At 56.1% G+C, this 137,689-nt stretch overlaps 4 protein-coding genes across 11 annotated transcripts; 3 read left to right on the forward strand and 1 right to left on the reverse strand.

Moving 5' to 3' along the window:
- Window positions 1-7,762: 7,762 nt before the first annotated feature.
- On the forward strand, window positions 7,763-47,044 carry TLN1 (talin 1). The gene is made up of 55 exons (XM_056848215.1): window positions 7,763-7,900; window positions 9,388-9,485; window positions 9,700-9,829; window positions 10,033-10,185; window positions 10,788-10,930; window positions 11,086-11,213; window positions 11,487-11,547; window positions 11,989-12,093; window positions 12,521-12,676; window positions 12,910-13,011; window positions 13,669-13,745; window positions 13,940-14,120; window positions 14,281-14,394; window positions 14,495-14,812; window positions 16,412-16,510; window positions 18,194-18,361; window positions 18,692-18,986; window positions 19,552-19,718; window positions 20,193-20,321; window positions 20,476-20,589; window positions 21,576-21,689; window positions 21,820-21,954; window positions 22,083-22,211; window positions 22,414-22,516; window positions 22,875-23,083; window positions 23,232-23,351; window positions 23,800-23,997; window positions 25,272-25,411; window positions 25,603-25,696; window positions 25,798-25,887; window positions 26,106-26,228; window positions 26,421-26,564; window positions 26,979-27,140; window positions 28,688-28,828; window positions 29,025-29,206; window positions 30,301-30,433; window positions 30,778-30,879; window positions 31,416-31,586; window positions 31,825-31,974; window positions 32,251-32,352; window positions 32,552-32,671; window positions 33,048-33,194; window positions 33,427-33,593; window positions 33,711-33,894; window positions 34,003-34,128; window positions 34,335-34,451; window positions 34,540-34,725; window positions 35,346-35,453; window positions 42,343-42,448; window positions 42,675-42,799; window positions 44,357-44,482; window positions 44,592-44,654; window positions 45,241-45,423; window positions 46,613-46,741; window positions 46,905-47,044. Exons 1-55 carry the CDS (start codon window positions 7,771-7,773, stop codon window positions 47,034-47,036), a joined length of 7,629 nt encoding a protein of 2,542 aa, XP_056704193.1. The 5' UTR covers window positions 7,763-7,770; the 3' UTR covers window positions 47,037-47,044.
- Window positions 47,045-68,135: 21,091 nt separating this feature from the next.
- On the forward strand, window positions 68,136-89,958 carry TPM2 (tropomyosin 2). 8 transcript variants are annotated; one of them, XM_056848206.1, is made up of 9 exons: window positions 68,136-68,301; window positions 68,602-68,727; window positions 83,454-83,587; window positions 84,215-84,332; window positions 84,472-84,542; window positions 85,688-85,763; window positions 86,638-86,700; window positions 87,515-87,584; window positions 89,858-89,952. In XM_056848206.1, exons 1-9 carry the CDS (start codon window positions 68,188-68,190, stop codon window positions 89,938-89,940), a joined length of 855 nt encoding a protein of 284 aa, XP_056704184.1. In that variant the 5' UTR covers window positions 68,136-68,187; the 3' UTR covers window positions 89,941-89,952. The 8 variants fall into 8 exon arrangements, with proteins under 8 accessions (XP_056704184.1, XP_056704183.1, XP_056704182.1 ...); XM_056848205.1 differs by lacking the exon at window positions 89,858-89,952 and adding an exon at window positions 87,803-87,913; XM_056848204.1 differs by lacking the exon at window positions 85,688-85,763 and adding an exon at window positions 86,382-86,457 and having other exon boundaries at window positions 68,137-68,301; window positions 89,858-89,958.
- Window positions 89,959-94,268: 4,310 nt separating this feature from the next.
- Window positions 94,269-101,071, forward strand: LOC130476286 (gamma-secretase subunit Aph-1b-like). The gene is made up of 7 exons (XM_056848211.1): window positions 94,269-94,381; window positions 94,691-94,861; window positions 95,585-95,658; window positions 96,050-96,172; window positions 96,278-96,405; window positions 100,698-100,821; window positions 101,019-101,071. The coding sequence occupies exons 1-7, from the start codon at window positions 94,269-94,271 to the stop codon at window positions 101,069-101,071; spliced, it is 786 nt and encodes a 261-aa protein (XP_056704189.1).
- Window positions 101,072-102,631: 1,560 nt separating this feature from the next.
- On the reverse strand, window positions 102,632-128,225 carry CA9 (carbonic anhydrase 9). The gene is made up of 11 exons (XM_056849112.1): window positions 128,108-128,225; window positions 124,878-124,916; window positions 123,498-123,668; window positions 112,898-113,043; window positions 110,989-111,081; window positions 110,530-110,596; window positions 109,398-109,555; window positions 108,541-108,682; window positions 103,753-103,788; window positions 102,836-102,956; window positions 102,632-102,701 (listed from the first exon to the last, which is right to left on the reverse strand). Exons 1-11 carry the CDS (start codon window positions 128,223-128,225, stop codon window positions 102,632-102,634), a joined length of 1,161 nt encoding a protein of 386 aa, XP_056705090.1.
- Between the last annotated feature and the right edge of the window lie 9,464 nt (window positions 128,226-137,689).

The raw sequence follows: 137,689 nt of genomic DNA on the forward strand, positions 1-137,689 counted from the left end.
TGCGTGGCTCCGTTATGGAGGAGCCGTACTTTTAACTGTGAGGGGGCCAGTGTAGTTCCCTGGGCTGGGGGTGGGCAAGACTCTCTCCCGCCAGCCCGTTGCAGCTGGCAGTGACTCCTTGAGTTGGGTGCGGAGGGGCAGAGATCTGTGCCAATGAATGTCATGAGCCAAAGATTCAGGACAGACCAGAAAGCAGCCTTGCGTCACACAGAGTATGGCTAAGCTGGTGACATTCGTTGGCACAGCAGAGAGGGGCTGTGGCCCCTCCTCCAGTGAGCTTGAAAAGAAGCTTAGACTGATCCCTGGAGGCTGCGGCCGTCACTGAGTGTCCAGAAGAGGCCTCCGTGTTGAGAGGCAGTGACCCTCTGGACGCCGGTGCTGTGAGGCTGTAACAGGAGGGTTTTTTGTCCTGCGTGTCCTCCTTCCTTCGGGGCCTCTCCAGGAGCATCTGTCCTCTGTGTGAAACAGTGTCCTGGGCTGGACGTGCCCCCAGGGCCCTGATGCAGCTCGGCTGCCCGTGTGCTTCCCCGGCCAGCTGCCACCTCTAACTCTAACCCAACCCCTCCGTTAGATGTGGCTGTTTGCGCTGCCTCTGAATGCTTCCATCAAGAACAGGGAGGCAGTGCTGGGCTGGCCACTCCGGGGGTTGTGCCCTCTCCTGGTTCCTTGCTGGCTCTGGGGTCCAGCTGGCAGCTTTGCATGTGGCTTTTCCCCCCCCAGGACCCTGAGGCCTTCCTCTCTGGCCCAACTCACCTGCATCCTCCTCCCCCACCCCCGCCCACATCCTCGGGTCACAGCTGATGCCTCCTTCCAGCTCTCCCTGCACCACCCCCCAGCTGAGGGGAGCTGAGGGGATGGAGCGTTGTATTCCCTCCATGCCAGGCCAGCTCCCCCTTCCTTTGGTCCCCGGGAAACGGTGACTGGGGAGGCTGAGTCTCTTGGAAGCCCTTGTGAGGAGGATGCTCTCGTCCAGCGAAAAGGCAAGCGTTGCTCTAACCCTACACACACACACCCCCGCAGTACAGCAGCTGAGTCTCCCTCCTCTGCCTGGACTGGGTGTTCTTCTGCCTCTGACCCCTCATCCAGCCAGAGAGGCCTCATTCCCAGCCATTCCATGGGTTTGTTTTGCAGGGCTCGATCCGTGCTTGCGCCTTGGGATCCTGGAGCTGCAGGCCCTGCTGGGAGTAGGCCTGAGGCCTCTTCTCTCCACCCCCAGACTGTGGTCCCTGCCCTTGGCCTGCCCAAAGCTTGAGGTGGAGCCGCCTGCCTGCTTCCCCCCCTCCCAGCCCCTGGCACCCTCCCCCTTGTTGTTGGCTCTTTGGGGCTGTGGCGGGCTCTCTGGGTGGTGGGCCGGAAGGGCGCCCAGTGCCCGCTGGTGCCTGAGAGGCCCTGGTCCTCGTGGCTGAGGGATGCTCCCGTGGCCGCAAATGGGGCCTCGCTGCAGCTCCGGCTCTGGAGGGCCAAAGGCTCTTCCTTCCTCACTTAACCTGCACGGTGGAGAAAAATCAATGTTTTTTTTAAAAAAAAATTAAAAATGGATTTTTTAAATTTAAATTGGTTTCTTTTAAAATAAAATGCTTTTTGAGGAAAAATCTATCTAAAGATAGTTTTCTATTTAAGATACATGATCGTCCAAAGGTTATTCATCATGAAATAAAGATTAGTTTTTAATTATGTAGCTTGAGGCTATATATTCATGCAAGGTTTAAATTTTTGATACATACATTCCATTAATCCATTCACAATGTCATGTTTTCCCAGAGGTTTCTGTAAGATTATTTTGGGCAGTTTTTCTATCTAGAAAATATTATCACAGATGCCGGGTTTTGCAGTTCTCAAAACTGAATTTTTGTCTGCGGAGGTAACATGCCTCTTCTTCACAGCAAAGATATTATAAAATAAACACAGAGTTGAGAAAAAGACTATAATCACATTGTTCCTTTGCAAATCTATGTACACAGAATCAAGCCCTTACCTCTTAAGTGGTAAGTTTCAAAAAATTCAATGAATAGAAGGTTGTTTGGAGTGGAATAGACTTGCACAAGGAGCTCAGTGTGAGGAGGGAGGGGCAAGCGGGAAAAATGAAAGTGAAACCTTTTTTAGCCGAATACCCCACAAGTCTTGGGATCTTTGTGTGTATAGTATGAGGTTGTATAAAGACAGCAGGCCTTAAAAGAGACCCAGTTTGGGAATATTTTAATGAAGTTCCTCTACCTATGGGTAAGGCAGGCATGTGTGCAAAATGCAAGTACTGCAACAAAGAAATGCAAGGCCTTGTGTGTGTGTAAAGTGCCGTCAAGTCGCAGCCGACTCATGGTTGGTGGTCTCCCATCCAAATACTAACCAGAGCTGACTCTGCTTAGCTTCTGAGATCTGATGAGATCAGGCTAGCCTTGGCCATCCAGGTCAGGGCACAAGGCCTTGTGGCCGGAATGAAATTGGAGATAGTTCACTTCGCCATAATGTCATAATTATGTATTTCTAATAGTATAACCAAATCAGTAATTTTTGTTGTAAGTATAAAACTAATCTGAAAAGTTATTATTCTAACAATGAAACCTTCATCTGGTTGTAAACATTAAGATTATACTAGCAAGAATGAATCTATGTTGAAAACCATGATTTAAGTCTAGTCTTACTGACTAGTGATTTGAATCAAATCTACCCTGCTTACCTGCCTCTTGCACAAGGGAGAATCTTGGGCAGCTGAAGTTAAGGCATGGGGCTGTGATTTATGTAGGAAAGTGCGGAGTGCTGCCTGTCTAGAGACTTGCCCGAGGCAATTCACAAAGGAAGAACAATTCAACAAAGTCATAAAAACAACTGTGGAAGAAATTATGAAGAATAAAACAAGCTGTAAAAGTAGCATAAAATCATTCTGCATCCTAAAATGATATTCATAAAGCTATCCTCTGGCTAGAAGCAAACTGCAGAAACAGTTTGTGTGTAAAGTGCCACCAAGTTGCATAGCCTCCCTGGTCTTTCTTGGTGGTCTCACATCCAAATACTAACCAACGCTCACCCTGCTTAGCTTCCTAGATCTGATGAGATTGGGCTAAACTGTGCTGCCTTCCCTCCCAGAAACAGTTTTACCCTCAGCTAAAAGGGCAGTAGGGTCAGCACTGGGCAAGCCTCAAGGGAGAGGGTGGTCCAGAAGTGTGGGGCCACCACTGAGAAAGCTCTGCTCTGATAGCAAATTACCTCACCGCGGCAGGCAGAGACACAGCAAGGCTCAGGGAGAGGATCCGAGCAGGCAGGGCCCACCGAAGCCATAGAACTGGACACTGCCACTTCCGGGGTCAGAGGCCCCCTACCTTGGTGTACATGAGCGTGGGAATCCACCTTCTGCTGAAAGGCTGCTGACCCTTTTACAGGGCAGAGCCCTCCAGTCTAAGCCCATTCGTTTCATGATGGGGAGCCGTGTTAATCTGTCTGTAACAGTAGAAAAGAGCAAGAGGCCAGGAGCACCTTGAAGACTAACAAGAAGTGAGCTGTGACTCACGAAAGCACCTGCCCTGACAGAAGTTTTGCTAGTCTTTAAGGTGCTCCTGGACTCTTGCCCGTTCATTTCAGTGGGCTTAGACGGGAGTAACTCTGCCTGGGATTGCACTGTTAGTCTCCTCCGGCTGGCCAGGGAGCGGCCCTGCCCACTTCCCCTCTCGATCTGCTTGTGGCGTGCCCCTCTGATCCCGGGTTTTGTCTCTCCTCCTCTTCCCGCCCCCCCATGGGCCACAGGGACCGTCTCTCCTGTTCTCCTGAGGTGGTGGCAGAGCCCTGCGCCATCAGTGCCAGAGGTGGACTGCTTGAGCTTCCCTGCATTCCTTCCCCCTGCCACTGCCCAGGGGGTGCAGGGCTCAACTATTCTTGGAGTTTGGGGTCCTGCAGGGACAAATGGGGGGGGGCTGCAGCTGGGAGGGGTGAAAGAGCCCCACCTTCTGCCAGTGCAGCTCCTCTGATGGGGAGGGGTGGTCCCGCCCTTTCCCCCTTTCCCACTGCAGCCCCCCCCCCACCTTTCTGGAGGCTGAAAGGCACCCTTGCAGGGGGAGAGGAATGTGCAGAAGGTCTCTCAGCCTTCCTCCCGCGGGCAGTTGATGGGATACCAGTCAGGATGCCGGAGCAGCGGGGGCTGCTGGAGACCTGCCCCTCCCCCCAGCCCTGGGGAGTGTGAAGGGCCTGGTGAAGAACGCCCTCAGATCAGTTTTGAGGATCTTGGTGGTGGTGGTGGGGGGGGTTAGGGGGGTTAAAAGGTGTCCTCTGCACATGTCATTGTGGCCTTAGAGGGTGCGCCTACTGTGTGTGCATATTGGGGGGAGGATAGCTATGCAGATAACCCCAGATGATGTGTTTATTGCCCCCCCACACACACACACACACAAACATGCGGCCTGCTTCTGGAATTCCTTTGGCTGAGCGCGCGTCGCTTGCGGAGGGAGAGGCGCTTCTGTGCCTCTCCGTGTGCTGCCAGCCAATGGGGAACCGGGGCCTCCAAATGCGCCACAAGCATTGTGGAACCCTTCAGGAATGCAGGCCTGGAAAGTCTCCGAATGAGCAGGGGCAACGGCAGAGAGAGGAAAGCTCTGCATTGCAGCCGCTGTCTCCCCCGGAGTTGTGGCCGCCCTGAGCCTCGGCAGGCGGACAGGAGGCGCCTGCCCACTCCCTCCACGGTGCCGTGGCTTCAGCCAGAGTAGCAAGAAGCCGGAGCTCACCGTCCCTGCTAGGGTTCTGGCTGGGGCTGGTGGGGGGGTGGGCCTCCATCCTGCTGTCTTCGTTGCTTCTCCTTTTGCCTGTTCCGGAGGGCGTGTGTCTGTGTGTGGGGGGAAGGAAGCTTGGGGGCCCCTGAATGTGAAGCCCCCTTGGCCTTCCCCTGCTCACTTAGACCTGGCCTAGGGGCTGCAGCTAGCTGCTCTGTCCCCCATCCCTGGTTCCCAGGCAGGCCAGCACGGAGAGCCGCTTGCAAGCCAGGCAGTTGGCTGGGGTAAGCATGAGGCAGGTGAAAGGTGGCCCTGACTTCTCCCCCCAAGCTGTCTCCAACCCCCGCTCGCTCTCTGCTTGCCCTGCTGCCTGGCTCGGGTGCCGCCTTCTGCCCTCCCTGCTGGACCTGGGAGCGTGGCTCTTGCCCAGGGGCCCTTACCAGGCTCTCTGCTTGCCTTCCTCCTCGCAGTCTTTGCTGCTTCCTCTTACGCTGGGGCCTCTTCTGCCCTCTCCGCCGTGCACTCTCTTCTGCAGCCCACCCTGCTCAGGGGTTTTAGGGGGTGTCTGAGAAGGGAGCAAGGGTTTGTCTCCTGCCACGCGCACTTGGCCTCAAGGGCCATGGCAGAAGAGGCGCCCGGCTAGCCTAGTGGGCCCAGCTTTGGGCGAGTGTTTATGTGCCCCCTTTCCAAAGACCCGCTCAAGGTGGCTGGCGAGTGAAAGCAATACAATGAAAAGAAGATCGTAATGCTGATAGTTCAAGCCCCAAAGCCATGCTGCCCAGCTCGCTTTTTAACATGTTCCGCCGTGGCAACCCTGTGCATTCCTGTTCCCCCAGTGGCCCAGCAGGCCGAGCTTCTGGAGGCTGCCTGTTGAGTGGGCCTTCCCATGCGCTCGCTGAGAGCGCTCCCCAGGGCACTGCTGGCCAGAACTTCAGGCAGAGCAGAAGGGGCTTCTGGCAGCCCCTCCCAGCCTCTTCTGCAATCCCGCCGGGGAGGGGGGGCCTGGAGGGGAGGGGCTTTGGCAGCTGGGCCTGCCCGCCTGGGAGAGGAAGTGACTCCTGGAGGGCTGGTTCGGGCAAGAGGAAATGGGCTGGGGCTGGAGGAAGCAGATACTAGGAAGCGCAGACCAGCGGCTGGGGGTCAGGCGGGCAAGAGCGGAGTCTTGTCCCTAGAGACGGTGCCCGGTGGCTCTGGGCTGGGCTCGGATCTGAAGGAGTTCCCAGCGCCAGAGCAGAGGGCAGCCAGAAGATTTGACCGACGGCAGCAGTTGGGTAGGAGACTTGGGGTACCGAGGCAGGAACAGGAGGACTTCTTTGCGAGGCGGGTGGGGGATGATGCATCTTCTTCAGAACTCCGAGGGCTTGGGGGCTGCTTCAAGCCGAGGGGGCAGGGTGGGCAAATCAAGGCCATGTCCCCCAAATGCTTCTGGGCCCTGTGTTGCGCACGGGCTGATTTACAAGCCGCACACTGGGTGGCCCAAAAGAGCAAGACAGAGACGCTTGCGTAGTTTCTGAGCTGGCAAAGGACCCCTGCAAAGGGACCTCCGGGACACCTCGGGCCCAGAGTGCTGCTGCTGCCTGGGCAGAGAAGGAGTCTTGGCCTGGGACTGACCGGTGCAGCTGCCAAGGCCCCAATGCTGGGGGGGAGGTGACCTCCCTCAGCCCGACCCCCACCAAGGAGGAGGAGAGCAGGCTCCCACCACGGCTTGCCCCTACCCCACCTGGGACTCTGGCAGCCATTGCCAATGGCAGAAGAGGAGCCCGGCTTCGTGCTGGTATTTCTGTGCCCCCTTTCCAGTGACCTGCTACGAGGCTCCTCTTCCGGTGGCAGTTCCAACCCACCTGGCAGGGGGCAAGGGACACCCCTTACTTGGCCCCAGTGAGGGCTGGCCCCCACAGGGTCATGATGATGGCAGTGATTCTGGGGGCCCATCCTAAACTTTTGCCCAGGGCCCCAGAATTGCTACGGTAGTTTCTGTGCCTGGGAGGGAGAGGGCAGTGGGGCGGAAGGGATCCCCAGGGCCATCTGGCCTGGACCCCCTTTGTTCTGCAGAGGAGCCCATGGCAAGTGACTTCCCTCTTCAGCTGGGTCCCACCCTAGGAGATGAGGAATGGAAGCGCGGGTGAAGTTGGGGGCTGCCGGCAGGCAGGCGGGTTGTGGCTTCCTTCTGGTGGCTTCTGCGTCCTCCTCCCCAGCTGTCTATCTCTTGGGTTCCTTTTTGGCTTCGTGGGCCACCCCCTCTGGGTGCTTATCAGCCCAGGCGCCCTGCCAGCCGCCTTCCTCTTGTGGACAGGGCTGTTGTGTCTCTTCCCCGTGCCACCGAGGTCCCCTGACCCTGGTGGTTTCTGCAGCCCACACCCGCCCCTCCTCGCTAATGAGGCGGCGCCTCTCAAGTCTTCTGGAAGGGCTGGTGGAGGCACGGGACGAGAGAGGATGCTCGTCTAGGGGCTCAACAAAGGGTGCAGTGGGGCTGCCAGAGGCCCAAGGGCAAGCAGACCCTTGCCAGACGGCTGGAAGCCGTGGGGGCGCAAAGGCTTTGCCACGGCCTCTCTGTTCTCCTCAAGGCCTCTCTGTTCCGGAGAGAGCTGGCCTGTCAGATGCCACTGGTAACCACGGGGAGTTTCTTTGTGGCCAAGCTGTGCTCTGCTCTGAATCAGACAGCCGCTCCATGGAGAGAGAAGCAGGAGCTTTTGGCTTTGGCTGGGCTCAAGAGCTGCTAAAAGAGAAGCGCTTGTGGTGAGGGTGGGACAGGCAGAGGCCAGCCTCTGGCTGGCCTTGGGAGGCTGGTCCCCCGGGGTGGATGCTCGCAGGCGTGCCGAGGGGTGTAAGTGTACCTTTCTAGAGGGAGCGAAGGGAGAGGCAGGTGGGCTTTGTGCTCTCGTGGCTTGTTTGTCCCTTTCTGTGTGTCTCCTTCGTTTTTGGCCACAAGTGCCGCTGGAAGCAGGTTGCAGCGGCCAGCCCTCGCCATGCCCCCCCCGCGTGCCCCTCTCTTTCCCCCTCCCGTCCTCTTATTCCGCAGTACTGACGAGGTGCCATCTCTCACAGGTGAGACAGGAGTGGGGACTCCCCGTCGGCTGCCATGGTTGCCCTGTCCCTCAAGATCGGCATCGGCAATGTGGTCAAGACGATGCAGTTTGAGCCCTCCACCATGGTGTACGATGCTTGCCGCATCATCCGCGAGCGGGTGCCGGAGGCGCAGATGGGGCAGCGTAAGTGATGGGCTGCCCAGCGGGGCTGTGGCCCTTTCCCGAGGCCAGAGCAGCCCTCGCCGCTGGATACCTCCCCTCTCCCCTCTTGGAGGCCTTGTTCCCTTTGGGGTCACGGGCACAAATCTTCTGAAGCCAGAATTACCCGGGGGGGTGGGGGTGTTGGCTTCTGGTTGGTCTCGTGGCTTTTGTCTTTGGGTTTTCTTTTCTCAGATTCATGTGTCTGTCTGTGTGTCTGGCTGCTTGACATACTGACCTCTGACCTTGACCCCTGTTGCCTTGGGCCGCCCCCTGACAACTGTGCCAAGAGACTCTCAGCGGGGAGGGGAAGTGGGATCTCTCCCCTGGGTGGAAGAGCAGCCTGGCCTAATCTCCAGAGTGGGACCATTCCTTAGGCAGGCAGATCGGGCGGGTCCATTGGCCTGACACCTTGCTTGGTTAATGCCGGCGACCTAAAACCTCCTGTGTATGTCTGAAGTCCAAAGACTTGGTCCAGAGGTTCTTGGCTTTGGACCTGGAGTGGCAAGGTCCAGAACAAGTGCCAGTTGACTAGACAGCCCAAGTGAAAAATCAAAAGCCTGATTCTTGTAGAGGTTAAATGTGGCATCTGGGACTACCTGGCATAACTCCTGGCCAGTCCTAGTCCTCCTCCCTCAAAGAGTTCAGTGTAAACGGGATCTTTACATTTCCCAGATGTCAGAGAAGAGCCAATTTCCTGCATCCTAATAATCACATATGGCCCATAGCAAGAACTCTGGGGTTCTGACTCCTGTGGGAATGACTCTTCACCAAATGGGATTCCTCCAGCCAGCTCCAGGGCAAGTCTGCCTTGGAGAGTTTCTGCAGCTGTTGGCTTGGCCTAGGAAGACACATTTTTTGGATTGGACAGCTAAAAAGACTGCAGTGGAAACCCACACAGGGGAAGGGAGCAATCCGTTTTCCTGTTTGCCACTGCTTCCCCTTCCCCTTTTTGCCCTGGCAGAGAGACCCTGGCAGCTTTTGTGCTTTAAGCAGACGGTCCAAGCTCTCTTATCTCCCCTCGCACAGACCTCCAGTTAGGATCCTTTCGTGCATGCAGGAGACAGACGCTGTATCACCACAGCAACCCGTCCTGCTCAGGAAAGAGGGCAAAGCATTTGGCTTCAGAGTGGCTGTGTCCTCTTGAGCGATTCATTTATGCCTGTGTGGTCATAAGTACTCAAACCCTACATGCCCAGGGAAATGTTGATTGCCGCTCTGGAAGTAATTTTCCTCCAGTCCAGATTGGCCAGAGATCCCGGAAGATTTTTTTTTTTTTTTACCATCTGGGCATGGAGTAGGGGTCACTGGGGGTTTCTCGGGAGAGGTAGTTGTGAATTTCCTGCATTGTGCAGGGGGTTGGACTAGATGACCCTGGTGGTGGATTCTGTGACTCCTGCGTAAAGGCGTGGCTGCCGGTGTGCGCTCTGGGGTCCAGGGCCTGTTCTAGGAGAATCCCTGCTCTTTTCCAGCCAATGACTTCGGCCTGTTTCTGTCGGATGAGGACCCCAAGAAAGGCATCTGGCTGGAAGCTGGAAAGGCTTTGGATTACTACATGCTGCGCAATGGGGTAGGCCCCTTCTTCACACTTCACAGTAGGGCCGGCTCAGTCCCTGGGGGGGGGGCTGTCTTTGCCTTCCTCCCCAGATAGGACCCCTTGCTGGTGCCAGAGGTCCCCTGGCGAGGTAGTCTTCACCCCCAAAGCCCCTTCCCGGGTGTCCTGGGTGACCCTGCCCCTCCGCACGGCCACCTTGCTGCCACTGATCTGGCCCCGTCCTTCTCAGGACACCATGGAGTACAGGAAGAAGCAGCGGCCCCTGAAAGTGCGCATGCTGGACGGGACCGTCAAGACCGTCATGGTGGACGATTCAAAGACTGTCACAGACATACTCATGACCATCTGTGCCAGGATTGGTGAGAGCAATGGGGGGGGTACAGGGGGAGGGAGGAGGAGGGGCAGTTCCTAGCTCCCAAAGCTGGTTTCTGCAGAGCATGCTGGAAATCAGTCTCCTGTCTCTGACTGCTGGGGATGGAGGGGGGGGGCTCCGTGGCTGCCTCCGTCTTCTGGCTCTGTGCTCTGCTGTGATGTGTTGCCAAGAGTCCTTCTCACCCTGCAGGTATCACCAACTATGACGAGTACTCTCTTGTGCGGGAGATCATGGAGGAGAAGAAGGAGGAGCAGACTGGCACCCTCAAGAAAGACAAGACCCTCCTGCGGGACGAGAAAAAGATGGAGAAGCTCAAGCAGAAACTCCACACGGATGATGAGTGTGAGTGCAGGATGGGTGAGGCGCCATGAGGAAGGGGGAGGCACTGCTGAGGGAGGGGCTGCCCCGGGCCATCTGGACACACTGGCCCAGCCCAGGTGTGCATGGCGGCAGCAGTGGGGGCGGCAAGGACAGCTTCCACCTGACCTGACTGATGGCAGCATGGATGAGGGGGGGGGTCCTCCCCTCCCCAGTCTCTGCGGGGAGCCCTGCGTCTCATCGCCATAGCACCCGTCTATGTAGTTTGTCACTAAAATGGGCTACTGTCCCTGGGGTGGGGGGGAAGAGAGGAACAGTTTTTCAAAAGGGATCTAGAGGGTATCCAGGAAATTACAGGTCACTTACCCAGACTTATGTCCCAGGTAAATCAGTAGAAACAGTTATGAAAGAGAAAACTATTAAGACCATGGAGGAACCAGGCCTGCTGAGAGAAAATCAGTGTCAGCAAAGCCAAGGGGGGGGTGTGTCCATGGCGGTGAAGGAGGTGGGGCAGCTGTGGAGGGGCTGTGGGGGGGGCAAAGTGGTGCTGCCGTGAACGGCTGCTTGGGCCGTGAGCCGCCTCTGGTCCTCACAGAACCCTCCCTCCATCCCTCCCCTGGGCGCAGTGAACTGGCTGGATCACGGACGCACTCTGCGGGAGCAGGGCATCGATGAAAGTGAGACGCTGCTCCTCCGGCGGAAGTTCTTCTATTCGGACCAGAACGTGGATTCCCGGGATCCGGTGCAGCTCAATCTCCTCTACGTGCAGGTGTGTGCCCCCTTGCCCACCTCTCTCGCAGTCCAGAGAGAGGGCTGAGGCCCTGGCTGCACTGCTGGTCCGGGGGTGGGAGGGCGGGCCTTGTCCCACGGCCCGCTTGGGAGGAAGGGGTCAAGGTGCCGTCCTCTCCCCGCTTTCTTCTGCAGGCCCGAGATGACATCCTGAATGGCTCTCACCCCGTCTCCTTTGACAAGGCCTGCGAGTTTGCTGGCTACCAGTGTCAGATCCAGTTTGGTCCCCACAATGAGATGAAGCACAAGCCAGGATTCTTGGAGTGAGTGCCAAAGGGGCTGGTGGCGTGCTCTGGGGGATCGGGGGAAGTCTGTGCTGGTATGGTGAGGGGCGGGCTCCCACCGAGGTTGAGCCCTCCCTGGGGGGATGCCTGTGACCGTCACCAAGCCCCCCTCCCCCTCCATTTTGGCTGCTCCTTATTCCGCGGGGCAGGGCTGTCCTGTCCTGTCACCATGGAAGCTCTCGGGGCTGGGCCGTCCTGCTCCGCCACCCCCCACCCCCCCAGTGCCTCAGGCCTCTTTCTCCCTTCTCACAGTCTGAAGGATTTTCTGCCCAAGGAGTATATCAAGCAGAAGGGGGAGCGCAAGATTTTCATGGTGAGTGGGACGCCTCCGGGGATTGGGGCCTCTTGGGCTGCTGTGGTTTCTCCTGGCCACTTTCTGCTCCGTGGCCTGACCTGGCTCCTGCCATGGGCAACGGGGAGTCTGCTGGCAGTTTGTTTTTCAAATGTGCCGCTGGCATTTCTGTTGTGTGCGAACGGATGCATACATCAGACACGGAATAGACATCAGCTGTGGGGGCGGGGCAGCTTCTGCAAGTCATGCCAGCATCCAAGCTGGTTTGCCTGGGTGTCCTGTGGGCAGTTGCCCTGGCTGGACCCTTTCTGCTGGGAGGAGAGGTGCCATCACGCCAGGAGCAGAGCCGGGCGAGCTTGTGGGGAGGTGGGCTTTGGCGGTGGGGGGCGGTGGGGGGGCGTGCAGCAGGCAGTTTCGGAGATGCAAGACAGCTGGGGGCTTCTTTGTCTGCTTTTCTCCCAGGCCCACAAGAATTGCGGCAACATGAGTGAGATTGAGGCCAAGGTCCGCTACGTGAAGCTGGCCCGCTCCCTCAAGACGTACGGGGTCTCCTTTTTCTTAGTCAAGGTGAGGCGGTGGGCTGCTCTGGGGTTTGTGGGCTCTGAGAGGAGCTGCTGCTGCAGGACGATGTGCCGGCGCACGTGCAAAGGGCCTGCAGAGAGACCCAGGTCCAATGCCTGGCGGCATCTCCAGCCGAAAGGATCCTGTGGTGGGCGATGGGAAAGACCCTTTTCTGACTGAGAGGCTGGAGAGCCGCTGCCAGTCGGAGCAGACCTCGATGGGCAGAGGGGGACTGAGTCAGTGGAAGGCGGCTTCGCCCGTGTCCTCGTGTGCTGCTCTGCTCTGGGGAGCTGGGTGGGCAGGCGGGAGACCCGTCTGCTTTCTGGGAGGGCTGCCGTGCATCACCCAGGGTCTGGGCTGCCTCCCTGCTGTGCTGGTGGGGGGTGGGGGAGAGGGGCAGGGCGCACGGCCCCACCTCTTCTGTGGCCTGCAGGAGAAAATGAAGGGGAAGAACAAGCTGGTCCCCCGCCTGCTGGGCATCACCAAGGAGTGCGTCATGCGAGTGGACGAGAAGACCAAGGAGGTCATCCAGGAGTGGAACCTCACCAACATCAAACGCTGGGCGGCCTCGCCCAAAAGCTTCACTCTGGTAATTCTTCCTCCCCCACCCCCTGGCCGGGGGTCTCCAGCGGCAGGCCCCGCCTGCCCGCCTGCCACAGGTGGCCCAGTTCTTTCGCTTGACCTTGGCCTGCTCTGGGAGGGGAAGAAGGGCTGGGCAACTCGCTCGGGGTGTGACCGAGGTGTGGGAGGGGCCGGTGGCTGCCCACGGAGAGAACTGCCCCAGCAGCTGCTGGTGCTGCTGCGTTTGCTTTGCTGCTGCAGGATTTTGGAGATTACCAGGATGGCTACTACTCAGTGCAGACGACGGAAGGGGAACAAATTGCCCAGCTCATCGCCGGCTACATCGACATCATCCTGAAGAAGGTGCGTAGGCCCCAGGAGAGGCCATGCTCTGGTTGGGGGTGCTGGAGGACTCTCGCTCTTGCCTGCTGTGGGGCACGTGGGGGCCAGGGCTGGCCAGGCAGGAAGGCACAGGGGGCGGGGTTGCAGGGACAGCCATGCCTGAGAGAGGCTCGGCTGACACAGAGCACAGGGTTAGCTGGGCTGGGGATGCACCACAGTGTGGGGGGGGGGGCTTCGGTCTAGTTTGGACGGTGGTGCCGCATCTGTGTCTTGGAAGCTGTGAAGCCCCGCCGCTTCGGTCAGAAACCCATCTCTCCCCCCTCCCACGGAAGCACACTAACCGGCAAGCCAGGCTCTTGCCCCAGCAGCCAAGGAGGGGCTGCATCGGCCTTGCAGGGCTTGGAGGCTGCCCTTGTCTGTGTGACTGGGCAGGAGAAGGAGGCCAGGAGGGCAGCAGGGCTTTGTCCCACCTGGGCCAACAGTGCCGCGGGCTCCCAGGCAGAGCCTCTCCTTTGGCAGGCAGGAGGGCCCCCGGCTCTTCAAGCCCCAGCAGCTCCAGGGAGCAGCCATCATGCACTAAGTGATGTCAGCAGCAGGGCTCCAGCACCTGAGACCCTGGACAGGTGGGCCTTGGGGGGGGCAGCTTCATCTGTGACCGACTGACTCTCTGGCCTGCAGAAAAAGAGCAAGGACCACTTCGGGCTGGAGGGGGATGAGGAATCCACCATGCTCGAGGACTCCGTGTCTCCCAAAAAGTAAGGCTGGGTGGTGGCGGGGGGGGGGCACCCTGCTGGGCAAACAGACTCTCTGTGTTCTGAAGCCGGAGCCCCCCCGACGTCCTGCAGGCGCTCCTGGAGGGGAAGGTGATGCCTCACCAGCCGTGTGGCGCTCTTACTGGGCCAGGGACAGGGCTGACAGTCTGCCTCTTTTCTCTCCACTTGCCCGGCAGGTCAACAGTGCTGCAGCAGCAGTTCAACCAGGTGAACAAGGTGGAGCATGGCTCTGTGGCTCTCCCAGCCATCATGCGGCCTGGGGCAGGGGGGCCAGAGAACTTCCAGATGGGCACCATGCCCCAGGCCCAGCAGCAGGTGACCAGTGGCCAGATGCACCGTGGGCACATGCCCCCTCTGGTAAGGGACCTGTGCTCTGGGCTGGCCTGTCACTTCAGTGCCCCCCCCCACTTCCTCTTGGGGCAGGGCTGCGGTCACCCTCTCCCCCCAGATGCAGCTCCTGCCTCCCTCCTCCTCCTGCGTTGGCAGGATCCTCACCCAGTCCCTCCTTCCCTTGCAGACCTCCGCTCAGCAGGCCTTGACGGGCACCATCAACTCGAGCATGCAGGCCGTGCACGCTGCCCAGTCCAACCTGGATGACTTTGAGACCCTGCCTCCTCTGGGACAGGACGCGGTGAGTGTCAGGAGAAGCGGCTCTCTCCCCTAACAGGGGAGGGGCGGCAGGTCGTGGCATGACAGCCCAGCCTCCCCCCTCCCCACCCTCTCTGTTTCAGGCCTCCAAAGCCTGGCGCAAGAACAAGATGGATGAGTCCAAGCACGAGATCCACTCACAGGTGGATGCCATCACTGCGGGCACCGCCTCTGTGGTCAACCTGACTGCGGGTGACCCTGCCGAGACAGACTACACAGCCGTAGGCTGCGCCGTCACCACCATCTCCTCCAACCTGACAGAGATGTCCAAAGGGGTCAAGCTGCTGGCGGCGCTCATGGAGGACGAGGGCGGCAACGGGCGGCAGCTCCTGCAGGCCGCCAAGAACCTGGCCGGCGCCGTCTCGGAGCTGCTGAAGACTGCGCAGCCGGCCAGCACCGAGGTGAGCGGGGAGGTGGCCAGGGGAGGGCCAGGCCGGCCTGCTGCATGGGTGGTGAGCTTTGCCGGCACGCTCACCAGGCTGCTCCCCAACTTGGCTCCGCTGGCCTCTGCACAGGGTGGCCCAGCCGCAGGCCGCACAGAAGGAAAGTTTGGCTGGAGGATGAGTTGCCCTAAGGGGGTGCGGAAGAAGCGAGGCAGCGTTTTCACAGCCAGCTCTGAGGCGGGTGTGTGTGTGTCCTGCTTGTATGCCCACGTGCCCCTTATCACAGTCCACAATCTGCAGTCCTTGCCTGGCGCCAGGTTGCCAGGGGAAGGGCGATGTCTGGCTTTCGGTCCATATGGCTTCCATCCCCTCTCTGGTTCTCCCTTGGGAGAGACCACTCACCCGGCCTCTAGAGACACGAGCTCATGCTGGCGTTGTGAAGCGGGTGCATGGGTCAGGAAAGGAACGAGCCGAATCACATGGCCTGAACTGAGCAGGCCGTTGTGGCTATGGGGCAAAAGGTATCCTCTCAGAAGGGAGGCGTGGAGATCAGCGAGGGGGGGGGCTGAGAGGAGTGCCAGAGGTGGGGGTAGGAAGGGATGCCCCCTCGCCGCAGTTTCATGCAGGTCCCGCGTTTCCTCTAACCGATTAGCCAGAGCAAGGCTGGCCCGGAGGGTAGGCGCCCGAGGAGCCTTTCCCTGCAGCCGAGCCCGTCAGGGAGGGTCGTGGGCAGTACTCAGCTGTGGAGCAGCCTGTAAACTTGAGGGTGGGCCCAGGGATCGGTTGCCTTTCTGGATGAGCTTAGAGCGCCCTCTGTCTCATCTGGGCCAACTAGGTGCCCCTGCCCGTGCCACGCGCAAAAGTCCCTTTTCTGTACAGCTTCTGTCCAGGGGGAAAACCAGGAGATTCCCCTGAGCTGTGCTCAAACATGTGTTATGGTCTAAAACTGCCTAAGCTGGTGGCCATCTCCTGGTGACGCGGAAGCAAGTTCCACAAATAGGGCCAGTGATTTTCCTTCGGCCAAGGAGCTTGGAGCCCTGAGAGACAGCAACTGGCATAGACGTCTGCTCGTGAGCTCCATGGTGAAGGGGAGCTTGAACCGAGGTCTCCCCTCGTCTGGGCTGGCCCTCGGACCACCGCGCCACACAGGCTCGGCCCGATTGTGTGTTGTGGGAAGAGAGCCTTCCTTTTGCTTCCCTTCTCTTGCGCTCTTCTGTGTCGAGAGAGAGAGAGGCTTCCTCTCTGTCCACGCCATTTGTAGCTTCAGGCTCTCTCCTTGGCACAAGCCACGCACGCCTCTGCCTGCTTCTCTAGGGTTGGCCTTTCTCCGTCATGCTCTTTCTGAGATGGGGTGGCCGTGTGCCCCCTTCATGTGACTGCCTCACAGATCTGTGTCGTGGTGTGCTTTGTCTTCAGTCCTTTTCCCAAGAAGGGGTTTAAGAAATGTCTGGATTGAGCGCCTCAGGGTGCTTCATTTCCAGCCCAAGGATGACTGTAGAAACCAGGCCCTGGTGTTTGGCGGGGAATAGGCACTCTCCCGAGGTGGGGGGCTGACAGGTGCGACAGGCAGGGATTTGGCCTTGAAGGCTGGCCCTAACTCTGCCCCCTTTTCTCCAGCCACGGCAGAACCTCTTGCAAGCGGCAGGTGCCGTGGGGCAGACAAGCGGAGAGTTGCTGCAGCAGATAGGGGAGAGCGATACTGACCCCCATTTCCAGGTGAGTTACATGTTCCTCCCCGAGGGGAGCGTCATTATGGGTAGCAGTCATCCTCCCTAAGAGCAGCATGCGAAGAGCGCAATGCTGGCCAGGACCTTTGGCCCAGTAACGTCTTGTGTGTTATGGATTCCTGTGCAGATTGTGGAGAGCCGGCGCACCCGGACCCTGTCTGCCCCTGACCCAAAGACGGTAAAGGAGCCCGAAAGGGGCAGGGGCTCTTGTGGGCCCTGTCCCCGGAAGGCCGGGGCCTCTGCGTAGCCTCCTGATCAGGGGTTGCTGGCAAGGGGGACTTGCAGCTGGTTCTCCAAAGCTGGCCTTGGGCGCTTGGCTCCCTCTGCTGCGTGTTGCTGCCGCTGCTGCCCCCGCCACCAACAGGCGTGTGGGGGGCAGGCCTCATCTAGGGAAGCACCTCCCAGGTCTTGACTCCTGGCTGTATAAATCAGGCCCAGGGTGCTGGAGAGCTCAGCCGGATGTCACCCTCCCTTGGCCCGGTCCCAGTAGAAAGGACGAGATCCTTTTTGGGGTGGAGAGTGGGGGGAAATCTCTTCTCTTTCCCTTGCCCCTTTTGACTGATGCTCCCAATCTGTGGCTTTCAGTTGGTGGGCCAAGTCATTCTCTAACAGGCCACCGAGATGGGGCGCCCCTATGCTAGAAGGGCGCTTGTAAGCCGGTGGAGGGATTTCTCACTGCGCAAGGAGCTGCTCCCCTGGGGGGGATGCTCTACCACGGGGTGGGGGGAGATGGCCTCATTCAGCATCCAGTATCCCTACAGGGAGGGCAGTTCATCCTGCCCAGTTCTGGGCCGCGGCGGCAACCCTCTTTAAGTGGGCCAGGCACTGGAGAGCCCGGCCTAGTTCTTGGGGTGTCGCTCTGTGTGGGAGGGCCTGCGGCTCAGTAGTAGAGCATCTGTTGGCATGCAGAAGGTCCCATGTTCAGTCCCTGGCATGGCCAGTTAAAAGCACCAGGGTGAGGTGATGTGAAAGACCCTTCTCTGCCTGAGGCCCTGGGGGAGCCTCTGCCACCAGTCTGAGTGGACGGGACGGACTGGGTCTGATTCGGCGCAGGGCAGTTTCATGTGTTCATTGCCAGCTGCTCTTTGTAAAGGTCAGGGACCCCCCCCCACACACACACACACACAAAGACACACACACTCATGCACACAACGACAGATCTGTGAGTCACTGGCCAGTTTCTCAGCTGCACGGTGTTCTCTGTCATGTCGGTAGTGGCAGCAGTGGCAGCAGGATTTGAACCCAGCCCCCGATTCCACTTCAAGGCCATGCTGGCTTCTGGTGCTTGATCTTGGTGATGGGCTTGGTGTGCGGCAGTCTCCAGGCATGTGATTGAGGCTGGAGATGGTGGCGGTGGCGGCGGCCTGGGAAATCTTGGGGGTGGGCAGGAGCACAGCTGGCTCGGGCAGGTAGTTCTTGGGAGGAGACTCGTGGGGCTGGCTGGAGCTCAGCCGAGGAGTGGAGGCTGTGTGTGGGGGGCAGCAAAACGGGGGAGGGGGTGTCTGTCTGTCTCTCTCTCTGGGAGCATTGGAGGAGTGTGGGGAGGGCCTGGGGCGGGTGCTCTGATTGAGTGCTGAGCCGTGAAGGCCTCCTGCTTCTCTGCAGAACTGCCCGCGAGCGTTGCACCTGGCTGCGACGTCCACAGGCCTGACGCTTTGCCCTCCCCTCCCAGGACATGCTGATGCAGCTGGCCAAGGCCGTGGCGAGTGCTGCAGCAGCTTTGGTCTTGAAGGCCAAGAACGTGGCCCAGAAGACGGAGGACTCCGCACTGCAGACCCAAGTGATCGCGGCAGCCACGCAGTGCGCCCTCTCCACCTCCCAGCTGGTGGCTTGTACCAAGGTGAGTGGTGGAGGGAGGGCCTCCCTGGCTGAATGCCTCATGGCTGGGGTCTTTCCAGAGCAGCACGCAGCACTCACCCAGGGGGGAGTGAAGACCCAGTGAGAAGTGGGGGAGACTCCTGCTGTCCCCCCCCAACCCCCACAGAGAAGGGACAGGTGTGCGCATTTGGGGTTGAGGGACTTCCTCTCTCTGTTGGTGAGCCCGGCGTCCCTTTGCTTCTACTGAAGGCTGTTCCGAGCCCGGGCAGGGCCGTGCCTTTCTGGGCCAGGGCTGGCCATGAGAGGCCGGGCCGGCCCCCCTTCACCTGGCTGCTCTCTCTCCCCCCGGCAGGTGGTGGCCCCCACCATCAGCTCGCCCGTGTGCCAGGAGCAGCTCATTGAGGCCGGGAAGCTGGTGGCCAAGTCTGTGGAGAGCTGCGTGGATGCCTCCCAGGCGGCCACTGACGACCAACAGCTGCTGAAGCACGTGGGGGTGGCAGCCACGGCTGTGACGCAGGCCCTCAACGACCTCCTGGAACACATCAAGCAACACGCCACGGGTGGGCAGCCGATCGGGCGCTACGACCAGGCCACCGACACCATCCTCAACGTCACGGAGAACATCTTCAGTTCCATGGGGGATGCTGGTGAGCCCCAGCTCTGCCGGTGTCAGGGTTGAACTGTCACCGCTGCGGCTGCCGGGGATTCCCTGGCTCAGTCGGACACACTCTTGCCAGAGAACGGGCTGGTTGGCTAGGAGGCTGAGGGCTGCAGTGTTTGGGGAAGGGGCTGTTTGTGACCGGGGGTGTTGGAGCTGCACGGCCCCGTGGGTGACGCTGAGCCTTGAGCACACTGGGGCCCCTCCTTTGACAAAAAGGCAGAAGAGTTTGTGACTTCTCAGAGTAAAAAAAAGGTCTAAGTTGGGGGTGGGACCATGGAGGTTTATAACACTGTGCACGGGTGGCAGGGAGAAAGTGGGTAGAGAGAGCTTTTCCTCCATCTCCTGTAACACTGGCGTTTGGGGGACACCCAATGAAGCCGATGGGCAGTAGGGTCAGCAGGGTCAAATGGAAATATCTCTTCGCTCCAGGTGTCCTGGATCAGGCAGGCCGGGGGTGGGGGTAGTGAGAGGCAACAGGTGTCACTGGTCTGATCCAGTGGGGCTCTTCTGATGTGCCTAAGGCCTCTCTTCTTCTTGCTGTCCTCCTCCAGGGGAAATGGTGCGTCAGGCACGGATTCTGGCCCAGGCGACCTCTGACCTGGTGAACGCCATCAAGGCTGATGCCGAGGGGGAAACAGACCTCGAGAACTCACGGAAACTTCTGAGTGCTGCCAAGATCCTGGCTGATGCCACTGCCAAGATGGTGGAGGCAGCAAAGGTCCGACCCTGCAGGGAGGGAGCTGGGGGCCACGTTGGCGGGAAGGGCTTTGAGGCGTGCCTGGCTGGGGCCGCCTCCTCCAGGTCTGGGCTCCAGGCGTAGAGCTGGTCTCACAAGACCTTCCGTGGCTGGGAGGGGGTGGGCCCTGTGGGCGGGGTTCTCACGCCTTTGTGTTCCTTAATGGCCTGCTCCTTGGGAGAGGTAGGCCGGCATCGTGTGTGGCTTCCCCGTGGTTCTTGATGCCACTGCAAAGCGCTTGGTTGAAGTGGACAGCAGCAGACCCAGCTAGCCAGAGCAGCATGCTGTTGACGGTCCTGACCCATTTGGTTTGGCTCAAGTATCTCCCTTCTTCCTGGGGTGGCCGGCCACACGCTGTGCCCGGTCTGCAGCGCTGCGCTAGTGAGGCTGGGTTGGGTGGAGGAGTGATGGAGGGTACAGCTCTGACGAGCGCCTCCCTGCCTGCTTGCTCCCCAGGGGGCTGCAGCCCACCCGGACAGCGAAGAGCAGCAGCAGCGGCTGCGGGAGGCAGCGGAGGGGCTCCGGATGGCCACCAACGCCGCGGCCCAGAATGCCATCAAGAAGAAGCTGGTGCACCGGCTGGAGGTGAGGGCCACCGCATGAAGCGCAGGGGAACGAGCGAGGCCCCCCTTTTGCAGGGCCTCCTTTCCCACGGGCCGCAGCCCCCTGGGGAGCCTGGTCCAGGTCTTAAGCAGGGCCCCCACCGCCCTCACCCTTCCTCGATGCTTTCTTTCCTCAGCATGCAGCGAAGCAAGCGGCCGCTGCCGCCACCCAGACCATTGCGGCTGCCCAGCATGCAGCCACGGCCAACAAGAACCCTTCTGCCCAGCAGCAGCTGGTGCAGAGCTGCAAGGTAAGTCACGCAGCAAGGGGCAGGAGACGCGGGCGTCCGTCCCCCCCCCCCCCCAGCCTGCCCCGCTGACCTTTGAGCATCAAACCAGCCCCGCTGGATCAGACCAGTGGCCCATCTGTTCCACCATCGTGCCCTCACACAATGACTGAGCAGTTGCCCGGGAGGGCTGAACGAACGTGGCATCGGGGCCGAGTCCTCCCTGGATTCCCCTGCCTGAGTCCGTGCCCGCCAGCGTCAGGAGGTCATAATTGCAGCAGCCGTGTGGGGTTGGTCTGTCTGGGGCAGTGGCTAAGCCAGGGTGCCGTGCCAAGCTCCGTGGCTAAGCTCGTATGGGGAATTGTGTCTCCTTGATCCCGTTCTGCCCAGGAGAAGGCAGTGAAACAGCAGCTGGGGAAGGGGGCGCTAGCAGGCCGGGAGTTGGGGCAGCTCTGGTTTGCTCTCTGCAGGTGGATCTCTAGCCCTGCTCTCCTACACCAGCGTGGTGTAGTGGTTAAGAGCAGGTGGTTTTGAGCAGTGGACTCTGATCTTGAGAACCGGGTTTGATTCCCCACTCCCCCACATGAGTGGTGGAGGCTAATCTGGTGAACTGGATTTGTTTCCCCACTCCTACACATGAAGTCAGCTGGGTGACCTTGAGCAAGTCACATTCTCTCAGCCCCACCTACCTCACAGGGTGTCTGTTGTGGGGAGGGGGAGGGGATTGTAAGCTGGTTTGAGTCTCCCTTAAGTGGTAGAGAAAAGTCAGCATATAAAAACCAACTCTTCTTCTTCTTCTAATCTGGTGAACTGGGTTGGTTTCCCCACTCCTACACATGAAGCCAGCTGGGTGACCTTGGTCTAGTCACAGCTCTCTCAGCCCCACTTACCTCACAGGATGACTGTTGTGGAGAGGGGAAGGGAAGGTGATTGTAAGCTGGTTTGATTCTGCTTTAAGTTGTAGAGAAAGTATAAAAACCAACTCTTCCTCTCCTTCTGCCCGCTTGCAGGTGGTGGCTGAGCAGATCCCGATGTTGGTGCAGGGGGTGCGCGGCAGCCAGGCTCAGCCCGACAGCCCCAGCGCCCAGCTGTCGCTCATCGCTGCCAGCCAGAACTTCTTGCAGGTCAGGAGGTGCCCCTGATGGGGCTGGGTGGCACGTGGTTGCCGTGTTGTGCTGCCCGAAGGAGGCTGGGACCAGGCTGCTGGCCTGATGCCCAGCTGTGCCACCACAGCTCTCTCTGTCCACTTTGTAGCCCGGTGGGAAGATGGTCACTGCCGCCAAGGCCACCGTGCCCACCATCGTGGACCAGGCGTCTGCCATGCAGCTTAGCCAGTGCGCCAAGAACCTGGCAGCGGCTCTAGCCGAGCTCCGCACCGCAGCACAGAAGGTACTGCGGCCTCTGTCAGGCCATGCCAGCGGGAGGGGAGGCAGCCGTGTGGCCGTGGGCATGGGAAGGGGCTTGGGACCGGGGCGCTGCCTAGCTGCGGTGATTGACTCTCTCTCTCTCCTCGGCAGGCCCAGGAGGCCTGCGGGCCCCTGGAGATCGATTCTGCCCTCAGCCTGGTGCAGAGCCTGGAGCGAGACTTGCAGGAAGCCAAGGCAGCTGCGCAGGAGGGCAAGCTGAAGCCGCTGCCGGGAGAGACGGTGAGCGGGGCCTGTGGGGGGGAAGAGAGGCTTGGGGGCCAGGAGGCTGTTATGCGTCAAGGGGATCGGACGGTTTTTAGAGAACCGTCGAGCAGGGATTGTGTGTGTGAGTGTGTGGAGAGGGGCAGGACTGAGGGAGAGGCTCTGCCGAGTTCTCTGGGCGCACGGCCTCTGCATGCCACGGGCTCTGCTTCTGTTGCAGATGGAGAAAAGTGCCCAGGATCTGGGGAACAGCACCAAAGCGGTGAGCTCTGCCATTGCCCAGCTGTTGGGAGAGGTTGCCCAGGGCAATGAGAACTACACAGGTACTGGTCCTATCTGAGATCTCAGTCGCTCACCTGTCTCTCCCCTGCCATCTGGGAAGGGCCCCGCCGGTTGTCACGGGTGGCTTTCTGGCCACTCGGCCAGACCTCTTCCTCGGTCAAGTCTGGCCTGTGCCTTTCAAGGGGCCCCTCCGAGCCCAGCAACAGCAGCAGCAGGTTTTGCGTCCCAGCAAGCGACTCCTGCTGTGGCCTGCCTTCCCTGCCTCCTCCTCCTCTTCCTCCTTTTCCCAGCATGTGGTGGAATCCCTTGGCACCTTCCCTTGTGGGCAAAGGCTGTTTAGGCACCCAGAGGCAGGTGGGCCGGGCTGGCACTCTCTTTCTGTCCTCTGTGTCCCTGCAGGGCTGGCAGCCCGAGATGTGGCCCATGCGCTGCGCTCCCTGAGCCAGGCGGCACGGGGGGTGGCAGCCAACACCGAGGAGCCCCAGGCGCAGGTGGCCATGCTAGAGTGTGCCGGAGACGTGATGGACAAGGCCGGCAACCTCATCGAGGAGGCTCGCAAGGCAGTGGCGAAGCCAGGGGATCCCGACGGCCAGCAGCGCTTGGCGCAGGTCAGCCTCCCGGCCTCCCCCGCGGTGACTCTCCTCCTGCCCCCTCCTCCCTCCCTTGCTTTCTGCTGCTTGGGTTGAGCGGGGGGACGGGAGATGGCGGCAGCCTCCCAGGGTGGGCGAGCTGACCCCTTGGGGGTTCTCCCGACAGGTGGCCAAGGCAGTGTCGCAAGCCCTGAACCGCTGTGTGAACTGCCTGCCTGGGCAGCGGGACGTTGACGCGGCCATCCGCACCGTGGGCGAGGCCAGCCGGAAGCTTCTGGCTGACTCGGTGAGTGTCTCTCTCAGAGAGAAGGCGGCATGCGTGATGCAAAGAGAAGCTGCACAGAGGCAGGCGAGGGCAAGCACGGCTCTTGCCTTGAAAACTCTGCGGGGTCCCCATAAGTCAGCTGTGACTTCTGGCCGCACCTTCCACCACCAGTGAAGGGGTGTGTGTGTCCCTGTTCCTTCAGCTGAGCAGCAGCCGTAGTTGGAGAAATCACTTGGACTGGGGATAAAAAGACGGGTGTTGTAATGTGGGCTATCTGGCAGAGGAACGGGGTACAGGCAGCACACAGCAAACCGTTCTGCGGGCAGCACAGCAGTCCAGCCTCTGTGCTTTTTGGCAGAGGTGGAGTGGTCTGGGCTGCTCCTCCTGCTGTGGGAGGGGCAAGGACCTGTGGAGTGGTTGTGAATGGGACGCCTGCCGGCTGAGTCTGACTCCTGCTTTTGGCTCCTAGTTCCCGCCCAGCAGCAAGAACTTCCAGGAGGCGCAGAGCCACCTCAACCGGGCCGCAGCTGGCCTGAACCAGTCAGCCAATGAGCTGGTGCAGGCATCGCGTGGGACCCCCCAGGACCTGGCCAAGGCCTCGGGCAAGTTTGGCCAAGACTTCAATGAGTTCCTGCAGGCTGGTGTGGAGATGGCTGGGCAGTCCCCGGTAAGAGCTGGTGGGGAGGGGGAAGCGGGGTGGGCTGGTGGAATGGGGAGCCTGCTTTCTGCTGTCTGGATTGCCCTTGTGCGTGCGCGCGGAGGGGTATGTAGGCAGAATCAGGCAAGGGGATTCCCAGGAGGAGGGGGAGGTGTTCTTAAGAAGGGACAGGTTGAATCCGGTGGGCTGACCTGGGCAGGGCCCATCTGAGTCCCCTTGCGGGGCCATCTGATACTCGTTAAATGGGGCGGGTGGACATCAAGCACCTCCTGGCCTGAGGCTGGGGCCAACCCCAGCGGTCTCCCCCTTGAAGGGCAGAAGGGGGTGTCGGTGGGCAGCGTGTGCCCAGCATGGGGTGTAGACAGCGCCTCTCCATCGCCCAGGCCTGGCAGCTGCCCTGGCTCACAGTGCCCTCTGGCTGCCCGTCTCTTGGAAGGGCTCTTAGGGGGTTTGGGCTGGGAACATCCCCTCCTTGGGTGTGGCTTTTGGGGAACGCGTTCCCCAGCCCTGACTTTTCTCCGCTCATGGGGGATTCCAGTGGTTACATGGGGGGGGGGTCACAAAAAAGAGGCTAGTCTTGGGTATTTCATCTCTCTTCCTTTTGGGCTCTGGCTGCTTCAGAATCACTGGACGTCATAGCTAGGAAGGATTCTGTAGACTCCTTCAGTTTGGGGCGAGCTCCAGCCGCTGCATCACAGGTCTCTGGAGAGGCCTCTGCACAGGAGACCTCTCTTAAAGAAAATAACCTCAATAGGGTGACAGGTCCCTGTCAAACCAGCACAGGGATCTTCACATGAATTTTCTAGCTGAATAAAAACAGCAAATAGAGGCAGACGACAGAAGTATTCTGAAGAGCAGGGAGTGTAAAAGAGTAGACAGGGAAAAGCAGGAGGTTTGGCTTTCTAGCATGTTGATTCTGTTTCTAGTCTTCTCTTGGCATAGTTCGAGTGTGTTACAAGCCTACTGAACATTGCACATTTAATTAGGTTTTTTAATTTTGGGGTTAGAAAATATGAACTGACTTTCCCCATTCCTTATAAAAAGAGCTTCAGTGTTCCTCTTGCATGTATGGCCTTGTGAACAGACCAAAGATAATTGACGGCCCAAGCAGGAAACAGAAAGTCCTGAAGGGGAGTATCTGGGAAGAGGGGGGGGGGGGTTTCCAATGCCGGCAAGTGCCTCTGGGTTCCTGCTGGACACTGACCAAGCGGCCGGAAGGGAAGAGCTTTCCAGCCCCCCTTTTCCAACCCCCTTTTCTAACCCCCCTTCTGCCCTCCCCGCAGTCCAAGGAAGCCCAGACCCAGGTGGTCTCTAACCTGAGGAGCATCTCCATGTCATCCAGCAAGCTGCTGCTGGCAGCCAAAGCCCTTTCTGCGGACCCTGCCGCCCCTACCCTCAAGAACCAGCTGGCCGCTGCTGCACGGTAGGACTCCATCCCAGCACGGGAAGGTGGGGCAAAGGGAGGGCTCGAGATCACCGCCAGAGGGCTGTGGTAGGCGCTGGTTCCAGTGCCCAGCAGGGTGTGTGTGCCTGGGGAGGGGAGCTCCCCACTTCCCAGCAGGAGCCCCCGGCCACAGTGGTGAGGGGCTCTTGGGACTGTCTCTGTCTTGGCAGGGCGGTGACAGACAGTATCAACCAGCTGATCACCATGTGCACCCAGCAAGCCCCGGGCCAGAAGGAGTGTGCCAATGCCCTGCGGGAGCTGGAGGTGAGTGGGCTGGCAGTGCCCAGGAGGGGGAGGGCCGGCTGGGGGGTGGGGAGCCGTGGTGGAGCAGGAGTGACCCTGAGCTGGCTTCTCCCCTTGGGCAGACAGTGCGGGAGCTCCTGGAGAACCCCACCCAGGCGGTCAACGACATGTCCTACTTCAACTGCCTGGACAGTGTCATGGAGAACTCCAAGGTGAGGAGCGGGCGGGTCTCTTGGCAGGGCACCGCGGACTTGAGGGGGCTTGCGGGAGGTGTGGCTGCGGGGTTGGCTGGGCTGCTCCTTCTGCTTGCGAGCACCACTTGGGAGGATGGCCAGGGGCGCTTAGTCCCGCTCCCATGGGCTCTGCTCCCTCTCCCCCGTGGGGCCTGCTTCTTCCTTCCTTCTAGCAGCTGCCTTGCTGTGTCCGGCAGGTCCTGGGAGAAGCCATGGCAGGCATTTCCCAGAATGCAAAGAACAGCAAGCTGCCTGAGTTTGGAGACTCCATTAGCACCGCCTCGAAGGCCCTCTGTGGTTTCACTGAAGCGGCTGCCCAGGTGAGAAGGCCAGAGCCCCCCCCCCCCTTGGGCAACCTTCTCAGCTCTTTCGAAGGAGGACCTTGCGAGAGAACCGAGGTTGCAGAGCTCAGTTGTTGGGTTGGGAGGAGGGTCGTCCCAAAGCCCTTCACCGCAGCCCAGCCGCTCCTCTTGGGCTGTTCCCACCTGCTCCGTTCTCCACCTTTCCTCCAGGCAGCCTACCTTGTTGGCGTCTCTGATCCCAACAGCCAGGCTGGCCAGCAAGGCCTGGTGGACCCCACCCAGTTTGCCAGAGCCAACCAAGCCATCCAGATGGCCTGTCAGAACCTCATTGACCCTGCCTGCACCCAGTCACAGGTAGGCGGCAGCCCTCCAGGCAAGCACCCGAGGGGGGGGGCAATTCTTCCAGGGCCGCTCTATCAGACGGCAGCTGGTAGGGCCCTTGGCTAGTGCCAGAGTTCTTTGGGCCGGTCAATGGGTCTCGCCGGGCTGAGGGTGAGAGGGCGCAGCCCAGCGATGGCCGCTCCTCGAGGTGTGTTAAGGCCAGTTGTGGTGCTCTGAGGGAGACCCTTGCAGCCTGGCAGGCCGGTGGGAAGGCGTGGGCGGGTGGGCAGAGGGCCAGCTGGGCCCTTGTGTGGAAGGAAGGCGGAGGAGGCGTGGGGTCTCTGTGGCTGGCCAGGGCGGTGGCCTCCGTGCAGGCTCCCAGCTGAGCAGCTGCATGCCTCGGGCCGAGGTGGGTGACCCTGCCCTGTTCCCCCCCCCCCCCTGCAGGTCTTGTCGGCTGCCACCATCGTGGCCAAGCACACGTCCGCCCTCTGCAACACCTGCCGCCTGGCCTCCTCCCACACGGCCAACCCTGTGGCCAAGCGCCAGTTTGTTCAGTCTGCCAAGGAGGTGGCCAACAGCACCGCCAACCTGGTCAAGACCATCAAGGTAATGGGGGTGTGGGCCCATGGCTGATAGGAGGTGGGGGCAGTGGGCCGGATGGGCCCATCCTCCGAGGGACCTTCCTCTGATTTAAGCGGCCCCTTCTCCAAGGGGAGCTTCAGACTTTGCTGCGTGGGGTGGCAGGCCTGGGGTAGGATCCACCCCACTGTGGCAGGTCTAGGAGTTAATTGCAAAGGGCTTGAAGAGCCAGATCAGTCCCGGCTCCTGGCTTCTTTCTGTCATTCCCGTGGTTTTTGGAGCCACTGAGAAAAAGCTGTGCTTGAATTTATGGAGCTGCCTTCTGCTGGCTCAGAGGCTATGGATCCACCGACCTGGTGCCATTTTCTCGAACAAAGACCCCAGCAGAGATGCTTTCCCAGCTGTGGCTCCCCGAGGATGCTCCCAGGGAGCCTTCCGCTTGCTAAACTCATGACCCCCCCCCCAAAAAAAAAATTGCTAGGAAGGCAGATTTTAAACAGAGGCAATTAACTAAAATTGGTGGGAGCCAATTTGAATCTATGGGTCTGTCAGCCACCTTGAGCCAAGAGAAAAATCAGGACATACATATTTTAATAAATAATAAATTGGTTTAAATTTTTAAAGAGTTTTTGCCACTCCTGTGTTGTAAAATGATATGAAAAATAAAATTTAAAAGGAGGGATTTTGTTCTTGTTGTGAAGGAACAAGGCTCACCGCCCCCATCTGCTCCTTTGGGTTGTGGTCCCCAGGAGGTCAGACCAACCCTGTGGCCCCCTCGAGTCTCTGCTTGGCACCGCTGCCCCTTCCCCTTGCTCCCCAGGAATGCCAAAAACAAACCGGGTGCTCCCCACAGCTACCAACAGCACTGAGATTATCTCCTGCTAACGTTAACCGTACGTCAAGCACTTCGTTTAGAGGCTCTGCCTAGTTGCCGCCCCTCCTGCTGCACTCCTACAAGCCAGCACGGGAGTGATGGATTGCAACCATTTCCATCTGCTGTGCTTCCAGGGATGGCGAGCTTACCCTCTGCCCCTCCCTGCAAATTGGCGTTATACGTTTCCCGGGATCAGGCTTAGAGCATTCAAGACATAATAAAACGCATGAATTCAAGACGCATGAATAAAAAAGACACACACGGCCTGTTCAAACATTCAGGCTGGGCAAGGGAACAAAGAAAAGGTGAAAACACGCCATCCTCTTTCCCTATACTCAGGACCCGTACTAAACAGTCGCCCCACAATCACGGTTGCCCAGGTAGGCACCCACAGCCAGCAGTTTTGTAAACCTTACAAGATGGCTATAAGTAGTTGATTAAACTGATAGATTGTGTTTGCCAGGACTGTTGACTGCATAATCTTTTTTCCTTTGTGAGGAGAACTATTGAGCATTTGATAAATAACTTACTTTCCATGGATGGGGGGGCATCTTACAGAGGCAAAAGTGAGACCTGTCGATCTGAAGCTGAGCTGGGGTGCTGCTGGCTGCTCATCCTGGGTCAGAGTGGAGAGGCTCTCTCCGTGGGGCTGGTGTGCTGCGTGGCGGGCCTGAGGCTGTCCGTGTCTGTCTCCCCTTAGGCTCTGGATGGGGCTTTCACCCCTGAGAACCGTGAGCGCTGCCGTGAAGCCACAGCTCCCCTCATTGAGGCTGTGGACAATCTGACCGCCTTTGCCTCCAACCCGGAGTTTGCAACGGTGCCTGCCCAGATCAGCCCGGAGGTGAGTGGTTGCGGTGGGGGTGTCGCTGTGCGGTGCGCTGTCCCTGGGGCAGAGTTTAAGGAGATGTTTTGTGTCTTGCAAGGAGAGGGCAGAGGGGGGGGGTTGCTCGAGTGGGATGCTTCCTGCTTTGGCTCTTTGGAGGGGGAGCACACTGGCCCCTCTCTCCGCTCACCAGTGAGTTCCACCCACCCCCCAGGGTCGCAGAGCCATGGAGCCCATCATCTCCTCTGCCAAGACCATGCTGGAGAGCTCTGCTGGCCTGATCCAGACGGCTCGCTCACTCGCCATGAACCCCAAGGACCCCCCCAAGTGGTCAGTGCTGGCGGGGCACTCACGGACCGTCTCGGACTCCATCAAGAAGCTGATCACCAACATGAGGCAAGTGGGGGCTGTGGGGAGGGGGGTCTCTGCTCCCTGGCTCCTCTGTTCCTCCAGCCCCGCAGAGCGAGGCGGTGGCCCTGAGCAGAGGCAGGTGCCCCTTGGTCTCAGCCCTCGCCCAGCCCTTGGGGCTCTGGCTCTCAAAGCCCCCGGCAGGCCCTCCTGCAGGCCCAGAAGAGGAGCGAGGCAGCTCAGCGCAGGCTGCCCTGGGGGGCCGCTTGTCCTGGCCGGGTCCCCCGAGCAAAGGCCCCCCTGCCTCCTGGCTCCCAGTTGGAGAATGTGTCTTTCCCGTCCTTGACGGGATTCTGCGTGACCACCTGTTTCTCTGGCCCCAAGTCAGCTTCACGTTCCACATGGACACCTCACTTGCTTTTCCCCTCGATTGACAGAACACAGTGGGAATGTATGGAAGCAAAAACAGCTTCCTGGGAGAGTCCCAGAAGGTTGCTGTGTTGCTCTGAAGTAGAACAGCTAGATACAAGTCTAGGAGCACCTTTGTGGGGCAGCAAGATTTTCTGGGTGTGAGGTTTCGAGAGTCAAACCTCCCTTCTTCAGGGACCTTTGACTCTCGAAAGCTTATGCCGTGACAAACTGCTTGGTCTCCAAGTTGCTGCTGGGCTCAAACAGCAGCGCTGCCTGGGAGTTTCAGCTCTTGTTTTTAAAAGGAGCAGCTTTCTGGTCCTTATGGGTCAGTGATGCCTGCTGAAGGGGTGTGTGTGGAAGGAAAGAATTGTCAAGGGACGGGCGGCAGTGCTGGGCAGCTTCTGCAGAATGGATTGGGCAAAGTGGACAAGATTCTGTACAACCTTTGTTTTTGTGATTTGTTGTAGGATTATGCAGGATTGTGCAAACTTTGTCTTTGGGGCACCGGGTCTGGATTTTATCAGATTGTGGTTGTTTTTCAAGCCCTGCCCTCTGCCAGGGGTTTCTGGTTGGGCCCCCAGTGAGGTCTCTGGCATTTCATTTACTGCTACCTCTGGATTCTCACGGCTTGGGTGCAGCAGAGCAGGGGGGGGAGAGCTGTCTGAGTGGGGGGTGGAGGAGTGGGGGCCGTTCCCCGGGGGGGTGAGCTGACGAGAGAGTTGTCCCTGCAGAGACAAGGCGCCCGGGCAGCGGGAGTGCGACGAGGCCATTGAGGTGCTGGCCAGATGTATCCGGGACGTCGACCAGGCCTCCTTGGCAGCCATCAGCCAGCAGCTGGCCCCCCGCGAGGGCATCTCCCAGGAGGTGAGGGGGCGGGGCTGCCCATCCCAGTCGGAGAAAGTGGGGGGGGGGTGTCCCAGGGTCTTGGCATTGCGGCAGATCCTGCCTTGTTGCTTGTCTGCAGCATCTTCCCAGCCAGAGGGGTCCCCGACCCGTGGAGAGGCGGGGGCTGAGATCCCCACCGCCTTCTGGGATCCAGACAGGTTCTTGGCAGAAGCGCCAGGAGGGGAAGAAGTGGGGGGGGCTCTGTGTGAACCTGGGGGGGCATTGCACTGCCTGCTCCTGAGGGCGTAGCACAGAGGGCGAGACCTGTGGCCCCCCCAACGCACTTCCTGGCCGCTCACTTCCCCCCCCTCCCACCCCTCCAGGCCTTACATGACCAGATGCTGATGGCCGTGCAGGAGATCAGCAACCTCATCGAGCCGGTGGCCAACGCAGCACGAGCCGAGGCCTCCCAGCTCGGGCACAAGGTAACGGGGCGCTGGCGGGCAGCGGAGGCGGAGGAGCATCTGGGCGGAGGAAGGGCGTTGAGCAGAGCGGAGGTTGGGGCTGCCGCTGGAGGTTTCCTCAGTCTTCAGTGGCCTGTGAGGATGGGGCTGGAGAAGGACTTGGTGGCTGGGAAGGGTTCGGCCCGTTTCACTGGGAATTGTAAAGATACGGTAAAGAATGGAGGAGATGCCCATACTTAAAGCATGCCAAAGAAGCCACCCCCGGGCTGTTGGTGTGAGCTCCATCGTGCTCCAGAGTCTGTGAGTAATAAACTAGACGTTGGAGCTCTAGGGAGAAGGCGAAGCCCCATCAAACGAGGTTCCCTCTGGGAGGCTGGAGTGCACCAGGGCCAGGCTCTTTGCAAACTCCTGTGGTGGGCAGCGCCACCAAAGGAGCTGGAAGGCAGGGGGACGACCCATCCCCCTCCCTCCCCCTCCCTGTGCTTGTGGCTTCTGGAGTCCCGCTGGCCTGGGGCCCCCAGCTCAGCCGTGCAGCTTCACCCGACCTCCCCTTGCAGGTGTCCCAGCTGGCCCAGTATTTCGAACCCTTGGTCCTGGCCGCCGTGGGGGCCGCCTCCAAGACCCTCAATCACCAGCAGCAGATGAACCTGCTGGACCAGACCAAGACGCTGGCGGAGTCGGCCCTGCAAATGCTCTACACATCCAAGGAGGCGGGGGGCAACCCAAAGGTGCCTGCCTGGGAGCAGCAGTGGGGTGTGTGGGGAGGGGAACGGGAGGTCGCCCAGGGCCGCCATGGCCTGGAGGTCCCGTCCTGCCTCTGCTTGGCTGGGCAGCATGCACGCCCGAGCTCCCAGAGGCCCCCTTGTCCTGATGTGCTAAGGGTGGGGCATCACTGAAGCTTTGCCAAGACATTCGGTGAGTCCCCCTCCCCTCGGCTCGCTGTTTGACCTCTGCCCCTCTCTGCAGCAAGCAGCTCATACGCAGGAAGCCCTGGAGGAGGCTGTGCAGATGATGAAGGAGGCTGTGGAGGACCTCACTACCACGCTGAACGAGGCTGCCAGTGCGGCAGGGGTAGTGGGGGGCATGGTGGACTCCATCACACAAGCCATCAACCAGGTGAGCTGGGAGGAGGGCCGGCGGGCGGGGGGGCAGCTGTCGGGTTGCAGCCCTGCTGCTGCTGGTGGTCTTAAGGCCGAGGGGGGCAGGGGGGGCATATTTGTATGGAAGACCTTTTGTTAGAAGCTTTCTAGATCACAAGCAGCACCCCCATGGAGTGGGGTTTGGAAGCAACTTGGAGGCAGGAACTGGGTTCCCTCTGGGGCTGCTCCCTCTGCTCTAGTGCAACGGCTGCTCCCTCTGGCTTTTGGTGTCAACAGTTCTCTCTCTATGCAGCTGGATGAGGGCCCCGTGGGAGAACCCGAGGGGACCTTTGTGGATTACCAGACGACCATGGTGAAGACAGCAAAGGCCATTGCTGTGACTGTCCAGGAGATGGTGAGGCAGGGCAGGGGGGACGGGTCTGTTGCTTTCCAGAAGCAAACGTGGTATCCTGCCAGGATCTTGGCCAGACCCCTCTGCAGGCCCTCCCCCTGTCTGGGTCGAGGCTGTCTCGCAGCCCCTTGACCCCTTGCTCTGTGGTAGGACCGCCCTGCCCTGCCCTTCTCCTCTCTGCCACTCTCCTCTCTCTCTGCAGGTCACCAAGTCCACCACCAACCCAGATGAGCTGGGCACGTTGGCCAACCAGCTCACCAGTGACTATGGCCAGCTGGCGCACCAGGCCAAGCCCGCCGCCCTCACTGCTGAGAATGAGGAGGTGACTGGGGGGGTGTCTCCAGTTGGGACAGGGAACAGGGATCTCTCACCGGGAGCATTGGGGAGGGGTGGGGGGACTCTGGTCAGGGTGGGGAATGGTTTTCTGCAGATGTTTTGCAGAAGACTGGAGGGTTTTTCACATGGGGGGGCCCCTCCAAGAACTTTGCCTATGATCTTGCTCATAATCATTTGAGATTGAAGTGTCCCTTGAGTGAATTTCCTAAATAGGAGTGGTGGGGTCAGGAGTCCAACCGCTATTGGATGGCGTGGAGAGACGAGGCCAGGGAATGGTAGCACGGGAGGTGCATTCAGGGCGGGTGAAGGAAGCTTTCTGCAGCTCCTGTCCCAACTCATTCCCCTCCTTCCTTGGTCCCCAGATCGGCTCCCACATCAAGAACCGGGTGCAGGAGCTGGGCCACGGCTGTGCGGCACTTGTGACCAAGGCGGGGGCCCTCCAGTGCAGTCCCAGCGACGCTTACACCAAGAAGGAGCTGATTGAGTGTGCCCGCAGAGTCTCAGAGAAGGTACCCTGCTGGGACTGGGGTGGGTGCCAACAGGGGAAGGAGCCCAGGCTCCGTCCCTCCTGTCCTTCTAGGGGCTTGCTGGAGCCTGGCGCGCCTGGAGGCCTCCCCTCTCGATGGGCTGGGGCCCAAGAGCCCCCCAATGTCCTCTGCCTGCTGAGCTGGGAGGGAAGGTGGGCCCACCCACAGAATGCTGGAGACCAGGGGAGTTTCCCGCTCTCCTCCCCCCCTGCAGGTGTCTCATGTGCTGGCTGCGCTACAAGCTGGCAACCGCGGCACCCAAGCGTGCATCACAGCAGCCAGCGCCGTGTCGGGCATCATCGCTGATCTGGACACCACGATTATGTTTGCGACTGCCGGGACCCTGAATCGTGAAAATGTAGAGACCTTTGCTGATCACCGGTACGGGAGCCGGGAGGACCACAGTCTGCAGGGGACGCTCAGCTGATGAGGAGGCTCCCCTGAGTGACTCACGCCCTCCTCCTCCTCCTCCCCCCCGTTGTCGCCCTTCCTCTGCAGGGAGGCCATCCTGAAGACCGCCAAGGCCCTGGTAGAGGACACCAAGGTCCTGGTTCAGAATGCCACGGCCAGCCAGGAGAAGCTGGCCCAAGCCGCCCAGTCCTCCGTGGCCACCATCACTCGGCTGGCGGAGGTGGTGAAGCTGGGGGCATCCAGTTTGGGCTCTGAGGACCCCGAGACTCAGGTACCAATTGCAAAAGCAGGGGCCTGGTTCTGTTGTGTGTCCTGCCCTGCCCGCCCTCCAGTCTCCCTCCCTCCCTCCCTCATGACCCGGAAACCCTCTGCCCCCCAGGTGGTGCTAATCAATGCTGTGAAGGACGTAGCCAAAGCTCTTGGGGACCTGATAAGCGCCACTAAGGCAGCGGCTGGCAAATCTGGAGACGACCCAACGGTGTACCAGCTGAAGAACTCTGCAAAGGTGGGAATGCGGAACTGGCGGTGGGGGGGGGGGGAGGACACACGGGTTCAAAGGCTCTTCGATGGGCAGGAAGCAGGGTGTGGGCTTGCTGGGGCAGGGGGCGTAGTCGCCCTGGGCACAAGGGAAGGCCATCAGCTCCCCGTCCCCGCCCGGCCTTTCTGTCCCTTTCCCAGGGGTGAGCTGCTCTCTGGCTGATTGCTTGGCAGGTGATGGTCACCAACGTCACTTCGCTGCTGAAGACGGTGAAGGCTGTGGAGGACGAGGCCACGAAGGGGACCCGAGCGCTGGAGGCCACGATTGAGCACATCCGCCAAGAGCTTTCCGTGAGTGGGCCGGCGCCGGGGATATGCTGCCCCAACTCTTGCTGTGCTGCCCCCCCCCCCCGCCTGACTCGGACCCTCTCTCCTGCAGGTCTTCTGCTCCCAGGTGCCGCCTGCCAAGACCTCCACCCCAGAGGATTTTATCCGCATGACCAAAGGCATCACCATGGCGACTGCCAAGGCTGTAGCGGCTGGCAACTCATGCCGCCAGGAGGACGTGATTGCCACCGCCAACCTGAGCCGCCGGGCCATCGCAGACATGCTGCGCTCTTGCAAGGTGCAGGGCCCACTCTGGACCGGGGTGGGGGGAGGCGGCACCTCACAGGGGGCTGTTGGAGGAGGGTCTCCATGTCATGAGCAGTGCTCAGAATCCCAGATCTTCGACGTGAGGGGAGGGGCTTGGGGCATCACCGAGTTCAGATTTCGAGACCAAGCTGGTGTGATGCAGACGGTCATGGTGAAGGTGGCGCCAAATGGTCCTTCGCCCAGTGGAGAGGTGGAAGCCCAGCAGCTGGAAAGGACGGAAAGCGCCAAGCCCAGGCGCGTCAGCGAGTCAGAACTGCCCGGGAGGGGCTCTTCATGGGAGGGAGCGGTTCTTAGGGGCCAGGCAAGGCTTGGCGTTGGCCCGTGCCTCTTGGCCACCCTGATTTAATGCCACAGATATTTAGAACCGCTGTCCTGAGGCTGACGGTCCCAATCCTGACCAGCAGTTTCTCTGCACAGAAAGCAGAGTTTGTCAGGCACGGAGAGGCTGGCCCTGCGTGTCTCCGAAAGGCCAGCCGGAGCCCTCCTTTTTTGTGCCGCCTCTGCTGGAGTGGTCCAGAGTTGGCAGTCGTGACCCCCTGGGCCTGTCTGCGTTCCTTCTGGGGAGCCACTTCTCCTGTGGGTTCTTGACAGGAAGCTGCCTACCACCCGGAGGTGAGCCCCGATGTCCGGCACCGAGCCCTGCGCTTTGGCAAGGAGTGTGCCACCGGCTATCTGGAGCTGCTGGAACACGTGCTGGTGGTGAGTGCCTCTGCCCTGTGGCGGTGAGGGCGGGGCTGTGGGTCTCAGGGCTGAGCACAAGCCCCTTGTGGCCCCTTCTCACCTCTCTTTTTTCTCCCCCCCCCCCGGGCAGCCGGTGAGTATGGTGTGCTCGCATGGGAGTGTGCCCATGATGTGCATATGCAGGACGGGAGGGAGGAGCAACAGCAGCCACACAGGTTGCGTGTGGAGACGAGGTGGGGGAAGTTGGCATTGGGGGTGCTGGGCCTCAGGGGTGAGCTGAGGTCTTGCTGGGCTGGAGGGTCCCGGCGGCTGCATGGATGTGCTGAGCACCTTAACCCTGGTGCTGTGTCGTGCTGTGCTGTGCCAGCCAGTGAGAAGCCATTGCCAATGCCAGGGGGAGCAGGGTCCCGGCTGCCACGGGGGCAACCTCCTCACCTGCGGGGAGGCTGGGCTTAACTCTCTGCTTGGCACTGGCTTTCCTGGGCAAGCAGCTCTGCAGCCTCGGGAGGAGGAGGAGGGTGAAAGTCTGTGCGTGTGTGTGTGTGTATGGCAGGAGGGGTCCAACAGAGTTGCTGCTTGGTGACAGAGCATGTGGTTGGCATGGAAGAGCCTCGCCTGGGTTCATTTGCCAGTTCTCAGGCCTCAGAGGGCAGGGGTGGAAGAGCCCTGCCTCAGGGGGCAGAGGGCTGCCCCCTCCTCTAGAGGGGCACACTGTCGAAGGGGGGCCGTTGCCTTGTGGCCTATTCAGGAACCTGCACCAGTTCACTCTTGTGAGAATTGCTCTCTTGAGCTAAATGGCCTCAGATACAGTATCTTGTCAGGTAAAACCTCAGTGGCAGAGAATTTCTCTGTCGTGCAATAAATGGAGGGTTCTCAGCATGTGAACCTTTTCCAGCAAGCCAAACAGAATCTTTCAGTGAGTTAATGAACTTTTATTGAAAAAGAACAAACTCTTGATATTAGGTGAGAGAGTAATAAGAATATGCTAATGTTAACTAACCCTAGAAATAGAAAAGAGCAAGGGTCCAGTAGCACCTTAAAGACTAACAAATTTTCTGGCACATAACTGAAGAAGTGAGCTGTGGCTCATCCCCTGCCAGAAATGTTACTCTTTAAGGTGCTGCTGTACCTCTGGCTCTTTTCTACTGCTAGTGACAGACTACATGGCTTCCCATCGTGAGCTAATTAACCCTGTAAGTACTGAAAAACCACATGCAAGGAAAATCAAATCTCCTAACCTTTCTGAAAGATAATTGAATACACGTGGTTCAGAGCGAATCAGGTTTCAATTAACTGTCTCAGTTTGGAAGCCCAATACACACAGCTTCCTTGGGAGGTGGTGAGCTCCCCCTCACTGGCAGTCCAGTGCTGGACAAGCACTTGTCAGGGATGCTCTGGGCTGATCCTGCATTAAGCAGGGGGTTGGACTAGATGGCCTGTATGGCTCCTTCCAACTCTATCATTCTATGAGATCTCACCTGGGTTATTTTTACAAACACCTCCACAGAAGAATGATTTGCCTTGTGTGCGTGTGTGACATTTTTATAGGAATAATAACAGTTGCAAACTATGATAAATCCTTCTAACTTGAACATGTGCTTACCCTCTAGGAATCTAGGTAATATGATTGGCCCCTTATAATGATGATGAGATAATTTTGCAGGTGCATCTTGATTCATCTCGATAGTAGCTCATTTACTACTTTGGCAAGATTAAAAGGCTAAATTTAACTCCTCCTTGCCATTAAAACAGCCATAAGTCAGTGGGAGATCCGGGTCATGCTCCAGGGGGGTGGAAGAATAACACTCGGTAGAGTGTCAGACGTGTGGATCTGAATGGCAGGAGGCCTGGGGGGGGGGTGCGTTGCTGGCAGTCTGTGCGGTAGCTTCTCAGGCCACTTGCCTACCCAGGACAGCACCGGTCTTCAGCATCCCTCCTACGCCAGCTAAGGTTGAAGGGATCCTTGCAGCTGGGACCCAATAAGGGTCCCATTTTCCAGTTAACCCCAAAGTTTCCTGGAACTTCCTCCTTTCTCTTTGTCCTTCCAATGTCAATATTTGACCCCAGATAAAAGAGTTAAGAGTGACTTTCTCCCAGCCTGGGCTGGCACCAACCACAAACGAGGGAATCACCACTAGTCAGAAATGGAAAAATTCTGCAAGAATTTGCATGGGCACTGCCTGCAAAGCGAGTGGTATGCAGAAGCCTTGCAAGGGGGTGCCCTTCAGCCCACCAGCGAGGAAAGAACACTTGGCGTTTTTGTAATACTGGTGTATCTACTGGTATCCCACACCTGGGCAAGATGTGCTGGTAATCATAGGTGATGGGAATGCAAAAGTGGGAAACAAAGAAGAATCACAAATGGTTGGAAAATGTGGGCTAGGAAGAATGAAGGAGAGCAACTCTTAGGATTCTGTGAAGACAATAGGTTGTTCATTGCAAACATGTTTCAGGCCACCGGACAGATGTCTGTTTACATGGACATCACCGGATGGCCAATGGAGAAATCAGATAGATTACATAACTGGAAGCAGAAGATGGAGAAGCTCTATTCTCTCTGCTAAAACAGACCAGGAGCTAACTGTGGTACAGACCAAGAATTGTTATTAGCAAAAATTGGAATAAAGCCAAAGAAAAACAACCAAACATTCATAATGCCACAGTACAATCTAAACAACAATCCTGAAGAGTTTCAAGACCATGTGAAGAACAGATTTGCATTACTAGGTTCATGTGAATGGGAACCGGAAGAGCTATGGGTTGAAACCAGTGATATTATCAAGGAAGAATGTGCAGGGACTATTCCTGTAGTCTAAAGAAATTAAAAGCCTCGATGGATGGCTGAGGAAACTCTTACAATTCGTAAAGATAGACAGGAAGCAAAAGTAAAAAGTGACACAAATAGAATCAGAAGTCTAAATGCAGCGTTCCAGCAACTGGTGCCTGGAGACAAGGAGAACTATTATAACAAGCAGTGCAGAAAAATAGACGAGAACAACAGGAAGAACAAGAGATCTGTTCCACAAGATCTAACAAGTCAAGGAGAAGTTTAAAGAACAGTTAGGCATACTGAAAGATCAACATGGAAATACATTAACTGAACAGGACAAAATAAAGAAAAAATGGGAACTATGCACTGGAGAACTATACAGAAGTGATGAAAAGATGACTGATGACTTTAAAAAAGAATCTTCTGAAGGAGAACCAGCAATTTTAGAAGGTGAACGCTGCGCTCAAAGCAATTGAGAGAAACAAATCACCAGGAGTAGATGGGATATCAACAGAGCTATTTCAAGCCACAGAAATGGAGTCCATCAAAATCTTACCAGAACATGCCAAAAAACATGGAAAACAAAAAAACAACCCACAGACTGGAAATACTCAATCTACATTCCAGTTCCCAAAAAAAGGAGATCATAAAATCATAGAACGATAGAATGATAGAGTTGGAAGGGACCACCAGGGTCATCAAGTCCAACCCTCTGCACAAGGCAGGAAATTCACAACTACCTCCCCCACACCTACAAACCCCCAGTGACCAGAAGATGGCCAAAGACCAGCAGCTGTCGGACCATCACATTACTTTCTCACTCAAGAGCAAAGTAATGCTCAAAATCTTACAACAGACTGTCACCATATATGGAGCGAGAAATGCCAGATGTTCAAGCTGGATTCAGACAAGGAAGAGACACTAGAAATCATAATGTAAATTTATGTTGAAATTATGTTGAAATTTTTCAAGATGTTCTATTCCTTGGCTCAGTCATCAACGAAAAGGGAGACCGTAACTGTAACATCCCTGAACATAAAGATCATATAAAAGAGTTTGTAGAATTTTCCGATTTAAAGTTCATAAGTACAGCCATTTAGAGGCTTGTCTTTCATTTAAAAGTGGACAAGCCTAAACATTCTCTTGCCAAGGACTTGTACTGTTGCACTCTTATGCCAGAATTACTTTTTGCACTCTCTGTCCTTGAATAATTCCACTTTCAGAAATACTTTTTCCTTTGACCTTTTCACACTTTCAGGAATATATTTTGCTTATGACCTCCTTGTACTCTGGGTGGTACTTAGTGATATTTTTGCTAACTGTAACCTAATGATGTAATGTAATAATGTAATGTGATTTTATATTGGGTTTTAATATGAAAGAATGGTCTTACAAAGTTAAGGAAAGATTCATTTTTATCGTGTTCTCCAGAGAATGAGAATGCTGGTAAAATCAAACATAGAAACATAACAAGACGCAAACTGACTGTTTAGTATGTGTGGCTATGATCAGCAAATGACCTGATATGGACAGGAACTCCTTATATGGAAATGTCCAGAAAAACTGCTACCCCAGGGAACACACAGTTCCTGTGCAGTTGTGCACAAACTCAGAGTATATCTCTCAAAATCAGATAAAGCCGTAAAACTAAATCCTGCCAAGGGCAGAAAGATACTGATCTTGAAGGATATAAAAGAAGGAGCTTTCTAGCCATGAGTTAAGAGAGAGTTCCTAACAGGTTAGTACCCTCTGGCCTTGATGGATCTCTCCATCCCTTGCGTGGGATGTAAGCTCTCAGACTTTGATTCTTGCGTGGATTAAGGCTCTTAGAGCTTTCCAGTCCTCATGGACTGGAGGAGCTTAGATCTTTCTAAGTCTTTGCGTAGACATGGAGGTTCTAAGAGCTCTCTAGCTCCCTTCTTATAGATCTCTCCATCCTTTGTATGGAGACACTGAAATCTCCTTAAAGCCTAGCAAGGATTAGGGAGTTTTCACTAAAATCTATCCAGCCCTTATAGACATGGAAGTTCTTAAGACTTCCCTTAGACTAAAGTCTTACACAGAACACTTCCCTTAGACTAAGGTCTTACACAGAACTCCTTAATCAAAGCATGAATTAAAGGTTCATGGAACTTTCTAGTTCTTGCCTGAACTAGGGGTTCACTCACAGATCTCTCTGATCTTAGCATAGATCAGAGGTCTCTCAAACAAATGGAGGGACTCATAGACACAGTCCTCTCATGGGCTGAGAACACTCAGATTTCTCTGTGGTCTCATGAACCTGGTCCTGGCATGGACTGAAAATATGCTCTATAGGCTCAGGGACTCAGTCCTGATGTAGACTGAGGGTTTTCAGAAATTTCTCTAGCCTTTGCATACACCAAAGATTCTCAGAGACTAAAATAACAGACAGAGGACCTTAAAGGTCTATTCATTCTTAACATGGATTGGGAACTTTCAGATCTCTCTAGTCCTGATAGACTGGGGAGGTTCACAGATGACATGATTGGGTAAAGTATGCCTACTTATTTTATGATATTCTAGATACTTTGAATTAAGATACTTTTAACTAAATCAGATCTTTTTCATTGAACTAACCATTTTTACAAGATTTCTGTAACTGTTATATTTTCTGAATGAAATATTATTACTGAGTTAAGGTTTGAAACTCTCATATAGAGAGGTATAGATTGTTTAAGATTGCTTGCATACAGGAACATGTTTAAGACTCATAATGTCTGAACTTTGTAACATTTTTAAGACTTTGTAACCATCTACACATATGATACTAAAACTGTACAGATATATACATATTTTACATATATTTTTGAGGCAATTCAATAAAAAGCTTACTCCGGTAAGAAAGCAGTTGAGTCCTGCTGATTAGGTGTCTAACTGAATAAGATAACATTCTTCTTCTCAGGAAGGGGTCGATTCTAAGAGCAGAGGCACTGAAAGGCACTGACCCGCATCACAACCAAGATATCAGAAGGCGACTGAGACGGAGAAGGGCAGCCTTGAAGGAGCTAGAAAAGATTCTGAAGTGTCAGGATGTGTCGCTGATGACCAGGGCCAAGTTAATTCACAGTGGTTCCCCATTGCTATGTGTGGGTGTGGAAGTTGGATGATGAAGAAAGCTGACAGGAAGAAAGTGGATTCCTTTGAAATGTGGTGTTGGAGGAGAGATTTACAGATACCGTGGACAGCCATAAAGACAAATTGGGGGGGGGTTCTGGATGAAACCACCCTGACCTGAATAGCCCAGCCGAGCCCGATCTCGTCAAATCTCAGAAGCTAAGCAAGGTCAGCCCTGGCTTGGCTGGAAACCCGTTTGGGTCGCCTTAAGTCAGCTGTGACTTGACAAGCAAAAAACCCCCAAAAAATATTAAATTAAAGCCTGAACTCTCCCTAGAAGCCCGCATGACCCTAAACTGAGGCTCTCCTACTCTGATCACATGATGAGAAGACAAGAGTCCCTGGAAAAGACAATGATGCTAGGAAAAGAGGAAGACCCCACATGAGATGGATGGACTCCATCAAGGAAGCCACAGTCCTCAGTCTGCAAGACGTGAGCAAGGCTCTGAGCGACAGGATGCTTTGGAGGTCATTGATTCAGAGGGTTGCCATGAATGGGAAGTGACTTGGCATTATTTACGTACACAGTGAATAGGAATGAAGTGGGAGGGGCGAGGGTAGAGCCAGATATGGGGGGTGGGGGAAGGAGAGACTGTTTGGGAATGACTGTAGGAAATACAGAGAGAGAGAGAAGTGTGAGAAATAAAGTCAAAGACTGGGGAAGAGGCGTGGCACAGTGTGGTACGAGTTTTTTAGTAGTTAACCCATTCAGTTACATTTCTTCTAAAGCATTCTTAAAGCATTTTATAAAAAGAGAAATACCTGAGTTGCCCCCTCTCCCGGGCTGTGGCCCTTTCCACCTGAGCCACAAGCGTGGTGTGGAGCTGTGGGTGGCCTGCAGTGTTTCTCAAGTAGTATGGGTGTCTCAAAGGCAGTGTGAGCGGCTGGGTGTCCCCATGTTCCTTCTCCCCCCCATGGTGCTCTGGGGGGACGCTTGTGGGTCCGTCCAGTGCCACAGGCAGAGGAGCCTTGCTGAGCTCGCCTCCTTTTCCACTGCCCCAGATCCTCCAGAAGCCAAGCCATGATCTGAAGCAGCAGCTGGCCGGGTACTCCAAGCGGGTGGCCGGCTCTGTGACCGAGCTCATTCAGGCCGCAGAAGCCATGAAAGGTAGGTCGGGGGCATCACACAACTCCGGCCAGAGCAGCGTTGAAGCCCCTGCATGGCAGATGGGGAAGGCAGCCAAGGTTGGCCCAGGGCAGCAGCCTCACAGAGCTGTCTTTTTGAACAAGAAGAGAGGCTAGGGAGGTTCTGTGGGGGCCTCTCTGGGGGGGGGGGGGAAAGCTTGCTGTCCTGGCACAGTTTGGCATCCTCACGGCTTTCCCTTCTCCTCCAGGGACCGAGTGGGTCGATCCGGAGGATCCTACGGTCATCGCAGAGAACGAACTGCTGGGCGCAGCAGCTGCCATCGAGGCTGCCGCCAAGAAGCTGGAGCAGCTGAAGCCACGGGCCAAGCCCAAGGTGGGGCCCCGTCCCAGATGGAGGAATTGGTAGCCCCCAGCCTCACCCCCCAGCCCCTGTCTGCTTTTGGCCTTCCCCCCCCCCTTCCATGCTTGGGAACCCTGAGAGGTCTCAGAGAGATCAGAAAAGCCAGGAGCCGGGGCCTCCAAGCCGAGCCCTGCTCAGGCGGGCATAGCAGGACAGGAGCAAGGCCTAGCAGCCCCCCACCCCTCACCGCCCAGACCGTGTGTCATTTTCCCCCTGATCAGCACGGGGCCCCATCTCTGAGAGACATCGATGCCTTTTGCCTGTGTTGGCACTCGGCTTCTCTCTGGGGCATGGTGGGGGCCGGAATGAGAATGACCCTTGAGTGGCGGGTCTCCCCATGGGGGATGCTCTGGCTTCACAAAGTCACAGGTGTCCTCCTGGCCCTGGAGTCTCTCTGCTTCCTCAGCCTGCAGCAGCAGCAGCACCATTTGGGATCCTAAAAGAGCCATTCTCCAGCCAGAAGGAAGGAAGTTGACCGCTGCACAGAATCATGGTGGTTGCAAACAGTCTGTCATGGGGCAGGACTCCTTAGAGACCGAGCCAAGGGTGGGGGGTGGGTCACATCCGATTTCTAGGCCTCCCTTCAGACTCTCTGTCGGAGCTCCAGCATCCGGGGGCAGCTGCTTGCTGCGTCCTGTGAAAACAAACGGCTGTGTTCGTGACTTTGAAGCTTTTAAAGTTTAAACAATCGGAGGGGGTCTGTCTGGTGTGTGTGTGTGTGTGTGTCAGTAGGCCTCTGTTAGCACCAACTAGCACACAGCTGGCTCCCGACTGCTGGCCTTCTTGGTCTTCACCCACCTGCTCCTGGTGGTACCCAAAGTTCGTAGCATTTACAGCTGGGACTTGCCTGCATAAACTCTTGGCGGCAAGAAGGCAGGTTCACCGCTTCAGCCACTGAAGCTGTTCCCCCCACACTCACCGCATTTATTCCAGCCCAGCGCTGCTGGTTTCCTACAAACTATAGGCCTGTCCAGTTCAGAAGTCTGCTCTTTCATGTTTTGTCTTTTAAAAACTTAAGCATCTTCATGTCAGAACCCTTTAGAGGTCACTGTGAGCCCACTGTGAATTGTTTCTGAGAAGGTGCCTTTGTCCTTCATTCCACATCCAAGAGGTGTTCACATCACAGCTGTGGATCTGGGGGCCAAAGCAACCCGCTCTCGTTCTCAAGGGAGGGTTGAACTCAGCAATTTCATGCAGCCTTCCAAAAACTAAGTTTGAGAAATTCAGAGAAAAAACAAATTGGTTCCCAGATGGAACTCCCAACTCCTGGCAAAAACCAGGCTGCATCTGTACGATCCTGACTACTTCTCCTTCCTGCAGTAACACCCCAGAATCAGACCAGCCCCTCGAAATAGACCCTGGCCACTGTCTCCGATGAACCAGTGAGCGTGTTGCTAGACCATGCGAGTGTTTGGGGTTGTTCAGAAACCCAGCAGAGTTGGCCCTGCTCCGGCGGGCCCTGTCTCTGCCTCTCTGCCTCCCGCGCCCAACGGCCTCTGCTGCTCTCTTCTCCCCCCCCCCCCCATGCAGCAGGCGGACGAGAGTCTCAACTTCGAGGAGCAGATTCTGGAGGCTGCCAAGTCCATCGCTGCAGCGACCAGCGCCCTGGTGAAAGCCGCCTCGGCTGCCCAGAGAGAGCTGGTGGCCCAGGGGAAGGTGAGCCCCGGGCTGCTGGGGTGGGCAGGGGAGCGGCCCCCGGGGGGAGGGGCACTCCGTTGGCTTCCAGCAGCTGCCCCCCCCTCCTCAGCTGTTCTCTCTCTGCCAGGTGGGTGCCATCCCAGCCAATGCGGTGGACGACGGGCAGTGGTCTCAAGGGCTCATTTCAGCAGTGAGTAACACGAGGGGGCTGGAGGGGGGGGCTGGCAGGAGTCTCGCTGTGAGCGCCCACCCCCTTCCCCTGGGGCTCGAGCAGAACAGCCTTAAAAGCCCAGGTGTGGCCTCAGGCTCTTGGGCTGGCGGAAGAGGCCTGGCCACCTGAAGCTCACTGGATGACACTGATCACTCTCTGTCAGGCCTACCTCACAGGGTGGTTGGGAAGATAAGCAGTGTGTGTGTGGGGGGGAGGGAACTGTGTTGTGAAGCCCTTGGTGGAAGGGTGGGACAAAAATGTGGCAGAAAGTTGGTGTTCTGGAGTCCTTTAGCAGCCCTGGGAAGGATGAGCAGAGGAAGCCGCCGGACGTTTCTCCTGGCAGCCCCTCAGAGACCCTTTGAACTGGAGGGCCAGAGAGCAGGCTCTTATTGCCACCACAAGTGGGGCACCCTCTTGGCAGCCAAGGCCCGAGGCCCCAGAGTGTGGGAGGCCCTAGACAAGGCTCTGGGCAGACAGACCGCGCTCCAGCAGGTCTCAGGGGCCCAGAAACGGTCTCTTGGCTCTGGCCCAGCCCACCCTTTTCCTTTTCCTCCCCTTCCCCAAGGCCCGGATGGTGGCCGCTGCCACGAACAACCTGTGTGAGGCAGCGAATGCCGCCGTCCAGGGCCACGCCAGCGAGGAGAAGCTCATCTCTTCGGCCAAGCAAGTGGCCGCCTCCACGGCACAGCTGCTGGTGGCATGCAAGGTCAAGGCCGACCAGGACTCTGAGGCCATGAAGCGCCTGCAGGTGAGCCCCCCCCCCCGGCTGGCTCTCCACATGGCCCGGTGGATGTGGTGGCCCCCGTCGGATGGAGCAGCTGTTCCCCTGAAGCCCATCTTTGGAGGGCGACCCCTTCTGAGATGCCACAGGTGAAGGTCCCCTCGGCCACTCCTGGCCCCAGGGAGATGCCCCTCTCCTCCTGTGACTAGGCACGCCTCGTGGGCTTGGGAGAGCCCTAGCTCAGGATAGATTCCTTTTGATGACATGGGGGGTCTCCTGCCACCCGGCAGATGCCTGCAGACGCTGGCTTGGCCCGCTGTCTTTTGCGTCACGTGCCCCTCTTGAAGTCAAAGAAAGAGGCAGCCGCTTCTCCATATTTTGTCCCCCAGAACATGCAGCAGAGTTCTGGGGAGATGGAGTCAGCCCATTTCAGTCAGCAGGGAGGGGTGTTCATGGCGAAGCCCACACAGCTGCAGGCTGATGCTTCTGCTGGCAGAGGTGGAGAGGGACCTGCCCCCTCCCCTTGAACAGGCGCACAAGCCAGACTGAGGGCCTCTGAAGTGAGAACCATCTTCAAGTACTTGAAGGGCTGTCACAGAGAGGAGGGTGCCGAGTTGTTTTCTGTTGCCCCAGAGGGTCGGACCAGAACCAACGGGTTGAAATTAAATCAAAAGAGTTCCCGTCTAGACATTAGGAAGAATTTTCTAACAGTTAGAGCAGTTCCTCCATGGAACAGGCTTCCTCGGGAGGTGGTGGGCTCTCCTTCCCTGGAGGTTCTTAAGCAGAGGCTAGATGGCCATCTGTCAGCAATGCTGATTCTGTGACTTTAGGCAGAAGATGAGAGTAAGGGCATCTTGGCCATCTTCTGGGCATGGAGTAGGGGGTCCCTGGGTGTGTGGGGGGGAGGTAGTTTTGAATTTCCTGCTTTGTGCAGGGGGTTGGACTAGATGACCCTGGTGGTTCCTTCCAACTCTATGATTCTGATTTTAAGTTTCCGTCTCGCCCCCTCTGTCTGGCCGCGGACCCTCCAGAGTCTCAGGGGGTGGGCCTTTCCCATTGGCTGCTACCAGGTCCTTTTTGTGAAGTGGAGGCGCTGGCGACTGAAGCCAGGGCCTTCCTTCCTCCTGCGTGCGGCCCGGCTGTAGGCTTCCTCCATACCAGGACGCCAGGAGGCCGGCTCAGCCGCTGCAGTCACCCTCTCCTCTCCCTGGCCCAGGCTGCCGGCAACGCTGTGAAGAGAGCGTCGGACAACCTCGTCAAGGCAGCCCAGAAAGCAGCCGCCTTCCAGGATCACGAGAACGAGACCGTGGTGGTGAAGGAGAAGATGGTGGGGGGGATTGCACAGGTGAGGCAAGGGCCACACCCCGCCCCCCTCTGCAGCCGAGAGGGTGGGGAGCCCAGGCGGGGGAGAGAGCTCCCAGCCCGCCAGAGCCAGATGTGGTGGGGGGCAGCTGCCCTAGCCCCCACCCCACACCGCTCACTGTTCGCTCTGTGTGCCTCCCCACCAGATCATTGCTGCCCAGGAAGAGATGCTACGCAAAGAGCGGGAACTCGAGGAGGCACGCAAGAAGCTTGCCATGATCCGGCAGCAGCAGTACAAGTTCCTGCCTTCGGAGCTGCGGGACGAAGGGCAGAACTGAGCCCCCCCCCCCCCAGCCTCCACCCAGCCCCCTTCCCTATTTAATCGCAAGCCTTCTGAGCACGTTCGGGCCGGGTCTTCTCCTGCCCCTGCTGGGGGCACGGGCACTCTCCGAGGCCCACCTGCCTGCCGCTGCACCAGCAGCTCTGCTCACCGCACAAGCCTCCGGGCCGCGTCCCAGGCTGCCTTTCTGGGGAGGGGGGGAGCACCGCCTGGCCTCCCCTCCGCCTTCCCTCCCTGGAACCTCCCTTGTGCCTTGGCCGTCGGGCCGCTCTCTCGTTGGGGAGGCTGGCCTCTGTGCCGCTCCTCCATGCCTTCTCCTCGCAGCCTGACTGTGCAATGCGGGAGGGGGCCCTCTCCCCAGCTGGCCCCCTCCCACCCTCTGGACCCACCGAACGGGCGCACCTCCTTTGCAGAGCCGCACCTCTGCTGCTGCCTGCCTGCCTGGCGTGCCCTTTCGCCCAGGGGCAGCTCCGCCTCACTCGCCCAGCCTGTGCCTCCCCCCTCTACCAAACCCCCCCCTGCTGCTGTTGCTCATTCATTCCCAAGTGCCTGCCTGGGTGGCTCCCGCAAGGCTGACTGAGGCGCCCACTCCTCCCCTCTGCCCCTGGCTTCGCCCAGCAGTAGCCTTTCTGCTCTGAGCTGAAGCTCCTCCCCACCTTCCCCCCACCCCGCCCACTTGCTGCGGCATCTCACCTTTTGTAATTTTGATATGTCAATAAAACTGCCTGTGTACCTGGTGTCTGAGGGTCCATGGGGGTGGGGGGACAGCGTGGGAAGGTTCTGACGCCTTCTGGTTCCCGGCACGAACAAGCGGGGGGGGGGTGTCCCTCTGCAGCAGCCCTCTCTCCGCCCCCACCCTCGTGCCCCACCCCGTTTTCTGCCTCAGCCCATCATCTTTTACATGGGTCTTTGGGCCAGTCCAGGCAACCGGCAAGCATGAGAGAGAGAGAGAGAGAGGCTTCCCAGAAAGACGCCACCCTCTAGCCAGGCTGGCAAAGGGCTGGGTTACTTGTTCTGGAGATTTCATCCCTGCCTCTGCAGAGAAATGCTCTTAAAACTCCTTTGTGTTAGTTGTTGTAGACCTCTCTGCTGCCTGCTGTTCACGTGCTGGTTTGTGGGCTTCTGCTAAGCCACGTGGCCCTTCTCCATCAGTGGAGTGGGAGGCTGTGGGCTAGGCCCCCACCCAGCTTGGCCTGCCAGGGAGGGCTGTGCAAACATTCTACCAACCTTCCCCATTTGGGAAGCGCCAGGCCCTGCCTCACTCCACACTGGACGAGTTTCCCATGTGTGTCTGCCAGAGATAGATAAAGAAAGAACGCTCCTCTCCAGCCACCTGACCACAAAAGTGCCTGTCAGTCATCAGGGAGGGACCGGATTCCACCCCCTTCAAAAAGACACCCTGCTCTGGTGGGTGGAGACCCACGCAACGTCTCTGGGGACCTGCAGCCTGAAAGCAGACTGGCTCAGCCCCCAAGATGGAGACCCAGGGAAGTGGGCACTCAACCCCGGAACCACATGGGCTAGGCCTGGTTGCCTTTCCAGTCAAGGGGTCTGATTTCTATCAGGGCCCCAAGCAGACCCCCCCATGCCTTTAGCAAAGTGCTCAACAGGATGCACTGGGAGGGGGTGGAGGTCCTCTTGGCCCCGACTGGCCAACCCCTCTGGATCATTCCTCCAGCCTATGAGGTCCTCCTTCAGGGTCCTCTCCTGCCCCTGTCCTGGCTCTGCCTCTCCCTGTGCAAACTGAGAGGCAGGCTCTGGTGCCAGTCGAGGATGTGTGAGACCCGGGTTGAAATCCCCGCTATGCCACAGAGCCTCCTTGCTGGGTGACCCTGGGCCAGCCTCCCACCCCCGGCCTAAAATAAAGTGGAGGACAGGAAACTGGTGGGAGCCTGCTTTGGGCCCCGCTGGGAAGAAAAGCAAGGTGTGAATGAATAACAGTCGATTTTAATGGCAGAAGAACTCCAGGTCTTCGTGGATAACTGCTCTAGCACCCTCTTAGGACAGGCTATGGGACAAAGGTGGAGCTGGTGGCTATAGGTGACGGTCTCCATGCCATCTTTCTTAGGCGCTTGTAGGCACAAGTAGGGTTTAAGGGTTCTGCCCCGGACTGGTTTAAATTCTTCCTTATGGGCAGGACCCAGAGGATTGCGGTTGGAAACCACCTGTCTGTCACTGGTGTGGGACTTGGGTTATGGAGTTCCCCGGGGATCAATGTTCATTCCTGTGCGATCCAATCTCTATGTAAATCCCTTAGGAGAAACCATTTGAGGATTTGGAATTGTATGCCATCGATATGCTGATGCTACCCAGCTCTGTATTTCTTCATCCAAACCCTCCCGTGGTGCTGGGGAGGTCCTGCGCGACTACCTCGCTGCTGTGGTTAAATGGTTAAGAGTGGATGAGTTGAAACTATCCTGACAGGACAGAGGTAACGCTAGTTGGGAAGGCGGAGGGGTCGAAGCATCTCTCCCCATTGTGGATGGGGTCCGCCTGATCCTTGCCGACTCATTTAAGAGACTTGGGTTATCCTGGATCCCACAGTATTGCAAAGAAGGCATTCTTCCAGCTTCATTTATCCCAGAAAATGGCCCTCAAGCTTGACTTGGCTGACCTCGGCCATGTGGATCCATGCTACGGTTGCCTCAAGACCTGGACTGTCACGATGCCCCTGTGCAAGGGTCGACCATTAAGGACATCTCAGATACTCCCGTTGGTACAAACTCCTCAGGCCGATTGGTGCTGCTCAAGTCTGTTTCTCTCGGGATTCTTGGAGTAGTCTCCTTGGTTGCCATCGCATTGGCATGGACAGTCTTGGAGTTTTCCAATTTCTCAGTAAAATATGAGTGCTGCTTCTTCCAGACAGACTCAGTGATCCTCAGGACAGATCCCTCCTTCGCCCCAAAAGTAAACTTGGCTTTCAAGGTCCAAGAAGTCCATCTTCCATCCTTCTGTCCACAACCTGCACATCCCTAGGAGTGGGACTGGCACAGCCTTGGTGCTGAGAAAGCAAGCGCCCAGCATCTTTTAGATCTCCGGGTGCCCTTTTCCTTTCCTACAACCCAGCCAGCATCCACCATGGCCAGGCGGACGAAGGGTCAGCTTTGGCGGACACGTAGTCCAGCCGGTGTTCCCCCAGTAATTCTTCCATCCTTTCCCACCCAGGATGACACAGCTTTTCCACATCAGGTATGAGGATACCTTCTTTCTCTAGTAGAGAATGAAGCATCGGACGTCACAAGGGGTTCTTCTGATCAGAGGATTAGAAAGCATCCTCCCCACTCCCCCTTGCCGCCCCAGGAACAGAGGAATTCTGGCAAAGGAGAGCCTCCGTGGAAGCCAGGGACAGACGTGTTCATTCTGGGCCCCACTGTCACAACCTACAAGGAATTCCATCTCGATCCAGAAATTTGGCAAGACATGAGCTGAGGATAAGCTCAGGATAAGCTCATGAGGATAAGCTCAGGTGGATGTGGAAGCAGTGTAAGAGTATTTGCATGGCCCTGCCTTGTGGCGTGAGCAGGGGGCATAATCCATTTCTGAATACCCTCTACTAATTAGAAGAAATGCTCCTGACAAGTCCAGTGTTTCAAACTAAGGGGTGTCTCCAGGGTAGCCTTTTCGTGGTCATGGCTGCTTCCACTGTGGAAGGTCACAGAAAATGGCTCTTGGAGCAGTGGGGTGGTTCCTCCCCTGCGTCTCCCTTTGTGGGCTGCCTCCAGGCTCCATTCCATTGCTAGTTCTAGACGAGTAGACGTGGCTATCAGTATTGCTGCCCCCACCCGGCTCTCCAGCAGCTGCTGTCTGTCTTAACTGGAAGTGCGACACTTGAAAGTTCAGCGTTACCTTAATTCCCGTGGTGAGGCTTCTCCCCGTTGTCCCTCACCAAACAGAGAAGGTGGAGTCAAAAGATCCACGCGTTCATCCTGCGTGGCTTGTGCCTCCCTGGTGAGGAACCACAAGATAAAGGAGATCTCCTCCTCTGTGTCCAGAGAATTTGTAATTGCTGCTTGGGAGAATCTGTCCCCCAGGCCTCTCAACAGGAAGAGTTGCTTTCAGGACCCGGCACGCGTGGCCCTTGTTCCCTGTCATGACGCCTCCTAGATAGATGTACCTCCCTATGGCTGTGGGGATGACAGGTGGCAGGACTTGGTCCTCCACAGGGAGTCTCTTGCCTGCTTTTCCTGGCTCGACCATTCCTTCGGATTAGACTGACCTTTGCTCTATCTATGGAAGAGGGAGAGAACAGGAGGGAAAGGTTGCAGCAGGAAGACACACACACACACACCGCCTGCCCAAATGTGGCGCAGGAGACTCAATTGACAGCTTCCCCCCCTCCCCCAAACAGGACATTTGGCTGTCTGGTGGATGGTGGGCGGTGCTGGTGGTGCACTCCTCCTCTGCTCCCCTGCCCAGTCACCTGGACCCTGTTGTCCAGCATCAGCACAGAAAAGGCCCCTCTGTGCCTCGGAATACCCCAAGCAAAAGCAGAAGGCCTTCCGGCTGAGTCGCCCGATACCCGAGGAACAAAGGGCCTTGCGCCTAAGGGCAGGTGCCTGGTGAGCGCCCCCCGCCTCCAGTCATGAGGGGTGGAGCACAGGGCAGCAACCACAGCTACTGCAGGCTGGGGGGGTGGTTCACCAGCAAGCCTGGGCCGTGAGGCCCTCCTGTACAGGGCCGTGACCTTCATTCCACCAGTCATCAGTGCTGATTCTGTGAACTCGGGCGGCAGGAAGGGTTGTGTCAGTGCCTGGCTCTTGTGGCCCCTTTCTTACCCACCCAGAGAAGCAGCAGTCAGGAAGCAATTTTCCCCCAGGCCCGGGATCCTGGAGGTTTTTGCCTTCCTCTGGGCACAGAGCAGGGGTCACTGGGAAAATGGGGGAGGGGGGAAGTAGTTGTGAATTTCCTGCATTGTGCAGAGGGTTGGACTAGATGACCCTGGTGGTCCCTTCCAACTCTATGATTATTATCCCCTCCATCTCCCTGGAGACTGCTGGCATTTTGCTCCTGCATTCAGCTTGCAGACTCCCCCAAATGTTCTCCTGAGGAGAGTGAGAAAGAGTAGCACCCCCGGCATGCCCTTTCCACTCCCCGGGGAGGGGGCTTGTGTGAGGTGGCATTCTTGGCATGCAGAGGTGTCCCTAATCTCCAGCTGCCTGCCCTGAGCTCAGAGCCAGAAATAGCCCCCAGGGGCTGAGCTGACAGGCGAGCGAGCGGCTGCCCCTGCTGTAGGGGAAGGGCCAGGCCCACACCTGTTCCTGGCCCGTCATGCATAGGGGGATTAGAGGGAGCAGGAGCAGAAGAGGGGGCCCCTGCCCCCCTGGAGCTGCTCTGCTGGGGCCCCAGGCCCTGAGGAGGACGAGCAGCCCCCACAATGCCAAGGGGATGCAGTCTGGAGCTGCTCAGAGCGTTGCAGAAGGGATGAGACGCCTTCTTCGTGGGAGCAGCGGGGCTCTTAGAGGGATGCTCTGCAGGGGTCCCTGTTGGGTCTGGCACTGACCAGCCTCTCACTCAAGGCCTGAGCGGGGCAGGCAGTGCCAATAACACGTTTACAGATGGCACCAATGTGAAAGGGACTGCGGATTCTCTGGGGGACACAATAACTCTTTAGCATGTCGTCTCAGGCTGGGCAGATGGCATCAGAATGAAATTCAGCCAGGCAAAGGAAACATCCTCATGAGGAAGAAGTTGGGCTGACCAGCTGGCTCATCGGTAGCAGCTCTGTGGAAGGCCAGGCTGGGGGATCCGGAGCAGCCAGCCTCTGCCGCCTGCTGGCCACTACCGCTCTGACTCGCCAACCTCTTTGCCTTGAATAGACGTTGCTTCCATTGTGCAGTTTGGAAAGGGGAGCCTCTTGAAGCCGGCTGGGTGTGCGAGACAGAAATCTAAAAACAAACCCGCGGGGTTATCGAGTGGCAAGGGGAGCGGTGGGAGGGGTTCAAAGCGTGGCATCTTTCCCTGTGACAGAGTTAGCAGGTACTAGTTAACTAGGGTTGCTTTGGCTCTTGTTGGCTGTATGATTTTGGCTGTATTAGGAGGGCAAGGGCGCTTTCAGTTTAACGCAGGGCTGATTCACAGATTACAATGTCCACAGGGTGGACATGTGGGCTGCCGACAGCTGTGCCTCTGGAGGTACGTCCTGGGACCTTGATTCCCAGGCGTGCATGCGGCCAATTCGGATCAGGACCGCTGCATGTGGGAAGAGGGATTAAGCCTCCCCACCCCAAGTCATTTTCCAGACCTGAAATTGCTATTTCCCCATTGGGGAAACTTATGGGTAGCCCTAAGTGCCTGCAGGTTCCCCCAGTGGGGCAAATGGTGTCTCCTTCAGGTGTTTCAGGTCATGAGAAGAGCCAAGTGGGGCAGCAGAAGCCCTCCCTCCTGGAGCCCCGTAGTTCTAATCTGTATCCCCAGTGTGGAACTCCGGCGGCCTGTAATTCTTCAAGATGCAACATGGGGAAAAACAGCATTACTTTTGTTCTAAGATCGTTTTCAGAGGGTAGCCATGTTGGTCTGCAGTGGAACAGCCAGATTGATTCTAAGAGTTGGGGTTCTCTCCCATTGTCAAGAGGGAGTCCCTCATGTCCTGAGGATGTATAACCCCCCTAACCCCCCCCCCGAGTTCAGTTCTGATCTTCCTGCCTCAAAAGGAAGAAGAAACACTCTAGACTTTGGCTTGGCCAGTCTGTCCCTTCAGGTGTGACATTCCAGCAGGGTGTGGGATGTTAGACTTGTTCTTACTTCTGCCAGAGCCATTTGCATAACTAACCAGCGAAGTTTTTGGTGCCTGGGGCTTGGTGATTCAGCCCTGTTGGCACCATTACTTTTTGGTCAGCGGGAGCTGGCAGCTGGGCTCCCAACTCACAGGCACGGTGCAGTTCCCACCATCAGTTTCTAGGGTGTGTGTGGGGGGGGGGGCATTTCTCCACACAGCCAGTCACAGGGTGGGCCACGTTGGGCTGTGCGCCAACAGAGTTTGCACCATTTTCTTTGTTGCCTTTCTCCTGCTTTTCATCCTTGGCTGGTATGAAAAGAACACCTCTATGCCAAATTGACACAATCACAAAAATCAGCATAGGAAGCCAAAATATAATGAAATCTCCTATTTCTAACAGTATTTTACAAATACAACAAAGAAAATAATGATGGCCCCATAATGCACAACTTGCTAATACAATTTAAAGTCCAAACAGCTCAAGGGATCCACCCCGATCAGTCTTGGGTCCCAATCCAGACTTGCTGCTTCACAAGGCAATCTCCTGTATAGACAGTCTTCTGGAAACATGTGCCGTTTCGTCATCCAACATCTTCAGTATAACGTAGAATCTGCCATACAAGAGCTCATCACATAAATATATAAATGATGCATGTCAAAGCAGCTATCAGCTTGCTGATCACCAAATGTACACTGACACACATGGCCCTGGAGTGCTGGAATGTACAATGACTGTGGGGGGGGAGGGGGGCACGTGGCCCCGGAGTCCTGGCCCCAGCTCCTCGTACAGGGCTTGGGTGGCAGAACCACTCCATGCAGGGGCCAGCAGGGAGCTCCAGGGTGCTGACGCGGTCTCTGTAGCACTCGACAGGGCACCGCCTGCGATGTTGCTGGACCACCCAGACATACAGCAAGGACAGCAGGTGGATCAGCCCGATCCCTGGCAGGGGAGGCAAAAATAAGGGCAACTGTTCTGGTGTGGCCTGTCTGGTGGCTGCAGGGAGGGGGAGCTGGTTAGAGGCACAGATTGCGTGGGGGGGGGCACAGCCAGCACCCCCATAGCCCAGGCCCTGTTGCCCACCCCCATCCCGGGGGGTGGTCTCCGTGCCCCCAAAGCACCCAGCTTCTTCCTCCATCCATCCATCCATCTTGTGACCAGCAGGCAGCAGGGTTGCATTCCATGGGCCAGTGGTCCCTGCCCAGTGGCATGTTAGCTTGGCCTCGCCAGGCCAGGCGTGTGTTCATGGCCACTGTCAGCCTGACTGGGCCTGTCTGCACAGGTGGTGGAGCATGCCAGTCCGGCCTCACTACCACCAAGGGCCACTCTGCGTCTGCAGGCTACCGTGCCTTCTGGTGCAGGGCAGTGGAGTGGGTCACTGCCCTGGGCCGCATGGCATGAATGGAGCCGCCCACCCTGCAGCTGTGGAATGTCTCCTCAAGGCCAGCAGGGAGGCACCTGCCCTCTCTCACTGCCCAGGCCGTGCAGCATGTGGAGATCCAGCCCATGGGGGTGGGTGGCTGAGGCATCGAGGGTTTGACCAGTGGGTATGTGTGAACTCACAGCAGCAGTGCTCCCCGGGGGGGGGGGTAGCAGGGGCTGCCCCCCCTTGCCACCAAGGTGTCTCCTGCCTTCCCCCTGCAGGCCAAGCATTCAGTGGGAGGGCGGTGTGTGGGCGCTGGCCAGCAAGGGGGCTGGGTCACACACCAGCCCAAGGACAATGGGAGGGCCTGGAGGGTGAGCAAATGGCTGCCCCCCCCTTCATCAGGCCCCTACCGGGCCATGCCCCTCCCCATACTTTTTCAGCTTTATTCTAATTTTTGATAATGACAATTTCTGGTGTGTATCACAGTCACTAGCCACCAAGATCAGGTTAATTCATGCCATCGTATTCCCTATTACTATGTAAGGGTGTGAAAGCTGGACAATGAAGAAAGCTAATGGGAAGAAAGTAGATTCTTTTGAAATGTGATGTTGGAGGAGAGTGTTACGGATACCCTGGACCGCCAAAAAAAATCAGTGGGTTATATATCAAATCAAGCCTGAACTGACCCTAGAAGCTAAAATGACTCAACTGAGGCGGTTGTACTTTGGTCACATTATGAGACAACAAGAGTCACTGGATAAGACAGTCATGCTAGGAAAAGTTGAAGGCAGCAGGAAAAGAGGAAGACCCAGTATGAGATGGATGGGCTCAATAAAGGAAGCCACAGTCCTCAATTTGCAAGACCTGAGCAAGGCTGTCAAGGACAGGACATTTTGGAGGACACTGATTCATAGGGTCGCCATGAGTCGGAAGAGATTTGACGGCACTTAACACACACACGAGACACACCCCAGTCAGCTCCTGGTCTTGTTTTGGAAGAGAATAGACCTTCTCTACTGCTTCTGATTATGAATGCCCCTAGCCCAAATTTTCCAACCATCTTTGATTCTGCTTTGCTTCCCACTTTTGCATTCCAGTCACCTATGATTACTGACACATCTGGCTTAGGCAGGCTATACATGAAGCAAATGAAGAGCCCCTCTCTAGCTCCTTGCTCCGGTGCAGATTGTGTCCCTGTTGGCCCAGCACCCGGGGCCTGGGCTCTGGCTCCACCTTCCCCCTCTGAGCTGGCCCTCCATCTTGCTCACTCATGGCTGCTGTGCGGGTCAGAATGGCCATAGGGAGTGGTGCAATCCTAGGCTTTCCTAGTGTGGCTTCTCTGCTCCAGTTCCCCCAGGGCGCAGGAGCAGGGGCCCCTGGCAGATTCTGGCCTGGCAGGCATGCGAGCTAGCCAGAACATCTCTAGGCCCCTGCTTGGACTGCCAGGGGTCGGTGCTTCCCCACCCCCCCCAGGCACACGGGTGGTTGGTGGCTCCCTGGCTTGGGAAAGGCTCTCTCAGTACTCTGGCAGGGTTGGTGCTGGGGTGCTTGCCTAGTGGCAGGCCTGCCTATGACCTTTGAGGAAAGAGGCAGGAAGGGCTGCCCTGCTTGGGGCGGGGGGGACCGCTCAGGAGCCAGGTGTGGCCTTTCTCTGCCCCATGCAACAATCCAACTGCCTGCCTTGCAGAGCAGAAGCTCTTGGGCTCCACCCTCCCAAAAGTTAAACATGTGCCGGGTGAGACAAGATCTCCTTCCTCATCTAAAAGGGGGGGGCGCGTTATGACTGGAGACCTGAGGCAGAAGACTCAGCAGGACTCAGAGCAGACCGGAGTCACCAACCCTTCGATTCCAGCTGTTGGTCGCCTGGGCTGCTGAGAGGTCCTGGCATGGGCCAAGCGCTCCACCGCCAGAGTCCCCCACCATCAGCCTCTTGCTCCATTGTGTGACGAAGGCTCATGCCGCAGATGAGATCTCTGTGCCCGGGCTGGGGCACAAATGCCCCTGGATCTGTGCCATGGTGTGTGTGTGTTAAGTGCCGTCAAGTCGCTTCCGACTCATGGCGACCCTATGAATGAAAGTCCTCCAAAATGTCCTATCTTTGACAGCCTTGCTCAGATCTTGCAAATTGAAGGCTGTGGCTTCCTTTATTGAGTCAATCCATCTCTTGTTGGGTCTTCCTCTTTTCCTGCTGCCCTCAACTTTTCCTAGCATGACTGTCTTCTCCAGTGACTCTTGTCGTCTCATGACGTGACCAAAATACGACAGCCTCAGTTTAGTCATTTTAGCTTCTAGGGTCAGTTCAGGCTTGATTTGATCTATAACCCACTGATTTGTTTTTTTGGCAGTCCACGGAATCCGCAACACTTTCCTCCAACACCACATTTCAAAGGAATCTATTTTCTTCCTATCAGCTTTCTTCATTGTCCAGCTTTCACACCCATACATAGTAATAGGGAATACTGGTGCCATGGTGGGCACCAGTAAAATTCCACCTTCCATTGTGGCTGTTGTGTGTGTGTGGGGGGGGGGAGTCATTTTTCCATTGACTTCAGTGGGGATATTTAAAGTTCTGCTGGCGCACAGTTTAGGCACTGGGGGTGGGACTGACCCAGAGGCACCACAAGAGGAGTCCAATGGAATTCTCTGCCATTCATGCCCAAACTCTGCCAAGTGTCCCCCCTGCCCCCACCACCCTCATCATTGCAAGGAGCTTACTGTTCTGCCTGGGTAGCATTGGGGGTGGGGGCGGTTATGAACAATCCTATCCTGCCCTATCCGGGACATGATCACTTGGTAAGTTTCCGTATGCTGTCGATGGAGCCTGGGACACAAAGGTCACCTTAATGCTCTGCTCTTCTTTGCTCAGCACATGCCAGCCATTAGTGGGGTGGCAACGTCATAGCCAAAGGCCACCTTTGCCTGTGGCTGTGAAGACCATGTGTGCTTCACCTGTTGCATGGCCACAGGGGAAGAGGAGAGCTGCCAGCTTCTAGCCACAGCTCAAGCCCACCTGAGCTAGAGGTCAAGCATGGGGGACTTTCTTCAGTGAGGCAGGGGTCCCCTCCCCCCTTTCTGCCTGGCCGGAGTGCCCCGTCAGCCCCAGGGACGGGAACCCGGGTGGCACAGGCCCAGCCTGGATCGGGGCCAGAATCCCAGGGGGATGCCTCCGCCTCTCCTTTCCCACCAGCTGTCTTCTAACTATCTGGCTCAGAGAATCCTCCAAGTAGGCAATTACCCAGAATCACACACACACAAAAAAAAACACAAAATCACACAAGGCTGGAAGAGACCACAAGGGCCGTCCAGTCCAACTCCCTGCCATGCAGGATCCCACAATCAAAGCGCTCCCGACAGATGGCCATCCAACCTCTGCTTAAAGACCTCAAAAGACTGGGACACCCCCACCCCCCACCCCAAGGCAGCACATTCCTTGCTGGTCCAGGCCAATGCCCTCTGCTTACTCCAGAGCAAGAGAACGGAGGGGGCTCCTTGCCTCTGCCCCCTTCCCCACCCTTTGGGCTTAGGGCCAAGGGCCACCCTTCACATAATGAAGCAGGGAGGGGTAAAGTGGGGGAGCCCCCCCCCCAAGAATAGCCCCCTGTCAGGCCTGCTCGCTATATCTGAGATGGTTTCGTTTCTCATAGACTCTTGTTCAAGGACTGTTTATCTAACCACTCGCATTCCTATTCCCTTTGAAGCTAGTAGGCGCCCGTGGGAGCCTTGGTGTTTCTAGACTATTTGGAGTTATGTCCTGAGACTGTATTGCTGCTGCTTTTCTGGTTTCCCATATAATCAAATGCTTGCCATTTCCCCTTCATTCCTGCCTTTGGGATTCTAAGCTCTGCTTTACTATGTTACCAGTAAACCTACTCTTTTGACTACTAAGTCTCCTGGTGTGGTTTTTTGGATTTCTATGGACCAAGTGCTTACATTAAGGCAGGAATGACCCTCTTTCACCTGTCAGGCTAGAGCCCCGGAGGGTTCGCCTGCCACTCGGATTGGAGCTAGGACAGTGCTCTCCGAGTTGTCTATCCGTGGCTGGAGCCCCGTGCGGTTCGCCCGGGTGGTGGATTCCTGCCTGGAGCCCTGGAAGGCTTCCATCCTTGGTTCCTTCCTTTGGGAATCGCAGACGACGACCCCGATCTAGTACGGGACGTTTTGGCTGAGATACATCATACTGATGCTGAGGTTAACCACCTGACTGGACTTGTTCGGGCTCAGTGGCGTTCTCTGGCCGCGATAGTTCCCTGGACTTCTGAAGTCGCGGATACCCGTGCATGCCAAGACCTCCACACCCTGGACTGGTTGGTGGAGGATGCTCGCTTGGCAACAGAGGATTTACAGTTGTTGACTAGCCCGTTGGCGGGACTAACTTCCAGTGACTCGCAGTCGGATCGAGCAGGGGTCCCGATCCGTCCTGCTACGTTTCCAGGCATGGCGACCCCGACCATGCCAGCCCCCCAGCTCTGCCAAGCGGAGGCAAGAGCGGTAGCAACACGGGTGGCTGCGATTTTTCAGGGCGAGACCTCGGCCACGATCTTGGTGGCTGAAATCATAAAGCATTTAACCCCCGACTTCGGTGCTGATGCCGCGACCTTGGCGGTCCAGATCCAGCCGCTGTTGGATCTGACCGACCCCTCTGAACTTATCTTAGTTTTGGAACAGGAGGCTCTCCCACTAGTGACCACAGCCCTCGCTGCCAAACTTGAGGCCGATCAAGCTTTGGCTGAACGCAAAAGGGCTGAAGATCAGGTGCGGGCAGCAGCGGATGCCGCGGCCAAGGCCCGGGCCGAACACGAAAGTCGTTTTCCCCGACTTTCGTTCCGTTGCGCAGCGTTCAACGCGCCCGCAGGTTCGCTGGGACTTTGCCCGACGTGCCGGATGATTCCGACGAGGAGGACCTATACAGTGGGGGGTCACTCTGGGCTGCTAATTTACGGGTCAGCCAATCCCGCTGCGCTGGCGGTACCGGTGATGATGTGTTTTTGTTGCGGTCCCAAAACCTGGATCTTATGGAACAGGTGGCGCGCTTACAGGACCAACTGGCTCTCATACTTCGAGACAACGACCAGTTACAACGGGCCCAAACCGCGCCCGTTGCCCCGGCTCCTGTAACGCTGCAGCTACCACTGCAGCAACCGCCGCAGCAGCCAGCCGCGCCAGTGGTTCCTCCTGGCGGAGGACCCGCCGCTCCCGGTGGGGGGCCCGTCACTCCCGGTGGGGGCCCCGTTGCTCCTGGTGGGGGCCCTGTTGCTCCTGTTGCTCCTGACGGAGGCCCCGTGCCTGTCGCACCTGCTTTACTGTTGCTACCGGGTGCACCAGGGTTACCGGGGGCGCCAATTCCTGGACAACCACCTGCACCCCCAATGCCATGGAGGCAACCCAAGTTGAAGATTACCTATGACGGTTCAGTTGAAACTCTCCCCCGTTTTCTCCATCATGTGGATAGTTATATGAGGGAGCAAAGACATTTTTTCCCTACCAAAGATAGCCGCGTCCGTTTCGTTGCCTCCCTGTTAACGGAGAAAGCGGCCGACTGGATGATCCTTCAGTTCAATACGCGGTCCCGCTCCATTCGCTCCCTCAACAACTTTATGTTTGCCTTGAGGAGGCGCTTTGAGGACCCCTTCGTGGGAGAGAGAGCCAAAGCGGAACTTTTGCAACTCAGGCAAGGCTCCTCTCCAGTTCGGGAATTCGCAGATGAATTCCAATGACTCGCGAGTAAAGTAGTGGATTGGCCTGAAGCTACCCTTATCCACTACTTCCGAAAAGCTTTGCACCCGGACATTTTGAACTGGTCTTATATGCGAGCCGACCCAGATACCCTTGAGGATTGGATTTTACTGGCCGAGGAAGTAGAAAGCCGCCGGCGATTCGTGTCCCTAGTCCGGAGTCGGACCAAAGAGAAGGGCAGTCAGAAACCTCCCCCCAAACCGTCAACTGCCAATCCACGGAGACCAACCCGACTCCCTCTGGATCGCGAGTCCTGATTCCAGAAGGGAGCCTGTCTCGTTTGCGGTGTTATGGGCCACTTTGCAGCGGCTTGCCCTCAACGTCCAGAACTCGCTCGACCCGATGTACCGCCTCGAGCTCGGGGACGACCTCAATGCAGAGGCACTGCGGCCACCCGCAGCGCAGTGCCGGGATGAGCCACACCCTCTGCACTTCATGCCGGGGAACCGTCTAGTCTCCCTGCACCTATCGACCCCGTAGGGTCCCGGATTACAAGTGCCCCATTGGGGGACAGCTCTCCTTCTTCTGACGAAGACCGTCATTGGAATCCCCCAGCCCTGAATCTGGAATCCCCTCTCGACCTGTCAAAAAACGGATACGGTCTGTGGTGAGTGGAGTGTCCCCACAGACCCCAACAGATGTTCCTGCAACGCCCAAGGCTCCGGTCATGGTGAGTGAAGTCAAAAATACTGTATATGTGGACGTGGTGTTACAACACTATAGAAGGGGCCCCAGTTACGGGTCAAGGCTCTCATAGATTCCGGCTGCGGACGCTCTTTAATCAATGAGGCCACCTTTGCAGCTCTTCAAGTCAAATACGAGAATCTACCGGCCCCCATCCAATTCGCCCAAATGGACGGTAGCCACTTTAAGGGGGGGCGGTTGACCATCGCACATGAGGAGTAGCAATGGGCATCGGTTCCCATTGGGAACAGATAGACTTTACCATAGCTCCTGTCCGATACGAAGTCATATTGGGTATCAACTGGCTCAAAGGGCACAGTCCCTCCATAGACTGGAAGGCTGACACAATTACGTTTTCCGACCCTGTTTGTGACCAGCATCGACGCGAGGTCGCACTCGTCCTTCCGCCCACCTCAGCCTTAACCTCCAATGCCCTACCGGCGACCCAAATACCCAATGTATACTGAGACTTTGGGGATGTTTTTGATGTTAAAGAATGCAATGCATTGCCCCCCCCCCCCGCGCAACGGACTGTGCGATTGTAGTGGTGGGAGACTGCAAACTGTCTAAAAGTAGAATTTACCCCATGAGTGTTTCCGAGCGCGCCGTACTGCGAGACTTTCTGGATAAAAATCTTGCTCGAGGGTTCATTCGGCCTTCCTCCGCTCCCAACTCAGCCCCCGCTTTCTTTGACCGAAAGAAAACGGGTGACTTGCGCTTGTGCATCGACTTTCGAAAACTCAACGCAGTCACCCAAACCAGTGCCTACCCCATCCCATTGATCTCGGACATCTTGGGACAGCTGAAGAAGGGGCGCATTTTTACCAAACTGGACTTGGTTGAAGCTTATTACCGGGTCCGGATTCGTGACAGAGACGAATCCCTTACAGCCTTCTCTAGCTGCTTCGGAATGTACAAATTTCTGGTGATGCCTTTTGGATTAAAAGGGGCCCCCGGGGTCTTCATGCAGCTCATTAACGAGGTCCTCCATGATTTATTATACCGAGGCGTGGTGGTTTATCTCGATGATATCCTTATTTACTCTAATTCCATGGATGAGCATGTTGCCCTAGTCAGGGAAGTGTTACAGCATCTCAGAGACAATCAACTCTACGCTAAAGTTTCTAAGTGTGAATTCCACCAGAAACAAGTAACCTTCTTGGTTTACATAGTTTCACACCAGGGGCTCACCATGGACCCTGCTAAGGTACAATCTGTGCTTGATTGGGCTCCTCCCTCCACCCGCAAGCAAGTACAGCAATTTCTCGGTTTTGCCAATTTCTACCGTGGTTTCATTCCCAACTTTGCTCAAGTGGCACTGCCGCTCACCGACCTCCTAAAGACTAAGGGTAAGGGGGTCTCTGCCACATTGCCCACCGCTAAGATTCACTGGACAAATCAGTGTCAAGCTGCCTTTACAATTCTCAAGCAGCTTTTCACTTCTGAACCCGTGCTAAAGCATCCTGATCCTGACCATATGTTCATAGTGCAAGTGGATGCGTCTGACGTAGCTGGGGGGGGGCTCTTTTGCAAAGGGGGCCAGACGGTCTTCTCCGCCCCTGTGCTTATTTTTCAAAGAAGTTTGCGCACTCCCAACTAAACTGGCCGATTTGGGAGAAGGAAGCTGCAGCCGTCCACCATGCTCTCACTACATGGAGGCAATTTCTGGAGGGTTCCAGGACCCCCTTTGAGGTCTGGACTGATCACAAAAATCTAGAGGCCCTCACGGGGGCCCACAAACTGTCCGCAAAACAACAGCGTTGGGCTGACTTCTTTGCTCAATTCCGTTTCGTGCTCAAGCATGTGCCTGGAAAGCAGAACGTACTGGCTGATGCCCTTTCCAGGCTTCCCCAATACCCGGTGAAAATCGACCGTCCAACGGTCTCCTTGTTCACCCCAGCGCAAAGGGAAACTCTACCAGTTTTGGCTGTACAAACTCGGTCCCAAACTCTGCCCCAGACCCAGACCCAAGCAGCGCATGGCAGGGCCTCTGTCAGGAGGGAAGTGACTCCCTCACCGGACCCACCTACACCTCCTGCGCCTAGTGCCGCAACTCAACCAGTCCTCCCCTCCGCCCCGCCGCCACTGCCAGCGAGCCCTGCTTCACCCCCCTCCGCCCTGGGGATGAACCTGCCTGACTCCTTCCTGGACTCCCTTCGTGCCCAATGCCTGGTTGAACATACGGCTCAGGCGCTGCCCCCATGCCTACTAGAACGAGGTGGTTGTTGGTACAAAGACTCGAAATTGTATGTGCCCAAAGTACTTCGGAAGGAAGTCCTGCAATTAGCCCACGGCGCCAAAACTGCGGGACACTTTGGGTTTTTGAAAACTCTCCACTTATTGCGCAGGCAGTTCTGGTGGGCGGGCATGCGCACCGACGTGGACTCCTTCATCCGCAGTTGTCCAGTCTGCGCCACTGTCAAGCGATCCCAAGGGAACCCCCCTGGACTATTGCAATCGTTGGAGATCCCTTCTAGACCCTGGGAAGCAATTGCTATGGATTTTATGACTGATCTCCCCCTCAGTGAGGGAAAAATGGTTTTATGGGTTATTACCGACTTGTTTTCTAAACAGGTGCATCTTGTCCCGTGTGCTGGTATTCCCTCCGCCCCAAAGTTGGCCCGCCTCTTTGTGTCACATGTCTTCCGACTACATTCGTTTCCGCGCAAAATTGTGAGCGACCGCGGAAGTAGTTATGTTGCCAAATTTTGGAAGGCTTTCCTTAAATTAGTCGGGGTGGAACAGGGTCTCTCTAGTGCTTTCCACCCCCAAACTGATGGACAAACTGAACTGGTCAATGCAGTTTTGGAATGTTATCTCCGTTGTTATATGAACTACCACCAGGACGATTGGGTTGGGTTGTTGCCTTTTGCTGCGTATGCTTATAACCATGCTGTACACCAATCCACAGGTTTCAGCCCATTTCAAACCGTGAATGGCCAGGACTTCGGCCCCATTGGCCATATCGACATTTCGGGGGAGGAGGGTGGTAAAGATGTGGCAGCTTGGGTGGACGCAATTCATACCACCTGGCCCTGGCTAGTAAAGAATCTGGAACTGGCTAAACGTAAATACAAAGCTCAAGCCAACAAGCACCGGTCTCCTAGTCAGGACTTTAAAGTGGGAGAGTTGGTCTACCTGTCAACAAAAAACCTCCGGTCCACCCGCCCGTGTAATAAACTCAGTGCCAAATACGTGGGTCCCTATCCCATTGCTCGAATCATTAACCCGGTAACCATGGAACTCTCTCTTCCGAAGACTCTGAGGCGCATCCATCCAGTTTTCCATGTAAGCCTCTTGAAACCTCATATTGCGTCCTCACAATGGCATCCCGAACCTCTTCCAGAGCAACCAGTGATGGTGGGTGGGGTGGAGCATTTCGAAATTGCTAAGATCCTGGACTCTCGTGTCCGTCATGGCTCTCTTCAGTACCTGGTTCATTGGAAACACTTCCCCCCTGCCTATGACGAATGGGTTCGATCACGAGATGTTTCCGCCCCATACCTAGAGCGTGCCTTTCACGATGCCTACCCCCACAAGCCATCCCCCTTGCAGGGTCGGGGGGGGGGCCTAAGGGGAACAGAATGTCAGGCCTGCTCGCTATATCTGAGATGGTTTCGTTTCTCACAGACTCTCGTTCAAGGACTGTTTATCTAACCGCTCGCATTCCTATTCCCTTTGAAGCTAGTAGGCGCCTGTGGGAGCCTTGGTGTTTCTAGACTGGAGTTATGTCCTGTGACTGTATTGCTGCTGCTTTTCTGGTTTCCCATATAATCAAATGCTTGCCATTTCCCCTCCATTCCTGCCTTTGGGTTTCTAAGCTCTGCTTGCCTATGTTACCAGTAAACCTACTCTTTTGACTACTAAGTCTCCTGGTGTGGTTTTTTGGATTTCTATGGACCAAGTACTTACACCCCCACAGGGACCTCGCCAGCCTTTGAGCAATAGTCCCTCCCCCATCTGTTCCAAATCCATCTCCAGCAAAGCCACAAGAGGGGCATTTGTCTCATCCACCTAGTTAGGTTATAATATAGATTTGGATATTTGGGAAAATTTATGGAAAAAGGAATTTAAGTTTACCATCTCAAATGAAATAAGAGAGAACCTGTATAAAATGTTCTATAGATGGCATATAACTCCAGTATTGTTAAGTAAAATGAAGAAAGAAGATGAAGCTTTATGTTGGAAATGCGGTACAGAAATAGGTACATATATGCATGTTTGGTGGTTTTGTAAAAAAATAAGGAGGTTTTGGAGATTAGTTTTGAATGAAACTAATAATTTGATTAAGGCAACACTTAAGAGAGACCCTGCCTTTTGCTTACTGGGTATTTCAAATAAAGATTTAGATAAAGGTGACAGAGTCATATGTCAATATAGTTTTGCTGCAGCAAGACTTATAATTGCAAAAAAATGGAAGCAAGCAAATAAACCTTCAATTAAAGAATGGAGAGAAAAACTATGGTTGTATATGCGGTTGGCCAAAATTACAGCTTCTTTACATGGTAAAGACATGGAGGAATTTAAATGTACTTGGTCAAAGGCTACCGCATATTGGGATAAAGTGGCAAAAATGGATTTTAAAAGTATAGTTAACGAACTATAGTATAATATGATTTTAAATATTATAATTATAAATATTTTATTTGGTAAGGTCATAACACTCCATCGGAAGTCCATTGGTGAAGGGCACTGTGGTGGGTGGTTGGGATTTGGAATCAGGGCACAATGGAACCTAATGTACTATATATTGTATTAGTGGATAAGTTGTGCGCTGAAAATGTATTTCTTTTTTTTTCTTTTATGAATGTATTGTTAATTTTTTTTTCTTTTTGTCTATGTTTTATTATAAAAACAATAAAAAAATTAAAAAAAAAAAAGAGGGGCATTTGTCTATCAGGAGGCCCCGAAGGATGCCTCCCTGCCCAGGACCTCCTTCACTGGGCAGCAGGAAAGGGGTCTCCCTTGTCCCCTCTGGGAGGACCTCTGAGCACTGCCTTCCGCACGGTCCCGTGGCTCTTTCCCTCCAGAGTGCTCCTGCCCATCTTCTCGGCCCCCTCCTGGCCTTTGCAGGCTCCGGAACTTTCTGGCTTTCTTTTTTGGAGAGCCCCAGTCTAATGTGGGGGCCAGGTTTGAGACTCTGCCTTGAAGCCTGCCGGGTGATCTTGGGCCCGTCACACACCCTCAGCCTTCGCCTACTTCACAGGGTGGTGGTTGTGAGGATTAAATGGAAGAGAGGAGAACAGTGGAAGCCCCTCTTAGTCCTCACTGGGGACAAGGGTGGGGAATAAATGAAGTAAATACATCAGCGAATTTATTTTGGGTGGGGGAAGCTGTTCTTTTTTCTGTGTATGAGTGGTCAGGTCAGCAAGGGGCTGTGCAATTCTAAGCACAGATGCCCAGTCTATCTCCATTAAAATCAATGGTGTAGACTAGAGGAACTCTGCACTGGGGTTGCAACGTGGATTGTGTCCCCCTCCCCAACATGTCCTGGGTCAGTCTGAAGTGGCACAGTAATTACTTTCCCACAGATGCTCCCAACTTTAAAAATAATTTCGAAATGGCAAATATAGCACCAACCCAGTCTTCTCATAGGACCCCTGGGGTCAAAGGCTCCCCCTTAGAACCTGACAGGCCCTTGAGGTGGACAGAGAGTCCAGGAGGTGGAGGGCAGCCACTCAAGGAGGCTGCACCCCCACCCCCCATTGTCTGGGACATTTGCTTGGCATGATGCACCCGCCCACAAGAGAACCCACGATAGACCAAGAGCTTCCAAACTCTCTACACAATCAGGGATATTCCCATGTTGGAAAAAGGAAAACTGTTGTCATGGTAAAGGTTTGTAAAATTATGTGCAGGGCGCAGAAACTGGCAAGAAAGAGCGTTTTCCTCCTTTCCTTTTCCTGGGGCACCCAGTAAATGGGCGCGCTATAATTTCAGGATGCACCAAGGGAAGGACTTCTTGGCTCCAGGGGTGAGTTGCCTGGTGGGGATTCTCTTGCCCCAGTGGAGGCAGCCCTGCCCGGGAGACCGAGGAGATGAAACAAACCCAGGGGCAGAGGCTCCGCCAGAGCTGCCAGGTGCCACGGTGAAAGGGAGCTTCCAGGGTCAGAGGCAGTCACCCTGAATACCAGTGCGGGGCGGGGGCAGGAGCAGCAGCCAGGGGCTTCGGCCCCCTTGCACGCCTTCCTTCCAGGGCCCCTGCGAGTGGGCTGGCCAGACCAGTCGCCTCAGCCAGCCGCGCCTGCTCTACTGCGCCTCAGGCGAGGGGAGCTTGGGGGGGGGGCCGCTGGAAACCTGGAGGGGGCGGCGCGGGAGGAGCTGCCGGGCCGCTTCTTGCGACTTGGGGCCTGGAGGCCGAGCGGGAGGGGGGCGCTGCTCTTGCCCACCCGTCGGCCTGCCGCTCCGTCCCCCGCCCGCCCGCCCGCCGGCCCGTCGGTCGGCCGGCCGCAGCCTGGCTGTCTTGTCCCTAAAAGGCGCTGCTCGGCGGGCGAGGGAGGGAGGGGGGGAGGGAGGGAGGGAGGTCCCGGCCCCTCCCCGGCTTTTAGGCAGCGCGAGCGACGCGCCCAGCCAGTCTCCGCTGCTCCCGGCCCCGCTCGCCTCTCTGCCGCCGTCCGTCCCGTCGGGTCCCCGCCGTCGCTCCAGCCGCAGCCATGGAGGCCATCAAGAAGAAGATGCAGATGCTCAAGCTGGACAAGGAGAACGCCATCGACAGGGCCGAGCAGGCCGAGGCCGACAAGAAGCAGGCCGAGGACCGCTGCAAACAGGTGCCCGCCCCCGTCCCGTCCCCGTCCCCCCTCCGGGAAGGCCGCCGGCAGGGAGGCAGCGGCCGGCAGAACCCTGGGTTCGAACCCCCCACGCACCCTGTTAGGCGGTCGGGCCCCTGAACATCTCGCCCTGGGAAGGACTCCCCCCACCCCCACGCCCACCCCCGAGACCTTCTGAACTGACCCCTCCGGGCCCCCTGTCGGGAAGCCCCGCTCCCCTCGAGCCCCCTCCCCTCCCCGGCCGGCCCCAGAGCGCCTCAGCCCCCTCCCCGACCGACCCCCCTCTCTTCTCCCGGCCAGCTGGAGGAGGAGCAGCAGGGCCTGCAGAAGAAGCTGAAGGGCACCGAGGATGAGGTGGACAAGTACTCGGAGGCCGTCAAGGAGGCCCAGGAGAAGCTGGAGCAGGCCGAGAAGAAGGCCACCGACGTGAGTGGGGCTCCGGCCCGGGGGGGGGGGAGAGGCGGCGCCGGCCGGCTCCTGCTGAGCGCGCCGCATCCCTTCGCCTGCGTGCCGTCGGGGGCCCCCTGCGGGCGATTGAGCTGTCATTGGGCCATTAGGGAGGGAGGCAGGCAGGCAGGGAGGGGGCGCTGGGCTCGGGCCTTGGCATCCCCTGCCTGCCCCCCCCCCGCCCGCCCGCCCGCCCGGGAGCCGCAGGGATTCCAGGCCGCTTGTTAGGCCGCCGGCAGGGGGGCGGGGGGGGCGGACAGGTGCCGCCGGGCGGGAGGCGGAGGCGCTGGCACGGGCTGACGCCTGGCCTGCCCCGCCGACGGCATTTGACACCCTATAAATAAACGCTCCTTCCCCGGGCCGAGGCCGCCTGAAAAGCAATCCGGGGAAACGTAAGGCGCAGCTCAAGGGAGCCGCCGCCTGGCGCCCCGCCCGCCAGCCCTCCTCGGAGGAAGAGCTCCTCATCCTCGGCCTCCCCCTCTACTTGCGGGAGCTCAGTCAGGGAGGACCTGGCTGATGCCCTCCCTTTGAGGAAAGCCCTTGGCATCAGGAGGTATCTCAGGAGGCACAGCGGTTGCACCGGAGCAGCACAAAGCCCCCCAGCAGCACTCCCGAGAGCCTGGTGCTCACCCAGACCATGTCCAGGCAAGAGGGCAAGAGGCTTGGTGGAACTGAGGTGCCAGTGGGCATCACCGACTGACCAATGCCAGCCTTTCGGACAAAGCCCTTCTCTGCGGGGGGGGGGGGAGCCCAACAGCTGGGCCCACCATGTGCCAAATACAGCTCGGGCAATCCCTTCTGTTCCTGCCTCTGGCTGCTGGTGCCAACGGAGTATCCCACCCACCCCCCATACAGGTGCCCAGGCAAAGCCTCTGCTACTCACAAGCCCATGCAGTTAGGGGGTGACCATGCTGGCTGTCCCCATACCCCCATGAGCCCTTGTGAAGGGTTGAGCACCCCCCGGAGCCCTCCCTGCCAGGGCCGCCGCCTGCCTGCTTCAGATGTGAATCTTGCCTCTGGGACCCCGAACCAGCCCTGAGAAGAGGCCCAATGCTTGTGCAGGGAGGGGGGATATGGAGGCTCCTGGGGGGCAGCGCCGGTCGCTAGAAGAGCTGAGCGGGGTGGGGGGAGAGATTCCAAGGTCTCCACAGAGCAGTTGGCTGCTTCGCCAGCCCAGCCCCGCTGCTGCCTTTGCTCATATTTGGAGATTCCCGAGCCTGGAGGGAGGAGATTGACGGGCCCTGGGGTGGGGCTGGCGCAGAGGCTGCTGAAGGAGCAGCTGCCCAGAAAATGGGCCTGCCCCACAGAGGGTGCAGATCCCCCCCTCCATCATCCCTGTCTTCCCGGCCTCCTGGGTGCAGAAGCGCTTCCCACATCCCTCTCTCTCTCACACACACAACTCTGCTCCTCTGCTCTGTATACGGCAGCCCCTTTCCCAAACCCATCAGTGTTTCTATAACTGGCACAGTTTCTATAACTGTGCGAGTTATAGAACTATGTAGGAAGGGGGCCAGACAGGCCATTGAGTCCAACCTCCTGCTCAATGCAGGATCAGCCAAGCGCAAGGATGTCAAATATAATGCCCGTGGGCCGGATCCGTCCCTTTCAGCAGTGTTATCCAGCATGCGAGCAGAGGCAGCCACCCCCCTGCTCCCGATTCTGGGCTGCAGGGGGGCCTTTTGATCCACTCCGCTTGGCGGCTGCTGGGACCTCCATGTGGAGGTCTGAGCTGGCAGGCAGCAGGGATCGGAAGGTGGGAGCTCCCCAGTGCAGAGACATTTGTTTTGATGGGTGGGAGAGGGGAAGGAGGCAGGGGGGGGAGGGCAGAGAAGGAGATGCGATAGTGCCAGGCCTCCACGCTCCGGGGCCCAGATTCGCTCTGTTCATCAGATACTGAGGGAGCGGACTCAGGTCAAGAGAAACTTGTGGTTTCTCCCCAGACATGCTCTAATGTTCTTTCCTGACACAACCCCATGTACCCTGACAGGCCTGCCTCTTGAGAAGGAAAAAGGAGGGGCACACCAAGGCAGGTGACTCCTGAGAGGGGCACCTGGCCCCCCCTGCAATCACCAAGGTGCAGGTGGGAGTGCGTGGGGGGGGGAATCTATATGTGCCCTTTAGCAGTTCTGAGCGGCTATTCTCCCTTTCCCATGTGGAAGTGGGTTTCCAGAGGGACTTCTAGACCATGGCCAACAAGAGCGATCCCCGGCATCTCCTGCTTACGTGGATCAGTGGTTGTGGCAGGAAACCAGAGGTTTGAAAAGCTTGCTATTAAGAGACAAATCACCAGGTGGACACAACCAAAGTAAGCAGAGGGTGCCAGGTTTGATAGCCAAAAAGTAAAAGACATTTATTATAAAAGGCAGATCAAATATGGACACCAGTGTTGAGTAGAAGTTAAAGTGTCAGACTAAGATCTGGGAGATCCAGGTTCAAATCCCCATTGTGCCATAAAGCTTTGAATAATAAAATCATAGAGTTGGAAGGGACCACCAGAGTCATCTAGTCCAACCCCCTGCACAATGCAGGAAATTCACAACTACTTCCCCCCCACACACACACACAGTGACCCCTACTCCACACCCAGAAGATGGCAAAAACAAAAAACCTCCATGATCCCTGGCCAATCTGGTCTGGAGGGAAATTGCTTCCTGACCCCAAAGTGGTGATTGGCGTTACAGTGGGCATGTAAGAAAGGGCCACAAGAGCTGGGCGCTGCTGCAGCTCTCCCTGCCCTCCCCTCTCATGATCTGCCTACGGTCATAGAATCAGCCCTTGCTGTCAGCTGGCCATCACTGGGTTGTTGCAAGGACAAAATGGAGAAGGGGAGTATGGTAAAAATAACCCCTCAGGCCTTTTTTTTTTAAATCACAGAGAAGGGCTTCACTCAGCTGGCCTCTGGGTCTCAAGTTGCTAGTCCACAATAAGGAGTTCTCTGTGGGGGGGGCTCCCACTCCTCCCACTCATTATTTCTCAAGTAGGGTTTACTCTCCGCTGCCACCAGCAGGCCACTATCAGAATTCCTGGCTGCCAGCCTGCAGCCAGGAGCTCAAAAACTCAGACTCCCCTCCTTCATTCAGCCAATGTGGAGGGAGGGAGGAAACCCTGAAGCCTCCCTTGTTAGCGATATTCTCACGAGCCAAAGCGTGAGGCTTTGTCCAGGGCCACAGAGGCCCATTTCAGAAAAAGAAAGTTTTGTCTTAAGCAACAACAGAATACAGTTAGTAAAAACATACAGTTTAACAGCAAAAGCATCTGAGCACAGATAGGAATGACCAGATCCTCCTTCTCTCTGTCATGTTAAAGGGAAAGGGTGAAATATATTAATGGTTTCAGGTTTCTTGTTCAGACCCTGAGGGTCACCAGGCGCTTGCTTGCGCATCTCCACAAGGTCTGCTTTCCTCCAGGCAGGGAGGGCAGCTTCTTCCTCTTGCAAAGCCTACAAACCACTCCCCTGTGCCATTGCCAGGGAGGGCAAAGAAAAGGCGAGGGTCCTTTGGTTGGTTCCCACAGCCCCACATCCTCCTTAGCATCCCAGTGGCTTTACAAACTCTGCAGCCTGGAGTTCAGAAGGAAATGTGGGGCTGGCATGGGGGGCTGACTACAGACTATCTGTATGGGAAGTTTGAGCGTAACCTCTGAGCATTCACAGAGTATAAGCCCAACATTCACAAAACAAAATGGAACACTTTTACACAAGTACCTGGGTGAAGTCTCATTTCCTCCTAGGGAGAATGGCGTATGTTGCCATGAACTCTTTGGGGGAGGGAGGGATAAAAATGTACTACCCAAAACAACCCATATGGCAAAAACTTTAAAAAGAGAAACACGCAAACTCTTCTTCGTTGCCTAACTGGTGGCAGCTTCATTGTTAGGCAGGGCTCCAGACGTCCTCACAAGTCATCGTCTCAGATCAGAGCCGAAGCCCTGTGGCTTCTTGAACTGGGGCCCACGGGCAGCCTGCCTGACCCAGAGAGCACCTGGCCGGGCCTCAGCCATCCACCCTTCTTCCCAGCTCCCACCACCTCTAACTAACTTCGCAGAAACGGAAATCTGACTGTTTGGTAACTGCGTGGAGAGAAAGGCCGCCAGGCACTGGGGAGAGGCAAGGGAAGGCGGCCCGCAGAGGGCAGCACCTTCCCTTTGAGAGCTCAAGGCCGGTCCTGCTGCTGAAGGATCAGCCAGCAGAACGAGCAAAACTCCTTCCCTAGAAAAGGGGGCTTCTAGCTGTGCCCCTCCCAAGACTGCCGGCCTGGATTCCTCATTTCACCATCATGAAACAAGCTTCTGAGAAGCCTCACCGAGAGGCCCTGGGGCCCAGCTCCAGAGGGAGGGTTTGAAAACCCCTGGCCATGCTCTGAATGGCCACGAGGCCAAGCTGCCCGGAGCTGAAGCCCCATGTCCATCACTGCCCTCAGCCTCAGGGCAGGAGGAGAAAGCAACCTCCCAGTTGACCTGGTACCAAATAACTGGCCACAAACCAATTCTTGAAAGAAACAGGATGAGGAAAACATGGGCAGGCAGGGGCGGGGGGTGTATTTGTAGAGGAGAGATGCCAGGGGCAGGCCAAAGGCGGCTTCACGGTGGCTTCCCTGCCTTTGGTCTCTTTGGCCTTGCCACGCCCTCGAGACTAAAGCTGCTCCCCTTAATAATTCCTACCTGTAGTCAGAAGTAAAATAACAGGGCTGAAGAGCAGGGCATTCAAAGAAAGAGAGACGGGGGCCCCATGAGGCTGCGGGCTCTGTGAGCGTAAGAGCATTAGAAGAGGAGCCAAGCTGGATCCGACCAGTGAGGGTCCCTCTAGTCCAGGGGCCCACCAATTCCTCCAGTGGCCTGGCAACAGGGCTGAGAGGCCGAGGCCTTCCGTGATGGTGCCTCCTGGCACTAGGATTCAGAGGTTGTCTGCCTCTGAACATGGAGGTTCCCTTTTAGTCACCGTGGCTAGTAGCCACTGAAAGACCTTCTCACCTCCATGAATCCGTCTGATCCCCCTTTAAAGCCATCTGTGCCTTTGGCTGTCCCTACATCTTCTGGCAGCAAATCCCACATTTTAATCACTCTGTGGGTGAAGAAGTCCATCCTGAATCTGTGTGTGTGTTAAGTGCTGTCAAGTCGCTTCCGACTCACGGCGACCCTATGAATCAGTGTCCTCCAAAATGAATCGACTGCCCATCAACTTCATTGGGTGCCCCCAAGTTCTACTATTTTGGGAGAGGGAGAAATAGTTCTCTCTGTTTCCTCTCTCTGCATAATTTTACAAATCTCTATCATGGCCTCCTTTAGTTGTCACTTTCCTAAACTGAAAAGTCCCAGACTCTTTAAACTTTCCTCATAGGGAAGGTGCTCCAGCCCCTCCATCATCTGGGTGACCCCTCTTCTGTCCTTCTGCTGGGGGGGGGGGCATGAGACAGGAAGACACAATACAGTTGCCTGCCCCTGGGGGGACAGTTTTGATTGGGGAAATGGCACAAGGAGGGGGGAGTACATTAACCCCCTCTTCTCCACTGCCATGGCCCCATTTCAGATTGCCCCCTGCCCACTTTTTGACACTAACTTGCATGGCCTGCCCCATGTCCTTTGGCCTTTGCGATGGAGCAAACGGGTGTCTGCAGTCTTCTCAGGCTTGTTTGGGTCCTTGTCATGCTTACTTCATTTACAGTCAGGCTTTCTTGCCGAGGTTCAAGATGGATCACGCAATTAAAGACTCTCCCGCCACAGAGCAGGACAATACATCCAACCAACAATGCAATAAAACTGGATCAGACCGTCAGAGGGGCGGTGCGACAATCTGAGAGATACCACAAACAAAGCAGCGGATGCTGTCTAAAATTTCACAAACGTTTAACTGTGACCTGTTTGTTCAAAAGAAGGGCCTGCGCAGCAATGACCCACCCTCCAGAAACACTGAGGCAACCAGCCAAGGTGCTTGTTGGGAGTCCTGGTGGTGCCATGTGTTTTATTACCATCCACAGATGGGCAGCGGCCTTTTGAACAAGCTCACCTTCTAACCGGTCTTCAAGGCTAGCCCTATGGAGAGTACATGACAACAGTCTAACCTGGAAGTCACTGAGGCACTTACGGCAGTGGCAGTATTGCTATAGTCTAACAAAGGGCTCAAGTGGCAAAGATGATGACAGGCAGTCCAGGCTACGGCCCGAACTGGATGTAAGGCCAGATCCAGGAGAATCAACAACCTGCAAGGCTTTGGGTCGAGTGTAATCCCATGCAGGGCAGGCATTTCACGGGACCCTCCCCCCTAACCTCAGCCTCCACTTCATCCAGTCTAATACCAGATACCTGCTCAGGACTTCAAACGTGTGAAAAAGGGAAGCAGAGCTGGATGGAAACTACCGACGTTCTCCACGTTTTCAAGTAGACATATCACGGTAAAGAGGGCAAAATAGAACCCAAGTCTCCAGTCTGAGATCCACCCTCCAGGAAGGACCAGAACCGCTGCAAAGCTGAGCCCCCCCCCCCGGCCCTAAACCTTCCAGACATCCCAGAACATCGTGATTGGTGGCATCCAGTACGTTGAGGAGTCCTGGATTACGCATGGGGTTTTGCTCTTGTCTGTCCCAGTGAAGGTCCTCATTGAGGCAACCACAGTAGTCTCTATCTCCCAGTTTGGCCTGAGGGATCTAGATAATCCATTTGATTCAAGGATCACTGGAACGGATCTGCTAGTCCCTGGTTGGAGCCTTTGCCCAGAGAAGGGAGACCTGACAAGACCTGTGATTCCCTAGGACTAACACGGGTGTTTTCAACAACAGATTGATCACATCCTTTTTGAGGGCAGGTGGTAGTAGGGAGTCAGTCCTCTGGGATGAATTCCCAATCCTACTGTCTGGTTTGACTGAAACCCCCTGACTGGCCACAGTCAGTCCAAAGGGGCAACAGCTGCAGACACAAGCATCTCGCCAGCATCCTCTGGTTGACTATCCAGAATTCATCCCCTGTGAACTCCAAGTCCAGCTGGGGGAGGGGCCGTAGAGCAACTGCTTGGCGTGCAGAAGGCCTCGGGTTCAATCCCCAAAGTCTCCACTCCGAAGACTCAGGTCACAGCTGATGTGAAAGACCACCGAAAGCCACTGCCAGTCTGAGCAGACAATACAACAGTGACCTTGATGGACCAAAGCTCAGGTTCGGGATAAGGAAGCCTCATGAGGACTCCAGAGAACACCTGGATTGCTTTGGAGACCCCGCCCCCGCCCCCCCCCCCACCAAAGTGTAAGGCTGCCAGTCATTTCTCCCAACACCAAGGAAGTGGACTGAGGGTCCACGAGGAGCAGGACTTCCCATGCCAGAGGCCTGACCGTTCCCTGTTACCACGAAGGCGGGCCGCGTGGCCTTGGGGGGATGGCCTACAGCCAGCGGGGAACCCCAGAACAGCTCTGCCCGGCAGGGCTACCCGACGGGGGTGCTGCCACACCCCCAGCCTTGGCCGAGGCGCCAGACGGGGGTCTGCGGAGCGGAGCAGAGCAGGCTTCCCTGGTGGGCGGCGCGGCCGGGCTCCCCCGGCCTTCAGCATCCGCAGCCAGCCCCTCCCTCCCTCCCTTCCTGGGCCCCTTGGCCGGAGCAGCCCCACCGCCGCAGGCGCCGGAAGAGCCGCGCAGCCGGGGACCCCTCCGGGGAAGCCTCGCCGGGGCCGGGGGGGGGGGCACGCCACGCTCCTCCCCCAAAGGAGGCGTCCGCACCCTCACCGCCTCCCCGGAGTTGGCGGAGGGGGCCGGGAGCGGGCCGGGCCCCCTCCCTGCGGAGGACGCCGCCGGGCCCCCCTCCCCGAGCGCCGTCCCCGGCGGGGCGCCGAGCAGCCGGCCCGGCCGAGGGGGCGGCCTCTTTAAGGGCCCGGCGCCGCCGAGCGGGGAAGAGGAGGGGACGGAGGAGGCGCCCGGGGTGGCCGCGCCTTCCTCGCCCGCCTCCTCCTCCTCCTGGGCCGAGGGGGGGGGCGGACTCGGCCCCGCCCGCCCGCCTCGGTCGACGGCTGCCCGGCCACCCGCCCGCCGGCTCCTTCGTGTGCGACGGGACCGTGCAGCCCCGCGTGCAGCCCCCTCCCTCCCCCCCCCCGGCCGGCCGGCCGCGGAAGATGGCCGGGAGCAGCTCCGTCGAGGCGGTGAAGAAGAAGATCCAGACGCTGCAGCAGGTGGCCGACGAGGCCGAGGAGCGCGCCCAGCACCTGCAGCGCCAGCTGGACGCCGAGCGCCACGGCCGCCAGCGGGTGAGCGGCGGGCGGCCAGGGGCCCACGGGCGGCGCGCCCCCCCCCCGGACCGCGCCCCCGCCCCCCTGCGCTCTGTTGGAGGGGCGAGGGGCCCGCGGGGCACGGCCGGAGTGCCCCCCAGCCCGAGGGGCGGCCCTCTCCGGGGGGCGGGGCTGCAGGGCAGGCAGGCAGGCGGCCCGCCCGGCGCTGGGCGGGGCTCCGGAGCCTGCGGGCCGCCCTCCTCCGCCCTCTCCGCCCTGCAGGCTCGGCAGGGAGGGGAGGGGAGGCGGGCTGGCCCTCCCCTCCCCTCCCCTCCCCTCCCTCCCGCTCGCTGGCTCCAGGCGGCTGCGGGAGATCGGGTCCGGCCTGCTGAGCCCGGCGCCTCGCGGCGAGAAAGGCGGACTACGCAGAACAGCGACCGACGTGACCCCCTGCGGGGGTCGGGGGGGGGGGGAGGCTGCCTGGCAGGAGCCGCGCCCGGGGGTCCCGTCGGGGCTGCCTCTCCTGCTGGGCGCCTCTGCCAGCCCGCTCTGGGGCCTCGACGGCGGCGGCAGCAGCAGGGCGGCTCCTGCCCGTAGTGGAGCCCGCTGTCGTCCCGCTCTTCCTTGGCGGAGCTCCCCTCCCCTCCCCTGCAGGGTCAGCTGCCAGCCAGTGCCTGGCCAGCATCGGTCCGAAGGAAGGACCCGGCCCAGGGGGACCTGAACCCGCCTCCTGGCGCTCCGGCCGCTGGGCTGCAGCCGCTGTCCGCGCTTCAGCCTGCAGAGCCGGCTTTCCAGTGGGAACCCCCCCCCACACACACACACACACACCCTGATCTCCAGGCAGGTGACGTCCCAAGATGGTCAAAGCCACCCCACCCCGCACCTGTTTTTTGTCTCTGGGGACTGAGGGGTGTCTGCATTGGTCTGGCCCCCCTCCCCCATGAGGCCAGGGCAGGGGCTGGCTGGCGTGGGGCTGGCGCCCTGGCTCGCCTGCCCTTGGGTGAGATGTTCTGGCCCCTGTGAGGAGGGGGGTGGGGGGAGAAGCGCTGGGACAGGGGCGGGGGGGGGGGGCACCTCCTTTCTCCCAGTCTGGCTCCTGGGTCTCCCGGGGACTTGCCAGCCAGACCTGCTTTTGAGTTGGAGCGCTGGGCTGGTTGCAGTCAGGCTGGGAGACCCTCCTGGCCCTGTCAGGGTGGAGGGCATCTTGCAAGGGGCAGCCCGCCTCCCCTGGGAGGGAGGGAGGGAGGGAAGGAAGGGTGAAGTCTGCCCTGGGGGCTGGGGCCAGGGGGCTTCCCAGCACACCGTGCCTGGCCCGGCCTCTTCCCCTCGGCTGCGCTGGGCAGGGGCAGGCGAGGAGGGGTCTCCGTTTCCTGGTCCTCTCTGCAGCGGTCCCCGAGAGAGAGGCCTGCATTCTCGAGGCACAACTTCCACGTAGGAGTCCTCCTTGGCCAGCAGCCATTTTGACTGCACTTCCTCCATGCCATGCCATCTTGTATGTGCCAGGAGGCCTTCTTGAAGAATTATTTTTAAGTTGGGAATTCAGAGGAACCAATAGGTTAGGGCAATAGGTTTTTAGAGCATTTTTGTTCTATAGCACAGTAGTGATTACTGATTTTTAAAAAATCCTTCCAGTGGCACGGTGCAGGACGTTATGGTCATAAAGGGCAGACAGAAGGAAAATGGCACCAATACGGGCGGGACCTTCCCAAATCCACACCAAGTTGCCACCCTGGCTTGCTAGTAACATGCTTGGGTGGTGTCCTCCTCTCTGGAAGTATCACACCAAGCCAAGTTTGAGAATGAATGTACCGAGGAAGGGGAACACCTGGAAAACGGCCAACTAGAGGGCAGCCTTAGGTGGGGCGCTCCACTGGATTTTGGAAACCAAGACAGATAAAAAGTCCACGTAGATGCTGAATGCCGGTCCAAGCAGGGGAAATTGGCCGTGCTCCTTGTGCATCTGGCAGCAGTCAAAAGATCCCGCCCGGGCACTGCATAAAGAAAAGCCGCTTCCGGGAGGTGTTCACAGTCAGCCTTGGTTTTTACCATCGTTGATAATTTTGTGTCACCTGCAAACTTGGCCACTACACTTCTCCCCCCACCCCCAGTTCCAGATGGGTGGGTTATAAATGAATTGTAGTTGTTGTTGTGAACATGCTGAAGAACACCAATCCTTGTGGGGAACCCCCTGCTCACTCCCCTCCATTTCAAACACTCCTGTCCCCTGACTGCTGAGCTTGCTGAGGAGTCTTTGGTGAGGTCCCTTCTAAATAAGCCTTTTGGAAGTCCCAAGTGTAGAATACCTACCAGATCCCCCTCATCCACACGCTCGTCAATCTTCTCAAAGAACTCTAAATGTCTGGTGAGGCAGGACTTCCCGTTGCAGAAGCCGTGCTGATTTCCCCTTAGCTGGCCTTGTCCTTCTGTCTTTACCAATTTCTCTGTAACAGGCTAGTGGGCCTTTAATTTCCTGAGTCTCCTCTGGATCACATTTTAAAAATCAGTATTAATTTGCCACTTTACCATCTTCTGGAGGGGAGACTGATTTTAGTGATGTTGAATATTTTTGTAACAGTGTCCTACATTTCCACCTCTGCAAAGCAGAAGGGGTTGGAGCCCCTTCTGCCCCTGAGAGAGATTAGCCTGGGGAATTTGCTGCCACAGGATGTGGTAATGGCCACTGTGTGTGTGTTAAGTGGTGTCAAGTCGCTTCCGACTCATGGCGACCCTATGAATGAAAGTCCTCTAAAATGTCCTATCTTTGACAGCCTTGCTCAGGTCTTGCAAATTGAAGGCTGTGGCTTCCTTTATTGAGTCAATCCATCTCTTGTTGGGTCTTCCTCTTTTCCTGCTGCCCTCAACTTTTCCTAGCATGACTGTCTTTTCCAGTGACTCTTGTCGTCTCATGACGTGACCAAATACGACAGCCGCAGTTTAGTCATTTTAGCTTCTAGGGTCAGTTCAGGCTTGATTTGATCTATAACCCACTGATTTGTGTGTTTTTTTGGGGGGGGCAGTCCACGGAATCCGTAACACTCTCCTCCAACACCACATTTCAAAGGAATCTATTTTCTTCCTGTCAGCTTTCTTCACTGTCCAGCTTTCACACCCATACATAGTAATAGGGAATACGATGGCATGAATTAATCTAGTCTTGGTGGCCAGTGACACATCCTTACACTTCAAAATATTTTCAAGCTCCTTCATGGCTGCCCTTCCCAGTTTCAATCTCCTTCTGATTTCTTGGCTACAGTCTCCCTTTTGGTTGATGGTGGAGCCAAGGAATAGAAAGTCTTGAACAATTTCAATTTCCTCATTGTCAACCTTAAAGTTGTGTAATTCTCCTGTAGTCATTACTTTTGTTTTCTTGATGTTCAGCTGTAGTCCTGCTTTGGTACTTTGTTTTAACTTTTAGCAGTAGTCGTTTCAAATCTTCACTATTTTCTGCCAATAATGTAGTGTCATCAGCATATCTCAAATTATTAATGTTCCTCCCTCAAATTTTCACTCTACCTTCATCTAAATCTAATCCAGCTTTCTTAATTATATGTTCTGCATATAGATTGAAGAGATAGGGAGATAAAATACATCCTTGTCTGACACCTTTGCCAATTGGAAACTATTCTGTTTCTCCATATTCTGTTCTAACTGTGGCCTCTTGTCCAGAGTACAGGTTGGGCATCAAAACGATCAGATGTAGTGGCACAGCCATTTCCTTAAAAACCAGCCATAGCTTTTCATGATCCACACAGTCAAAAGCTTTGCTGTAATCTATGAAACACAAGCTGATTTTCTTCTGAAATTCTGTCGTATGCTCCAGTAACCAGCGTATATTTGCAATATGATCTCTAGTGCCTCTTCCTTTTCTGAAACCAGCTTGACCATCAGGCATTTCTTGTTCCATATATGGTAACAGCCTTTGCTGTAAGTTTTTGAGCATCACTTTACTTGCATAAGAAATTAATGCGATGGTCCGATAGTTGCTGCAATCTTTGATGTCTCCTTTCTTGGGAATTGAATGTAAATGGATCGTAAATGTAATTTACAATGTAAATGGCCACTAGTAAACAGCTTTAAAAGAGGATAATGCTCATAAAGGGAGAGGTCCCTCAATGGCTTTTGGCCACAAAGACTGAGTGGAAACTCCCTGACACAGAGGTAGCCACCCTCTGAATCTCAGCGCTGGGGGTGAGAGGGGCGGCGGCACTGGCAAGATCATGTGTTAAAACCAGCGTTAATTTGCTACACTCCCACCTTCGGGAAGGGAGACCTATTTTAGGGTCAAGGTGCATATTTTCATTGGGAGAACTGTTGTTTGTTAAATAAAGGGCAGGTAAGCAAGAGTGCCAGTCCGCTTGGTGGCCTTGCAACTGTCCTGTGAGGCAGGCCACAATCCCTTCTGTTTTGTGGAGGTGGAACGGTGGCAGAGAGGCCCTGAGGTTCTTGGCTCACTTCTCTCCTCCCCCTTAGAGAGCTTTTTCAGGAGAGATGGGGGGCCCTCCTGGAGTGATGTTCCTTGTGCCGGGGCCTGACTTAGTGGAGAATTTATCTTCCAAGCCCCTTCCCCCACCCTGCAGGGAGCCTGGATCTTGGCATGGATTCCTCTCCCACACACACACACTCATGGGACATTTTGGGGTCGAGACAGAAGCAGCTGAGCTGGTGGGAAAAGTTGGTTGTGAAATGGAAAGAAAACTGGGCTGGGCTCTGGGGAAGGGCCTGGGGCCAGGCAAGCAGAACCGATCCTGGAGTTTGAGAAAGTCCTTTCTGGACTGGACTAAGAAGGCCTGTCTGCTCCAGTTGCACTTCTGCCGTGGAGGTCAGACAAAGACCTTTGGGGAGCCCGCCTTCCCACCTTCCCCACTCCTTGGCTGTGGGCAGCCGCCCGGTGCTGCCACTGAGAAGCGGATTCCGTTCATCTGACGTAGAATCATAGAATCTGGTAGTTTCTCTAGCCGAACTAGCGGCCATTGCCCCATCTTGCCACTGGGTGATCATAAGTGAATGGCGCGTTGCGTACGAAGCAGGCTCTCTGCACCCCAGGTGCTGGAGAGAGAGAGAGAGGTCAGGCTGGCTCTGGCTTTTGTGCCCAGAGAAGTTGTGCTGAGCGTGGAGGGCCTCTGCCCACAGCTGAGAGCCACGCTAGCTAGCTCCAAGGGGAACCTGCGTGTGTGCAGCAGGGGCTGGAAGAGGTGGGCAAGGCGAACCCTGCCCACGATGTCTTTCCTCTCTGTATGGTATTGGCTGCCCCCCCCTCTTTTCCCATGTTCCACGCTGCCTCTGCGGGGGGGGGGGCTGACTTCAGATTCCCGAGCTCTCTGAGGTGAAACGTGTGCCCCCCTTCCCCATTGCTGTGGGTTTTGTGCCCCCTCCCTATGCCTTCTCCAAGCAGATAATGTCTCCCTTGCTTTGTGGGGGAGGGAGTAGATGCTGGTGGGGGGAGTGTTGGCTTGGCCCCTCCCTTCAGCAAGAGCATAGATGGGGAGGAGAGAGGAGCCCCCCACCACCACCCCAGCACTAGGTGACTGCTTTAAACAGGAAATCCAGCCCTTGGTGAGCCATTCCTGCCGGTCTCCTTTTTGGGAGCTCTCTGCTCTCCAGGCATTCCTGTCCCTTGAGTCATTCCGCTGTCAGGCTGGGCCAGCCAGAGCGCCTTGCTCCTGGGCCTGCCCGCCTCCCTGCCCGCCTCGTCGCCATCCCGCACGGGCCAGGGCTGCTGAGGGAGAGGCCGTGGGGCTCCAGCCCAGTGAGGGAGCACTAGTGGCGTCGGCTGCTGCTTCCGGAGGCTGGTGCTGGGTGCTAGGTGCTGCACACAAGCCTGGCGGCAGCCCAGAAGGCTCAGGGCCTGCAGCCAGAAGTGTTTATTGAGCGGGATATGCGGCTGCCGTCAGACAGCTTCCCTGCGTCTGCTCCCCCACCCCTAGCAAAGGGTCTGCCGTAGCTGTCCTCACTTCATTGACTGCCGCTTGTGATGGTGGGGCAGCAAGAGGTCCACTCATGTTGCGTGGCACGCGTCGTATCAGTGTGTCCTCCAGGAGAGGGAGACGTGGGGCTTCTGCTTTCAGTGACAGCCCCGTGACCACCATGCTGCCTATTTCTGGCCTGAGTCAAACGGGGAAGAAATCAGGGAATGGTACAAGGGAGGTTGGGGGGGGCACTGGGGGGCTGCCTTGAAATGGGTGAGGGGGGTTGGGTCAAGGAACTGTGTCCCTGGGTGGGGTCATGTGGGCTGGTGGCCTGGCATCAGGGCACTTTGCTTCTCTGGCAGCAGCTGGGGGGCAGTTCTTGCCCTTGTGAATAGGCTCTCCTTTGTCTGTGGGGGTGGGGTGTGGCACGAGAGGGAGGGAGGGGAGGTGACCACTGTGATCCGTTGTGCTTTGGGCCTGGGGAGGGCAGCGTGGAGGGGGGCTGCTTGGCTTTAAGCAGGGGAGGGGGCAGGTGATCCTGCTCATGGGGCCACCCGGAGGCCCGGCCAGCTGCGACCCGGCCCTCCTCTCCTCTTTGACTCGGGGCTTGCGTTCCCTCCCAGGCGGAGTCCGATGTGGCTTCTCTAAACCGTCGCATCCAACTGGTGGAAGAGGAGCTGGACCGAGCCCAGGAGCGCCTGGCCACGGCCCTGCAGAAGCTGGAGGAGACGGAGAAGATGGCTGACGAGAGCGAGAGGTGAGGGGGCGGGCGGTCCCTCCGGGCACGCTGTCGCCTTGCCTTGCCTTGGGCCTCAGGCGCCCGCTGCAGGTGGGGTTGGCTCTTGGACTTGGGGGGCATCGCTTGGCCCATGCCAGTCCCAGCTGGCTGGGGGGGCGGTTTCATGTTCTCTGCCTCCCTTCAGACTCAACCCAAATGTTGCTGAATTGCCTTTGCGTTAAGCAGAACTCCCGGGGCCGCATAACCAGGAGCCCAAGCAGAGCGCCGACTGCTGTGCTCCTCAGGACTCCCTCAGCCCAGGCAGAGGCAGAAGAGGTGTGCGTGGCCCAGTGGCTGAGACAGGCACACGAGGCCTTTGCCAACAGTTTTGTTTGTTTAGACCCTTTCTCCGCGGCCTTTCCACCCAAATAGGGTCCTTCAGGCAGCGAACATCAAAACATTAAAACATTTCAGCGTTAAAGCAACATTTACAATAAAAGTATGTATAAAGCATGTATAAAGCATCTCTGCTGTAGAAACCTACAGACCCCTCTAGCCCTCAGACCAGAGCGGAGGGCCCACAGCGGTTATTGGGGCTTCTTGCCAGACCACACGCAACGGCGGAAGCCCCTCATGGCTGCTGCTGCGCTTGTCTTTCCCCCCCAGGGGCATGAAGGTCATCGAGAACCGAGCCATGAAGGACGAGGAGAAGATGGAGCTCCAGGAGATGCAGCTCAAAGAGGCCAAGCACATCGCTGAGGAGGCCGACCGCAAATACGAGGAGGTGTGTGTGTGTGTGTGTGAGGGGGGGGGCTCCAGGAGCAGTTATGCTGGCCGGAGGGGGGAGACGGGGGCTGCTTTTCTCTGCCAGCTGCCCTCCCCAGAGGCTTCCCACTCAGAGCTGTGTCTGCTCGGCTCGGCAGGTGGCTCGGAAGCTGGTGATCCTGGAGGGGGACTTGGAGCGCTCAGAAGAGAGGGCAGAAGTTGCTGAGAGGTGAGCACGGATGGGGGCGTCTGCCTTTCCTTGAGGGAGGGGCAGGGCATGGCTAGGACCGGTACTGGCCTGGGTAGCCCCAATGGGTTGCAGCGGGTGCAGAGGAGAGTGACGAGGATGATCAGGGGCCTGGAGATCGAGCCCTTCGAGGAAAGGCTGAGGGAGCTGGGAATGTTCAGTCTGGAGAAGAGGAGGCTGGGGGTGGGGGGACAGGATTGCTCTCTTGAAGTATTTGAAGGGCTGCCACTTAGAGGAGAGCAGGGAGCTGTTCCTGTGACTCACAATAATGGGTTTAAATAGTGGGTGGAAAGATACCGGATGGATATTAGGGTAAAAAAAATTTATAGTAAGAGTTGTTCGGCAGTGGAATCAGCTACCTGGGGAGATGGGGAGTTGCCCCCCCCCCCAGCAGCAGTCTTTAAGCAGCGGCTGGACAAGCACTTGTCAGGGATGCTTTAGGCTGATCCTGCATGGGGCAGGGGGTGGGACTAGGTGGCCTGTCTGACCCCCTTCCAACTCTGGGGTTCTACCCCCTGCAGTCAAAGCCCCCGGCCTGAACCAGTGACCCCACCAGTGTGGTAGCAGGAGCCCCCAGCCACAGACGTCTCGGTCTTTCTGTGCTGTGTGTGCTGTACCCTGTTTGTGGGCCAAGGCCCGGTGCTGGGCAGGAGGCCGCTGAACCTTTGGCTACTGTTCTGGGGAGGGACGTGCAGCCCCAGGGCCTTTTCTATGGAGTCCATGGAGTTGGGGGGGGGCTTTGTGATCATTGGTCTCCCCCGCAGCCAGGTGATGCAAGTGACCCCCACAAGAAGTATTCCAGGGCTCCTCCCACCTCTTCCAGTAAGAGTGTCTCACTCTTGTGTAATTGTGGGGGGGGGGGCTGTCTTGGGAGGTGCAAATGGGCTGCCCTATTTTGCTGTCAGCTAGCAGTTGAGCTAAATATAAGCTTAATGGCAAATTCCTGTGAATGCATATATGTCAAATCTTGCTGCGTGTGTGAACTTTCTTGCATACCCTTAGTGCCCCCCCCCGCCCAGTAGCCTGGGGGGTGTTTGCCCACAGATGGCTGGGTGGAGGGGTCAGGGTGGTAGGGCCTTGCTTGCATTCTGCAGCTAAGTATCGCCTGCCCTGCCTTGCCTTGCCAGCCGCATGAGGCAGCTAGAAGAGGAGCTCCGCACCATGGATCAGGCCCTCAAATCCCTGATGGCTGCGGAGGAAGAGGTACTGAGCAGGGTGGGGCTCTTCCCCCCCATTTCTCGCTCTCTCTTTCTCTGAGCTGCACTCTCTCCACTCCCTGCCTCTGCTGCCTGGCCTACATCTGGAGCTCTTCTTCCTTCCCCTCGCCCTGTCCAGCCTTGGGGGGGGGGGATCTCGCTTCTGTGCCTGGCTCGGCTGCACGGGGCCATGCCGATGTTGGCGAACTGTGGGTGACCGTTGGTGTGTGAGCTGCAGGGAGGGCTGTTGGAGGGGGGGGCGCAGCTGCAGCAGGAGTCAGGAGCCCCCCCCCCCGAGATTCCCATCGCTTGCAGGGCAGGCTGCCAGCTGCGGACTGAGGTCTCCCAGCTCCTCTCCCCAAAAAGACAGGACTGGTGGGCTCCAGGCGAAGGAGCCCAAATCTGGCCACGGTGGCCATGCAGAGGGTGCCGCGTCTGGGCTGGCTGTCCCCCTGCAGACCCCACTTTCGGTCTGAGGGCTGGACGCCTGCCTGCCTTCCTTCTTCTGCAGTGCCTCTCTGTCCTCTCACCTTGCTCTGTCTCTTTTTCTCCCTGCCTCTCACCTTCCTTCCTTCCTTCCTTCCTGCCACCTTCCTCTGCCTCTGTCTCCTGGGCTGGGCCACAGTAAATGTGGTGACCTGGAGGAAGAGCTGAAAATTGTCACCAACAACCTAAAGTCCTTGGAAGCTCAGGCAGATAAGGTAGGTAAGGGGGACTGGCTGGGGAGGTTGAGGGGCTCTGGGGAGGGGGTGCTGTAGGAGTGGGGTGGGGAGGAGCTTCGGAAGCTTCCAAAGCAAAGGGCCACGTGGGAAGCGAGGCCTGGCCTGGCCGCTTCTCCCGGCTTCCATTGGAACCCTTTCTTCTCTCCCCCCCCCCTCCAGTATTCCACCAAGGAGGATAAATATGAAGAGGAGATAAAGGTGTTGACAGACAAGCTCAAAGAGGTAATGGACACCGAGGGGACGCAGCAGGGATTGATGCCAGGTGTGTGGGTGTCAGGGTTCAAGCTTGCTTGTGGACCTGAGTTCTGATTTCAGCGCTCCCGACAGGTTTGGTTTCAAAAGAAGTTTCAGAAAAGGGCTGAAAACGTGGTGGGCTCTCCTGCCACTGACCAGTCACCTCTGAGCTCTGGGTGGCTCCGTCCTGAATGCCCACGCTGCCATCAAATGCATGGAGCCCCTTTGTAGATGAATGCACTGTGTTTGGGGAATGTGGGGAAGGATCTCTCCGTCCCGCCCTCCCTTCTGTTAGGGAGGTAGTATTTTGTTTCCTGCCTTTTGCCCCTCTGCTAAGGCTGTGCAGCCAGGGTGCCTAGCCCCCATCTCCCCTCCCCGGGCCAAGACCTGAAGGGTCTTTTGCCCCTTGACTCTGAGGGCCCCCAGTCAGGGGAGGGGAGCTTGCCCACCCCCTGCCTCGCTGACCATTGCTGTCCCCCTGGGGTGGGCGATGGATCGGGTGCAGCAGAGGGAGCGCACGGCCGAGAGGGAAAGCAGCCCCTGGTCTGACTGTCGGCCGATTGGTTTGTTTCCAAATAAAATTCTGTGTGGAGGATCAGCCGCGGCTTCCGCCACTTCCAGAAAGTGTAGCTTTAATGAACCAACAGAACTTTCAGCCAGGCTCTCCCCGCCCCCCCCCCCGCCCCCACAGGGTCTTGGGTGTGCATGGCTCTGTACAGAAGACCCCCCTATCCATTTGCCATTCAGGGAAAGCCCCTCTGCAGGACGGGCGCCCAACCCTCTTTTCTCTCCCCCCTCCCAGGCTGAGACCCGGGCAGAGTTTGCAGAGAGGTCTGTGGCTAAGCTGGAGAAGACCATTGATGACTTGGAGGGTAGGCGGGCCTCTGGGGCTGTGGGGGGGGGAGGTGGGCTATGCCCCAGGGGATGGGCAGGGCCGCTGGGGAGGGGGGAGGGCGGGGCCGTGCCAGATGCATGCTTCTGTGTGAGTCCCCCCGCACTTCTCTTCACTTCCGCTCACTCTCTTCTCTCCCTCACTCTGCTCTCCTGCACCTCACCCCCCCCCCCGCCACTCTCCGCCACCGGCCTGCAGACGAAGTCTATGCCCAGAAGATGAAGTACAAAGCCATCAGCGAGGAGCTGGACAACGCTCTGAACGACATCACTTCACTCTGAGCCACACACCCTGGCTGCCCCCCCACCCGTCTGTCTGTCTGCCTCTGCCTCCCCCTCGGTTGCCACAAGTGCCTCTCTGGGTCTGCCCCCCACTGCTCTCTGCCCCTGTATCAACTGGACTCCCCAGTATGTCCTCTGTGTGCATGTGTGTGCGCATGCACGTACATGGGGGGGGGAAGGCATGCAGTGTCCCCTCAAGGAGGGCCAGCCCCACCTAACCCTTTCCGTGCCAGAAGTGCCTTCCCACGCAGAGCAGGGGTTGCCGACGGAGCGTGGGGGCTCACGGAGGCGGGCTGACTGTGCTGGGCACCCTGGGCTGGTTCACGTCCTCGCCTGCTTCCCGCGGCACGGAGGTTTGGGGACTGGCGCACCTTTGGGAAGGAAGGAGGCCAACCAGCCGGCGTTGTCCCTTGCAGTGGTCCCCCAGAGCCGGCGGCTGCAGCGTCCCCTTGGCTCCGCCGGCCCGTGCTGCTCACACGCTGCCTTCCGGGACTCTGTGCTCTTCCGACTCTGGTGTAATAAATAAAACGCACCCTCAGCAGGCAAAGCCCCTCTCTGTCTCTCTCTCTCTGCCGTCTCTTCCGTGCTCCTCTGACTGACCGGCTGTTCCTGATGGGCCGCTCTGCCTCTCCGCCTCTTGCCTTTGCTGGGGTGGGGGGCGGGGGGAGGTGTCACTCAGACTGCCTTCTGCACTGTGTGTGTGTGCGGGGGGGGGGGTATGTGGGGGTGAAGACGGCACCTGCACCACAGGAGAGGGGGCCCTGGTCCAGGGGTTGGAGAGCAGGAGAGGCAGCCCCCTCCCACAGGTGGGGGCTGCAGTCCAGTTCCATCTAGACCCTTCCTCAAAAGGGATCCCAGCAGCAAAGTTCTCCCGGTCCCCTGGGCCTTCTGTCCCCACTGGTTCCTGGGCTCTGCTCAGCCCTGCCCAGATCCACTGGGATGCCTCTTCAAGTGCTGGCATTGGGGGGGGGGGGGGAGAAGAGGCCCCACAGGGCGTCTGCTGCCCCCCCCCCCGCTTACGACTGGCCTTCTGTGCTACTAACAGCCCCCCACCCCACCCTCAGGGCCTTTCTGGCTGCTGCCCTCTTTTTGTTCTCCATAGAGTTCTGCAGGCCAGAGGTGGCAAAACCCTGCCTTCTCCTCTCCCCCACCCCCCCACTGACCTGCAAGTCATCCCCAGGGGCCCCCACCCCTGAGCTGCCTTTTTCTGCCTCTGCCCAGGGAGCCACTTCCTTGGTGCAGGTGGAGAGGGGCCACAGGGCGGGGTGTGTGTGTGTGTGTGTGTGTGTTGGCTTCCTGCATCCTCTGGCTGTGAGGGGTGGGGCTGGCGTGCTGGAAGCTGGCGGGGGTCCCAATGGAGGAGGAAGAGTTCTTGGAAGATGCCCCCGGGGTGGGGCTTCCGGGCGGGCTGCCCACCCACCAGTGAATTTCTTGTCTGACTGTCTGTTCTCTGCCTCTCTTCTTGACCGGCTCCTGACCTGTCGCATTTCTTCACTCGCCTTTCTCCAGGGAGCTCCAGACGGTGCCTACGGTTCTCTCCGCTGCATTTTGTCCTGCCACTGACACTAGGCCCCCATCACCCAGGGAGCCCCATGGCTTGAAGGGGGCGGGGCCTGTTCAGAGCCTTGCAGTCCGCTCACTGCACCACACTGCCTCCCTCGGTTGTTGCAGCCAGGCAGAGTTGGGGGTGTGGGTGGGCCGGCTGCTTTCCACAGCACCACTGGGCTCAGGGGCCTGGCCACTGGTGGGGGGGGGAGGGAGGGCTGCAGGACCCAAGGGGAGGGGGGTGCGTGCTAGCCAGGCTTTTGCACTGGAAGAATGTGGTGATTCGCAAAGGCAAAGCTGCTGAACTGAACTCTTCCTTGGTGCGTGTGCGCGTGTGCGTGTGCTTCTTCCTCTGCGCCCCGGGCGCTTCTTTCTGGCTGTGGATGTGTCCTGGGTGCCTGCCTGCCTGCCTGCCTTTTGTTTGCAGAGAACCTGGCCAGTGCCAAAGAGGAAAACGTCAACATCCATCAAGTCCTGGATCAAACTCTGCTGGAACTGAACAACCTCTGAGGGGCTGGGTCGGCTGCCCCCTTGACCCACGCTCTCCCCCCATCGGCTCCACCGGGAGAAGGGAAGACCACTTGCCCCAGGGCTGTGCTGGCCCCTGTGGGGCTCTGCCTCTGCACCCCTTGGCCCCCGCTCTTCTAGGCTCCACATATTAAAGCCAGTTGAACAGAGGCTGTGTGCATGCGTGTGGTTTGGGGGCAGGAGTGACGAAGGCCCGCCGCAGCCAAGCGGAGAGTCTTCCTCTATGGGCAGCTCTGGGGTGCTATGGAGGGCTGTGCTTTGCTCAGGTCTGGCCTGCCCCCCCCCCCGCTCCCTTGGACCCTCTGGCATGGAGGCTTCATGGCCTGGCCCCCTCCCCGCCTGAGTCTTCCTGGTGACGCTCACACCAGAGTGGCCAATGCCAGTGATGGAAGCCACAGCAAGGGCCACTGGTGCTTGGGGCTTCTCATGGCCACGTGGGGCTGACAGGAAGGGTAAGAAGGGGTTCTGGCCGCATGTGTTGTGTTAAGCTCCCCCCCCCCACTAAATTCTCTCTGAAATTGGCCCGGCTGTGGGGAGAAAGGCAGGTGCACAGGCCTGGCTGAACGGACGTCAATTTTGAGGAGGGGTCTGTGGGAAGTGAGAGGAGGTGTCACCACACTGGAGACCATGCCAGGCTCACGGGCAGAAAAGCCACCAGAGACCTTTGCCCATGGAAGCAAAGGGAGAGTGGGGTCTTTGAGGTCAAGGGGAGAAACAGAGAGGAAAACTGCAAGATTTGGGGGGGGTGTCAAGTGGTCAGAATGGAAAGGGGGAGAATGGCTTTGGCAGCGGAGTGATGGGTGCGAGGACGCTCAGGGGGAGGGAGAGAAAACCAGAGTTATCTTTGCACTCTTGTCAAGAGGAAAATGCCGACTTGGAAATGGGTGCGAACTGGGCATCAACCAGAAGAGTGAGTGGTAAAGCCTCGGCTTTGTAGCTGAGGGCATTGCTGGGTATGGAGAATGGGCCGCAAGAGGAACCGTTGAGAGGAAAGATGAGACGCAGAGACTTGGGCTTTGAGACTTGGGCTTTGAGACGGCCGTTGGCGGGGAGGCATCCAAGTGGAAATATCAGATGGGCAACTGGAGATGCAGGATGGGAGGGAGGGAGCACGTTCAGGGGCAGAGAGGCAGAGCTGGGTGTGGCTCACCGAGGCCAGCTCCCTGCACTGCACATTGAGCATCTTGGCAGATAGCGATGGCCAGGAGGGGCCGGTCTTCTGTGGTTCCACCCCCCCTACAACCGTGAGAGGTAGAAGCAAGCTGAATAGGTCAAAGGTTGTGCAGGAGCTCAGGCGAGGGGCTTCCCATGCACCAATCCCAGGTATAAGGGAGGGGAGATATGGAACGCATGAAGCTGCCCTTATACTGAATCAGACCCCCCTTGATCCATCCAAGTCAGTATTGTCTGCTCAGACCGGTAGCGGCTCTTCGGTGACTCAGGCAGAGAAAGGTCTTTCACATCACCTACTTGCCTGGTCCCTTTAACTGATAGTGCCGGGGATTGAACTTGGGACCTTCTGCACGTCAACCAGATGCTCTACCACTGAGCCTGCCTCTTGTGCATACCCGACCTCTGCTCAGGACCAGAAGAGGTAGGGGGCTGGCAGAGGCTGAAAAAGTGGAAGAGAACAAGGCGAGCCGGTTTCTAGCACCTTTTGCAACCAGCCTTGTTCACTAAGACTTGAGGTGGATGACACAATATTTAAAAAAGCAGTCAGAGCAGGATCATGCAGACCACTGAACTGGATTATAAAACGAAGGGAACAGTGCGCCCTCCCAAAATCATGTGGGCAAGAATTGTGAAGGTGCAGCTTGCTGGGGCCAAAGCCCCCAGGTCACCCTTCCTGGCCAGAAGGCAGGAGGGCCTGGATCCAAAAGAGCCACGGAGCTGGAAGATGAGCCCCCTGCCCCATTTACCTCTAGTCTCAGACCATCCCCAGGATGCTCAATGCCCAGGAGAACGAGACATGTGAATAATGGGGGGGGGGGACCAAGCACTCTTTGCCACAAAAGGAAGGGGGCGGCTTGGCCACAAAGAGTCCCCCCACCTCGGTCCGTCCCCAGGGGTGAGTCCCCTCCGTCCACACCAGCTGAGGCTGCTGCTCCTGCTGCCTATGGGCAGGCCTCCTGCTGGGGGGAGAGCGGGGCTGGTCCCCAAAATATTTCCCCCACAGGCGATACTCCCAGCATACCAGGAGGGTGATCCTGGGTGGCTTGGTGGGGATGTTAGTGCTGCTGGTGCAGAGGGGGTGAGAGAGAGAGTTCACCCCAAAACAGGCTATGTAGACAGTGTCACACAGTGGCTGGGGGCTGAGCCCCCCCCCCCCGGAGATGGCATGTGTGCACTTCTCCACCAGAAGCAGGACTTAATGTGCCTCCCAAAAAGGCTGGTTCCAAACAACAAAGAAAACCGAGAGTGGGCCCATGTTGTTCACAAAGACCGGTCTTGCTAACAAAAGAAGTTTCTTCCTGGGGCTGGTCCCCAAAATGGTGGTGGGGCTTTTGGACTGCCTGTGCGCCCCCCCCCCCCGAGGGGCCTCTGCAGGTGTCTGGCCTTGGCGACTGCCTGTTCCCTTTTCCATTTTATAAGAGAGCAGCTGCTTGCTGCTCATTTGTAATCCTCCGATAATAGCGTAACACACACTCACACACACGTACTTATACCCCTCCGGCAAGAATCCGAAGACCAGAAAGGGATGCAGTCCAGCAGAGTCGAGAGGTCACCTACCAAGCTGAAATCAAAATGCCTTCGATACACGTTGAGCAAACACATTTTGGCCCCGGAGTTGGTGCCATGAAGGTGGCCGGTGGGGCAGGTGTCCTAGTGGGCAGACTGGACCCCCAGACCTGCCTGATGTGTTCATCAACCAAATTGCTGGGGGGGGGGCGGCGCAGGGAGTAGGATGACAAACGGAATCCTCACCCGACCCACAAACCATTCATGAAACCCTCTTCCGAGGACTGGAGCGTTTCTCCTCCCCCACCCCCCAATCCGTTTCATCAGGAGCATCAATCCCTGACTTAGGGCAGCAGGTGCATCGAAAGCAAGCGGCCTTTTGGGTTTCAAACGGGTTTCACCCAATGAAGCCACACCCGTTGGACAAGAGGGACCCACGCTTGACCCACATCCTTAAAAAACAACCCTACCACAGAAGCCTGGCTTAATGTTAAATGCCCACTGGTCACCCTGCCGGTAACACGAGTTTCTGGCAGGTGTGGAACACCTGCTGCTTATTGCCTTAAAAACGTGATGCCCGCTGACGCGGTTGGCTGGTTGGTTGGGAAACGCTTCCTCCTTCCTGCCAGGTGGGACTTAGGGCAGCTCCCCATCCGTCACCCCCCCCCCAACAGCCGTGCAACCACGCCAGGCCTGAAGCTCCCCCGCCTGGAAGCGGCACCGTCCCCCCTGCCCCCAGCACAGGCGCCTGCCCCGCCAGAGCCCGGACTGCCTCCGCCTGCCCGGGCCGGACCCCACCGCAAGCAGCCAGGGGGAACCGGCCCGGCCACACGCCCCCTTCTGCCCACCCCAGACAGACTGGCCTGTCCCGGGCCACGGGCGGGTTGGTTGATCGATCTGCATATCCAGCCCACCATCAATCCCCAGCCAGGCCCAGCTGGGCTCCGAGCGAGGGACAGCAGGATAAGCACAGCAACACAATCCAGCCGCCCTACAGCTATACGTAAAGCGATGAAGACCACAGCATAAAGAATAATACGGCCAGGTGGCACCTCTCCAGCCAGCCGCCCCCCCCCCACAATTAACAAAGGGCAGGGGGCGAGGGGGCGGGGGGGCCGGGGCGGGGGCCCCGGGGGCATCAGCATGACTGCCGACGTCCCCCCGCACCACCAGTCTGGGCGGGGCGAGGCGAGGCCCGGCGGGCCGTTCCGCGCCGCGCACCTGTGGGCGGGGAGGGCGCCGGAGGGGCCGGAGGGGCCGGAGGGGCCGGAGGGGCCGGCCAGCCTCCCCGGCGGTCGGATCGACGACGCCGCTCCCCCCCCCCGGCTCACCGCCCGAGACGGAAGGCGGGGGGGGGGAGCCTGGGGGAGCCCGTTCTGCCGAGGCGGCCGCGTCACCCTCTGGCGAGGGGGGCGAGGGGGCGTGGCCGGGGCTGGGAGGCGCCGCCCGGATCCGCGGGGGGGGGGCGGAGGGGGCGTGGCCCAGCCCGGATGTGAGGTCAGGCGCGGCGGAAGGAAGGAAGGAAGGCAGGAAGGAAGACGAGGGAGGGGAGGGGTAGAGGCCGCTCGCTCGCTCGCCCCCCCCTCTGCTGCTGCTGCGGGGCCCCCTCCCGTGGGGGGCCTTGGGGGGCGATGGGGCTGGCGGTGTTCGCGGGCTGCGCGCTGGTGTCCTTCGGGCCGGCGCTGGCCCTCTTCCTCCTCACCGTCGCCGCCGACCCCCTCCGCATCATCATCCTCATCGCCGGGTGGGTGCGGGCCGGGGGGCGGGCCGGGGGGGGCGGGAGGCTTCCCAGTGGGGGGGGCCTGCGCCGAGGGGCGGGGGCGGGGTCTCCTCTCTGGCCTCTGCAGGCCGCCCCTCGCCCACCCCCTGCGGGGGGGGGCACCGACGCCTCTCTCGCCGGGCAGAGGGGGGGCCGCCCGCCCCTGTGCCCCCTACCCCGCCGCGGGGGGAGGGGGGAGGGGGGAGGGGGGCGGCTCTGAACGGGACGGACGGAGGGAGGGCCGACCTCCTACGGCCGCCGCCTGACCCCCCTCCCCTCCCCCCCCCCCCGCAGGGCCTTCTTCTGGCTGGTGTCGCTGCTGCTGTCGTCGCTGCTGTGGTTCGTGGCGGCGTCGGCGAGCGACGCGCGGGCCGAGGCGCTGCAGAGGGGGCTGCTGGTGGGCGGCGTGGTCGCCTCCGTCCTGCTCCAGGAGGCCTTCCGCCTCCTCTACTACAAGCTGCTCAGGTGCGTCGCGGCGGGGACCCCGCCCCCCTGCCTGCCTGCCTGCCTGCCCCACAAGTTCTGGGGGGGATTTTGCATGGCCGAGGCCGGTTGCCAACCTCCAGGTACCAGCTGTTGCAACTGGCCTCCAGCCAATAGAGATCAGTTCCCGCTTTGGCCATTGGTCTCCATGGCGCTGAAGCCCCCTCCCCAAACCCCGCCCTCCCCAGGCTCCGCTCCCAAAAACCTCCCGCCAGTGGCAGAGGGACCTGGCAACGCTACCCATCAGGGGGCTCTAGGGCAGAGCGAGGCCTGTGGGACTTTCTCATCCTGTCATGGGGGGGGGGGTTGCCCAGCATTGGGGGTTGCACTTGGATCTTGGCAGGGGTGGCGCTGGAAGGCCGGGGCTGGATCAGGGCCTCTCCTGCAGTCCATAGCGGCAACCTGGGCCCATCCATGTGTTTTGTTCATTGGGTTGGGGGCCCACTAGCTGTCAGCCCCCCCCCCCCAAATCCTCCGAGGGCGGCCCAGACTGACTGAGGCCTCTGCAAAAGAATCTGCCGCCTACAGGGAGAGAGGGCCCGCGGGGGGGGGGGGTCTTACCCAGGCTGGCCCTTGGGAGCCCGCAGAGAGGTCAAGGGGGGGGGGGCTGGTGAGATTTGCCCTTGTCCCATTTTTGGATCATGACGCAAAATGCTTGCAGTGCCAAAGTGGACTTCTGCTCTCTCTCCTCCCTTCCCTCCCCAGGAAGGCGATTGAGGGGCTGGTGGCCCTAAGCGAGGACGGATGCTGCCCCGTCTCCATCCAGCAAATGGCCTACGGTGTGTTTCTAGAGGGGGGGTGCAGAGGGGGGCTTTGTTTTTTGCAGGGGGACTCAGAGGGCACCCCCCTCGCCCGATGAATTCCTGAGGAGGGAGAGATGCAGTGGCTTGTTCAAAACCGCCCACACCTGGCAAGCCCTGAGTGCACTTAGGATTCAACGCCATCAGGAGGCTGGTTGCTGGGGGGCGGGGGGGGGGCCTGCAAAGGCCTGCGCAGTGGGCCACTTTGTCAGGGGCCATTCAATTTCAGCACTTGTATCCCAGACCATTCAAGGAACCGTATGGCGCAGGAGAAGAGGGGGCAGCTGCTGCCCATGGCAGTCTGGGGAGGGGGGGTTGGCAGGGCAGAAGGCGGGCATCCGCTGAGCTTCCTTATCTGACGTTGCTGCAGTGGCCGGCCTGGGCTTTGGACTCATGAGCGGCGCTTTCTCCATGATCAACCTGCTGGCTGACGCTGTTGGGCCTGGCACCGTGGGCATCCATGGCGACTCTCAGCTCTACTTCCTGACTTCAGGTAAGATCCCCTTCCCGCCAGCCCTGCCTTGGCGCCAGCCAGCACTGTTCCCTTGTGCCCCCCCTCCCCAGCCCCAGCGTGTGCAAACGGTGTTTCCCCCCACAGCCTTCATGACTCTGGTGATGATTTTCCTCCATACCTTCTGGGGAATCATCTTCTTCCACGGCTGCGAGACCCGACAGTGGTGGGAGGTTGGTGTGGTGGTCATCACGCACCTCATCGTCTCAAGCCTGGTGAGTACCAGAAAGGGGGGGTCTCCTACTGTCGAGGGCTGAGCGGAACAGTGGAGTTAGCTGTGATGCATTGGTGGGGGGATGCTTGCACTAGCGCCCTTTCCCACTCCTCAATGCTTTTTTTGCTCTGGTCCTCATTGCAGCCCACAAGAAAGGGGCATCTCATAGGTTCACCCAGAGAAGCAAAGGGGCAGCCTAGACTCCGACACCTTCAGCCCCCCCCCCCTTTCACCCTCCTGCAAAACTGAGGGAAACTCTGAGGCGCTGCTGGTTTGAGCAACTTTGCAAAGAATTTGTTTAAAATCTGGTTAAACAAGCCAAGCTTTTCTTGTTGGTCTCCCACAAGCAGAGCAGAAACAGCCACCCAGTTCAACCTAGCAAAAAAGCGTTCGTCTTTCCAGCCTCTGATTTGGCATCTGTTGGCAGCGACTCAAATACTTTAGTTGCAGTTCTGCTGTTCCGCTTCCTCTGCCTTCGGAGCACTGCCTGGTGACAGTGGGGGAGAACGAGTCCGTGCAGCTCTTCAGCCAGGCTTCCACGATCATCTGAAGAGCCCAATCCTGAGGGAGGGAAGCTGCGGCACTTGCGACGGAGGCGCCTAGCCAGTCCCTGGGGGTGGGGGTGGGGGGAAGGCCTGAAGTTTCCCCCGACCCCCATAGTCATGTTGGACCCTCTGGCCAACCAGTTTTTTTTTAAGGTTGGCTCTGATCCAAACCTCAAGGGCGCTGGCAAGAGCTGCCCCTGACTGGGGTCTCCCCAGGGCAAAGGAGGACATCTCAGTGGATCAAAAAAGGGGTTCCTCCAATATGTGTGATGACGCTCCAGGCGTCTCCAGTTCTGTGAAGTGGAAACCAGGCTTCCCCAAGGAGGACTGACACGTGATCCAACCCACATGGGGCTTTTCTGTAGCAGGCACACCAAACCGAGTTTGCCCCCTCCCAACACTCGGGACAGTATTGGTGGGAGTGAGCCAGAATTTGAGAATGAGTGTAGGTAGTGAAGGGGGGGGCATGTCAAGAGCCCTAACGGTGTGGGGGGGTCATAAGGGTCCTTAGAGAGGGAACGAAGGAGCCAGGTGCCCGTGTGCCAGCGGTAGATGCCCTGCCAGCCAGCAGAGGAGCGGGAGTGCTTGGCGCTGAAGGATAATGTAGGCGGAGTGGGTGTTTCAGACGCCTGGTGGGATGGCGGGGGGGACATCAGTGGGACACGGTGGCCCCTGATGTAAACTCTATAGCCAGGACAGGGAGGGATGTGTTGGACGGAGGGTGTTGCGCTCTCTTGCTCAAAGAGGGCATAAAGCCTCATAAGCGAGAAGACGTGAGCAGGAGAAACTGCCCCACAGGATTGCTGGGGGGAAATGCCACGCCCTAAGGGTTACTTCAGAGTGGAGGTGTACTATCACACACACACACACATCAAAACCAGGAGGGAGATCTCGAGATGGAGAGGGAAATAGGAGTGGTGACCAAAGGGGTGGGAGTAGTGATACTAGGTGATTTCAAGTACCCACCGACCCCCCGCGCTTCGATTGGGCAAATATGTCACTGAGCCATGGCTTGTAAAGTAGCGTTCTGGACACGGAGAGGGGCTGTGCTGGGGCAGCGGGAGGTGAAGTCACTCCGGGCTCTGCTCTGAACGAGGCTTCAGCCCCGGTGCCAGGTGTACATGTCGCAAAGATCAGGAACAGTGACCCTATTGTCATTACGTTCAGCATTCATGCCAATGGAAAGATGTCCCCAAAGAGTGGGAAATTTGCAAAAATGAGGGGACTGATCAGAAGGGAGTTAAAAAGGAGAACTGAAATCCCTCCAGGATGTCTGGAAACTATTCAGAACTACACTGATTGAGGTGCAGGTATGACGTCTGTCACAAAACCCAGTCTAAGAGGATGCCTGCATGGTTAACCACTAAAGTCAAGGGAGCTACAAAAGGCAAAAAGGCTTCCTTTTAAAAGTAGAAATTTGATCTGATGAAGGCGCGCAGAAAGGAGCACAAGTTCTAGCAAAACAAATGTAAGCTAATAATGAGGTGGATGGCTAAAAACGTTCAGACACATGAACACATGAAGCTGCCTTCTTCTGAATCAGACCCTCGGTCCATCCAAGTCAGCATTGTCTCCTCAGACCAGCAGCGGCTCCCCAGGGTCTCAGGCTGAGGTCTCTCACATCACCTACTTGCCTAGTCCCTTTAAACTGGAGATGCTGGGGATTGAACCTGGGACCTTCTGCATGCCAAGCAGAGGCTCTGCCACTGAGCCACGGCCCCTCTTTCAGAAGCATTTCTTCAACTGTATTGGGAGCAGGAAACCAGCCAGGGAGGCAGATGGGGTGACAAAGGAATAAAAGGATTGCTACAGGAAGATGGGGAGATGGCACAGAAACTGAAGGAATTCTTTGCATCCTTTTAGCGCAGGGGTGGGGAACCTTTTTTCTGTCGAGGGCCATTTGCACATTTATAACATCATTCGGGGGCCACACCAGGTGTAGATCTCCCGGTTGGGGGGGGAGGCTAGGGTTGCCAGGTCTCCAGCCACCACCTGGAGGTTGGCAACTTCAGGGCAGGCCTCGCAGAGAAGGCCTGGAGGGCGCCCCCGGTCCTCCCCTTCTCTCAGGCGGGAGAGCAGCCAGTGGTGGGCCCGAGCAAATGAGGCACCAGGGGGGCGCAGCCCGCGGTCGACTGGCAAGGGAGGATGGAAAACAGAAAGAGGAAAAGGGAGAGAGGGAGAAAGAAATGGAAAGGGGGAGAAAGAAAAGGACAGAGGGAGACAGACAAAGAAAGAGACAGAAAGAGAGGGAGAGAGAGAAGCCTTTCCCCCCCTCACACACACTCGCTGGCCCCAGGCTCCATGCCCTCCCTCCGAGTCCACAAAAGCCCCCCCGAAGCCGATTGGCTCCTGCACACATGCTCTGCCGCCAGGAGCCACGGGCCTCTTCCCCCCCCCTCTCGCTGCTCAACAGCTGACAGGCAGCAAGAGGGGCTTACAGTGTTCCTGCACGCTGCAGCTATAGGGAAGCGTCCCTTGGGGTAAGCTTCCCTCCCCCTCCTCTTGCCGACCAACAGCTGTCAGTCAGCGAGAGGAGGTCCAAAGGGCGCCACAGCGCCCCTGCAAGCCAGGAACACCCTCAGGAACACCCTCAGGGAGGGCTGCCCTGCACCGCGCCTCCGCAGCAGGGCCCTGGAGCTCCCGAGGGCCACAAAAAATATCCTCGGGGGCCGCATATGGCCCCCAGGCCTGAGGTTCCCCATCCCTGTTTTAGCGGGTGTTTGGGCGGGCTGGGGATATTAGGAAAAGCTTTCAAAATAAAATGGCCAAATTGTAATGTCCCTGTATAGATCTGTGGTGCAGCTTCATTTGGAATATCGTGTGTGGTTCTGGTCACCGTATCTCAAAAAGGATATTGCAGAGCTAGAAAAAGTGCAGAAGATTACAGGGTTTGGAGCCCCTTCCCTGTGAGGAAAGGCTGAAGAGTCCGGGACTTTTTAGTTTAGAAAGAGGGGGTGTGACAGAGGATTATGAAAGGATGCACAGGGTAGAGAGGGTTAATAAAGAGAACTCTTCCTCCTTCTCCCAAAATACTGGAACTTTTGGGAGCACCCATTGAAGCTGATGGGCCAGCAGGCGCAGGACAGACAGAAGGAAGCGCTTCCACCAAGTGAATTATGATGGCCACAAATACAGATGGCTTTAGGAGGGAACAAACAGATCCATGGAGGGCAGAGGCCCCTTGGTGGCTTCTAACTATGGTGACTGAAGGGAGCCTCCACATTCCCAGGCAGCCTACCTCTGAATCCCAGTGCCAGGAACAGCATCGAGGAAAGGCCTTGGCCTCTATGCCCTGTTTGTTGGCCCTCCAGGGCAACTGGCTGGCCACTGTGAGGTGGGATGCTGGGCCAGATGGCGCCCCGGTCAGATGCAGCAGGGCTCCCTGGGCTCTCCTGACATTCAAGCCTGAGGCCCCCACAGTCGGGGGAGGGAGGTCCGCCCCAACTGGGCAAAGGAAACAGTTCTCTTGGGTGATGCTGCTCCAGCTTCAAATCTTGTTCACCCAGTCAGCTTATGCCTATTTATTTTATTGGCTTCATTTAAACCCCACCTTTCAGGACCAAGAGCAGCTTCTACCATAGAATCATAGAGTTGGAAGGGACCACCAGGGCCATCAAGTCCAGCTTCCTGCACAATGCAGGAAATTCCAAACAACCTCCCCCCTCCACACCCCTAGTGACCAGAAGATGGCCAAGATACCCTCCCTCTCATCATCTGCTGTCTCACCTGTGGCCTTCCCTTCCTGCAGACCTTTTGGAATCCCATTTACCTGGGCAGCCTCCTTCCTTCCTACCTGCTGATGGCAGCTATGGCTGTGTGGGCCTATCTCCTCTCAGGTGGCTCAAAGAAAAACCTGCACCACTTCCTTCTGTGTGAGTATTCCCCCGCACACACACACCTTTTGGCTTGGGCCTACACCTCACACCCTGCTGCAGGAGCCCCCAGAGCGCCCCCCCCCCCTGGATGTGAGCTTCAGGGCTCTGCCTCCCCTCTCCTGGGCCAGGGCATCTCTGGCTAGTGGCCGGCCCAGGCCCCCCCCCCCTTTGACTCTCCTTGTCTGTTCCTCCAGGCCTCCGGAGTGGGACCAGCAGGCCTCCACCGCCCCCGCCGCCGGGATCCTGAGCCCCCCGCCTCCCCCGGCCTGTCTCTGGCAGTCTCTGGGTGGGGGAGGGGACGCAGCAGCTGTGCCTTCAGGAGCATTTCTCAGCCCTGCCGAGGGACCGGGACTGCGGGTGGGGGAGAGACTGGACTCGCGCCAACGCCCCAGCACCACTCTCAGGAAACGCTGCCAAAGGAGCAGCCTGGCTCCTGCCCTGGCCCAGGGGTGAACGGCAGCCCGGCGGCCTTCCTGTGCCTCTGGAGTGAAAGCTGCCCCCCCACGGGGCCCCTCAGGGCAGGGGCTGGCTTTGGTGGGCAGGGGGAGGGCCAGGGAAGGAATGGCCATCTCCTGTGCCAGGTGTGTGTGTGTTTTTGGGAGGGGGGTCCTTAAACAGGATGGAGGGGCGGGAATGCTTCCTTCCCCTGCTCCTGCAGCCACTCCCAGCTCTGTGTGTCTTCATCCCAATAAAGCAAAGCTGGTCTCTTGTCCTGCTTCTGTATAGCCAAAGTGTGTGTATGGGGGGGGGGCATGGATCAGCTGCAGACCCTACCTCCCCATTTGCCCTCTGCCTGCTCCCCTCTTTTCCTGGCTCTGTTTTCTGTGCCTTCCGTAGCAGCCCATGGCCTTGCTTGCATGTATCCCCTTCTCCTGGGGGCCAAACCCATCTCAGGCATGGGGTGGAGGGTGGGATGGATGGCCTTGGGGAACCTTTTTGCCCTGTGAGTGTATTCCCTGCCGGCAGAGGTGTGGGGGGAGGGACTGCCCCTTCTTCTAAGTTAGGGGGCAGCAGCTGGGGCCAGCACACACCTTGACAGGAAGGAGTGGAGGCAGAGTTTACAACCTGGGGGTGGGGTCGCCTGCTGGATTTCTCTCTTTAACAAAAAGAACAGGAGCCGCAGTGACCCCTTTGCCCTCAGGGCACCCCTTATTTTCCAGGAAAGAACATTTTGCTGGTGCCTCTGACCCCCCCCCCCCCCCCCCGCCTAGTGCCGATCTGCTTCTCGGCCTGTCCCGCCCCTTCCCTGCCTCCCTCCGAGTCCCAGGGACAGATCAACACAGCCTCTGGGCGGGCGCTCCTGCCCCCCCCCCCCGCCCAGGCCCCTGTTACTCTTCCCAAGCGAATGCACCCCAGCCTCATTGGGGCAGGAGGGAGGGGCAGGGGCAGATTGCCCCAAGGGGTGCGTGGCTCTTGGAGCCCCCAGGCCCCCTTCCAGAGAGAGCGTTTGTGTGGTGGCAGCAGGCGTGGCCCTAGTCCTCTGGGCTGGTGCCCTTTCCAGTGTGGTCCATTCTGCCACTCAAAGCTAGGCAGACCCTCCCCCACCAGAGGGCCAGCAGTTACCCGCACAGAGCCTTGGAGGGGGGGCTTACAGTTCCCCCTCCCCGATTCTGTTTGGGCCCACAGCCAGAGGCTCATGCCAGGTCCGTTCCTTTGTAGTCCATGTGTGGCTGCTGTGCACTGGCCTGTGGGTGCTCGGGACGACCGCTTCCCAGGCAGCTGAGACAAGCCAAGGGAGGTTGGGTGTCTGGCGGGGAGAGAAGGTGGAGTGTGTCTCCCGTGGGGCAGGGCAGAGTCGGCACGTGTCCTAGCCTGCGTGTTCCTCGGTGGTGGCTGGCACGTAGATGACGCTGGGCTTGGCTGCTTGGGCATCCAGCCTGGAGGAAGAGGAAACAGCCGTTTGGGTAAGAAATGGGTAATTGGAATCGGCAGGTCCTGGGGGGCCTTCCTCCTCCGCATGCGCCACCCCCCTCCCCAGCGGCAGGTGATGGCATCGTGCATGCTCTCTCACCTCTGGCTCCGGCTCTGGTGCTTACGGACATAGAGGAGGAACGCGATGGCCGTGACCCCAAAGAGTGTCCCAAACAGGATGGCCAGCAGGTCCCCTGGGGAAAGAAAGCAGCAGTGTGATCCTGCAGGGGAGGCTTTCCCCCAGGGTTGTGTTCGGGGCAAAAATGGCTGGCTAGTCCTTGCCCTGGAAAGAGGTTGGGAAGAGGCTGGCAGGGCCAGGGCCGCAAAAGGTAGGCAGAAGTGGGCCCTCCATAGGCATGGAGGGGGGCAACAACCAGCCAGCATTCCCCCTGCAGACCCAGCCTCAGGGGCAGGCTGGAGGCTGCTTGGCACAGGTAGGGAGGAATGGAGATATGCCCACCCTCAAGGCAAAGGGAAACCACCCTCAGGGGCTGTAGAGGAGGAGAGGCGTCTCCTTCAGACTTGGTGTCCACCTGCCAGATGTTTGAAACAAGCAAAAAACTGGTGTTGCAGGAGTTCCCCTCCAGAGCAAGCCTATCTCCCCCCTTCCCTGAATGACTCCTCTGCCACGCGTATTTTGCAAAGAGCCCCACCCTCTGCCTTCCTTCGGGTGGCCTGTGTCTCTGAGAAATTAAACATGGTTCTTGTGAACAATCAAGCAACAAGTGGGAAGGGGGAATAAAATCAAGATTAAAAATGCTGGAAAACGGGTGGGGTGGGGGAGCTTTGTGATCCCACGGAGAGTCACCCCACTGGCACTGCCTGCTGAATGGATTTTCCTCTCGTTGGCCAGCCCTGGAGAGGGTTGAGAGGCAAAGCACCCCTGCCAGGAAGGCTGCGCTCCCATTTAGCCAGGCTCTCCTCTCTGTGCTCTGGCTGGAAATGAGGGAGACCGGGGTGGGGGTGGGGAGAGCTGTTACACCAGGCTTGTGCAGGCTGCGGACTGCGAGGACTTACCTGTGCGGAGTGAGGAGCTCACCTGCTTGCCAGCATCTAGAAGCAAAGCATGGGAGTCAGAAAGTCCTTTCCAACCCATCCTCTCCAGCCGGGGATGCCCACAGCGTATCCTGCTGGTTTTCTCTAGCACTTGCCAGAGATAAAAGCGCCCCCCCCACCCACATTGCACCAATGCGCTGGGGATGCCACCCTTGACCTGCCCTTACTTGCACCCAAGGAGTGGTTGTGATCTGAGAGAGAGGGAGCATGGGCTGGAGATGTTCAAAACGGGGTGGGGAGGGTCCTAGCCTAGCCACGGCAGCAGCTGCTGCCACTGCTGTGCTGTGCCCTAAAACAGGCCAGGCCAGCCTGCCTAAGGGGCTAGGGTTGACAGGGGAAGGACTGCCAAGCTGGCTTTGCTCAAGTTATTGCCAGCCCCCCTTTCCTGTTCATGAGGAGACCGCTTGGAGGAAGGCAGGGACAGTCCAGTGCATGTTGTTGACCACACGGCAGCATTCTGACCAGCAACCCCTACACATCACGGTCTCCACCATCAAGGGGAAAAGCAAGGGCGTTTTAAAAGTACTGAGTGATGGGGGGGGGCATGCTCTCTGGGTGTATCTGGGCTAGACTACCAAAAGTGGATTGGTAATGCTACTGGGAGAACAGAAACAGGGGGCGGGGGGGCCTGTTGCTAAGGCCTCTGTTTCCAGGGCAAGCTCTTCCTTTCAACATGTCCCTTGCTTTGGGGTACTTACGCTCCCTTGATGTGAGGCTGGGGCATTCCTTCCATGTAGGAGTGCCCCATTGGGCAGGGGCCCAATTCGCAGTATGCATGGATTGGCAATGGCAGACCAGGAGACCAAATTGCTTCCCCTGTTAACTGATCTTTCCCACCAGAGTGCTTTCATTTCCCATCAAGCCCCCCTTCTACACAGATCCCAACCAAAACAGCTGGAGAACTTAAAAGAGATCCCAGTAGTGGAGGCCAACTGCCCTAGGGCATGCCCCCCCTTCTCCAGGGTGCTGCTCTGTTGGGTGTCACTCGCCAGGTTTCAGGCAGAGAGGGGCCTTTCACATCATCTGTGGCCAGATCCTTTTTAAACTGGACCTCTGCCAATGGGCCACGTCCACCTCCCCTTACGTGGAGTACTGATCATTGGAAAAAAGAGCAAATTGCCACAGCATTATCTGCTTCAGACACTGGGTCAGGATCTTTCCCTGCAGCATCATTGAGAGTAAAGGAATGCCCTTCGTCTGCAGTGAGACTGTCCAAAATTCAGTCATCAGGTTGTCAGCCTCTCAGCAAATATGTTCCAGAGGCGAACAGCCTAAGTTCCGCAGTCACAATCAGCGGTGAGCTGAACTGCTCATCTGTTTGCCTCCACCTCGAGCGGCTGCTGAATTGTTTTACAACTGCACAGCAGCTGTGGTGGAGTGTCAGTTCCTTTATTTGTTTTAAAAATATATATATACCCAGCTCTCTGCGAAGCATCTCAGGACGCGGGGCGGGGGGGAGGGTACAGCAGTATAAAAACAATTGAATAAAAATAAGCATGTATTAAGACCATATTAAAAACTAACCTAGAAGCATCGATGCCCACTAAGAGGATGTTCTCCCTTTGCCCAAGCCTCAAAAGCCTCTCTGAAATATTTTTGTCTTACAGCCACACCAGAAAGCCCAAATGCACCCCCTCCCCAAATGCACCCCCTGTTCCAGAGGCAGAGGGGCAGTTCCTGGAAAAGCATGAGCCAACCGTTGCCAAACTGCCATGAATGAAGAGGGTGTGTGTGTGAGAGAGACAGAGAGAGAGAGAGAAGCCATCAACTGGCTTCTGACTTATGCCAACTCAATGAATTAATGAACAGAATATGGAGAAACAGGATGGTTTTTAATTGGCAAAGGTGTTAGACAAGGATGTATTTTATCTCCCTGTCTCTTCAATCTATAAGCAGAATGTATAATTAGGAAAGGTGGATTAGATTTAGATGAAGGTGGAGTGAAAATTGGAGGGAGGAACATTTGAGATATGCAGATGATACTATATAACTGGCAGAAAACAGCGAAGACTTGAAACGACTACTGCTGAAAGTTAAAAGCAAAAGTGCCAAAGCAGGACTGCAGCTGAACATCAAGGAGACAAAAGTAATGACTACAGAATTACTCAACTTTAAGGTTGACAATGAGGAAATTGAAATTGTTGAATACTTTCTATTCCTTGGCTTCATCATCAACCAAAAGGGAGACTGCAGCCAAGAAATCAGAAGGAGATTGAGACTGGGAAGGGCAGCCATGAAGGAGCTAGAAAAGATCCTGAAGTGTAAGGATGTGTCACTGGCCACCAAGATTAAGTTAATTCATGCCATCGTATTCCCTCTTACTATGTATGGGTGTGAAAGCTGGACATTGAAGAAAGCTGATGGGAAGAAAGTAGATTCCTTTGAAATGTGGTGTTGGAGGAGAGTGTTACGGATACCGTGGACGGCCAAAAAAACCCACAAATCAGTGGGTTATAGATCAAATCAAGCCTGAACTGACCCTAGAAGCTAAAATGACTAAACTGAGGCTATTGTATTTTGGTCACGTCATGAGAAGACAAGAGTCACTGGAAAACACAGTCATGCTAGGAAACGTTGAGGGCAGCCTAGCAGCCCGCCTGCTATTTTCCTGCTGTTGGCGTGGGCTCTGTCTTGACGGGGCAGGAGTGCCCAGAACACCCCAGGGCCACCAGCAGGGTGCAGCGTGGCTGAAGATGGGCTGTGGGCTAAGTGTGGGGCTAGTTTGGGATCCTTTCCTACGGGTGGTGGGTGGAGCCGGCCTCCAGACTGCAGAGGCTTGTTCCCCTGCCCACTTCTCAGCTGGGGAGCGCCTCTTGCCGTCTCCCCGATCTCAGCCTGGGAAGTCGTGTTGGGGACACAGCAGTGGTGCCAGGTATTGCTCACCGAATGGGCATCTTATTGGGTGGGAAATGTTGGACAGCACAGCTTTACTTGGGGTGACTGAAGGCTCGCTCTGGGTGTCCAGATCAAGCTGCTCCAAAGAGGAAGCCAGCCTCCGTACAAGCTGCCGCTGGGGGGAAGAATTTTCATGGCGTGGACCCCTGTTTCTGCCACAAGGTGCTTGGAGCCAGCAAAGCTCCCCAGCGCTTCACAGAGTCGTTCAGCAAATGCAGCACACCACCGATCAACGGCGAGGGGGGGGGGGCTTCCAGCCTGTGTTGCCTCTGTATCATCTGGACTCAGCTCCACTCCGATCTCCCCCTCAGCCACGGGACCTTGCCCCATGGGGGGCTTTTTCACTGGCACGGAAGGTGAGATAATTGTGCCCAGGATCACAGGTGGTTGGATCAGGTCATGAAATGACGGGGGAGGGGGGAGAACGATGCCTACCGTAAAGCTGTGCAAAAATGTGCATGTGTGAAATGACATTGATAACATGCAGTTAAACACCAAGTGGCAAGACTTTTTTTAAAATGCAGATTTTGTGTTTATAACTACTGGCTGACCAATTGATTTGCTCACTATTCATTTATACCCTTCGCTGCTGAGTGGGACGTGTTGACCACAGGATGTGGAGGGAAGACGGAGCTCCTGCCAGGCTACCTTAGGAGGCAGATGCAAGCAGGAAGCTCTGCAGGCTGTTCTATACTCTACTGTACTGCCTGAACATGTGAAAAGTAACCCAATGAACAGAGTCAAACTGTTCTCGAGGGCCAGACTGATCAGCACAAAGGGGGGGATGGTTCCCTGTGTGCAACTGGCGAGCAGACTGTTAGCCGGACCAGTGAGTGTTCCAGCATTGTGGGACGCTGTCCTGTGGCAGCCACTTCCCGGTCTCTGTCTGAACTCCCCTGCTCCTCGTTCCAGGAACTGGTTCAAGCAGCGCCAAGATCTACCCAGTGAGGAGTAAGACAGAGTGCTCTCCTTGGAGGGCACCGTGAGAGCTTTCCCCCCCCCCTGCCATTGCTGTCACCTGCTCACGCTGCTGTGGGGCCAGCCTGCACCCCCAGAGGAGCCCAGGCAAGGAGGCAGGCAGCTGCAAGTGGTGCAGATCTCGGCCATGAGAAATGGACTTTGCAAGGCCCCCAGAGGCCTGCAGGTGGCTGAGGCAAAGTCGGGGTGGCTGTCCCCTCTCCCCCACCCCCCACGCACACCAGCGGACGTGCAGGGCAGAATGCCAGGCAAACAATGAGCCAGGGCCATATCTCTGTTTCCGGCTGGCCGCACACCCACCTTGCCTTTGTTGTGGGTGAGACACCCTTTGGCTGGGGTGGGGCTCCCTGCCGTGACGCAGCCCAACTCACTGGGGCCAGGAGCAGTCAACGATCACACCAGATCCCAGGAGAGCAGCGTCACATGCTGACGGTGGGAACAGGGCTTTCCAAGGGAGGGGTAAGAGGAAGCAGAAGAAAGGACCACCCCCTGTCCATCTCATAATACACAGAGGAGAAGGAGGCAGGTGGTGGTGATATTCGGGATGGAGCAGCATCTGAAACTGCTGGGGAGGGAACTGGGAGAGATGGACCCGGAAAAGGGATGGCAGGCGGTATTTCGTCAGGAGTGTCCCCAGCACGGTATCAAAGTTGTTTATTCTTAAAAGCAGAATGCAGAACGCATTCCCCTGGCCCAGAGGGATTGCAGTTTTAAAAAGAAAGTTTTAAAATCTCAGGTGAAAAACAAGTGTTAAAAGGTGCATTCACATCATCTTTAATAGATAGTTACTGCCACTTAACTCTTTCAAATACTGGGCTGCTTCCCTCTCATCTGTGCACAAACATGGCCCTGGAGAGGGGGGTGGAGGATTCTTACCTGGTGGCTCAACAACTGTTGGCGCTGGGGTCACCTGGAAACTGGCCAGCACTGGACGATCATGCAGACTTTGGGGCGGGCGGAAGTTGCCCTGGATGAGCTCCTCCTTTTCCCCAAGAAGACTTTCCTCCAGCACTGAGATCTAAAGGGGAAAGGGACAGCGACAGACAGGTCACCAGGAGAGAAGCGGTGTGTGTGTGTGTGTCTAAAGCACTGTCAAGTCGTAGCTGACTTATGGTGACCCCCTTATGAGGTTTTCAAGGCAAGAGCTGTTCAGAGGTGGTTTGCCAGTGCCTTCCTCTGCATCACAACTCTGTTATTCCCTGGTGGTCTCCCATCCAAATACTAACCAGGGCCGACCCTGCTTAGTTTCTGATATCTGATGAGATCAGGCTAGCCTGGGCCATCCAGGTCATAGACCGCTTTTAAAAGGGATTGTATAGATCCATGGAAGAGAGGTCTATCAGTGGCTGCTAGTCATGGGGACTAAAGGGAACCTCCATGTTCACAGGCAATTAACCTCTGAATCCCTGTGCCAGGAGGCAACATTGGGGGACGGCCTTGGCCTCTTTGCCCTGTTGTTGGTCCTCCAGAGGAACTGGTTGGCCCCTGTGTGAGAAGGCAGGATGCTGGACTAGAGGGGCCCTCGCTGGTCTGATCCCGCAGGCCCCCTGTTTTGATGTTCTTACGTCCTTAACTCCGCCCCAAGGATCTAAAGCCACAACTGTTTCAGGCAGGGAGCAGAATCCTTGCGGTCTTGGGGCAGGGCGTGGTCAGTTGCCAGGCCAGGCAAAGGCTATGGACTTCCACAGAGACCCCAGACAGACACTCCCATGTCTTCCCCAACCCGGACAGACCTGCTCTTGGGACAGCAGAACCGTTTGGTTAAAGATGGTCCAGTTCACTGTCTGATAGCAAGGAGGGGTGGTCAGTGAGCCATTGTAGCGGAAGTAGGAACCGAGGTTGTCAGGAAGCAGCTTGGCCACATCAAAGCCCGCTATCGAGGTTTCCTCGTCTGGGAAGGGAAGACAAACAAACAGAAACACTCTCCCTGGGATCACGCACAGAGGCATCGGAAGACATGTGCCGGCGAGGTCCACCTCAAACGCAAGGAAGGGACACAAGGAGCATGCTGGCTAAATACAGCAGGATTTGGGGGGGGGGGAATTAATCTCTGAATTTTCACAGAAGAGCAATCTGGAGTGACTTTTTATAAGAAGCAGCAGAAATCTCGATCCGCCAGAGTGGAGTTGAGAGAGAGATGGCCGCGCCAGAGCTCCCACTGCCCACAGTCCAGCTGGAACCGCTGCCTCTTTTGGTATTCCTAAGTCAGAACTGAAATTAATGCGGTAAGCTCTCTCTCTGAGGGACACCTTGGCCTGGCATCAGGGGGCCAGACTGGACCCTAACCCCAATCCTGCAGAGGCCTGTTGTGGCCTGGGAGAGGGCCCACCGGTGACCAGAGGAAAGGGGAGCCCCCCCCCAAGAGGCACAGGCCGTGTTGCAGGGGCTGCTGGGACACTGGCCCATTTCCTCCAGAAAGGAGTGAGGGGGACAGGAGAGCATTGTTGTGCTCTTCTTCCACACACACCCCAATACTCAATTGCCTGGTGGGAGAGGTGCTTGCAGTAGGGTATGCAGCTGCAGGAGTCTTTGGGGCACAGGAGCACCGAAGTCTTGGCACTGAGTTCCCCCTGGGAGGCCACCCACCCCTGGGAATAGGGGACTGGTTCAGGAGCCCCTGGGGGATCACAGAAGCCGCAGGAAGGATCTCCCCATGCCTGCCTGGACAGGTGATGGAGGGAGCAGAGCAGAGCACCATCCCTGGGGGGGGGGGCGAAGCCTGGAGCCAGCCTGGGCTGTGCCGCTGCATAGACAGAGTGGCCTGTGGCTGGCCCACCTGCCTGGCACCCATGCCTTTGCACTGCAGGTAATTCCACTGGCTCCTTTGGCAGCAAGTAAGTCGAGGAAGTCTCTTTCCTTTCTTACCTTCCTCATGGACCTCGCCCAAATATTCAAGGATGTGCTGATAAGCCTCATTTCCCTCTGACCCAACCTGGAACAGTAGTTGAAATGGCTCGTGAGAACAGTGTGTGCGCACGCACACGCGTGTGTGTATGAGAGAGAGAGAAAGACTGGTGTGTTGGTGCCGCAGCACAGGGGCAGGCAGGCTTTGCAGAGCAGGAGCCAGGGGCACATCATTAGGGTTGCCATCCTCCAGGTACTAGCTGGAGATCTGCTATTACAGCCGATCTCCAGCCAATAAAGATCACCTGGAGAAAACGGCTGCTTTGGCAATTGGACTCTATGGCATTGAAGTCCCTCCCCTCCCCAAACCCAGCTCTGCCCCAAAAACCTCTTGCCAGTAGCAAAGAGGGACCTGGCAACCCTGCACGCCAGGCAGCCCAGCCCCATCCTCCCCTGCCTCCCCGCCCTCTCATGCCTCACCTGAAGAAAGGCAGCCAGCACAGCCAGGCCCCCGGGCTCTCTCGCCGCCTCCTTGACGCTGCCAAAGAGGGAGCTGTAATGGACAACGTGGACCTGGAACCACAAGGCAGAGAAGCTCTGAGCACCCCTTTCCCCACCCTGCGAGTCAGCCGCCTGCCTGCCTGCCTGCCTTGTTTCACATAGTCCCTCCCCCCAGCCTGTGCTGCATGCCAATGCGTATGTGGCCAATGAGTGCTTCTTCCCAGTGCCCAGAATGTATAGGGCATGGTGCCCACACTTCCATGGGTGGACAGACATGCAAGAGGGCCTCTGGTCTTGAGCTAAGAGTTCAGGGAGGCTCCTGGAGGAGGAGGAGGAGGCTGTCCTAAAGACCCTCGGGGCCTTTAAAGGTCAGAAGCGGGGCACAAGCCATTTAGGGCTTCCGAGGCAAGAACCAGCACTTTGAATTGGGCCCGGAAACAATTTTATGGCTGTTTTGCTGAACTGCTTGTAAGCCAATATTTGGGGAACGGTAGAATGCCAAGTATTTTAAATAACCCTTTAAATACTACTTTTTAACATTTAGAATTTGTTTGCGAAGACGACTGGTTTTGTGATCGACTAGTGAGTTGTGTGCCCAGACTGTGGGCACAGTCTTGCTGCGAAAGTGAGGGAGGGAGAGCAGCAGCGTGGGGGACACAAGAGCCCGGTCAGCACTGACTGCGCACAGATAAACCGGAAGAACAGTTTCCCCTCTCGTAACAAATGGACTTGTGAGGCTGTTTGAGATATCAACAGCCTAGGAGGTAGGGGTTGCCAGGTCCCTCTTCGCCACCAGTGGGAGATTTTGGGGGCGGAGCCTGAGGAGGGTGGGGTTAGGGGACGGACTTCAATGCCAAAGAGTCCAATGGCCAAAGCGGCCATTTTTCTCCAGGTGATCTGATCTCTATCTGCTGGAGATCAGTTGAATTAGCTGGAGATCTCCTGCTACTACCTGGCAGTTGGCAACCCTACTGGGAGATCAACATGGTCTCGGGGGGGGGGGGCTCCATCCTTCTCCTTCTGCCTCTTAAAATGCTAGAAGACAGGATCCTACAATCAAGTTCACCATTGTAGGCTAAAGTTCTTCACATATTGCACATTTAACTTACAGAATACAAGTGAAGAGAGCCTGTGGAGCCGACACATGCCGAGGGACGTCTCTTACCAGTTACCAGGTAATGGGGGCAAATGGCGTGAGATCCTTCTCTCTAGAGTGACCAGTCTGGCTGGTGTGTGGCGTACACTCGTTCCGTGGGTCCTACGTGGCTGGTGCTAGGCCTGCCTCCAGCCTCAGGGCAGCCGCCATGCCCAGCCCCCACCTGCCACCGGCTGCCCGCCAGAGGAAGGGAACAGACATGTTGGAGAGGGGTCATGGATCAGTGGCAGAGCAGCAGCTTGGCACAGAGAAGGCCCCTGGCAGCATCTCCAGCGAAAAGGGTCAGGTGGTGGGTGACGTGGGAGTCTTGTGCCCGAGACCCCGGACAGCCACTGCTGTTGGCAGGAGATCGAGAAACCGCAGAAGGCTGCTTCATGCGTGGGGGTCCTGGGGGTCCTGGAGGGCCAACTCCTCCTCGTGGACGTTCTGACAGAGAGGACAGCAGACCCTACCCCACTGCAGGCGCCCTGCTGGACAGATGACCAGATCTGCCCTTCCACCTCCCCCCAGCTGAGTCTGTGGGGGTCCAGGCCAATTAACCCCCTCCCATTCCTCTGTGGACCTGGAAGCGAGGGAGGGAGGGAGGGGGCGATTCCTGAAGACATCCCGACTTGCCCAGGACGGGCTTCTCCCAGGGAGACCGATCCAGGGAGGCCACTCTGCCCCTTCCTTCTGCAGCCACTGCCGGCCCCCGGCCGGGGAGCCCCAGGAACCAGAAAGGGTGGGACTCACCTCCCCAGCATAGCGGCGTCCGTCCACGGTGTGCTCAGAGCCAGGCCCCTCGGGGGACCCCCAGTGCAGATGCAGCTGGGCAGCCCGGTAGGCTTGCGGGAATCCTCCTCCGGACACAGACAGGTTGGCTGGCAGGTCCAGGACAACTGCAAGGAGGCCGAGTCTCAGTGTCCTTTCTGGCCAGGGCTGTCCCTCGTCTCCTGTCTCATGGCTGCTGCTTCTCCCAGGGCTGAACTGTCAAGCTGTGAGTGCAGGGCCAACCACCCCCCCTCGCACCCACTAAGACTGCTCAGTTGGCAAAATCAGACAGCCACATGGGAGCAAACAACCTTCTTCTCTTGCTAGAGGAGCCTCTCCATGTCTTGTGCGCCCTTGAAGCCTAACTGTTCCTGACTGATGGATCCAGCCTTCAGCAGCGGTCTCTTTTTTCATTCCGTTGGATAACAAACACTCTTTCTTAAATAAACTTCATACGAGCATCAGAGGGACTCCGCTGGATAAGATCAACGGTCGATTTAGACAGGCTTCCTGTTCCCCACAGTGGCCAACCAGATGCTCACCAGAAGCGCCCCTCCCCTCCGTGGTCCCTCTTGGCATCTGGCATTCAGAGACCTCTGAACATGGAGGGTCCATTTAGCCATAGTGGCCAATGGCCATTCATGGACTTTCTATCCATGAATCGTTCTGGCAGCTTTCACAACATTTTATGGCTTATGGCTATGATGAGATTCACATTTCACCATTCTTCCTTTACAGAACTAAAGAGAGTGCAGAATCCCCCATCCAGACATAGATCTGACACAGAACCGTGGGACATCTCCAAAGTGGCCACATCAGATGTCTTCAGAACGTACCTTTGGGTACTGATTACTCCATAATTCACACCCCATTCTTAGTGTGAAGAAGTTGCCCCCTTTCCAAATCTGCAATATCTTTATAAGATACGGCAACCAAAACTGCTGGCTGATGAAGGATTGGAATGACCAAAGCAACAGGCTTCATCGCCCTTACATTTCTACAAACTGGCTTTCTTATTCCATCCAAGGGACTCCAGGAGTGGTGGATAAGAATTTCCTGACCAGCGTGGTGTAGTGGTTAAGAGCGGTGGTTTGGAGCGGTGGACTCTGATCTGGAGAACTAGGTTTGGTTCCTCTCTCCTCCACATGTGCAGCGGAGGCTAATCTGGTGAACTGGATTTGTTTCCCCACTCCTCCACATGAAGCCAGCTGGGTGAACTTGGGTGAGTCACAGCTCTGTTAAAGCTCTCTCAGCCCCACCTACCTCACAGGGTGTCTGTTGTGGGGAGGGGGAGGGAAGGTAAGCTGGTTTAAGTCTCCCTTAAGTGGTAAAGTCGGCATATAAAAACCAACCCTTCTCCTCCTCCTCCTCCTCCTTCTCCCCCCACCACAGGGACTCCCTAGGTAGGAGGATGCTGACAAAAGGGTTTGTGATGTGCTTCATTTTGAAGTTAGGACCCACGGATGGGGGAGGGCACAAGGAGGAGCGGGCATTATTGGTCTCTGACCAGTCCCATCTGCTGGGACAATTCTGCCCTCATCCGATTGGATATGGCTGGCCAGAGGCTGGAGACTCACGTCTGACATGAAATTGCCACTGGATCTAGTCTAGAAGATACCACCTTAAAAGACAGCAGAAAGCGAAGCTTGCAGTTTGAGTTACAGATCTGCTTATATGACATGGCCAAACTGGCAACGCCGTCCAGCATTTACACAAAAATCTCCCAACGTAATAATCTTGGAATCCCCTTTGAAAACCCAGCAACCCGGGCTGTGTAAGCCCTGGTGTAGGATGGGTGTGGGGAGGCAGACGACACATTTGCAGGACACCCTTCCTCCCCCAACCCGCAAGTGGATCTACTGGAAACACAAATATGCGTTTCTGCATATAACCTGAGAGACTGATCAGAGCTCCACCTCCCTCGTCGTGAAAACACCCTGCTGGTTGCTGCTCCTGGGCAAATGAGGCTGGCGAGTGGGAAATGGGAGAGGGGAGGGAGGTGCCCAGGCAGGTAGCGGGTGCGTCTCTGAGCCAAGCCCAGTTTGCTCCCTCCCTTGAGAGTGGCATGGAAGATCTACCAGGGCAGCCCTCCCAAGGAGCCACACCCCGGCAGTTGGCACAGGTTGGGCAGAAGCCTTGCCCTCTGGGGTTCATTTCTGTCAGTGACTGGAGGGGGGCGGAGCTGCTGGAAGAGAAGAGGGGCTTCGACCTCTGGGTTCCGGAGCAAGAGGTTGTGCCGGGTGTGCCGGGGGCAAAGAAACCTGAAGGGTGACGAAAGAGAGCGTTTGGGGAGAAAGGGCCCCACTCCAGGCAGGGAGGGGAGGAAGAGTGTCTGGGGAAGGAGGTGTTCCTGGCCCGAGTGTGGTGTGGAAATCACTTTAAGTGCTGTGAAGTAATTCCACAGAGAAAGGAAAGGAGAAGGGAAGTAATTCCACGTTTTCTAGTTTGGGGCACCAGAGTATACCCACAGGCACCTCTGTGTGCCGGGTCATGGGACTAAGGTAGCCTAAAGTGTTGGATAAAATAAGATAAAATATCACCTGTGCTGTATGTGTTGATCAACTCAATATATGTATAGAAACTTTGTACCTTTCCTTAATACTAGTTTTCCCTCCAATCCCTTTCCCTGTGAAATGTAATAAAATTCTGTTGTTTTATTGTTGAGTAAAGCCTCTGGTGTCTCAATTGTCTGAGGTAAAGAGAAGTAGGTGACGTGGGAGAGATCCCCCCCCCTGCCTCACACAGGCAGTCAACCAAAACAAACCCATTCCTCTTCCCAGCTCAAGAGGAAGTGGATTTCAACCTATACAGGTTTGGGTTGGATAGGATCAGGGCCAGCATGCCAACTGCCCAGGCAGCTGGATGGTTACCCAGGGCGGGCAGGCACTTAAGTTGAGGGAAGCAGCTGCAGACAGAAAGAGCGGGGTGGGGGGTGGGGGCTATGTGTACAACCTATGTGCACCAGGATTGTCCCGGGTGAGGACTACCAAATGAGCAGTTGGTAGTTATAACTGAAACAGGTTTTATTACAGAAGAAAATAATAAAAATAAGAAATATATATTTCAAACAATGAACATACACACAAAGCATACAAAAGCTAACAATGAAAAGGGAGGAGGTTTGGATAGCATTTCCAGGAAGGGGGACGTTACCAGTTTTGAAGGGACATCCAGGGAAAGCAGCGCTAAGGAGGAAAACGACCAGCCTTTCCAGAAGCAAAGAAGAAAGCCTACATGGCAGTGGAGGGGTGGGGGGGTGTTGCACGGATCCAGGAGACACATCAGAACTAATAAAATGCACTTCAACGAAGACAAATGTAAAGTTCTGCATTTAGGTAGGAAAAATCAAATGCATAATTATAGGATTGGGGAGACTTGTCTGACAAGTAGTGTGTGTGAAAAGTATCTTGGGGTCTTAGTAGACCAAACACTGAACATGAGTCAGCAGTGTGATGCGGTAGCTAAAAAGGCAAATGCAGTCTTGGGCTGCATCAACCGAAGTATAGTGTCCAGATCACGCAAAGTGATGAAATCACTTTACTCCGCTCTGGTTAGACCTCACCTGGAGTACTGTGTTCAGTTTTGGGCACCACAATTTAAGAAGGATGTAGACAAGTTGGAACGTGTCCAGAGGAGGGCAACAAAGATGGTGAGGGGTCTGGAGACCAAGTCCTATGAGGAAAGGTCGAAGGAGCTGGGTATGTTTAGCCTGAAGAGGAGAAGACTGAGAGGGGATATGATAACCATCTTCAAGTACTTGAAGGGCTATCATATAGAGGATGGTGTTGAGTTGTTTTCTATTGCCCAAGAAGGTAGGGCCAGAACCAACCGGTTGAAATTAAATCAAAAGAGCTTCCATCTAGACATCAGGAAGAATTTCCTAACAGTTAGAGCGGTTCCTCAGTGGAACAGGCTTCCTTGGGAGCTCTCCTTCCCTGGAGGTTTTTAAGCAGAGGCTAGATGGCCATCTGTCAGCAATGCTGATTTTGTGACCTTGGGCAGATGATGAGAGGGAGGGCATCTTGGCCATCTTCTGGTCACTGGGTGTGTGTGTGGGGGGGAGGTAGTTGTGAATTTCCTGCATTGTGCAGGGGGTTGGACTTGATGACCCTGATGGTCCCTTCCATGATTCTATGATTCTGATGGCCAAAGGACCTACATTTATACCCAAAAATGGGTCCTGAGGCAGTATGAGGTATTCTGGCAGGAAAGCCAGAGAACCGGGAATCGATTGCTTTTCTGAGATTCCAACAAAGGGTAGGAAAGGCTTGGCGGGTCCCTTAAGTCCCAAGAAAATGTCTGGGCTGTTTCCCTGAATGCTGATTGATTGGAGGGATGGGTGCAGGCAGGGTGAGTCATGGTCTGCTCGGAGCACTGGTTAAATCACGTGAGGGTGACACAATGGAGTTTAGTTAGCCCTTTTGTCCAGCCAGGCACACCTTAAGGCCAGGGGGAGAGGTCAGCTGCCAACCTCCTTTTTGCCCAGGCTTGCACACAACAAAATGGATCCCCAAAAACTCCGAGGGGCATCCATTTTGTGGGAGCAGAGCCCTTCTCTGGTGTCAGTTTTAGGGACCCCCTGGCCTCCAGGAAGCTCTTTAGCGGGAGGAGGGCTCTGGCTGCTCACAGGATCACGGCACATTCCCAAGAGGTGAAGGCGGCCAGGGGCCTCAGTGTGAAGAGGGCAGAATACTGCCTGCCCCTCAGACACCCCTGCCTTCACTGCCTCCTAAGCTGGTGTGAAGAACACAAATCACTGCCAGCTGCCTGAGCCTCCCCAGATTCCCTTGGCCCCTGCCGTAGACTCCAAGTGGATTCTGCATCACCTGTTCCATTTCTGCTCCTAGAGTTACCAACCTCCAGGTGGCGGCTGGAGATCTCCTGCTATTACAACTGATCTCCAGCCGATAGAGATCAGTTCACCATGAGAAAATGGCCACTTTAGCAAGTGGACTCTATGGCACTGAAGTCCCTTCAAAAACCCCACCCTCCTCAGGCTCCACCCCAAAAACCTCCCACTGGTGGCAAAGAGGGACCTGGCAACCCTATCGGCTACTCATGGAAAGGCAGAAAGCTATGACAGCCCTTCAAGTACTTGAAGATGGTGCTCATATCCCCTCTCAGTCTTCTCCTCTCCAGGCTAAACTTACCCAGCTCCTTCAACCTTTCCTCATAGGACTTGGTCTCCAGATCCCTTGTCGCAGTAGCAATGATCTCATCCCCAGTACAAGGAGACACCTGTTTGCTATGTCATCCTTTGCTTGCAGTTTTAGTTTTTAGCTGATATAATCGGGGAAAGTTTTTGGGAAAGTTTGGGAAAGTTTTAAAAGGTTATTTTGATGAGATAGTTTCTGGTCTCCTATCTAGCTATTTCAGATATGTATTGATCATGTGATAAAGTGAACAGATGTGTTTATGCTGACTTGCTTATTATGATAGCCAACCAGGTACTTAGCAATAGTCACATGATTGTGATAAGTGGCTTCAGAGATTGATCAGACAGATAGGTTTTGCTATAACTATGCATGAATCTGAGCACCAAATCAGATTTCCTTGGACTGAAGGACCCTTGCTTGGTAAGATATTAGGATCCTTTTGGCTTAATTGATATTCCTTAAGAGCAATGAATAAGAGACTGAATTCTGATTGATTCTAACAGACAACTAGTTTTAATATGCATTAAAATAATGTTAGGAGAATTGATTATACTTGCCTGCTTAACTACATTCTGTATAAATTCAATAATATTAGTATTATATGTTATACTGTCTTGTTTATTAAAAAGAACCTTTCCTTTTGTTAATAAAAGTTAGAAAGATTCACACAGGTGTCAATTCATTTGCTGGTTACCTAAACAGAGAAACAAAGGACTTATGTCCTGAGAAAAATATTGTACTATCAAAAAGGTTGGATGAGGGGTTAAGCCTTTTCTAATTTGATAAAACAGGGAGGATTGTGATGCTGTGAATAGCGGCCAAGAGCAAAGCCTTGAGCTATTTTCAGTTCATAGTTCTCTGACGTTACAGGCCGAAATCCAGTCCGTTACACCCTCACCATCTTTGTTGCCCTCCTCTGGACACGTTCCAGCTTGTCTACACCCTTCTTAAATTGCGGTGCCCAGAACTAAACACAATACTCTAGGTGAGGTCTAACCAGAGCAGAGTAAAGCGATACCAGCACTTCGATTGATGTGGACACTATACTTCGGTTGATACAGCCCAAGACTGCATTTGCCTTTTTAGCTACCGTATCACACTGCTGACTCATGTTCAGTGTTTGGTCTACTAAGACCCCAAGATCCTTTTCACACACACTACTGCTCAGACAAGTCTCCCCCATCCTATAATCATGCATTCGATTTTTCCTACCTAAATGCAGAACTTTACATTTATCTTTGTTGAAGTGCATTTTATTAGTATTAGCCTAAGTCTCCAGCCTGTCAAGATCATCCTGTATTCTGGCTTTGTCTTCTACCATATTTGCTATGCCTCCCAATTGGGGGTTGGACTAGATGGCCTATATGGACCCTTCCAACTCTATGATTCTAAGATTAAAGGAGTTGAAAATAAAACAGCAACTGTTATCATCCCCCTGTATAGATCTGTAGTGTGGCCTCATATGGAATACAGTTCTGGTCACCGTATCTTAAAAAGGACATCACAGAGCTTGAAAAAGGACAGAAGAGGGCAACCAAGATGATCAGCGGGTGGGAGCACCTTGCCTACGAGGAAAGGCTGAAGAGTCTGGAACTTTTCCATTTCAAAAGGAGACGATTAAGAGGGAGCATGGCAGAGGATTATAAATTGTGCATGGAGTAAAAGAGTAGATAAAGAGAAATTTTTCTTTGAATTTTTTCAAAATGCTTGAACTTGAGGGCATCCAATGAAGCTGATGATCAGTAGATTCAGGATGGACAAAAGAAAATACTTCTTTGCACAGACAGTGATTAAAATATGGAATTTACTACTGGATAATGTAGCAGTGACCACAGAAATAGACAACTTTAAAACAAGATTAGACAGACTCATGGAGGAGAGGTCTATCAGTGGCTACCAGCCATGATGACTAAAGGGAAACTCCACGTTCGGAAGCAGTCCACCTCTGAATCCCAGTGCTAGAAGGAAACATCGGGGAAGGCCTCGGCCTCTATGCCCTGTTGCTGGCCCGCAAGAGGGACTGGTTGGCCACTGTGTGAGGTGGGATGCTGGACTGGATGGACCCTCATTTCTCTGGACCAGCAGGGCTCTTCTTACATTCGTATGATGTTACATATAACTGCATGCATGGGAAAGGGGAAGCGGTGAAGGATTTCAGACACGTGGGGGGGGAGATGCAAAACAGAGATAAAGCAGCACAGTAAGCATGCACAACCTGAATAAACTGGTTCCCTGGTGTAATGGCTTGCACTGGTTCACAGATCCTGAGACATATCAGCCTGACATGACCTATCCTGGAAGGGACTGGAATAGCCTCTCAAGTGAGACCAGGGCCCTGCGAAACCTTAAGGAGTTCCGCAGGGCCTGTAAAACAGAACTATTCCACCAGGCTTATGGTTGAGGCCAGCTACTGTTTCATATATATGATTATCGGCCTCCCCAACCCTCACCGTCACAGTATCTTAATTCTGCTCGCCTAGTTAAACCTTTTTACACTTAGAGGCGCCTAAGTAGTTCTAGGATTGGTTTTAGAATTTTAGAGCTATTTTAAAATGCTGTTTTAAATTGTTTTATTGATTAAATGGGTTATTATTCCCCTGTAAGCCACTCTGAGTTCGGTCTCGGCCGGGAAGAGTGGGGTATTAAATTGAAACAGTAAATAAAATAAATAAATAAATTAAAATCTCCAAAGATGGAGAGCCTACCTCCTCCCGAGGAAGCCTGTTCCACTGAGGAACTGCTCTACTCTGATCTGGTTAGACCTCACCTAGAGCATTGTGTTCAGTTTTGGGCGCCACAATTTAAGAAGGATGTAGACAAGCTGGAACATGTCCAGAGGAGGGCAACAAAGATGGTGAGTCTGGAGACCAAGTCCTACGAGGAAAGGTTGAAAGAGTGAGTATGTTTAGCCTGAAGAGGAGAAGACTGAGAGGGGATATGATAACCATGTTCAAGTACTTGAGGGGCTGTCATAGAGAGGAGGGTGCCGAGTTGTTTTCTGTTGCCCCAGAAGGTCGGACCAGAACAACAGGTTGAAATGAAATCAAAAGAGACACTGTCCTTCAGTGTTACTCCTCTGAAGATGCCTGCCACAGCTGCTGGCGAAACGTCAGGAAAGAAAATACCAAGACCACGGTTACACAGCCCGGATAACCTACAAGAACCAATGAAATCAAAAGAGTTTCCATCTAGACATGAGGAAGAGTTTTCTAACAGTTAGAGCGGTTCCCCATGTGGAACAGGCTTCCTTGGGAGGTGGCGAGCTCTCCTTCCCTGGAGGTTTTTAAGCAGAGGCTAGATGGCCATCTGTCAGCAAAGCTGATTCTATGACCTTGGACAGTTCATGGGAGGGAGGGCATCTTGGCCATCTTCTGGGCATGGAGTAGGGGTCACTGGGGGTGTGGGGGGGAGGTAGTTGTGAATTTCCTGCATTGTGCAGGGGGTTGGACTAGATGACCCTGGTGGTCTCTTCCAACTCTATGATTCTATGTATGTCAAAACGTTCTTCCTAATGTTTAGACCAAAACCCTTTTGATTTAAAACACTGAGAGACACTGTCCTTCAGTGTCACTTCTCTGAAGATGCCTGCCACAGCTGTGGGCGAAACGTCAGGAAAGAAAATACCAAGACCACGGTCACACAACCTGGATAACCTACAAGAACCGATGAACTCTGACCGTGAAAGCCTTCGACAATACCTTTTGATTTAATTTCAACCCATTGTTTCTGGTCCAACCTTCTGGGGCAACAGAAAACAGCACCCTTCTCTATATGACAGCCCTTCAAATACTTGAAGATGGTTATTATATCCCCTCTCAGTTGTCTCCTCTCCAGGCTAAACATACCCAGCTCCTCCAACCTTTCCTCATAGGACTTGGTCTCCAGACCCCTCACCATCTTGGTTGCCCTCCTCTGGACACGTTCCAACTTGTCTACATCTTTAGTGCCCAAAACTGAACATGATACTCTAGGTGAGGTCTAACCAGAGAAGAGTAAAGCGATACCATCACTTTCCATGATCTGGACACTATACTTCTGTTGATACCCAAAATCACATTTGCCCTTTTGGCTACCGCATCACACTGCTGACTCATGTTCACTGTATGGTCTGGTAAGACCCTTTGCACACATACTACCGCCAAGACAAGTCTCCCCCATCCTATAATTATGCATTTGATTTTTTTTACCTAAATGCAGAACTTTACATTTATCTATGTTGAAATGCATGTTATTAGTTTGAGCTCAGTTGTCCAGCCTGCCAATATCATCCTGTACCCTGGCTCTGTCTTCTACCATATTTGCTACCCCTCCCAATTTAGTATCATCTGCAAATTTAATAAGTATCCCCTCTATCCTTCATCCAAATAATTTATAAAGATGTTGAACAACACAGGACCCAGGCCAGATCCCTGAGGAACTCCACTAGTCACTCCTCTCTAAGTGGATGAGGAACCATTAAAAAGCACTCTCTGGGTGCGATCTGTCAACCAGTTACAGATCCACCTGACAGTAACAGGATCTAAACTACATTTTCCCAATTTGTCAACAAGAATATTATGTGGAACCTTATCAAAAGCCTTACTGAAATCAAGATAAACTATAGACATAGTTTCCCCTGATCCAGCAAGGTAGTAACTTTCTCAAAAAAGGAGATAAGATTTAGCCTGACATGACTTGTTCTTGAGAAACCTGTGCTGGCTCTTAGTGATCAGATCCATCCTTTCTAAATGCTCAAGGACTGACTGTGATGATTTGTTCTAAAACTAAAGCATGCCACTGCCTCACCTCCCTCACCAGTCATGCTGCTGTGACCCATTGCAGAAGGGGTTCCGTTTTTTTCTGCACTCCTCTCATTCTTTTTCCTGCACTGTCTCACTAGACTCCCTGCTTGCCGAAGCAAAAAAGCTTAACACGTATAGAATGTACAAACCTCTCAGCTTCTTACCAGCCCCCCAGGCCTGACCCCTAGGCTAAGAGCCACAGGGCAAGAGGAGGAGCCTTATACAGTCCAAGGCCCACCCAGCAGAAGGCGGAGCCAGCAGTCAGCCCCAGGCAATGCAGACCCTCCCCCAATCAACAACCATCAGCTTCCGCAATCACCTTCCACAATTAAGTTCAATCAGCACTCTGTCAGCTCTCTTTCTCCTTCCTACTCTGAGTCCAGCTGACTGACCAGCTACAGCCGCATCCATCCTGACAGTTCTGACCAGTTGACCACTGCATGAGACAGGATGGTGGACGAGATGGACCCCCACTGGGCTGATCCAACAGGGCTCTTCTGAGGTTCTTTTCGGGCACTGTGTCTGCCAGGGTAATCTTGCAGCCCGCCCCCCCTGCCCACCACCCCAATCAAGAACTGGCCTTGCGTTCCTATGGTGCTCCAGGCCCAGGAGAGAACGATTTGCATGCACCTCAGGAGGACTCACTTGTATGCCCGTTGTTCCGGAGGCTGAGCTTCTCTTCGGGAGGCAGATTGTAACCAGAAAGCTGGAGGGCTTTCATCTGGGGGGCAAAGAGGGTGGTGGCTGTGTCAATGTTGATGGGGGACTGCATGTGGCCCCCGCAGTCAGGGAAATCTGATACCCACTCTGTCTTGTCTGAAAGAAGAAAGCGGGCATGAGGAAGGCCTCGGAGAGCCTTGCAACCCATCCTTCTCTGGTGCCAAGGACTGTGCCCGGGCCACACTTGACAGGCCCCGAGAATGGGGTGGGGCAGGAGGGAGCTCACGCTGCCTATCACACCTCTCATTGCTTAAAAAAAGAGTGTCATGTTGTAAAAAGGAACTGCTGTAATGAGAATTTAGGAATATCCGTCATATTTTTCTCCCTCTACCATAATACTAGAACACGGGGTCATCTGCTAGAGCTGGAGGGTGAGAGATTCAAAACAGATAAAAGGAAGTAGTTCTTCACACAATGCATCGTTAAATGGTGGAACTCCCTGCCCCAGGATGTGGTGATGGCTGCCAACTTGGAAGGCTTTAAGAGGGGAGTGGACATGCTCATGGATGAGAGGGCTATCCATGGCTATTAGTTAAAATGGATACTGGTCGTGATGCACACCTATTCTCTCCAGGATCAGAGGAGCACGCCCGTTATACTGGGTGCTGTAGGAACACAGGCAGGACAATGCTGCTGCAGACTTGTTTGTGGGCTTCCTAGAGGCACCTGTTTGGCCACTGTGTGAACAGACTGCTGGACTTGATGGGCCTGGGTCTGATCCAGCTGGGCTTTGCTTATGTTCTTATGTTTTTTTAATAATCTCCAAAGAATTGATCCCATCGAAGGTCGTTAATAGGCTTTTTTTGGGTGGGGTTTTTTTTTTTTTTTTGGCATTTAACCCATTTTGGCTTGGGCCTAGAGACCCCGAACAGCAACAACTCCAGCAGCCATCTTGACAACCACAACCACAGCACAGCACCCTCCTCCTAGACACCAGCAGGTGCACTGTAGCCTCCCCGCCCAACATCAGTGCTTTCTTGACTGTATCATCCTTTGTTAATCTTTCCCATGGGAGCCATAGAGCAATCAACCCCCCAGGGGAGAGAGACGTGAGGTCTGTCCTCAGCCGAGACAGAAGAAGGGGGAGATGGCCTTGCCGGGGTGGGGTGGGGCTTCTGCACCTGTCTAGGGCAGTCAGAGCGGCATATGCCCCTGCAGGCTTTTGGGATGGGCCTGATCTGAGAAGGACCGCAGGCAGGAGGGCAGGGCAGGGGCATGTGAAGGACAGCAAGCTAATCATTAATCCTGGCAAGCCGGTTGGCCGGCAGCCCAGAGAAAGGGCAAGGACAGCTCCGGGGCCCTCACCTGCATAGCTCCAGTGCCTGGGCCCGTGGCCAGAAGGACCTGCGGAAGAAAGAAGGGGGACAAATAATCAGGAAACAAAAGAGACTCTATGCACCGCCCCCCTCCCCCACCCAAGGCTCCACTGCTCCCAGGGGAGCCCTATGAAGGTGGTGCGCCTAGGCGGAGTATTTTCTGGAAGGGGCAGTCTCTTCCGCAGCCCATTTTAGGTCAAAGGTGTGTGTGTGTGTGTGAGTGTGTGAGTGCTGCACAAACACCTGAGGCAGTACCAGGCAGGAGTTTTCTTTGGCAGAATCCATCTCCTCCACCCTTTCCTTACTACACTCTCCTCTGCTAGACTGTGGGTTGAAGACACTCCTGAAAGTCCACAACAATGGAGGCCCCGGTCAGGGTCACAGTTCACACCTGGGCCTCAGTTTCCCATCGGTCCTGCCAAAAGCAGGGATCTATTCAAGCAACTCTTGCCAATGGGAACTGCCAGTGGGAAACTGCCGGTGAGAATTGGGGGGGGGGGGCAGTGGGAACTGGGGGCGGGCCCAAACTGTGAGTCCGTATGCAGCTACTTGATCCTGCCACCCGCTCATGAATTCTCCTAAGGGTCAGGCGAGGGGCATTCTCCCAGACACGGCAGGCCCACCTGGACCCCAAGAATTCAAGCCAGCCATGGGAGCAGAAAACAAAGCCAGGATGGTGCTGTGCCAAAACGGAAGCTCAGCTGCCTTTTGGCAAACCCGGAGGACCCCAACAGCTTTTCACGGGAGGACCCCCAACACCATCTTCCAGCCCCCCCCCCCCCCAGCACTGAGCAGACAGGTGGGGAAGCAGAAAGGAGAGTGATGAAGCAGACCGGCAGATCATCGTGCAGGGGAAGGAGGAGGGGAAGCGGGGACGCGAGGGGCACCTGGAGGTCATGGGGGAGGGGCCTGCCCTCCTCCAGGCAGAGCTTTGGCATTGGGGCTGGATAGAGCCCCCCCCCCACTGGACTCCTCCCCCTGCCTGCCACAGACCAACAGCCCAGAGGAACCTCAAAGGGGTAAACACATGGGGCAGGTATGAAAAGTGAGGAATCCAGGAAAAGACGCTTGCCCAGCTCAGATTCAAAGTGCTGTACCATAGTACTTACAAAGAGCCCTGGAAGGTAGGCCACACTGCAGCCAGATAAATGGGGGGGGGGAGTCTTGCCTAAGAGCTCTTGGTGACTCTGTGGCAGAGGCGAGATTTGACACCAGTGACAGTGGGGGTGGGTTCTCAAGCTTCCTCTCCACAAGCACTGCAGTCCCAGTCTGACCTGCCCCCCCCACACACACACACACCTGAGAGTTAAAGTCCAGAGCAGCCCTTGCAGTGCACGTCTGGGTCAACAAGCGTCAGGCCTGAGCCTGCTGTGTGGACAACTGTGTAGACAACTGCCCACGCGGGGGCGGGGGCGGGGGGGGCTGCTTGGCCTTCATAAGAAGTGTGTGAAGGCAAGGTGGGGGGTTCAGGTTCCTCATCTTCAGCATAGTTACAACAGCAGATCTGGGCAGGCAAGAAATCTGGGAGCAGCTCCCATGGCCCCTCCCAGCCAACCTCTGGGCGGCACAATGCCTCTTGGTCTTCTGGTGTGGAATCTCTGGTGCTCCCCAAATGCCTCCCCCCTCCCCCCCCCCGCCCAGCGTTCTGCTCCCTGGAAATGCAGAAGGAAAGCAAAGAACCTCACTAAAAGGGGGACAGGGGCAGCCACGCTGGAGGGTCTGCTCTGATGAAGCAATGCTGAACTCAGGGGTGTGTGTGTGTGTGTGTGTGTGTGTGTGGAGGGGGGGGTTGAATTACAGCTCCCCCCCACCAGTGCCATTGTGAGGTGGTTCTCCAATAACTGAGCCAGTCTTTTTACAAGGATGGATGTTCAAACAGACTCAAAGAACCCCTCCCCACCATGCCTTCCTTGACATACTTCAGAACTTCCTTGCTGGGGTCGTGCTGTGTATCTCTTGAATCATTCCATTTTGCATAGTTTTTGAAAAGCCAGGAAAGGGGGAGCCTTCCTGACCTTGTCAGGCAAGCCAATCCACAAGGTGGGGGCCACAGATGAGAAGGCCGTGTGTACAGGCCGTTATTGGCCTTGCCCATTTGCAGGGTGGCACCTCCACAAGGCCCTGCTGAGATGAACAAAGCTGTCATGGTGGAGCAGAGGGAGAGAGGCGGCCCTGCAGGTATGAGGGACCAAAGCCGTGTAGGACTTTGTATGGGATAGCCAATACCAGGAATTCAGCCCGGTAACTGATGAGAAGTCAATGGAGTGACTGCAGAATGGGAGTAATACTCATGATCTGTCTGTGATCTTGGTTGCCAGCGTCACATCCTTAGTTAGGAACCTTTGATGATCTGCCTGATAACCACCTGATAACAACTAAGCTGCAGCATTCTTCACCAACTGGAGACTCCAAGAGGACTTCGATGGAAGACCTATGTGGAGCGCATTATGGTAGTGTAGTCTCCATGCCATATTCACCCTCACCTTCAGTAGAAGCATGGTCACACCATGGTTTGGGCTGAATCTCCAACCACGAAACAAGACCTCCCCTCAAAGGCTCTGTGCAAAAGATTAACCCCAAGGTGGCACCTCTTCCATGTGTTGAGTCCATCACAATTTGATAGAGGCCCAGGGCGGCCAAAGAGGCTATAAATTCTGTGGTGGATAGATCCCGTGAGGAGCATTCAGCATGAACGTTGAAGTCACCCCGATCCATCAATCCAGGTGTCTCCAGTGCCACATCCGAAAACAACTCTGCCGGCTCAGAGAGGGTGCCCACTGGGGAACGAGGGGACTGGCAATCAGGCGGGATCTGTCCTTAGTCTCCAATGGGAGGAGGGGGGCACAGTCAGTGCCGGCTGCAGATTGGACTTGGAGTCTGCAGAAGCTGAAGTGCTCGCAGGTGATCACGGCAACCCCTCCTCCCTGGCCACCTGTGTGGGGTTGGTGGAGGACCGCCTGACCAGGCAGAGTTGATTGGGACAGACATACCATGTCATTTTCTTCCAGCCATGTCTCTGTTATGCAAGCCAGGTCAATTTCTTTTTTCTGTAATATCCTGGAGCAGTGTGCAACTTTATGCCTCACTGATCTCGCATTGCACAATATTAGCGTAGATGTGGGGGAAATAAGGGCCCTCGCATGGTTCGTTCTCAGGATGCTAGGCTAGATAGGCAGGAAGCATCCTTGCCACATAGTGGTTGCCTTTGAAAAGTCCCACCTCCATATCGACCAGCTCCCACCTGCACTGTAGTACTGCATTCATCAGACTCCTGCTCCAGGTGAAGACTGCCCCCCAGAACCACTAATTGCCTCTGGCACACCCCACATTTGAGCATGCTGGTGTCCACAGAGAAGCCACACAGCAGCCCAGGCCAGCAGTCGTGATGTGTTGATGTTAGCCTTGTTCTGTGTCCTGCTCCTGTTTTCCAGGTACGTAACTGGTGTGACTTTCCCCTCTCCAATAATGGGGACCTTCTTCCATGCTTTGCATTCAATGGTTAGGGCCCCGGCTGCACACCCCAGCCAAGAGCCACAGGCCAAGAGCCTCACACCTCAAAAGAGGTGCTGCTGGCCCTTTGGGAGCTGGAGAAACAGCACTCACTCCTCACTGCGCGCAACGCAGCACGGCCCAACAAGCCACTTGCTGTTCTTTTTTGTTGGCTGAAACTTATTTGACTGCATTATCTGGTGCACTGATTGCTTAGTTTCTTTTCAAATGATGATGTTTCATGCTTCGCCTTTGTCATCAACTGCTTTTTAGAGCTGACTGGAACAAAAAGGAGCCTAAAAACAAAACCACACCCAAGCAGTTTTTTCTTTAAATGTGTGTATGTGGGGGGGGGCACATTATGACTCCCACCCTGCTGAAAGCCCTTTCCCCACCCTAGTCAATTACATATGGACTGGATATAGGCTTTTGCCAGCTCTGGGTTGGGAAATTCCTGGAGATTTAAAAATGGAGCCTGGGGAGGGCAGAGTTTGGGGAGGGGAGGGGGCTCAGCAGGGATGTGATGCCACAGAATCCACCCTCTGAAGCAGCCCTTTTCTCCCAAGGAACAAATCTCTGCAGCCTGAGAGAACTCCAGGCCCCACCTGGAGGTTGGCAACCCTAACTGGAAGTCACACAAGGACCACTGTGGAAAGGTGAAAATGTCTGTGACACCCGCAGGCTGCCCTCAAGTGCTCCCTGCGAAGGACGATGCTGCAAATCCCGGCACTTGTGTGGGCTCAACCTTGAGGTGCTCAAGTTCAAGCACAGTGCTCAAGTTCTGGATGTAACACACACACACACACACACACACACATCAATATTCTTTGTAACATTTTCCTACTATTTTCATTCTAACTTTTTGATTGCTGTTTTCATCACCAACAATCCATAAAAACCTCCACAAGCACTCACTGAGAATGTAAAAAAGAATGCTTTTTAAGAACCTTTTCCAAACATTTCCTAAAAAGTCACTGTTAGATTTTGAGTCCAGCGGCACCTCAGAGGCCATCAAGGGTTTCAGGGCATGAGCCTTGCGGGACTCAAAAGCTCCCTCTGTCAGATGAAAGTCCTACACCTGGAAACCCTTGTTGGTCTCTAATGGTGCTGCTGGACTCAAAACCTAACTGTTCTACTGCAGACCAACACGGCCACCCCTCTGAAACGGAAAAGCCATCACTACTGTTCAAAGACACACACCGGAGGAATTGTTCACAGGAAGTCTCACATCTCTCACGCAGTGAGCAGGCAGGACAGGGGTCAGAGGCAGAACAGAGTGGGAGAACCTTTTGGGAGCTCCTCTTGATGGACCATGGAGTTCAACTTACACCTAGTGCCGAGGACGCAGCACCTCTGGATGCAGGTGGCAGAGGAGTGGTGTTTTGGGCTCGAGTGTTAGAAGGTTATCCATCCCACCATGAATCAAACAGCAGTTCTGTGGGGTTATTTCAAGCAGATCCCATAGGGATCTTATGTACTTTAGGACATTTTGGCTGGTCTTGATAACAACTACTTTTGTTATTTTGATTTTTTTTTAAAAATAGACCAATATGGCCACCTGTTTAAAACATTTGTATGCTGCTTTCCAAGAAACCTGCTTGAGGTGGCTAGCAATAAAAATAAAACAATAAAAAATCCAATTAAAGCAATAAATCAACAAAACTAATCCTCCAGCAATAAAACCATCACTATAGTCAATTAAACCAATAATACTTCAGCATAATTCTGTCCAGGGAGGGAAGCTTTTTGACTCTCAAAAACATCCACCCGGAAACTCTTGTTGGTCTCTGAGGGTGCTGAGGGACTTGAGCCTAACTGTTCTACTGTAGACCAACATGGCCCCTGCCCTCTGAAAATAAAACAATTAGGAGCATAAAAGCGCATCATAAAAAACACCGGCTAGGCAGGGAACGCAGGCTAAAGATCACAAAAGCAACAAACAACTAAAAGGTGAGGTGAAACTTCAACTAAAAATCTGGGTGAACAGAAGTGTTTGACGCCGGCACCCAAATGTTCACAGGGTAGCCACCAGGTGGGCTTGAAGATGTGGTGCAGGTCAGAGCATTGGACTGGGATCTTGGGCGGCCCAGGTGGGCTGGGTCGGACCCTTCGGCTGCCAGCGCTAGAAGGGTGTAACCAGCCTGGCAGTGGCTCTCCAGAGCCTGGGGCAGAGAAAGGCCACCACCTGGCAGAGGCTGCTGGGGACTGGACCGAAGGCCTGCTGCAGGCTCTGCCACTCAGCCACAGCCCCCCCTCCCTGGAAACATTTTGGCAGCCGGGGCAGATCTTTCAGAACAGGGATGAGGCCCATGAGCTGGCCGCCTCCTCCTTCACAGCACCCTTCACAGCTCCGCTGCTGCCCACCTTTTCTCTTGGAAAGGGAGGGGCTGCGGCGGAGAGGGGGGTGGGGGAAGGGGTGGCGCTGCCGCCCCCCCCCCCCACTGCTCTGTCCACTTCTGTAGCTACATTAAAGTAACACGCGACACACCGAGAGTAGCCGGGTCAGAGGGGAAAAGTCCCCAACGCTGGCAGCACAGGCAGGGCTCCGCTCTGCCCGCTAGCCCCCCCCCCTCCGCCCGCCAGGCGGCCCCATTCCTCTGCTGGGGGGACTCGCTGTGGCTCCTCCGTAGACTAAGGCGCTGCGCCTAGCGCCCCACCCCACCCCCCCTGCCCCCCGCTCCGGAGCTGCTTGGAGCCACTGGGGCGGATTGTGAGGTTTCCCTGGCGGCCGCGGCGGGGGGAGGTCTGCATCTAGGACTCCGGCGGAAGGGACCTGTGGCCCTGATCCATTCCCACCACTCGCGGAAGGACCCGCCTGGCCCCTTGGCAGAAGAGTTACCCGCACTGTGCGGGGGAGGGGGGAGGGGGGCTTCCCGCCAGGTGCCAGTTTGAGCAAGGGGTAGGAAGTGGCCGGAGCTCTGCCTCCTCCCCGCCGCGGCCCACGTCCAATGCGTGCCTGCTTGGGGGAGGGGGGGCGCTCGGACCCCCCAGGTCTACAAGCCCGAAGGCTGATGGGTTGCGAACCGGCTGCTGTGGACGGGGCGCCCCGGGACCCGCACCCCCCGGCCGCCCCGCTCTCACCCACCGGCGGCGCGGGCGTCTTCCGAGGCGCAGGCGGCCCGGGCCAGCAGCAGCAGCAGCAGCCCGAGCGGGAGCCCCGCGCATCTCCGCCGCGCCCCGCGCATCGCCGTCGAGGCTCTCCGCGCACCGGCCCAGCGGCAAGGGAGAGGGCGGGGCGGCGGGAGGCGAGGCGAGGCGAGGCGAGGCGGGCCGCCCGACGGGACGGAGCGCCCTCCCTGCGCCACGCGGCTCCGGCCGCTCTCCGGGGGCCACGGGCGCTTCTCGGCGGCTGCGGGGTTGCCCTCCCCCACCCCGAGCCGCGCTACGGACGCACAGAGCCCCCAACCCCACAGCCCCACTCCCCCCAGCCCTTTGCTACGTTGTCACCGACACCCCCACCCCCCACCCCCGCAGCCCTTTCGCACTTGGCCCGGACGCTGCCCTCCCCTTTGGCCGTCCCCATCACCAGCAACCCCGAGGGAATCTGCCCCCTCCCCGGAATGGGGGGAGGGAGGAGGAGGGGCGCGCAGCGCAGGAAGGCAGGACGCTCCGCTCCTGGCCCTGGCGGGACGGGGCGCAGTGCAATCCTATGCAGAGCTACTACCGGGCGGTACTTGCCCCATGGCTTCGGGTGGCGAAACCGGCGCGCGGGGGGGGGGGTGTGTGTGCTGCAGCCCCGCCTCCCCCCGCAGTCCGGGTCCAAGTGGGGCCCTGCCATCCCCGCCCTGCCTGGCTGCCGGGGGCCGGGTGGTCCCGCGCCCGTCCTTCGCAGCGCCTCCCTTCGGTTGGCAAAGAATCCGGGCCAGAGGTCCGGCCAGGCTTGGCTCGCCTGCCCGCTGCTTCAGCCCCAGCCCAGCCCTGGCACGAGTCCCGCGCCAAACCCATGGCGCCCCCTCCACAGGAGGAAGGGGCTTTGGGACCCCCGGGCTCCCCTTCCATCTGGCCGAATAAAGACCCACTCCAGTTGACCAACTGGTGGAAGCGGCAACTCTCTTGTCTAGCCCTGGAAAGGCCCCGCCCCAACACAACATCTCAGGAGAGCAGTTTCATACAGAATCCGCCCCCACCCACCCCCAAGTGCTGGGGTGCTGACCGCACACCTCCCTCACATTAATACAACTGGCAAGCCCCAAAGATTCCCTGTGGTGTAAAACACTTCCCCTTCAGCGGAGGGATATGGCTACCCAACACAATTGTCATCTTGACAATCCAGGGACACACTCACACAGTCTTTATTTTATGGCTCACACTTCCACACCTACACATTGTAGGGAGGTTGCCATATGCGATTGAAGACAGAAGCAGTTGTGTCCTGCCTTCCCACCCAATTAAAGGCAGGAATTACATTGTTTATGAACGGGCAGTTCCCCAAGCACTTTTCATGCCTGATGCCCAATGAGAAGATTTAGTTCATGTTTCTCACCCCCACCCTCAAGCCAGTCCCTCTGCGCTGGAGCAAAATGCGAGTGAAAGGGGAAAGGGGACCCGCCTGATTTGATTGCAGTTCTCAGGCGCATGAGCCATTTAGCTTGCACAGAAATGTCCTGGGCAGCACAGACTTGGTTGTGTGGATGCCAGGGGAGAGACTGAAGAGACACTGAAGAGTCTTTGCGCTTGATACACCAAGCCCCCTCCTACTTCTAAAGATACCAACCAACAGCTGCTCTGTCATGCTCTGGCATTCGAGCCTGGTCCTACAAAGGTGGCCAGCTGAGGGCTCTGTCCAGGAGAATTACAAGAAGCAGAATCCCATGGGGCCGACTGGGTGAACTGAGGAAGAAGGCTAGAGAGGAAAACCAGGTCCTGGCCTTTAGTCTGCCGAAGCAAAACCCCAAAAGGAGTCTTTTGGCCTGCAGTGTCGCAGGTGGGGACCTGCTGTTTGTGTGCAAGCACAACAAAGAGCTCCCCGGGCCTGTCTGGCTGGACCTGCGTGTGGAACCAGCACCAGTTCTGAGGACGCTGCCTTGGAGGTCCTTGCCTTTAACCTTCTGCACAGTAGCCTAAATTTCTCCTGCCGGACTACGTTGGTGTTGTTGCCAACATGCACCGAGACCACTCACTCGTCCCCTGCATTATCAGCCTATCTAGACAGCACATCCCACTTTCATCACTAGGGATAAAGGACCAGCAGCATAACGTGTTGAGAATTCTGGAAAAACCTCCCGTCTACTTCCTTGCTAGTGAGGCGGCTGTGGTAGATAGATGCTTCAGTCATCTGGTTTTGAAAAGACAAGGGTGAATTGAGTTAGATAGGAGAGCAGTCGTTGCGTTAGGAATTGGAAAGGCAACGGAAGTATCTTACTTGGTGGGGGAGAGGAGAAACTTATCATTTGACACTGTACCATCAAAAGGTAATTTGTAAAGTCTCCCTGTGTCAGGCCTGCTCTCTGCGTTTAGGGATAGTTTTGGTTTCTCACAAATGCTCTGTTTTCCTAACGATGGCATTCCTCTTAGGCTTTGAAGCTCGCGGGAGCTCGTGGGAGCCTAGCCCGTTGGACTGAGGGGTTACCATGCCAACCTGTGCTATCATGATATGACCTATTCCCCCATATATTCCGTTGTATGTCCCTTTTGCTCCATTCCTGCCTTTTTTACTTCTGCAAGCTCTGAATGCCTGTATGATCTCCATTAAAGTCAACTCTATTTTGGACTACCTGTCTGCGAGTGTTGCTTGTGGGAGTACATCGGGAACAAGCGCTTACACCCTGATAAGGCAGATGGGCACGTGGGGACTTTTGATCACTGCAACCAAAGCAAAGGTTATGTTAACTGGAAATCATGAAGGAATACCATCAATTGACTTTTAGGTGGAGAAAGAGGTGCCTTCCCCCCCCCCCCGGTGCACCACTGAGCAAGCATGGTGTAGTGGTTAAGAGCGGTGGTTTAGAGCAGTGGACTCTGATCTGATGAACTGGGTTTGATTCCCCACTCCTCCACATGAAGCCAGCTGGGTGACCTTGGGCTAGTCACAACTCTCTTAGAGCTCACTCAGCCCCACCTACCTCACAAGGTGTCTGTTGTGGGGAGGGGAAGGTGACAGTAAGCCGGTTTGATTCTGCCTTAAGTGGTAAAGAAAGTCGGCATATAAAAACCAACTCTTCTTCTACTACTACTTGGCCCAAACTCTGGTCGGCCCCTGTGTGAGGCAGGATGCTGGACCAGATGCACCCTCATTGGTCGGATCCAGCAGGGCTCTCTTGGAGTTCTTGAGGGCAGAACTAAAAAGGCAAATGCAGTCTTGGGCTGCATCAACAGAAGTATAGTGTCCAGATCACGTGAAGTGATGGTATCGCTTTACTCTGCTCTGGTTAGACCTCAACTAGAGTACTGTGTTCAGTTTTGGGCACCACAATTTAAGAAAGATGTAGACAAGCTGGAACGTGTCCAGAGAACGGCAACAAAGATGGTGAGGGGTCTGGAGACCAAGTCCTATGAGGAAAGGTCGAAGGAGCTGGGTATGTTTAGCCTGAAGAGGAGAAGAGAGGGGATATGATAACCATGTTCAAGTACTTGAAGGGCAGTCATATACAGGAGGGTGCCGAGTTGTTTTCTGTTGCTCAAGAAGCTAATCTGCATGGCTATTGTTGACTGTAGCCTTTGTTAGTCTGGAGGTTTTTCAGGGCAGGAAGCCAAGCCTTATTCATTCTTAAACTCTCTTCTTTTCTGTTAAAGTTGTGCTGATGTTTATGAATTTCAATGGCTTCTCTGTGCAATCTGACAAAATAGTTGGTAGAATTGTCCAGTCTTTCAGTGTCTTGGAATAAGACCCTGTGTCCTGTTTGGGTCAGTCCATGTTCAGCCACTGCTGATTTCTCAGGTTGGCCAAGTCTGCAGTATCTTTCATGTTCTTTTATCCTTGTTTGTATGCTGCGTTTTGTGGTCCCGATGTTCCACAGCTGCAAGGTATACGATATACTCCTGCAGAGTTGAGGGGGTCTCTTTTGTCTTTTGCTGATCGTAGCATTTGTTGTATTTTCTTGGTGGGTTTAAACACTTTGTAGGTTATGTTTTTTTAGCTTTGGATTTCACACATTACCAGATCATTTCAGGATACAATGCTTCCATATTAACATACCACACTCTCATTAGTACATTATCTTGATACTTACAGGACAATGATTAGCACATTACGTCTGCAGGACAGTACTCAGCTCAAACCCAACCCCTCTCTGACTCTTCCTACACACTTGACACTGAGAGACACTGTCCTTCAGTGTTACTCCTCTGAAGATGCCTGCCACAGCTGCTGGCGAAACGTCAGGAAAGAAAATTCCAAGACCACGGTTACACAGCCCGGATAACCTACAAGAACCAATGAACTCTGACCGTGAAAGCCTTCGACAATAACATAATAAATTTTCAATTAAAAGTTCTCTATTATAAAAATATATATTCAAATATTATTCTAAGTTTAATGTTTAACTAACAGTTATGATTAAAGTTTATTTTCAAATTCTTTAATTTTTATTTTGAACCTTGGGGTCCCTGCACCGAACAAAAAAGTCCTAGTGGTCCCTGGTCAAAAAAAGGTTGGGAACCACTGGTCTAGACATTAGGAAGAATTTTCTAACAGAGCGGTTCCTCAGTGGAACAGGCTTCCTCGGGAGGTGGTGAGCTCTCCTTCCCTGGAGGTTTTAAAGAAGAGGTTAGATGGTCATCTGTCAGCAATGCTGATTCTGTGACCTTAGGCAGATGATGAGAGGGAGGGCATCTTGGCCATCTTCTGGTCACTAGGGATGTGTGTGTGTGTGGGGGGAGGTAGTTGTGAATTTCCTGCATTGTGCAGGGGGTTGATGGCCCTGATGGTCCCTTCCAACTCTATGATTCTATGATTAACTCCTCAATTCCAACTTTTCCTCAGTTTTTTCTTGCGAAGCGGTGCTCAACATGGCAAAAACAGAACACATGATGAGGGAAGGGATTTTCAGCCAAGGATTGGCATTGGGGTAGTGCACAAACACCTAGTTTCTTTAAATGAAATAAAGTCCTCAGGGCCAGATGAATTGCATCCAAAGGTACTCAAAGAACTTGCAGATGTAATTTCTGAGCCTCTGTCCATTATTTTTGAGAAGTCTTGGAGAACAGGTGAGGTGCCAGAAGACTGGAGGTAGGCAAATGTTGTCTCCATCTTCAAGAAGGGGAAAAAGGAGGATCCTACCGACCCATCAGCTTCTATACAGGGGGAAGTTTTTGAACAAATAATCAGTCAGTCCTTGAGCTTTTAGAAAGGATGGATCTGATCACTAAGAGACAGCACAGGTTTCTCAAGAACAAGTCATGTCAGGCTAATCTTATTTCTTTTTTGAGAAAGTTACTACCTTGCTGGATCAGGGGAGTGCTGTAGACATAGTTTATCCAGATTTCAGTAAGGCTTTTGATAAGGTTCCACATAGTATTCTCATTGACAAATTTGGAAAATGTGTTTAAGATCCTATTTCTGTTAGGTGGATCTGTAACTGGTTGACAGATCGCACCCAAAGAGTGCTAGTTAATGGTTCCTCATCCACTTGGAGAGGAGTGACTAGTGGAGCTCCTCAGGGATCTGGCCTTTGTTGTTCAACATCTTTATAAATGATTTGGATGAAGCAATAGAAGGGATGCTTATTAAATTTGCGGATGATACTACATTGGGAGGGGTAGCAAATAAGGTAGAAGACAGAGCCAGGATTCAGGATGATCTGACAGGCTGGAGAATTGGGCTAAAACCAATAAAATGCATTTCAACATAGAGAAATGTAAAGTTCTGCATTTAGGTAGGAAAAATCAAATGCATAATTATAGTATGGGGGAGACTTGTCTCAGCAGTAGTGTGTGTGAAAAGGGTCTAAGGGTCTTAGTGGACCAAACACTGAACATGACTCAGCAGTGTGATGCGGTAGCTAAAAAAGCAAATGTGATCTTGGGCTGTATCAACAGAAGGATAGTGTCCAGATCACGCAAAGTGCTGGTATTGCTTTACTCTGCTCTGGTTAAACATCATCTGGAGTATTGTGTTCCTTTCCAGGCACCGCAGTTTAAGAAAGATGTAGACAAGCTGGAACTTGTCCAGAGGAGGGCAACCAAGATGGTGAGGGGTCTGGAGACCAAGTCCTATGAGGAAAGGTTGCAAGAGCTGAGTGTTTAGCCTGAAGAGGAGAAGACTGAGAGGGGATTTGATAACCATCTTCAAGTACATGAAGGGCTGTCATATAGAGGAGGGTGCCGAGTTGTTTTCTGTTGCTCCAGAAGGTTGGACCAGAACCATGGGTTGAA

This window comes from Euleptes europaea, chromosome 4 (assembly GCF_029931775.1).
Source record: "Euleptes europaea isolate rEulEur1 chromosome 4, rEulEur1.hap1, whole genome shotgun sequence".
NCBI lineage: Eukaryota > Metazoa > Chordata > Lepidosauria > Squamata > Sphaerodactylidae > Euleptes > Euleptes europaea.

Coding starts and splice junctions, on each gene's coding strand:
- TLN1 (XM_056848215.1), top strand. CDS start 7,771: ATGGTTGCCCTGTCCCTCAAGATCGGCATCGGCAATGTGGTCAAGACG. Junction 23,352..23,799: donor GGAAGCTTCTGGCTGACTCG/GTGAGTGTCTCT, acceptor TTTGGCTCCTAG/TTCCCGCCCAGCAGCAAGAA. Junction 32,353..32,551: donor CTGTGACTGTCCAGGAGATG/GTGAGGCAGGGC, acceptor CTCTCTCTGCAG/GTCACCAAGTCCACCACCAA.
- TPM2 (XM_056848206.1), top strand. CDS start 68,188: ATGGAGGCCATCAAGAAGAAGATGCAGATGCTCAAGCTGGACAAGGAG. Junction 83,588..84,214: donor ATGGCTGACGAGAGCGAGAG/GTGAGGGGGCGG, acceptor TTTCCCCCCCAG/GGGCATGAAGGTCATCGAGA. Junction 84,543..85,687: donor AGGGCAGAAGTTGCTGAGAG/GTGAGCACGGAT, acceptor TTGCCTTGCCAG/CCGCATGAGGCAGCTAGAAG.
- LOC130476286 (XM_056848211.1), top strand. CDS start 94,269: ATGGGGCTGGCGGTGTTCGCGGGCTGCGCGCTGGTGTCCTTCGGGCCG. Junction 96,173..96,277: donor GCTCTACTTCCTGACTTCAG/GTAAGATCCCCT, acceptor TTCCCCCCACAG/CCTTCATGACTCTGGTGATG. Junction 96,406..100,697: donor ACCTCATCGTCTCAAGCCTG/GTGAGTACCAGA, acceptor CCCTTCCTGCAG/ACCTTTTGGAATCCCATTTA.
- CA9 (XM_056849112.1), bottom strand. CDS start 128,225: ATGCTCAAATGTGGGGTGTGCCAGAGGCAATTAGTGGTTCTGGGGGGC. Junction 123,669..124,877: donor CAGGCACTGGAGCTATGCAG/GTGAGGGCCCCG, acceptor TTCTTCTTTCAG/ACAAGACAGAGTGGGTATCA. Junction 102,702..102,835: donor CACCAGAGCCGGAGCCAGAG/GTGAGAGAGCAT, acceptor CTCTTCCTCCAG/GCTGGATGCCCAAGCAGCCA.